The following is a 140,768-nucleotide window of genomic DNA, read 5'->3' on the forward strand; positions in this document are numbered from 1 at the left end:
TATATATTTTTTACCCCGCGCGATGCGCGTCTAGTTATAAAGGTTATTTTATATATTAATAAATAGGTATTCTATAAGTTTATTATGTGGAAATTGATTATGTTATAGTTCATGGTTAAATTCTGGTCACCTTTTGACTTTTCTGACATGTCAATGTTACAATCACTCAACCTACCGTAGTTATTAAACACTTCTTTTGAGAACATTTACCCTAAAATATTTTGATATCATCAACAACACCATTTGTGTAAAAATAAATCAAATGTAAATCGATAATGTAGCAAATTCCTACGTGGCAAAGTCTAAAAATACTTTTAAAATATATTTATATTATTATTTAATTATATTGTATATAAATATTCGAAAAAAATATGGAGGCGACACGTAAAAAAATTCCTACGTGGCAAAGTCTAAAAATATTTTTAAGTTGAGTTGGATGGCTTTATAAAGTTAGGATTCTTATTGTTTTATTAGTGGTATAGATATATATAACAATATCTTACTCTGATGTAATTAAGAAATAGTTAATGGTCAAGTTTCTGTAATCTAACCGGCCACCCACCTGATATACTTTATATATTACATGTCCTTTTTAATTTTGTGTAATTTTGTGCACTTGTTTACTTACTTACCATATCTTCAGGATATAAACCAACTATAAGGGCATGTCACATGATAAAATATATTATGCTCCCATCTCGACATTAAATCATTACACCCTCGTGTCTAAGCCACTTTATATGATCAAAACAAGAAACCACATGCTAGAAGTTCATAGAAAGTAAATATAAGATTAATAAAATGCTTGTTGCGTTTTCTATAATTAGAAAGTCTCTAACTAATTAAAACTTTTGAATATAGGACCCATGATCAATCCATGACGTAAAACATTGTTCTACCTTTTTTTCCCCTTGTATTTGAGTAGATATGTAAAATAATTTTAAAAGTTCAGTAAAAACTAGCATACATAACATATATAAACGGATTACATTTTTATATCCAATTAAGTTACTTGAAAAAAGATGAGTAAATGTAACCAGCCTAGTATTTCATGATATCATGTTGGCTCCTTCCTTTAACTTCGACACATCCAAACGTACGTGTTAAAACACGACATACGTACGTGAAAGGCAATAATCATTATATCGATTCTTTAGACTAGCTTTACAATATTACGAGTATATAATTAAGTTAGGTAGGTTATAACTTATACTCCGGAAGTAAAACACTTGTCGTCGTACGGCAACATCTACCAATATAAGAAAACAGGATTATAGCATTTTTAGTGTGACACATGGCGATTTTCTTGAATGACACGTGTTGCATTTAAGTTATAAGTTAAGTTTCATATTTTTAATTAAATTATAATTGTCAACTAACCTATATATAATATATTTTATTCGAATATCTAAACAATTGTATTGTATTCCTTATATACTTACTACAAATTAAAATTGATGTCACGATAATACCTCTTATTATAAATATATATAAATCCTATGGCTCCGTTTGAAACAAAAATTGCACAAGAAACCAAAGGGTTCTTTTGTAGCCGTAAAAATAAAAGAAAACAAAATCTTAGTTTCTATCAAACAAAAGGAATTAGTTTTGTAATGTTTTGTTCTATACGAACAATAACATAAAAAGAAAACAAAATTTGAAGTTTGGTATTAGGTGATTCATGATCTAGTAGTGTCATGTTTGGTAGACATATTTATGTAGATTATCGGTAGAGATATTGTTTCAACTTATACGTGTTCATCAATTCGTAAAAATATAGTTTTTCAGGCCCACTTAGCATGAAAAATATTTTAGTATATCGTACAGGTATTAATCGTGCAATATATGATGAATCCGTACATCATACGGGCATTGACCCTAGTATATATATATATATACTCCCTCCGTCCCAATTTAAATGTCATAGTTTGAAATTTTTGGTCTTTCATAGTTAATTTTGACCGTATAAAATTTTATTTGTGTTATGTAATACTTGATGTAATATATAAGAATCAATTAAGTTTTCAATGTATTTTATAATGATATAACTTTCGTCACGTATTATAAAACACAAACAATAATATTAATGATCAAAGTTGCGATGGAAAGACTTTGACAGTCAAACGTAGACATTTAAATTGGGATGGAGAGAGTATATATATTTGCATGGCCGGAAGTCGTGTTTATTATCATTAGCGTACGTAGTACATCTAAAAAAGACGTATCAACATATGAGATCGAGTCCTTATATTTTAAAGCTTTCATGACACATATATCCATTTACTCCCTTGACAGTTTAAAGAAAAAAACAAAAAACATGTCACATGGCAAACGTATACCCTATATTATCTACCCATCGGTAATTTGTAGCACGTACATCTTGATATGGAAAATATATTTATATGCTCTATCTTTGAGTAAATTCTCAAAATATGTTTCTTTTTCATTTTGGAGGAAATAAATAAATTCGTGAAAAACTTCTCTTCCAAAACTATGCTTATGAATAAAAAATAAAAGAAAATAAGTTTTTCATGTCTTTTTCTTCTCTTGTTTTATTTGTTGTGTCTTTTCATTTAATAAAAAAACTCAACAATACTTTTAGAAAGGCTACTTTTATCATAAAAAAATATAGAGCGTTGCAGTGTATAACTACATACTTAATTAGCATTTTATATAATTATATTCATGATGTATAAACTACAGTAATAAATTTTGTCATTTGAAATGTTTAACTAACTTAATTAGAATTTACAATTATGAAAAGCAAAATTAAATGAGTGTAACAAAAACTAAAACTACTATTGAGTTATTTTACTCCTATATCAAAATAAATATTTAATTTGTTTTGAGTTTTAAAATCTTTAGTTCTAAATATTGACCAAATATATATGTGAAAATATAGGGTGACAATCAAATGAGAATGAATCAACTTAAAATGAGAACACTTAAAAACTACATTTTGATGCATTAAAAGTTCATAAAACTGACATAGTGCACAACTAATATATATATATATATATATAACCTAATCCCATAATAAATCTATGTACGTATAGTATATGTTATATACAGTGATCGAGGAGAGAAGTATACGGTAAGCAAGAGTGCAAGACGATTGTGTCTTTGTTTTAACTGAAATATAGTTTTTAGTAATTTGTTCTGAGACATATTAAAAAAAATTACTGAAAACAAAAATGAAAGAGAAACATGAGTTATAATATTATTTATTTATTCTAGTTGTACTTTTGGTTAAGGGCATAGTTTTGGAAATCAATTATAGAACAAGCTACTTGTTTCCATAAGATAAAAAACATGGGAAATTACTCTCAACCAATTTTCATGTCTTTGACTATATTAATATATAGATATGGATATATGGGTTGATATTGTAAAATAAACTTAAAAGCAATTAATAAGATGAATTTTCATGATACCGATATATGATGCATAACGATTTTCGGTCAATAGATAATTGTTGAGTAGTATTTATTTTATTTTAAAAACTGTTTTATCTAACCGTTAGGGACATTCAAAGTAATACTTGAGAGTTATTTAAAGTGAATTGTTCTTTTGCCCGCATTGTTTCGATATGTTCTAACTTGATTCTCACATTCAAAGTTTAAAATATAGGAACATACATTAGCATCATGGTACACCTCTCAAATAAAAAATATAAGGTTGTCAGGTATTTAAGTTTAGGTGTGGAATACTCACATATGGTTTTTTTAATCCATAAAAATCATGGGGGCCATTTGATTTAATTAAAATTCAACAAATATTAAAGAATTAGTATGTGAGGGAATCTACACCTAAACTTAGGTGTCGGACAGCCTTATATTCACTTTTTCATATATATATATATATATTTACACGTGATTGTTAATCGGGTGAGAAATCCTCAAATTCTGTAATTTAATTAGTCAAGTTGGAAATTTGAACCATTCAATTAAAATCAAAGGTTAAATATAAAATATTAACTTGATTTTTAATTTTCATCAAAAAAAAATAAAATTCTTTTAACTTAACTCTCAAGTTAATTTTAACTTGGGCATATTCACCCTTGTTAACCCTTGTCCCCCTAATTAAATTCCTGACAACATATTATTTGTCCCAATAATGGAGCCAAACAAGATGGCAGGCTGAAGATTGTTTTCTTTTTGACTTTGTATGCATACATGTTGTACTACGACAAGAAATTAAAACATGTGACTAAGCTCTGACTCCAATAATTATTGATCAACGTACGTACTTACCTCGATCGACAAATTGTACTTGTTCATCTTCAATTCTTCATCCCATTGAGGAATGAGGATTAAAGGACACGATATTGAAGATATATATGAGGAAATAGTGAAGGGAAAAACTGATCATAAAAGGTTCAAGATGATGGTACATATGTCACGCGCGCTTTTACGGCGACACTCTCACATATACCCAATATAGTACATGTAAAATACAAGTGAAAGAAACTAGCTAGTGAGGCATATAATATAAGGTCGAAATTGAACTTTATTGATTGTTTAATTATTTGTTTACTTACGATCTCTTAACAAATCACATGTAGTACATACACATTACTCGCATCGATCCCGAACCCCATAGTCAATTTTTGAAGGTTATATGGTTCAATGCTATTCGATCTTCCCGTGAATTAATTTGTATCTAGCTAGCATGCATTAATCTAGTTGATTGAGCGAAAAGATATATAGTGATGTCTTGGAAGTACTACATCAATATGGATATCGATCACGATCACCCACATATTAAAACTTAGGTAAGAATAAATGACACAAGAAACTATTCATTTTATCATCAGTTTTTAAATGTTGGGTATATCATTTTAGATGTTGGAAGCTTAATTATTAGGCGATGACATGTTTAGTGGTGGTGATCACTCGAAGTTACTTTTTATGTGTCAGATATCTAAGTTAGATTTATTTAAAATATCAAAAAAGTTTAACCTTTATTAAAGAAGTACTCAGTATTATTTTTTTTAACAATATATTAGCCCTTTAATTTGCATGGAGTAAATGCATGTCTATAATATTATTCATCCAGATTGAAAATGTCCAAACTATTTATCTAATACTCGTATATTTTTTCTGTTAGTGTGAATGTATTAAATACTCCAAAACATCCTCTACCTTGTCTGTTGATTTATGATTATGTCCGAAATATCGGCATTTCCATTGGATCATGCCGTCTTTATACCTCTCAAATGCTCATTAAACTAAGTGTAGCACCCATGGTGCATGATACCTTCACTAATTTTTAATTATCTTGTGGTCCTGTTCCTTCCTAATCTTTCATGCCCTCAAATTCCCCAACATGCAATTTCTTCGATCAATTGGTTCCCATTGTGTATTTATATTTATTTATGTTTATCTTCTTTTTTTAGAAAAAAGGTAAATTTTGTAAAAAACTTTGTCTCGCGATTCGACAGCGAGAGGTCTAGCATACGTTGTGTTAATCGGGTTCGCGCTAGAGAGCTCTATCGAAGTAGAAATGTTTATTTCAAATTCCCGATGTATGAAAAACCCCCTACTAATCCGCCTAAATGCATAATAAGGGTAAACTCTGTCCTCTCAGACTTGAACCTGGGTATACTCAAGTCAAGCCCTCATAAAGGAACTTAATTCCTATGTCCTCCCTATGGCTTGAATTTCAAAACCAGATTACAACTAAGTGTTGATGCATCTCACTAACGAAGGAAATATGGTATGTATTCAACTAGTTAGAGAGGCCTAAAGTAGGTTGAGTAGAAATTCGATTGGATTAATCTAAGTTTGTTGTATGTAACTCATAATCCTTTTAATGATATACTCGTAACATTTTATATATGTAAAGGTTCAATAAAATAAAACATATGATCTATCTATATAGATTTAAACTTTTTTTTTTAACATTATTAAATAGGATTTTGAACTTCTATCAAGAAGCTAGAAAAATATACAAAGTATACATGGATATTACAATTCTGGGCTAATAAACCTTTTTTTATAAAAGGTGAGTTTCACTGAAAATTCATGTCGTAATTTGACAGTGAGAGTTCTAGCATACGTTCACGCTAGAGAGCTCCATCGAAGTCGAAATGCTCTTCTCAAATACCCGTTGAGGGGAAAACCTCCTACTAATCCAGCGAAGGCACGACGATTAATAGGATAAACCCGAACCCTTAGCCTTGAAACTGAGTATACCCAAACCAAGCCCTCGTAAAAAAACTTCCAATGTTCTCCAAAGACTTGATCCCAAGACCTCATGAAAATGTGGATGGTTTTTCAACCATTGAGATAATACTCATGACACTTCTGGACTAATAAACTATGTTATGCATGTAATTATGGCCAAGAGGTAAATTAATTACTAATTTAATGAGACTCCTTAGCTAGTTACTTATTTGTTTTTTAGAAAAGCAGAATGTATTATTAATAACAAAGGTCAGTGTTTGATGAGCGTCCATTTTGTAATAAAAACCCTTATTGAAAGACCTTATTTCTATGTCTAAAATGAGTTAATATTCCGGAACTATCAATACTTAATGAATCGTATGTTTATGCAGGTTCACGTAAGATTCAAGAGAGGGTAAATGAAATCAATTAACTCAAGATGAAGGCCTATGAAGTTACAAGACCCAAGGAGGTGATTCGGGAGCCAAACAAAGATGCACGAGAAGAAACAGGAGTTGCCATCGCCGCTTGCAACCATGCCATCGCCGCTCACCTTCAACCCAGCGCCGCTGAGAGGCCCATCTAGCGCCGCGGGGGGGGGGGGGGAGATCAGCAACCGACTTATTCACCTATATTATTCGAACTAACCCTCAAAACCCTAAGAGAAAGCCGATTCAGCACCCCTAGCCGCCTATATTCAACCCTAGGTCGACTTTGCATATTCCAAGGAGGTTTTGGAGCTTCTAACACCTTCCGATCTTCATCCTCAACCTAGATTTATTCTTTTTTTTTTACTTTCAGTTGGTAAACAATGTCTTTCATCTTTTCAGACTTTGTTATTCCTTTAATAACGTTAGGCTAGTAGGCTGAATACTTGTTTGGATCAATGTGATCATGTAGACGTTTATTGTTTTACTGTTTATCGTAGATCAATGTTTTACTAGTTCTTCGTATTATTATCGGTTCTATATCTTCATGTATTAGTTTAGTTCTGATGATCGGTCTATAATCACACACTAGGATTAATACATGAGGATGGAAAACACTAGTCGGTCTTTAACTAGTTGTAAAAGGTGATTCACTTGTAACCGAGGGATCCAGAACCGTAGTAATTGGGATGAATAAAACATGATGTTTAACAATGTCAAACGCGATCCTTTGACTTGGAAACGAGCATTGTGGTCATCGGGGATAATTACTATCTGATCATGGCTTAAGAGTCGGATAACTAAAAGATGAATTAGTAACACAAACTTTAGGTCATTAATGTCCAAACAATGAATCTAACAAGAATTTGTGTATAGGTTAGTGTGAGTCTAGCGACAGCACTAGTAATTAGGCAAAGTGAATCTAACGAAAATCTGAGCCGTGATTAAGTTTCCAACACACTAGCAAGTAGGTAGAATAGCATTTGGTCGTACCATGCGATCGGAGATGCCAAACAAGTATTCTAATTTAATTACTTTTATTAGGTTTTTCAAATATTTACGTTGTTTCTTCGTTAACGGTCTGCCCCGATAACTCCGGATTTTTTTAATTAGTTATTAGGAAATCGTGACAACCCCAACAACTAATAAAATTACACGTATTACTAGATTAAGTAGCGCAAAGCATCACTGCGAACGATCTTGTAGCTTATCACTAAACTATACTACACTGTCCAGGTTCTCTGCTCGTAAGTGTGTGTGTTTTCAGATAGTTACTTGTACAATATTTTATAAATTTAAAAGCATAAATAAAACCACATCAGTGTTTAAGGTGGGCAAAGTGGGCGATTGACCGAGGCTCAAAAGGGGCCCCATTTTATATATATATATATATATATTTAAGCTCATTATAAATTTAATAGGCATTAAAAGTTAAACCATACAACTTTGTCCATATAAAAAAGTCTACTAGATTAAAAAAAAAAGGCTATCAACTAATTTACTATGAAAAATGGTAAGGGAACTACATCAATAAATGTTACGACAATAGTTTAATTTTGCATTCTTTTTTTTTAGTTTTTTGGAACAATAACTTTTGTTAATTTTATTGATGTAACATTTATTGTCGTTTTTAAAGATTTGAGTATGTAATACAAATTCTTACGCTTAGTTTACGGGTCCGTTTTTTATGTTCGGTCTGAATCCATAAATTTTCAGAAATGACCCTGATTAATAAAGTGATCGTTTAGCAAATTACTAGAGGTCACAAAGATTAGTCAGTAATAAAAAAAATACAAATGAAAGAACGGGTGAAAAAACTCGTGTAAAAAACCGAGACACAAGAAACAAAAAAAATTATTTTACGGGTACTTAGTTATTTTCCTCTCTACATCTCATGTTGCACTAAAATGCACGTCTTTTAATGCCGATATTTTTATTAGAAAATACAAGTTGAGAGTCAACTGTCAAGATTGTGTTCATGCCTTCATGGTCTATCGACCATCTCCCATATATAATCCGCACGCACATTCTTGCTCCTGAAATACTCCAATATTCCAATCCATGCTTTTGCGTTCATTTCGTTTATGTTTTAATTGAAACTTTTTATTAACATATGCGGTAAATGAAACAAATAAAGTTTTTCTTGTTTTAAGTACTAGAAACTTATCGAGTCTTTTTAATCCAGATATATGTAACAAACATAATCAGTATCCGTTAACCGTTTCCAACCATATCTTTATACCTAAAGCGGATTGAAACCACTACAAAAGTTAGCGTGGACAAATGAGGTATTAAAAAATAGTTATAAAAGTTCACACTGAATTTTAGTTCTATACACTTTTTAATGTGGATAAATTTCTACACACTTTTAGTTCTACATATTTTTACACACATAAAAGTGTGACAAATTTTTAGTTTGTTCATACTGACTAAAAATGTAGAAAAATGCAACATTATTTTTAATGAACTTGAGACATCTGTTAAAAAAGCCAGAATGTCTAGTCAGTGAAAGATAGACTATAATTTCAGTTAGGAAAAAGTAGGAGAGTTTAACTTTAAAAGCACCTTGTTAGTAATAACACGTACGATTCCATATTGGTTAATAATTCTTCTATACAGAGAAACAACCAAAGCATGCGTTTGTACTAAAAAACAAAATACGCACATACAATAAAAAAGCATGTGCATAGCAAGAAAGTAACGTATCTTTAATATTAAGTAAATTCCAAAACAACCTTGATATAAGATTGAATATGAATGTTGAACATAAAAATAATCTTGTTTAGTTGATTACAAACTAAAAGACATGATGTCTATTTTAATTAACTAATTTAAGAAAGATCAAAATGAGCACGTTATATCCATTGTTATTATGACTTCCATTATTATTGTTATAAAGATAAGTGTCGATATAAATCCTTATTTTTCGTTTGTCTATATTATTTAATTTAGTGGTGTGTTTTTGTAAGTACATGTGGTAGATATTATTTAAGCACACGATTTGTTGATATCATTCGGATCATAGATACACATAACAATATAACATATAATTGTATTTACTATATATATAAGTAATGTTCATCACTTTTAATTAAGAAATATATTCAATATTTTGAAGAAAAAAAATAAGGGATGATTTTTGTACCATAAATATCAATAAATCTACCACACTAACGAATTAGTACTCACTGCTGTCAGTTACAAAAGTTGTACAATATGATAAATTAATCAAAAAAGTTATAATGGAATTATCATCCCTTTGGAAAAAACGGGTTTAGTATAACAAGAAGCAACCTCTCATACATTGCTATATATAAATCAATAGTATAGTTAACAAAACAATTAGGGAGATGATTTTCATGAAATGAAATAAAACTTTTTACTTGAGAAGACTTTAATTCATTAATTCACGTTGAAGCCTTTGACGGATAAAGGGGGTGAACTACTTTAAGTGATAAAGAGAATTAAGACAAGGGAGAAGATTTTCATATACGCATTTTATACCCTAACTAGTAATTTTGTCAAAGGCATTTAGCTGAGATGGTTAAAGTGATAGCATTAGGTAACAGTGTCTAAGGTTCAAGTCATGTTATCAAAATTATGTGTTGTTTGACATAATGTTCAATGAAGAGAGAGTGGTGGGCTCGCCCACTGGTTCAATTCCAAGAGTGATTGAATTTTACCTTTAATGGGCCTTCGGACGGACGGGTTTTTATTGGAATGTGAAGTAAAAAAAGCTAAGAAGTTCGTGCGTGTGTATTATAGTTAGCATGCTATATACCTAACAAATTAATATTAACAACGCGACTGTTCATGTTTTACTCCCGCGGGCATGTACACATTGCTTGGCGTGTGATGTAGTACCTAGATATATACTCGTATATATGTCGACAAACTATAATTACCGGTGATACTTAATTAAATTAGGTTTATATCTTAATCTCGGCGGATTGCTTCAATATCATCAATATGCCTTATAAACCTTTATAATATGGTAATTAGGTGTCGGTGAAGTTTAACTAAAAAAAGTTACTCGTATAAAATCAAAACAAATATATAGAGTATGTAATGATTATTGATTCAATTCGTTAGCCTATTTTACGTACAAATTAAATCAATATTAGTCGACACACATTTGCTCGATCTTTTATTATGTGAATTACATCATTTTCTTGTAAATACATTTAAGTTTTTTTACTCTTTTATTATTCTATTTCTTAATTTAAAGCAGGTAAACTAGAAAAATTCTTCGATTAGAGACAATGGATGTCTTAAAAGCTGAGAAAATGTCATTTTAAAATTAAGCACACTAATAGTATAGTAAATATGTAATTAAGCTTTCTGGTGTGTAATCTAATCAAATTTAGTAAAAATCTTAATTTAATTAATGACATCATCATTTAACTGACTTTTAAGTTGATTTATAGAAATGGACTTAAAATGTGGATGCATTTACAATCAAGCCACCAGCCAATTGCCATGAGGTAAGACTGTTTTTGTTGCACTTTAAAAGGCTTTTGATACAACATGGACCACATCAAGCTTTCATGTTTTTTCTTCTATATAATCCCCCCATTCCCCTTCCTCATTTTCTATCTATAACACATCCAATTTTCTCTCTATCTATCTCCCACAATATATATCTATCTACAAACATGCCTGAGGCTCCAAAGATGATATATGATCACTCTTCCATGAATATTGACTACACTCTTTCTCAGAAAAACAAAACAACTCTTGACTTTATTGAAGATGTCACCTCCAACCCGGACCAAGTCCAACAACAAATCCTCTCCGATATCCTTACGAAAAATGCAAATGTCGAATACCTTAAACGCCATGGTCTTTTTGGTCATACCGACCGTGACACTTTCAAAAAACTTATTCCCGTTATCACTTATGATGACCTCCAACCCGATATTGCTCGTATTGCCAATGGCGATAAGTCCCCAATTCTTTCGTCTAAACCCATTTCGGAATTTTTAACTAGGTAACATAACTAATTATAATATACATATTTCTAAGTAAAGTCATGTATATAAACTTATGGGCCCACTCAAATTATATGTATGCTCACAAACTACTGTACAAAATTATCAACGACGGCACGAATTTAATTCTGTTAATAAGATAAAATAAAAACATTTAAAAAATCATGTTTGTTGTTTTATTTTATATTGTTGTGGTTATATATTTATGATGTGTGTATACGAATTTTTGCAGCTCGGGGACGTCGGGCGGGGAGAGGAAACTCATGCCAACGATTGAAGACGAGCTCGAAAGAAGATCATTACTATATAGTCTTCTAATGCCGGTTATGAACCAATTTGTGCCGGGTTTAGATAAAGGAAAAGGGATGTATTTCTTGTTTATTAAATCCGAATCCAAGACTCCGGGAGGGTTAGTAGCCCGACCCGTTTTAACCAGTTACTACAAAAGCTCTCATTTTAAACAAAGACCATACGACCCGTATACAAACTACACCAGTCCGAACGAAACCATTCTCTGTCCTGATTCTTACCAAAGCATGTATTCCCAAATGCTTTGTGGGCTTTGTTTGAATAAAGAAGTTCTTCGGGTTGGGGCGGTTTTTGCTTCGGGGTTCATTCGGGCTATCCGGTTTTTAGAGAAAAACTGGACCGTTTTGTGTCACGATATCCGAACCGGAACTTTGAACCCCATCATAACAGACCCTTCTGTTAGGGAAGCTGTGGGTCGGATTCTGAAATCCGACCCAAAGCTAGCTGATTTTATCGAGTTTGAATGCTCGAAAAAATCATGGCAAGGGATCATAACTAGGATTTGGCCCAACACGAAATATATCGATGTTATAGTCACTGGGACTATGTCACAATACATACCAACTCTTGACTACTATGGAAATGGTCTTCCTCTTGTTTGCACAATGTATGCTTCGTCCGAATGTTATTTCGGGGTTAATCTTAACCCTCTTTGTAAGCCTAGTGAAGTGTCATACACCCTTATTCCGAATATGGCCTATTTTGAGTTCCTTCCCGTTCATCGCAACAATGATGTCACTAGTTCAATCTCCAAGCCCAAATCACTCAATGAGAAAGAACAACAAGAGTTGGTTGATCTTGCGGATGTTAAACTCGGTCAAGAGTACGAGCTCGTTGTCACCACTTATGCTGGTTAGTGCTTTTTTCTTTTTTTAATACAGTATATGAAAGTGATCTGTACACAACTATTTTTTTATGCATACACAAAAACATGCATATAATGTTTAGTACCATGTCTATAAACAAGGTGAAGTATAACTATCTTTATTAGCTTAGTTTTAACAAATACATTGCGTTAAAATTGAAATGTTTGGTGTTATATTTTCAGGACTTTATAGGTATAGAGTTGGTGATTTGTTGAGAGTTGCCGGTTTCAAGAACAAAGCCCCTCAATTCAACTTCATATGTAGAAAGAATGTGGCCTTAAGTATCGATTCTGATAAAACCGATGAAGTTGAGTTACACAAAGCAGTCGAGAATGCGGTGAGTCATTTGATGCCATTCGATGTCACCTTAAACGAGTACACAAGCTATGCGGACACAACTACAATCCCGGGCCACTATGTAATCTTTTGGGAGTTGAGCGTGAACGAATCCACCCCGATTCCACCATCAGTCTTTGAAGATTGTTGTCTAGCTATCGAAGAATCACTCAACAGCGTTTATAGGCAAGGGCGTGCTTCGGATAAATCAATTGGGCCATTAGAAATAAAGATTGTGGGAAACGGGACGTTTGATAAGCTTATGGACTACGCCATCAGTTTAGGTGCGTCAATAAACCAGTACAAGACCCCACGATGCGTGAAGTTTGCACCGATCGTGGAGCTATTGAACTCGAGGGTTGTGTCGAGTTACTTTAGCCCAAAGTGTCCAAAATGGGTTCCGGGACATAAGCAATGGGGCAATGTTAATTAGGGAAAGTTTAGTTAGAACCAAAAAAAAAAAAAATGAATGGCAAGCTAGTAAGGATGATCATTTGTCATGTTACTTTGGTCGTTTATTAATTGTTGGATTAGGCAATGTACATTATTAAAAAAAAAAAAACAATTTGAAGTTTCTTGTAACGTTCCTAAACTTGGTTGACTTTTTGTCTCAAATCCAGCCAGGAAACATGGCCATGGCATTCATGGGGTTGGGGTTTATAAGGCAAATCAACTTTATCTCAATGCTACTCTTACCACTTTTAATCACCAAATATATAATCTATCCAATTATATATGAATCTATCCTTAGAATCAAGTAAAGTTAGGGCATGTATTTATTATTATTATCTGCTTAGTAAGCTTGCTTGTTCCACTCACTGAAGATATATTATTCTATCTAAAAAAATGGTTGGTTATGGTTAATTTAATTTTAATGAACTAATTAATCCACCTTAAATCATGAAACAATATTAACGATTTGATTACATATATGTTCAATTTAGGAAGGTGATAATGGTTCCACAACATTTAATTAATGTATCACAATTATGCAATATTAATTTATAGCCTAACATTAAATAAATTTGTATATTATTATAGTAAATGAATCAATGGTACCGATATCACCCCTCTTCAATTTACACGAACACACTACTACTATATGTTACCTATCACATAAAAAAAGTTAACAGTTTAATTCAAATACTACTATAGTATTATAATATAAGAATGCGAATTGACCTTGTACTTTAACTTGAAGGAGTTGATGTAGAATGAAGGAAAATTGATTGATAATTTTCGAAGTTTATGTAGACATTCTATATACCTACAAAGTTTGCCATCTACGAAAACTTGCTGATCTTGAGTATTTATCTTACCAAACCTTAACAAGTCATGCCATTTAAAGATCCACTCAACACAATGTGTCATCTACAAATGGTTTCTCATGAGATACCTAGCTAAACACATGCATTATTGTTGCAATTCTACGCACGCACGCCAGTATACCTTCATCAAACTAGGCATGCCGTGTTCCTACACCAAACACATATTGATATCGGTGATGACATTTGCTGCATCATACCAATCTACGTAGACAAATCATTCTAAATGATGATATTTATCATTTTCCACGACCAAACAATATGTTGCTATATTATGCTAAAGTTATGATATGCTTGTGGAAAAAAGACGCATTGTTTTTCTGAATATATTTCATAGAATCTAATATCTCTTGCACTTTTCACAAAACGAATAGAATTATTCATTCTGATTTGATCATGCACACTATTTTGTTCAAAAGGTGCCTACAGTCCAAACTTTAATCTGTCTTCGAGGAATAATGCTAAGTTAATTTGAAGAAGAGGAGGTTCAATTCAAATCTTGGTAATCCCCAATATATATGACTACACAATGATATTACATTTTTTTTTCCTTTTTCTTAATTAAAGACAATGATCTTTGAATTCTATTTATTCATGATATGATATGATATGAGAATAGGTCCGTCCTTCCTCGAGATAATATAATCTTGACACAACATGTATCAAACTTGTATTTTATGTTTTTAGTATAAAGTTCAAAGGGAACAAGAGCAATAGTACTATAGCTAGCCTATTGGAAGGATTTTATTTGATTTGAAGAAAAGTGGAACAAGAAAAATGAAAGGCACTAGTAAATAGTATGAGCATATATCAGACATCTAATTCTCATTTTAAATAAATCAATCTCAAAAGAGTTTATGGAATATTAGAAGCCTTAATTCTTTATTAGGAATATAAAAATTGTCACTATATTTTGAGGCTATATAGCGGTTGAACAGAGGAATATTAATAGGTATAGTTATTTAGCGAGTATTCCCATTTTTATTTTTATTTTCATCCTTGTTTATTTTGAACCAAGCACCCCTAAATGTTTATTTAGAGATGTTTAAACATAATATCTTTCATCACTCAAGTTCATGCTTTCATTTTTCTAATTGTGATCCTTATAAAGTAATTTGTGAAAAGAAATGAAAATGGAATTTGTGAAGAAAGGAACCAGTGTAAGCACTGTTAACTATCAAAAGTAAGTTATTTGAAAAGACTTAAGCTTTGAAAAAGTAAAGGATGTAAAGTCTTGAAGCTTTAGGAATTGAATCATATTATCCAAGAAAACAGTAATATTAACAACATGAGTGACTGAATGAATAATGCAGATTCCTCTTTTAGAAAGATATATGTGCTCTGGCAACATAAAATGTGCATACTAGATCACCCATTAAGAGCATCCCAATGGTAAAAAGCTATTAATAGCTTTTTTTTTTTTTTTTTATCACACCATTATTAAAATAATATAATTTTTAAAACCTCTTTCTGTTAGTTTAAAAAAAAAAAAGTCATTCATCCTAATGATAAAAAGCTTTTCAATAGCTTTTTTGTATATAAAAAATCATTTATCAACCTACCATTGTGGATGCCCTAAAAAGTAGATCCAAGACTCAATTAGAAATGTAGTTATGTGGATTCCACAATTTTTCCCCCCTTTTTTGTTTGTTGAATTCTGGTAAGTTCATGTTTACTGCTATTACATACAATTTTTTCATTAGAACGACAATATATAAAATAACAAGGTATAGCACCGTAAACAAAAGTACGAATACAAACATTATATCCAGGATAAACAACAAACAACATTATCCTTTGCACATACAACACGTACGGGAGAATACACCGTATAAGAACATAAGTGGTTTTTGAAGCCACTCATCTCGTGATACGACAATTTTCTTGCATCGATCTACTCGTAACCCAAATGTGAGATTGGCCGGGAAACAATGACGTCAAAAAGAAAATCTGATCCGCTTTTCCCTGTTGAGAAAACCATTTCATTACGATGCTTCCATATGACCCAAACAAAACAAAAGATCATAGCCTCAATGCAAAGTTTAATGTTCAATTTTAAGTGAAGATCATCGTGTTGTTGAAAAACCTCACCCAAAGTTGGTATACATAATATATGGTTGTGCAAAACTTATATATTAGTTGTATGTTACAAAAGTTTCGTTGTGCGTATCAGCTTTTATTCTAAAAACATTCAACACACCATCACAGTTCTTCATATTATGATATATGAAGAGAAATATTTTTCAGTTCTAAGATCAACGTTTACTTAAAAAAAAAAAAAAAACAAAGATTCATAAATATTGTAAATCCAGTCCAAATTAATGTGATGAAAACATTACAAAATCTTAACGTGATCCAAAATGAAAGAACAAAGTCTAATATCATTGTGTATAGTAGAATTACAGTCCGCCAACAGATACAAAAAAAATTATTACTCGTATAACTTTTATGTTCATGAGATAAAACTTATAATAACATTTTTTTCAATATATGTTCAATTTTTTTTTTTTTTTTTTGGAAGGGGTTGTCGGGATGATATCTGGACGGCTGGGAAGCATATGAGGAAAAGAGACATACGTGTTAACGTCACCCGTGTATCTGCATTGACATGTGATTGGTCAGTGACACGTGTGGTCCAATAGGGAATGTTGACATTGACTGGGGTACTCTGACACGTGAGAGTTACATCTGATGTGTTTTCTTGTCGGGCCGGCCCAGGAAGCCCAATAATGGGGTCCAAACACACATCATCCAATATTTTTAGATTTCCTTTTGTCAAGGAGACGTGTAAGAAAATGATACAAACAAAATTTACTCAATTATTTGAATGCTATAATATTGATTTTGTTTAATCCTATTTTTTGTAAAATACAACTCCTAGCTAGCATATGTGGTATTCTTTTTAAATGGCTGCCAATAATTGATAATGCTCATATTATTGTACATTCGTGTTTTCTTAATCGATAAATAAATATATATTTAATATCAGAGTACTAATTTTTGCCTTTTAAAAATATTTAAACGGCTTTTACAATTATAGATGATGAGATGATCATTGATAGATAGAGCCATGCTTAAATGATACATGTCATTGATGGCTACAATCGAAGTGCTTGTATGATTAAAAAACATACATATATCTATATAGCTAAACGATATTTGATGTACTAGTAATTGTCCTAATGATTTGACATATAGCTAAAAGTTGTTTGATGTAATAGTTAAAATCCTAATAATTTTGAGTAAACATGAAAAATATATTGTAGATCTATTATGACATCAAAAAATGAAAATTACTTTTTTTTTTTTTTGTAAGAATGTATTTGAGAATATATATATATATATGGAAAAGGTTCATGTGAGAAACATTTAAAATAAAATAACCATGAAAACGTTTGAATTATAACTTGATATTCATATTTAATAATATATGTGAACAAATTTGTTCATATATAAATGAATAAAGTTATATTTCTAAATAAGATGGTTTTTTTTTATTTTTAAATATGTACTTACATATAAAACATTTGTCTATTGTCTTAAATTTAAAGTTTTAAGAACATGAAATTTATTAGAAGGTACTTCACATTACAATTATTTACATTCATTAACATCCAATAAATACTAAATTAATGGATTTGTCTAAAGTAAAATCACACTATTTCTGTAAATAATCAAATTAAAAATCAGGAGTCTCTCTTATACCACCAACACTAACCACGATCCGTTACAGTCGTGCAACTTTGCACATACATTGTGTAAAAACTAATTTTTTAAGAAACTATGCCCTCATACATTGTGTGATGGTTCTAATTTTCTGTAAAAACTAATTTTTTAATTAAAAAGTCATGACTTAATTAAAAATATTTAATTTATTAAGTCATCAAAATTGTTTTTTTTTTTAACTTAAAAACCAAAAAAAATTGTATTGATTTAATTCATATAGACATTATTTATCAGGTCAGTCACTTTATTAATTCAGTCACTTGATAGTTAAAAAAAATAAACATGTATATCATATCTATATCTATGAAGTATACCATTTTAATGTATTTCAAGTTAGTGATCAATGATCATAGCAAACTGTAAGGGTTAAGTTGTTATGTAACCATAAATATGAAAGTATAATAAACTATATAGCATAGCAAGTTTTGCATGCGTATTTTTGTTTTAGAAGTTTTAGCATGTAGTTAGAAACTTAGGATGTCATTCATATTCTCCGTCGAGTGAATAATTTGACATGCATATTTTCAATAACATTTACAGTTGTTGATCTTGAATTCGCTAAAAATAGATATAGTAGTTCGAATAAGCAGACAAGCTTTGGCTCATGCAATATGCAAATTCCAGAATTCCAGTCACTTCTATCTAATCTAGCTAGTGATACAAATAATGCTAAATCTAATCTCATATTCTTCCATTTTCAAAGTAGTAATAATTGAGCACAAAAATAATGTCACAAGAGAAATGAGGCTATATTTAATCTCACCGAATCTCCAACATCCATTGACCAAGATTAATATGAAATTATATGTTGAAAGCACCGTTTCTTATTAATAATTTAACTTTTCACATATTATATAAGTCTAATGATGTAACTGTTTGTTTTGAATTAAAAATTTAAAAAGCATGTTTTATGCTTTGAAACTCAATTAAATATATCAATCTCTTTCTTGAGCTATCCAATTAAGATAAGTGTAAAGGTCAATAATATCTTTATTGGATTTCATACATCTAAATCAAATATTTTCATAATTTCATCCATATAATATAAACATACAAAACCACATATAGTGATGAATGTTATTGAAATACTTTTTTTTCATTTGATCAAGATTCATTCCCCTATTGAAATGGGAAATGATTAATCATTCTAACCAAATAGCCTAATAATCTTTTTAATCATTAAATAATGACACATGAAAAAATCAGGAGGCAAAATTAGGAGAGAGAATTAGTGGATACCACATGTCACCTTCTTAATATATTAGGAGGATTATTAGGCTATTTGGTTAGGAGGATTTATATTTTTTTATGATTATTATTATTAATAAACAAATTTTGTTTGAAATGGACTCCCCCAAAAGCTGCGATAATGTCATAAGTAGGTGGGGAACATATTTATTAATACAGGAACAAAATTTAAAAGGATGATAGTAATAAAATATAAATTGTGCCGTAACCATTAGTTTATGCAAGAAAATTTTGTCAATAAGTTGACTGGCTTTGTGTACTTATACTAACAGACAATAAAACTACATTATTCCACTAAATGTTTAAAAATATTAACTTCTTATATGATTCAATAATTAATTGATTTAATTTCCCTATCAGAATAACAAAAACGTATCCATGTTGTTTTTTTTTTCCATTTCTTTTTTAATTTCAAGAGTCATAGACTTTTGTTCATGTTTGTTTTTACAATTATAGAACCCTATGAAAGCTGATCGCACACTAATTCGAAGTTTGGACCATTATCAAACCAATAGGTAAAGCCCATGCATTAGCAAGTTATCTTTTTGTGAATGGTCACTTGTGCATGATAAAGCCCAAACTATACATACATAATAATTTTCATTTTAACAATTTTTAGAAACTAATCAACATAATCTCAATACCTACCAATATGGTATACGTAAACAAACAAACAAGAGAAATAAAATACATGTATATCATATGTTAAATTGTTAGTTCAATAAACAAGCATATCTTTAGTTTAATGGTTTAAGTTTACGTATCATGATAACTTATAATACATATAAGCCAAAACCAATATTATTGTCACATAGTTACACGGTAATCTTGGTTACCATCAATGTCAAAGATTATGGTTCAAGCATCTTTTTTTCTTCATTTATTTATTTATATTTTTTGTCACTCTAAGCAGTCTTATGTTATTTCATTAATCCGAGGGTTAAACACTTGTTCAAACTTATGTTGTACCTAAGAATGCTCAAACATACAAGATCAATGTTTTCAAACTGGATGGGAGTCGATTTACAATTCAATTGGTTTGACCAATCTGATTGGTTAGGGAAACCATAACTTTCTTAGTTTTAAATAGCGTTAGAACCAGATGATATACGAGTATATAATAAAGAGTTGCTTTGACCATATGCAAAGACTATTTTTGGGGAGATATAAGCGCACTTTGCCTGAATAATAGGTCTCAGTTTCAACTCCTTGTATCCAAATCTATTTCTAAGTATTATTTTAAGTGATATATAAAAGTTATTACTTATTAGGAAGGAAAATGATTAATCAACCTAATTGGCGTGCCTAAGGATATGATTAAAACCTTAAGAATTTGACATGTGGATAACATTAATTCTCTTTCCTAATCTTGCCTCCTGATTTTTCCAAATGTCACCATCTTACAATTAGGCACATCTTTAAGTACACTAATTAGGTTGATTTATCATTATCCAGGAGGAAACTTTACAGAATATATCACTTCGAAAATTATAATACCAACCACTTGTTGGTTAGATGGTAAGCTTTTAGTCCCTTAGAACAAGACGTCCCGAGTTTATCCTCCATCCGATACTAATCTTTACAATAACCATGTACAAGAGCATTGAATGGAAGACTAATTTAGGCATTGTACGGAAAGTTACTCAACAACTCTCTTGCACATCAGTTTGTTCTTGATTCAGACAATCGGTTGCCTTTGTCATCCTTCAATCCGAGTTTTGAGATGCTATATATACAATATCACAATGTATGCGACAACAGTGGCATACAAATACAAGAAAAACCGTTACAATTAAATTAAAAACGTTCAGACAATGAGGACATGAAAGACCTCCATTTCTGTGCCGATGACTGGATGTATTGAATGTTAAACAAAAATTTCAATCTTGAAGAATGAAAAACAGAGAAATCGGAATTCCAAATAGAAACTACTTGTTCCAACAGAAAGTTATGATTGAGAGAGGAGTATTTGTAAGTGGGGAAGCCGTCACAATCAAGTATCTGGCTATATAGTCTGTAAAGAAGTTGTCCGAACATAGAGAATCTACGTATAAATATAATACGTTGATAGGCCCAAAAGTGTCAACTGGGTGAGAACTCCAAAAAATCATCACCAAAAGACTTAACCACATTATAAACAGGGTTAATCAACAAGATGATTTCGCCTTCAACCCAAATGTCTATAATTTTGAAGAAATAGATACAAGATTTGGCACTCGAAAGCATACCGTATTTCCTCAAGGCCTTAAGAATTTACGGGTTTACAAGGCAAACCACAAAGTTAGAGAATTTGAGGTTCTTACTTCAAAAGGCAGTGGTCTTAGAAACCTTCTACATTCACCATTCCAAAAGCTGGCAAGATAACCCGGCGAGCAACAAAGATCGGGTAACTAAAGTTGTAAAAATCTAAACCACAGCGTAGAAAATGCTATTCAGATTGCATGATGTCATCTCCAAGTCATAATTAGGTAAAAATATGGAAAGTTCAACATTACTAATGATGTTTCTAATAATAACTAGTTAATTACAATATGGGACATTGCGATTGTTATGTCAAAGAAAAAGGTCATCACTCATCAGATTAGTTTGTTTTTGGGATAATGAATGGAAAAATAAAACACTATGACAAATTTTACTGCATGAATAATAGCAAAGGTTCAATAGATATAACTTTTAAGAAAGGTGTATATTCACCTCTGTGTTTTCAAGATGTTGAGGAAGATAAGAGGATAGGCTGCTGTTCCTAAAAGAGAGAAAATTCAGCAATTGTTGAGTAGACCAGCAATAGGATAAAACCTTTGACCATAAAAATATCAAATTATCAAATACAAATTATGAATCTTACACAGATGATAGCATAACTAGTCTCAAACACATGATTATATTTTAAGATGACAACATGAAAATTAGAAATACAGGGTATTAAAGAATGCCAAATCAGGTTACTGTATACATCTGATAGATGATTTTGGCATAACTAATAACTACATAAACTGACCCGATTATGTACATGGTTCTGACTACCGTCTACCTCTTCTTAGAACATCCATGTCATGAACTTTTTGCTTTGAGCAGACATTCAAATCAAATATTCCTATTTTGATTAAAAATGATGGAACATTAGAATATTCAAGAGCTACTCCTCAGGATGAGTTCAAATACAAAAAAGCAATTAAACAAGTGAATGCTAGGTCATTTTTAGAGAGATTTTAATATTAGTATAGAAAAACCAACCAAAACATTTCCATCAACACCAATACATGCAAACTGAAAATTCCAACTTTACCCCTAAGACTAGTCACTTAGGAGGGTCAAAAGAAGTCATTTAACGTCTAGGAATAAGTCACGAGTCACGTAAAAATTCAGAAAAGATTCGGGTTAAACCCTGGAGGTATTCAGCTTTTGAATTTTTTTGATTTGGTCCTTGACAAGTTCTTGAACTGGTTAAGCAATCTACAAACCAGGCTGGGCCTTAACTTCTCCTTAAATTGGAAAGTGGGCCTAAATGGTAACTAAAATGCCAGGTACATTAACGGGACAGGGCTTTTGAGCCCGGCTATGGGATGGGCCCAAACTGTTCATGGACTTCTTATGTCATTGAAGAGAAGATTGTATTCTACCGATGCTAAAACTCTGGCAATTTAGACGACATTGTAATGATTAAATCAACATGGTCTGCTATTAAAGATCTTGAAATAATGAATATAAAAGATTTTGGCATGGATGTTGAAACTAACCTATGCATTGTAGTGCAGGCTAAATACAAGTCACACTATCTACGATTTCCATTGAGGTTGGCAGACAAACATTTCTTGTTTTTATAATCTCCATGGTAGCTCAACCCTGACAAGATGATAATACAACGTATGGTACAACTCGTTTAATACTTTGTGTGATAAAAACACTTCGCATACTAGCAACAGCAAAGTGGAAGGCTGAAACTTCTATAAGGAAAGTTATAACTACGATATACGCGTATTGATAGTATTGATACCTACTTTCTTAATGTTTGATGTTAGGCATCTCACTAAATGTTTCACACATTGATAAATCAGATAGCTGTGATACTTGTGGCCTTTTAGCAAAAGTCAGATCAGTTGGACCTAAAAGTATGAAACGTCAAACAGATGTTGGAATCTTCAAGTTAAAAAAAACATAAACAGAGAAAGCAAAGTTCTTAAACTTGTTTGGGGAACTATAAGTTCTATCGAAAAATCATAGAAGAACAGAAAGTAAAATAAACTTCAATAAGTAACTCACCTTACCGAAATGTATCAAATCTTTTAAAGATTTTATCAATAGTGGTAGATTCACGTTCTTTTTGCATCTTTTGACTGCATTTAAAAACAAGAAGGCTGTGTAAGAAAAATAGAATGGCATACTTCACAAGCTTCACTTTGGTAAGTAAACAGCAGTATTTTTCCTTCGAAAGCATAAGAATTAACATGGGGCCAGTTTTCAACCGTAAGCAAATGTTTACCATTGACCAAATTTGACTTCTATGGTTTACATTACAGTTTATCAGTGTTTAACCTTAATCAAATGTAGTTTCAGAAACTTGGGAGAAACTGTCTCTATTAACCCAACTTTGTCATAAGATTATTAAGATAAGAAATCATAAACCATCTGTATCGGTGCAATCATCAATAGGAGGTGAACAATTAAATGACATGTACTCGCTTGATGACACGTAATATTTTCCCCGGGGCATTATAGGGTTTCTACATCCATGATCACCGCTTAAACCAGCTCACCCTTCTCAAATTCTCATTCTAAACAAGGCACAGTCAATAGCCTCTAATCCTCTCCGTTCTCTCGCTCCATCTCAACGAAACTATTTTCCTTATTCGGCTTGATTTCCTAGATCTCAAGGTATACTTTCCATCATGAGATTTTTGATTTAAATACTTCATAATCTTGTCTAATTTAGTGAATTTGCTGGATTAAGATTTTTTCTATTTTAACTCATGTTCATTATATTTTATTGAATCTAATGTGGTTTTTATTATCAAGCAAATGCGGATGCAATCATCTTTTTTATTACGTTTGGAGTAATCACCAAACCGGAGAGGACAATTAGCGGCAGAAAAGCCAAATTATCTTGTATGTCAAGGATGACTAAGATAGGAAAAATAGTGGAAATGTACATTAATAATTCAATTGATGAATTGGCTCTTAGCAAAAGCTTTAAAATTGGTTGAGATTGAGTTTTGATTTTAACATATTAGCTTTTCTATTTGGTTCGTATGACTATGGTAACCCAAGTAAGATATTGTGTCCACCACTATTATGGTTGTCTTACTGACTCTTCTTTTTCTTTTCTTTTTTGATTTTTTTTTTTTAATTCTTCATCAAATTAGGCCTATCTTTGAATATAACATTTTGCATCATATCACAATTTATGTAGGATAAGTATTGGGATTCTGGATTCCTGATTTAGAACAACTAGGAATTTTGGTTTTGCAGGTAATAATACAACTTTGAAAGCAGGCTGCTTGTCAATTTGGATTTAAATTTTTCATTTCACATATAGAATCTTAACTATCTACCCACAGTTTCTACTAATTCAACTAAAAAAATGTGCACTGTGTTTCTTTTCAGCATAATATTTTGTTCTCACCGGTGTGTCCTGTTTCCAACTTTCCTCGTGATATGTCTGCAACACTTGTGATCATATGATACTTCTAATAGAATTCACACTTAAGATTTCACATATATAATCATAACTATTTCTCATGGTTTCTACTAACTGGATTTTTTGGCATCTTCACACAACCTTAGAACCTTTGTAGTCAACTAAAAATTGTATCCTATTTTTCTTATTAACATAATATATCTGCATTCAACAATCCTCGAGTAATTTGTTGGTTTTTGCTGGTGTATCTTATCTGCTCATAATATTTTTACAATACTTGTGATCATAACATACTTATTCATGTATGTTATGTCTGTAAAATAACTCTCTGTTCCTTTATTTCCATGAGTTCAAATTTTCCATCACAAATTAGACTTTAAACTTCTGTCAGTTTATTACACTCGTTCATCTTTATTCATATGCTGGAACAAGTCCAAATAAGATCTGTTAATCTGACTAACTATATCTACTGTCTTCAGATCCTGACAAGAAGAATCATAATTCAACAAGAGAATGGCAAGAACTGGTCGACGTTATCTTGGAATAATTGGCAAGAATATCAGTGAAGAAAGCCAACAGGCCCAACATACATATGAAATCGATCATATAAATCAGTTACCGCTGGATGTTATACTCCTCATTTTCAGTTTTTTGCCTTTCAAGTACTGGATACTGATGAGCCTAGTCTCAAAACATTTCAAATACCTATGGACATATGTACCAGAGATAGATTTTGTGATGCCACGAAATCCAATCGAAGAGAGCCTCTTCTGTCCTTGTTGTGGTAGGTTTCATTGTGTTGATGCACCAAAAAGAACAGTTCATTTTGCCGGTCTAGGTATTCCTAGAAAGTGCTATCGTAACTGTGTAGAAACTCCAAGAATTAGATTTACTCAATTTGTGAACAGGGCTATCCGGTTACACTCGGGATTCACAATCAAAGCTTTCCGGCTTTCATTGAACTACTATCACCATTCTTGGAATGTCTCTATGATTGACCAATGGGTGGAGTTTGCATTGACACGAAACATAGAAAAGCTTGACCTGAACTTCGATGGCAACGAAAATTTCAAGTACTATAATACCAGAGGTCTCCGAGTACGGTGGAGAAGCCCTATCTCCTTATATGCATTCCCTAGTCAGCCTTTTGCACCTAAGGTGCTGACCACCATGACGCTACATTTCTGCCAGTTCAAAACATCTACTCTTGGAACTTTTGAATCTCTAAAGTACTTGTACTTGATTAATGTCGACTTGTTTGACAACACGATTACAAAAATGCTCTCCAAATTCCCAGTGATAGAAAACTTATTACTTGAAAAGTGTACATTTGGAGAGTGGTTTTTTGTGAGCGAGGAAGAACTGAAAATCAAATATTTGTGTATAATGAACTGTATGACAAGCACAGAGTTGATATTCCCAGTGGTTATTACAGCCCCAAGCTTGATGGACTTCAGTTTTGAAGGAGTTTACCTGATGGACTTCTCCATAAGAAAGGCTACCAAGTTATTGTTTGTACAAATTGACATCAACTTCAGCTTCCCGTTTGCAGAGGAGTCTCAAGGAATCTTTTTGTCATCGCTCCTTAATTGTCTGGATCATTGTCCGAATTTAGTGCTAGTCAGCTGGTGCATTCAGGTAAGTTACTATCTCGATACATAAAAATATAGGTGGCAAGATCAGCAGGTCAGGCAGTTGGGTTGTAGGTCAAAATCCAGGTAACAATTTTGACAGGTCAAACAAGTTTGTCGAGTTAAACAGCCAATACTTCTTGTCCAGTACTTACGAATACTTGGAGCAACTATAAAACCTTTTGACCTGTTTCGCTTGAATCAAACTGATCTGTATTACATTAATAATCTAAGGTCACCTCTTATATTGATAACTAACTGTAATCTTAACTTTCTCATTATACTCAGGTTCTATCTACATGGCAACCTAGCCCTTGGGAGTACTTGCTTCACCTTCGGAGCATCACAAACTTAATGTTAGATGTTTATGTCATCAAGAACGAATTCCCGGGAATATATTGCCTATTAAGAAGTTGCACAAATCTGGAAGCACTAACTATGAACATTCAAATGGTTGATGAGGCCAAAAGTCTCATTTGGGTGAGAACTTAACTATAATACTTTCTTTTCAAAAATCAACAACCTGGTGCTAAGATTGTATGACTATTTGAAATTGTTTAATCAACAGGCGGGTTTCAACACAGACATATTCAACTTTGAAGAAAACCAATACTGGGAAGTGCAAGATTTGCCAGTCGAATGTTTGCGGTACTCTCTTAAGAAGATAACCATTTACGGGTTTACTGGGCGGGCAACTGAGGTCGAGATCTTGAAGTTCTTACTTAAAAAGGCAATGATCTTGGAAACCTTATACATTCATAATTCCGGAAACGACCAAGATAGCTTAGTGAGCAATGAAGATTGGGTATCTCACGTTGTGGACATCTACAAAAATCACATAGGAAAAGCTGTCCCAATTGCATCGGGTAGTCTCCAAGTTATAATCGAGTAGCAAAATGGATACTTATAGCTGCTTGGACTAGTATCTTCAAATAATGTTTTGTTAAACTATGTGACATCTGAATTGATATCTTTCTTAAGGTCTTATGTTCATGAACTTATAATCAATATGGTATTAGAAATCTTAAAGGCATGAATGTGTTGAATATTAATCCTTATAAGATACTTGTAGGATAAAAGCACAAACTCGCCTGTATGTTGTGCTTTTAGGAGTTGAGTAAACAAGCATAGTAGAGGAGGCAAACTACATAAAAAAGCACAAAACTTTTTCAAACTACTCATTTGGATGGCTTCCGGTATTTCATCGTTTGTTAAGTTATTTTTAAAAAATAGTGGTTTCGGTGATATTAGCAACTATGAACTATGGCAGGCTAACAGTGGTAACCAGATGAACACCTCAAGAGGTCAAAAGTCCCATTTTTGGGTACAGAAACAAGTTGAGTATCTAAAATCAAAGCAAAAGAAAATAAACCGTAGAGGGTGTTTGGTAATGCTCCTTTTAAATTGCTTATTTGCTTAAAAGATAAGCGATAGCCTAGTGGCGGCGGCGGGTACATGTGAGCATAAAAGGCTCGCGACCTCGTGTACTTTTAACTAGCGTGTTAAGTGATTTACATTCGACCTATCAGTGGGGATCGACAATTGATCAGTTATCCAATATTACGTATTTTAAAATGCTTATTCGATAAACATTTTCAAGTAACGTTTATTATTTGATGTAAAGTTAATGAACATAATCAGATAAGCACTTAAATATGCAATCACAAAAAGAACTCTTAAAAAGTTGAATGCTTTTTATTTAGGCCTATTATGAAACTCTTGAAAATACGAGAGTCAAATTATTTAGCATAAATTGTGAATAACTACAAGCATTCAGCAAAAGCTTAATGAAACCCCAGTTAAATTTCTAATAATTACAGCCAAGAAAACAGTAAAATCAAGAAAACCAAGATTCTTGATTATGTAAATAATAAGATAAAAGTAAATTCTTGAAGGTGGAAGATAAAAAACGGACCTTTGAATGAGGGAGTTTCATATTCTGTATGTATCTTCTTCTTGTGACTGTGTTTGGGGGAGCACAGGATGCAATCATCGAAGGCTGGGATTTGATCATTATCAATTTCCATCCCTCGACTATAGACAAGTCACTAAATAGGAATTATGTACATTGAAAGTTTGGAACGGATAAGGTTTATATATATATATATATATTTTTAACTATAAAACTATTCCATTTTTAATCTTAAATTATACAAATATTTCAGATAAAACTCATACACTAAAAACACCTAATAATTCACTTCTACAAGTTTTTTTAAGTATGTTTGTAACCGTTTACGAACCCGATTTGGTGATTTTTAAAGTTAAATAATATCAAAAATGTATAACCACTTATATCAACTTAGTGGTGGTTCGATATTCAATTTTCAAATATGTAATACGAGTATGTGTAATAGACTATTCGTGTCACTATTTATTTCGGGGGAGACGATTTCCTCAAGTTACTCCGATATGACTAATCATGTTAGGGTAATTTTGACTGTTAGATGAAAATCAAGAGCAAAGATTTAAAAATATCTTTAAAACTTGACCCTTAATTTTTTTATTCAATGGTCAAAATTTTCTCAATTCGAGGAAATAACTTATGTGTTCTCGAGTTTATATGTAAAAGAAGAGGAAAGAAGAGAAAATGGATGAATGGAAGATAAGGAGTGGAGTTTCCTTCCTTCCAAATCATCCCAAAAGTGAGAGGAAAATATCTTTAACAAATTCTATAGAATTCTCCTTCCAAATCTTTTCCTTTCTTTTCTCTTCTTCCCTTAAATAAAACTCAAGAACCCAAATATTTTTAAAATCCTTTACAATCTTTTCCTTTCCTTTTAAAACAAAACTCAACAACATACCCTCAGGGAATCTCCTTCCTTATTTCAGACTTTCTTTACCATTAGACATACTAAATTACTAATACACTGACACCAATAACATACCATTTATTTCAGGTTTCGGCAATTGATATCATGTGAATAATTATCGAGTCTATCAGACAAGCAAAACTACATGTAATGAAACCGAAAACCTTTGAAATGGGATTCACAAAAAACCCGGTCTGGTTCACTTGGTTATATTAAACATAAAAAGAACCAAAGCAACTCGTCTTTTTCATTCTGCTAGATCAACTAAGAAATAGTATTTGAATTCTTCTACACCCTACCATGGTCGATTGAACTCATATAACAAAACATTTGCTCAAATCGAACCTAATAACAATTTCCAAGCATCTAAATAAATCCAGGATTGGATTATCTGCAAGGGGCGTTTTGAACACTTGAAATACATCAGAAAACAAGCTCAATACAATTCCAAGCTCTCAAGAGATGTATCTATCTTGTTGCTCTTGTAGAAGTTTGGCCGAGGACTTTGCATTCAGATAAAGACTTCTTACTTCCTCGAGATCCGCCTGTATTAATACACTTGCATAAAATAAATATAGTATTTGTTTTGAGATATACTACACCATAACAACTAAAAGAAGAAGTACCTTGCAAATAGCATCGCGGCCATTCATTTTTGCCACAATGCTGCAAGGCGTTAGTAATTGTACAGCATGCCTGCAAAAAATGAGAGGTTGTTAATAATAACACTTGGGGACTTTCTGGAGGTAAAATATCCATATTACAAGGATAATCAAACCTCAAGGATGCTTGTTGACCGATCTCACCGAGGTAAGCCAAACTTTCTTCATCGATAGTTAGTTCCTCAACGTGTGCCCTAATAGCCAATATCTGAGAAGGACATCAACTAACACAGTTAAAAAACCAAACATATTCTACTCTTAAAGTTGAAAAGTCAAAAAACAAATTGAACATCTTAGTAAATCGTTAATAATTAATACAAGTAAAACTGTATAAATATTACTATATAAATACTTAATACCAGTTGGTTTGAAATATTTCTTTATACCTGAATCATCTCAGCCGGGCCATATGTTTCTGTTCGTATAATAGCGAGCCTGTCTAGCAGATCCAAAGGTATGCCATGTGGACTCGCTATATCGGTTCCTCTGCAGACCAAGTTTCGAGTCAGTTATTACAACTTAAACCACAGACATGTATATCAACAGAAATGATAAATATATATCAGATCCTTTTACTATTGAAACATAAAACTACTCAAACTTCATCAAATAGAACTTCAGTAGAATTATGACATACTGTCCTGTCCCACAAAGATTCCAAAGTTCAACTGGAAATATAGTTTGATGGGAGAGTTTGACCATTAATCTATTGGTCAAATGCCACAAATCTCTTACCTCTGATGTCATGAAGCTGCGGTATCGAAAAATAAAGCTATCCACGTTGGATCTATGTAGGCAATGATGAGATAACCGTATTTTTCATATGTAGGCAAGAATGCCACGGTCTGTCTGGGCCTGGATACAGTGTTTGTATCTTTTATATGTATATTGTGTTTCCAAGATGATTAGCTCACTAGTTATTTAGGTCTGCAGGCTCTGTTTTCTATCTCTACACACTAATGCACTATCTAAATTTTGGAAGAATATATATTGAATCAATAATTGTTCTGTGAAACACTTTAGCTTATATTCTGTGTCTTGCTCACAATTTAATCTCCCCACAAATATTTTCCGCTTCAAAGTCACATGGTTGTCTACTATTCTCCCTAGATTCATATTTTTCAATCAAACAGCATACTCAATTCATGTTTTATGCTTCAAATAGTTGTCTCTGGTTCCTTTCTTTGCCCTAATTCCCCTTTTTAACTTGTTATTCAAACGTTCTTAAAAGTACAGAACTATGATATTAAATTCTGGCAGGCCAAAACATGATTGATATTTATAAAAATATTTCAACAGGTGCATATTGATAAGAAAATTGAATGTTTTGATTCATATTTGTAATATTTGTTAATGATAATTGTGTTTGAGTGGTACATACATGTAATTAGTTGTATGAATGTTAACACTGTTAACTATGTAACGATCTTCATTATCTAAGCAGAAAGATATATGAAACTTTACCTTACGGTACATATCCCTCTATTGGTTGCAAAGATTACAATTGGAGAAAGCGAGCTTTCTAAAGCACGATTTAGGTATGAAAAACACTCCATATCCAGCATATGTACCTGCAAAACAAGAAGTTTTATACAAAAGGTATAAACCATCCCCACACATAGATATTAAGACCCCACAGTGAAGCTTACCTCATCGATAAATAACACACCGGGGACAAGTTCTGCCACCCCTTCATCAATATAACGATTAACAACCTGTGATTAATTAACTCATTTGTCATGCCTTTCAAACCACCTAATTAAGAAACAGAAATCATAAAGTATGCATACCTTATTAATTTCTTGTCTCAATTTGTCAGTGATTTCAGTTTTTCTAGGCTTCATCATTTGACCCATTAGTGACAATATATCTTGCCCTCCTTGAGGCCGTGCATTTGCAGCATCAAGATCATGAAGCGTAACATCCTGAAAATGAATCCAGAGTGTATATAAATATCATAACAATCACCAATCGAACCATACAGAAAACCTTCCAAGATATGAAAAGACAAACCTGAACTATCTCTTTCGTCTTATGAACCTCTCCTTTTGGAAGTGGAACATACTCTTCAGCCTCGAGATCAAATTCTGTTGCAAATGCATCACTCCTGCCTACCCTTTTAACTGCACCACTATTTGCTTCTATATATATGACATCACCTACAGCTACCTGCAGATTCAAGACAACCAAGAGCTCACTCGTTTTTCACTTCTTGGGTTTGACAATATTTCGTTTACATGAAAAAAGTCTAGCATTGAAAAAGGATAGCATACCTTTTCCTTGATCAAGGCATCATAAATAGTCGGGTCTAGCTTCAACTGCTTTGTTCCTTTAACAGTTTTTAAGCCAATAATAACATGACTTATAGCCTTACCGTATCCACCAGTCATGCTTTCGGTTTCCTCCGGAGATAACTCAGTCACCTAAAACCCCAACATATCAAAGTGTTACAATAATAAACATCTTTTATCTAAAAAAACAATAGTTTTGGGTGATGTCATCAAATATACATTTCATTATATGATCGGACAATAGATTTACAATTGTTTCTGAGTACCTCATAGATAGATGTAATGGCTGATGTAATACAGTATTTTATTTTTCTTTTCTCCCTTAAACATTTTTGTGTTGCTACTGTTTTGAAAGAATGCCAAAACATATTCTAAGAATTTATAATTTATAATCATACCTCTCCCTGTTAAATGAAAAGATCTATCTATACTACATCTACATATCATGTAGTCATTCTTCATCTCCTTATCAATTATTCTTCATGTCTTATATGTAACCAGCTTTCTTAGATTATGAATTCAAAAGTTGTTTCTTCGTCAAAACTTTATGGACTTACCATCTGGACATTGAATTGAAAAGTGATTGATGTCAAAAGAAAAAGTCTTTGACAGATTATTGAACTAGTTACATTTAACTGCCTCATGGTAGTTACCTACCAATACTAATGTAATGCTGCATAGTGTAAATTAGCAAGAATTCAGATCTCGAGCTTGATTTAAAAAAACTTGTGTTTTGCCAATTATTATTTGATGCATACTTTGTATCTGAAAGTATCGTTTCAATCTGTTAAGTATTTTGATTTTGACTCTAAGAAAGTAAGAACTTATATAAAAAAAAATATATGTAATGCCTTGTGAATTTAAATGTTCATATATATGTTTGTAATGTTGGATTACTAAGTACCAACTGATTTCAACTATTTTGGTGGAATGCATAACTGCACAAGTCACGGCCATAAAAAAACACAAATATTGCAAACTCTCCTCCCTACTGGATACATGGATACTTATGGCAAATGGTATTTCTAAATGCCATACTCAACTGGTTTTTATTGATAAACATCATAGTTATAAGATCATAAACATGCCAAGTGAAAGCTTCTATCTTTTGCCATGAATTAATATGCAAAAGCTAAGTATTTGCATAAATGATAACCTCACATAAGTGCAAGTTTCAATTCTTTTTCATTTCAATTTTTATGGTTTATTAAAATAGGATGTAGTTCGTACTTCCTGAAATCCCATAGCATTTTTCAGGAAGCAGTTTGTAAGGTTTACTAATTCTTTAATATCGGTTTTTACACAAATTTCTTATACATCCCCGCGTATCACACGGGTAATGAGCAATTATAACTAGTTACCTACATAAAAAGGTATTGATGTAATCAACTTAAAAGGATAAACACTTACTTCTCCTTCAAAAACATCTTTCTTTTCCTTGATACGCAAACCAATAGCCCTCCTGAAATTCTCCATCAAGACCTCAGTTTTCTTTACTTCAGAAGAGTAGACTTCTGATCCAACCATTGGACAAAACGGGACCTGCAAATAGTTATACAAGAATGTATTTGTCATGCAAATCACAACCAATACAGCAATAGTAATAATAATCACTCTCTCACACTCTTTAAGTTCCAAATATATAAAACTTCATTTCACATATCGAAATGCAATCGTATAATACAACAGCATACCTTAGTACCAAGCTCTTGAGAGATACCAAGGGCGAGGGCAGTTTTGCCGGTACCAGGAGGTCCAGCAAGTAACAGCGCCCGCCCCGCCATCTTTTTCTGGCGAATCAAATCGACTACAAGTCCACCAGCCTCTCTTGCTGACGCTTGACCAACAAATCCAGCAGCTAAAGGTATCGCCTTTCCAGTTGGCTAAACATAATTATCAATACCCACATCATCACAACTTGTGAAATCCATATCCATCACAATTATACACAAAAACAAAAAGTAACACCAAAATAATCACCTAAAATTTTAACAAAAACTAAATTTTTTTTTAATTTTTTTATTTTTAGAGCATATACCAACTTAAAAGTCCATAACTTTTTTGCCTAATACAAAACTTTAAAAGAAAAAAAATCACAAAAACTAGGGAAAAACCCTAAACCCTAAAACTTAGATCCTAATTAGTGGGTTTTAACGAATAATGAAAAAAGTTTTTTGCTAAAAGAGCTATCAAGTATTATACAAAAACCAAAACCCCATAAAGAAAACACTATACTGTGAGGCCCTGGCAGCAAAAAACCTAACCAAATAAAATTTTTTAAAAATAAAATAAAATAAAGGGAAAAGGTGAGAAACCTCAAGACCAAGGCCTTTGATATGAGTGTGGCTGGCAACTCTCTGTTTTTTGGTAGTTGATTGTACTTCTTCTATCTTCATCTTCTTCTTCTTTTTCTTTTTTCTTGGTATGTCTGTGTGTGTTTGTGAGAGTGTGTTGTGTCTTACACGAGTAATTTGCTTGTTGGGTTTGCTTCTGTGGAAAGTGGTTATGGAGTTTGGGCCGAATTTTGGGTCAATATTTAGGGTTTTGCTTGTCTTTTTAGTGGCAAGTGACCTGGACAGATTGCCGGTTGTGATTTTATATTTTAACTAGTAAAATTACCAGAATTTTGTTAACAGCTTACCCTAAACATAATTTTTTTCAAAAAAACAAATTATTTAACATTTGATCTGAATATATATCTTATCAAATATAAATAATCAATAACAATTTTTTTGCTATTATTATGTTGGAATATGTAATAAAATCTTTACGTATATTAGTTTTTGACAAACTATAAGTTTTTGTTTAATTAAAGAAAACCTGATTACAAAAACCGTCATATAAATATATCATATTATTAAGAACGAACTATAACATATACAACTTATAATAGTATATGCTATTTAACATGTGGTTAAAAATGACGCTAATTACAGAAACACACTGGATAACATGGCCAACCGAATAATATTGTAACAATCGTAAGTGAAATAACATCGTATAAAAACATCTATTATTATATAATACATGATATTAAAATAATCAAAAAAAAGGATTTACAAATATGTTATACTATTTAGCACGAATCATAACATATGAACCATAGCAAAATAATAACGTATGAAAGTATTCGCTATTATTCAATATACAGTATTAAAATAATTATAAAGGTTACGTTAATTACATAAACATTACGGCCGCACAATCCTAAACAAACAATGTCATAGTAACTACACTTAAATAAAAACGTATAAAAGTATATATTATTATTTAAAACATGTTATCAAAATAACCACAAAGTTACAAAATATTACAAAGTTGCCATTGTGAACAGTGAATGAAACGACATTTTAAAGCATAAAACGACAACTACTTTTCATCATAATTGAGCTGTAGGTAAATGTTTTAGTTCTTTTTTTTTAATGTTTGAATAATTTTCGAATGTCAAAAAGTTTATTACGTGTCACCTTGATCAAATCCGTGATTAAGAATCCTTTTAGAATAAATTCCCAATTTAAAACGTCAATGAGAAACCCATATCAAAGGATAAATATCTGGAAAGAAAAATTCAGTTAGGTTCATCATAATTTAAAAAATTGAATATTGGAGGTCATTCTTAGTAATTTAGAATAATTTAGTTGCTAATTGTTATGCATCCTTAAGTTAGACATTAAACGTGACTGTTCATTTTCGAGGGAGTGATATATATCTATAAAGTTATCTACAACAAAACAATGCACATATAATAATATACAATTTATAACCGAATGAAGTTGTGTTATTATATATAATTTATAATTGTTGTAGATTTATCACTTATTTTGTCAGAGATCCCTTACCACATAGATCCCTTACCACCTATTGGACCACTTGACTAAAAGTTTGTTCACTATTAGTTGATTTATATGTTTTTTTCTTTACATAAACAACTTCAATAGATTTATCCGTTATAAGTCATTATCTCTTCAAATTTGTAGTCCTTCCATAAACCTCTTGGAGATGCTTTAATTAATTAAGCATATGGAAAGAAATTGTATGGGGACATAGACATGGTACCCCACCCTGTCACGCTAACCATTATTTAATTATGTAAAACAGGGTTTATAATTACCAATAATTAGCAAGTAATCATTTGGTTCTCCAACTTCTGATTTTCTTTACATGACAATAAGTAAGTAGTTCAGTATAAGTACAGTACGTGTTAAAAGTTAAAACCTTGTTATACTATATTTGAACTTGTCCACTCATACATCTTTTTTTTTTCCAAGTTGGTAAATTAGAATGAGAAATCATACATCTTCTTAAAAATTAATTTAAATATCCCCTTCAAACCATATGATGATGACATGAAGATTTATTTAAATCTTTTATCTAGTTTTGTCATTTAATTCTAAAAAAATGATATATTCTCTTAAAATAAACGCACCATTTATTTTATGGTTTGTTTTTAATGTTTTTTTTGAAAGATAAGGATGTCTTCATAAACTAAACGCACCATTTATTATTATTTTTTTTAAGACAAACAAGAAAAACCTATAAAACCTAATGCTTGCCACCAACCACACCAAATCAAACCCAATTTGCCGGCCATAACATTGCTAGTCCAGTGATATAACACTTAATAAAACCGGTCATCATTTTAATATTGAAAACCCCTTAAAACCTTACTGCTTAAACATTGCTTAAACATAGACATAAAAATATACGGGAAAAAGTTTATAAGTGCAATAAGCCTTCAAATGATAATTATACTCTACAATGTACAATTTCTAGACATTTCATCAATAACATCAATTTCTCAAAGTCCTATTAAGCAAATTTCATCCACGAACAAAAAATTTTTGTCTCCTAACCCAAAAATAAAAAACAAAAAATAGAAAAATCTATATCACATGTGACATGCACACCCTAAAAAGGACATATTAGTAAAAACAACACATTAGCCTTTAAAAACCCCCCATGTTCTCATTTCTCCAAACTTCACACCCCAAAAAATAAATAAAAAAAAACCCAAACCCCTTTCATATCCTTTCTCTCAAAACACCACCACCAATGGCATTTTTACGGCACACCATAATAACAATAACAAACCTCATTTTACTATACACCATAATCTTGTCACCATTTCCACAAACACAATCTCAATCTGTGACAGAATCATCAATCCATGATCTTCTCAAAAGCAAAGGCTTACCAGTTGGGTTATTCCCAAAAGAAGTTGAATCATTCACACTCTATGATACAGGTTTGCTTGAAGTGTTTCTTAGAGGACCATGTTTAACAAAATTTGACACTATGGCATTTTATGAAAGTACTGTTAGAGCTAATTTGACATATGGTAGTCTTACTAATGTTGAAGGGCTGTCTCAAGAAGAATTGTTTCTTTGGTTGCCTGTAAAAGACATCATTGTTGATGATCCTAAATCTGGTCTTATTTTGTTTGACATTGGTTTGGCACATAAACAGCTGTCTCTTTCTTTGTTTGAAGATCCTCCTGACTGTAAAACTGAAGAAGGTATAATATATATATATTTATAGATCTTTTTTTTTTTTTTCTTTTAAATCTTGTACTTTTTTTTATATTCCAAATCTCATACATGGTAAGTTTTTTTTCCTAACTTTTATATGAGTCCTATAGGCATTAATTTATTTATAGAAAATTTTATTTTTTCTAGAATTGCTTGAGTGACTATGTCACACATTTTTTTTTTTTTTTGTGAATATTGGTTGATATATTTACCATAGTTATATTAGTGACCATGTCACATTTTTTTTGCATCTTTTAATTAAAATGTATATAGGTAGCAATTTTGCTCCAAATTTATTCAAAAACTCTTTGAATTACCTTTTCCACATAAATTTGCTTTTAAGTTTGTTATTTGACTAGAAAAACAATTTTGAGAGATTATTTCTAGTAAATTATTTTTTATCTTTTATTTTTGTCCGCTTGTTACGGAAATGAAATGTTCCTAGTCTTACTTTTGGTTTTTGGATGAATCTGTTTACTTTATCCGTTAATATCTGATTTTTTTTAAAAAAAAATTTTATATATTATTTTTTGTTTATCTTATTGCGTTAATTTCGTTAATTCAAGTATACGCTAATTTTGAGGTGATATTTGACTGCAGATGTTGTTTTGAATTTGAAGAAAAAATCTAGAAAGGAGATCGGATTTAATGCTCAAATGTAGGAGTTGATTTCGCCAACAAGTTTTAACAAAAACTTATTTTTGATTTCATATTAATTGCCTCAATTAATTTAGTTTTGATTTTCCATAACAAAATATGTTTATTTTAGGTTGGGAGATTGTACCAGTGTAAATTTTGAAATCTTTCTTCTCTAATGAGTTTTTGTTATTCGACTAGTTTAATAATATGTTTAGTTGAATAATATATTTATGCAAATTTTCAATTTCGTTATAGTTGAAAATATGTAGTAGAACAAATAGATCGTTTTTCTTATCTTTTTGATTACATTTTTAAAAATAAGAAAAACTTTATTCATTTATTTACATTCTAAAATATGTATAAAATATATATTTATGAGTGTGAATAAATTTAAGTATAACTTAGCTACTGTTAAGCTCTTTTTTTCCCCACATATACGTGTAATTATAACTCATGCTCAAGTATATATAAATTTTTCATACTTGAAATGTAAAAGTTAATTGTATTACAAAATTTTTCACCAATGCGTAGAAATTAGATTTTACACATTAATGTCCATAATATATTTGATATTTCTTTCTATTTGTTAGTGTAAAAAAAAATCTTCATAATTATAAGCGTTGAAATTGTTAGTATGATTTTTAAAATTTCTTTACATCTATAAACGTGAAATTTAATTAATATATTAGCTAATTAACCTGGATTCAATCCGGACATTTTAATAAAAGTGTTATAAAAATCTATTTTCGTTACTTAAGTTACAACAGTCTAATGGTACTCATAACCTCAAAATAATAGTCTCTATAATTAGTTTACTAACCCGCATAATATACGAATAATTTATAAATATATTATGAGAAAATTATTTAGATGATGAAAATTAAAAGACTATGTATAAGTTATTAGAGTTTTGGAAAGAAAATAAAAACATTTTGTTTAAAAAAATAACATCATAAAATAACAAAAATAAAAAAGAAATAAATTTAAGAAGGAAAATATTTGTGACATCATAAATAAATTAAATAAAAAAGAACTAAGCTTTAAGAAAAATTTTGAAAGTGACAAATAAGCAAGTTTTATTGTTCTTTTATTTAGTACGAGCATAGTATCCGCGCAATGCGGCGGTGGTGATGGGGAAGACGGCCGGTGGTGGCGGTGAGAGTACTTTTTTAGAGATGAAAATAGTTGAAGGGAATAGTTGGTATGTCACATGAGAAGGTGCCTAGCAAGGAAAATTATTTAAAGGTATTTTTGTCTTATCAGTTTCTTAATTAAGTAAAAGGGCTCAGTTTCTTTTATAAGGTATTATAGATATAGATAAAGATGTCCAAGTATGAATAAACTGGTAAAAAAAATTTCACATTAGAAAAAAAAAAGTAATAATATTTTTATATAGTATTGGTCTTTAGTATTAAAAAATAAACACATTTAAAACTCAATCAATTTATATATGTCTCATTAAATGAAATACTATTTTTTTTTTTAAGTTATTAAATATAATACTAGTAATAAAGTGTATATATTTGATTGATTCCAGCAAGAATTTGATTGGAACACAGAGGCTCACGGGTGTCTTTTGAATCATACAAGTGGAACATGTAACTTTTTTTAAGGGTTTATGCACAGGTTTTATGGCTTTATACCTCTTTATACAGCAGTTCAAACTACAATTATTACAAATAAAAATAATAAGGATACTATTTTTCTATTGCCGTATTAACAAATTTGCTTTTTGTGCATAGAGTGAAAACAAAACTTGGAACCTCTGGAAAGCAATGGTAGCATTAAAATAAGTAAAAGAAATTAATAAATTAGTTATTCACTACCTTTTGAAATGATTTGTACAACTTTTCCACATTATATTATATATTTAATAATATTTTGTTATAGACAATTAAAATAGTATGTCATCCTTTTGCTTTAAATAAATGTGATTTTTCCGTTCACATGTTTTAAAATGGTTGCAAGGTTTTATTTCTGTATATAGACATATAGCTTGTATTTTTTATTTTATTTTTTGAACGGCAGATTTATTAGTTTGTATATCTTTACTATCTTATAAAGCATTTTGGGTTTATTTATAGTATGTATTAAGAAATCAGGCATATTTTTCTTTTCTTATAATGCCTCTCTACACACTACAACACAAAACACCATATCTACCCTTATAACAAATTATCACTCCTAAAACGAAATTTCGCTGCACAAACCATATTAAAACGAAATTAAGCATTATGAATTTCTGAGTAAATATAACACTGTATTAAATTTGAATACCAACTGAAACAACTGCACAAACCATTTTACTCAATCAAGTAAAATTTACAATTTCATTTTTGCTTCATCGTTTTACTTACGACTTTCTTTGTTTTACCGTTTTATTTATGACTATTTTATCAAATGGTAATCTTTATAACACCTACATTACTCTTAAATAATTCTCATTTTAAAAGCCAAAAACCTTTACCAAATACGTTACTCTCACATTGACACTAATAGCTTCCTTTTTGTTTATCACTTGTGACTTTTTAGTTTGTATGTTTTTTACATTAATAACTAATGTTTGGCACAAAGATATCAATTTCTTAGTATATCTTCGTATTTATTTACATACCTAATTTGTATGATCACAACTTGAAGATATTTGACCGTAAATGTCAGATTTTTGACAATCGTTTTACCATATACATTAAATAAATATCCAGTAACGTGACACGTATATATAATATATATATAAAAAAAAAAAATAGGAACATATTGAGATTTAAGAAGATACTCCAAATGATCATGAATACAATGCAAAAATGTCTAGAGTGACCACAACATATGTTGCTTTCTAATTATTACTCCGTATTTCTCAACACATGTAGTTTTGCACTTGGGTGTTTTTATATATATAAAAAAAGGGTCAAACATTTTTGAAATATGCGCTCGCAAAATAAAGACTGCATGATAAATCATGGGTATTAGTAGGTTGATCATATGTTTTTCACCTATTTTGGTGTACAAATTACAATGATATCGATTCAAGCTCAAAACTATATAATCTAATCTAATCTAAATCTAAATGATAAATAAGTCACGAGTGATCCAAAAAAGAAAAGAAGAGTCACGAGCTGAGTGATCCATCCGCAAACCATAATACAATCATCGGGCTTAGTTAAGTAGAAATGTATAATTATTCCATGCGCAATAAAAACACATATCACAAGTAGAGAACTAAAAAGCATCAATATATTGCTATAAAAGATACACCAAATCTATTCGATCTAAACATGCAATTGAAATCGGGGTTACACCACTTAGTCGAGACTTTTGCAAGTATATATTTGAAGTGTTGTTGAACCACTAACATCGAACAAGTATATAAATATATATTTGAATAACGTAATAACTCAATTCATATTAAAAACTATCGGGCCAACGTCGGGTTAGCCCACTAGTTGAGACTTTTACACCTTGAGATAGATATCAAAGTTTAAACCTTATCATGGTGTAATTTAATATACATTATCTGGATGGAGATTCCTTCAAGTTGAAAATAACTTGAGGGGTCAAGTTAGAGGAACCGTGACCTTTGGATTATAATTAAGGGTCAAAATTCAAAAATGATAATAGAATCGTGGCCCTTGATTTTAATCCAAAGGTCAATAATTTCCTAACTTGAGTCAAATTAGAGAAGTAACTTGAAAAAATCTTCATCCATATTATCTGACGTAGTTTATAAATAGTGTAAGGTTTGATATTTAAAAAACACTATGTATAGGGTTTAAAACTTAAAATATGAATGCATTTTTAGTTTGTGCCATCATGCTATGCATACGATTAACTTTGAAAACTTTACATGTATGGTAAATGTAACCCGATTCTGATTATCAGGTTAAGCTTTATTTTTTTACATAACAATGTTCTTCTTTTATGAGAAATAGTTTTTCTTCACCCATTTCCAACTTTTTTTTTACGAGCATATATAGTTTATCTTGTTTACCTCCTTTTTATCTCCATATCATCTTTTTTCCTGATATTCAACAAGATTAATTCATTTTAAGGTTTAAAAGTTATTATGGAAAAAGAGATTAAGGATTTTCATAAGATTGGTTTGCACCAACAAAAGATAAAAACATTATGAAAGATGATGAGAAAAAAGTTTTCGCCGGTAAAAAGTGAAAAATTCATTGCCCAAATGATGAAGTTATACGAATGTATATAAATCAATGTATATAAATCAAAAGGGTCATTCTATTTAGACACTGGTGTATAAAATTAAAAAGAGCATTTTATCTTCTGAAAATACTCTTAATACGTCGGGTATGATATAAAATGAGGACTATATCCCCCTAAATTGAGTGTTATTGATAAAAACAAGGAGTATGATAGGTGTTTATACAATAAAGGTGTCTAAAATGGTGGTCATCATTTTGTGATGAACGTATTCGGCGTTTTAATTTTATTTTTTTGGGAGGATTTTATGTTTCATATTAAGAGGTGCCTTTGTACGTTTACAATTTAGGGTCATAAATGTTCAAATTTAGATAATATATCTTAAACTTTAGGACATCTTGCCACTTGCCTTATTAAGTAAAGCCATCCATATGCTAACAACAGAAAACCCAAAACATAAATTACTCCGCCTATTTTCAATATTCAATCATAAACTACTAAATGGACATATATTCTTTTTAAATGTCAAATAACCAATGTATATTAACATTGAGAAATTATAGCCAATTATGTATGATTTACAAAAAGATAATTGGGATGGGGCCATAGGTTCTTGCGGAGTGAGTAACATGGGGTAGGAAGGTTTAATTGTGTCCTTTTGTGGTCCTTGGATTCTTAAATGTCTCATAGCTTCTATTGTCATTTATCTCATGGATAACCTTCACTTCACACTTTCACTTATTAAATTTACCCAGCCCGTTTTTGGGTAAGATTGTGTTGCGTGTAACTATTTACGGGTAATGAAGGGTACAAAATGGGGTCTGATTACTCGATCTTAGATCATTTTTAAATATGCATTAGGCCAAATCAAGATATGGGTCACCAAATTAGAAATACTAATAATCTTAATAAATATATACTTTGTAGGGGACCCTTATTTTGAGAACCCATTTATTTTAAGAACCGTGAGAACTCTTAAATTTTATATTAGAATATATGTTTTTTTGTCATTCACATGTGAAATGTTGTAAAAACAAGTGTTGTAGAAGAATTTTTTTTCGAAACATTATATTTAGCCGTTTGTTACATGTGAACAAATTCATTCGCAAGTTCATAAAAGGCTAATTTGAAGGAATCTTGAAAAAGTTTCTTCTACAACATATATTTTTATCTCATTTCACATGTGAATGAAAAAAAAAAAACATGTGAACAAATATATAATTTAAGAGTTCTCATGTTTCTTATAGATAGATGGTAGTTTAAAGCCAGGATGAGAGTAAACCTCTAATATCGCGCATGTAATTGCAATTGCCAAAGAGATTACTGGTTTTTTCTAGGCCTCGGTCACATAGTGGGCAAGTGATAGCTTGGATATCTATGCCTTTTAAGCTTAAATTTAATTTAATGAGCGGGGATAAGATCACGCAACATTTTCTCCATATGATTATATTTACTTTCTTTGTCACCACACGTAGCTCCAAGTAGTAGTAGTGAACTTCTCGCATGGAAGTAGCGCTAAGTCCAAAGATTGCCTAATGTCTTTTACGGTTTTACCCGGAAGTTTCATTCCTTGATGGCCTCTATTAACCGTTCCTACGACCAAAATGATAGTAGCAATTCATGTAATTTTAAGATTAAAGATTACATTGAGTCGGGTTTTCTTTGTTGAATGTTCTTTGCCGCAAGACTAACCTCGCAAAACTACTTCCCTCTAGGTATTTTGAAATATTCAAATTGCATAGTTAAAACATTTCACTTAAAATGTTTTTATTTCATATTACGATTATCATTTACAATCAACACACCTAATAACGAGCTTACACGATCTATTAAAACTTGTCTTAATAAATTAATTTACAACATATATTTTTAAACTCGTAAAATAACTACACTACCTTATATACATTAATAACCCAAACTATCCTCCGCCATCATCACTACCGTCATATCAACGCTGCATGAGACGAGCACCTGTCTGTAAGATTAATAGCGTACGGAATAAACAGCCACACCATGTATTTGATTTCTTTTTTGTTTTACTGCAAAAGATCAATTCAACCGAATAAGGGAATCCAATACATAAATGGATCCTTTTTCATCAATCCAAATTGAAACACCATTATTTGTTTGTACTTATCAAATGTTCCAATTTTCCAGTCAATTCAATAACGTGGGGTAAAATGCTCTTTACATATGAATGAAGACAAATTTCGTCCTTACGAAAAATGAACATTTTCTCTAGAAGGAACATATATAAGTTTTATATTACGACGTTTGTATACGTTAATATCTTTCATTTTCAAATATAGTAAAGCATTGCTATATTGACATGTTCCAACTCTCTTACCATTGTGTGGAGCATCGTGTGTTTGGCTATGTATCTATGTAATTGGTCGATAACTCACATAACTATACCCACACCCTAACCACCATAATATGGTTAACATTTATTCTTTATCTGGATCCACGGGTGGAACTACGTACATACGTATTAGGGTAGCACGGAAATCCGGTTCGTTAAATTCATTTGGTTCGAATTTTTCGAAAAATAATTTATTTTTTTATGGTGGTACTGGTGAAATTAATATGGGATATCGGTCAATATAACAAAATATAAACTTTTGAAACATATTTCTATCAATAAAACCTATAAAGATGTATTTATACAACTAATTAAATATTAAGAAAAACTACTAAAAATCCCAAAATTTCTTAAAATTCATTAAAAATAGTCAAAACTCTTTGAAAAAATGTTAAGAATCGTAACAATTTAATCGTTATCGTTACTTTATGTCAATACAAGGCTAGAAGAAAAAAATTATGCTACGGGTCACTTTCGATTCTGGTTTCGCCGCTTACCGGAACTCTTGAATTATCTAATGGGATTATATTCATCCACTTCATTACTGAAATTTATGTTCCTATCTTATTCTACAATCATCAAAATCATTGAAATCCCATAAATGACCCGTATCCCGCAAATAATAGTATGTTTCGGACTAAGTGGATGGAATGTTTTGTTTTGTTTTGTTTTGTTTTTTTATGTAACTCTCCTTGTACATAGTTCATAGTTGAACTCTTTTCAACCGTAATTTAGTTTTAATGTAATAATACAGCCGTTTAAACAAGCAAAACGTAAAAAGAATGTATTGGTTTTCTTCGCATTATAGATTCTCTATTTATCGTTTTAAGGGCATAATTTCTTCGTTTTAGGATTAGTGTTCACAATTTCATTTTGGTATGTTCTAAAGTAAGTGTTCACGTATTAATATTAACATTTACCTGTGATAGTGTAATACAAAGAATGCACTTTTCGATATACGAGTAACTTGTCCCTAAGATTGTGTATAAAAAACATAACTAATATTACGGAATATCATTTTTTACTACACAATGCATATGATCAAAAGTATTTTCCAAAATTATTTTTACCACTCATCTTTCGTTGCAAGAACATTACATTATCTAATGCTTTATAATTTTGCGAAATCAAACAACAATGTTATAAATATTAAATTGAAGTGTAGTATTGGTACTATTGTTTACTCAAACGAGCTTTAACCTCAACCCATTTGTAAGAATGTCTTCTATTACACCATCAGTTATTTATTTTTTAAAATATCTTCTTTTCTTTAAATCTGATATGTGCTTGAAAGTTTGTGTTGCAATTCGACAGCGAGAGGTCTAGCATACGTTGTTTTAACTGAGTCCGCGCTAGAGAGGTCCCTCAAAATAGAAATGTCTATTTCAAATATCCAATAGAAGAAAATTTCATATTTCAAGTATCTACATTAATTATTTACACCATTTGACGCCGCCTTTAACACAAACAGTCGTCTCTACCATATTGTTTCCGCTAAAATACGATGTCATATTAGGCAGGTACCATGTAAGTATAATTTGAAGGGAATGAGTAAATGAGTTGAACCTTGGTCCCATATATTTACTTACAAAAACAAAACGAACCGCTGCTCGAGAAGATGGATGGGCGGTCCATTAAACTTATAAATTTATTCCTGGTCAAACCTCTTGATCCGTCTTCATCATGAAATTTATTAGTACAAATTTCCTATTTGACCCCTGCATTCATTTTTGTCGTCAATAATTATTTATTATACTGACATAATATACGCGTTAAAATTTATGAAGTTTGTTAGATACTTAGATTGATCTTTCATTTATATTGAGCGAGAAAACAACTTTATAAACAGAAGAAGAATAAACGGTATGATGTTTTGAATCTTGTATGACCCCTTCTAAGGGTGATTTCATTTCTCAACTAACCTTTTCAACTTTGACATTTGAATATTTGATTGGATTAATCCATATATTACATGTGCGAATTGTTAATTTATAACATTTATTATAAACAATGTTGGATACTAATAAAAAAAATGAAAGGTGTGTTCAACATATACCAATAAACTAAAACATGATTAAAATGTTTTTTAAATTACACGTTGCGTAATCCGTGATTGACACGTGTAATTTTAATTAATTTATTTAATTAAATTAGTTTTTTAATTGTATATAGATTCAATTTCCTTATTAGACTTAGAATTATACTTTAAATGTTGGCTTATTAATACAAAAGACATTTAACCTTATTTTGATTGATCGTTTTTCTCATTAATAAATTGTCTATTTTTCTTTCTCAATTATTCAACACCTATTACTTATATTACTTATAATAAGTAATTAACATGAAAACTTCAAAATTTTGAGTTTATGATCCGTAATCACAAGATTATTTGTCGTCATCTACTATACTTACAAGTCCGATTTTGATATGATTCTAAAAATTTAAGGTAAATCCAAACTCTAACTAAAACATATCTTATATTTACCATTAATGTTTAATATAATTTAACTTCGATCATCGATTTACTTTAACCACAATTTATTTCAAACTCACGAATTATATATGAGACATATTCGAATTTTTTTTAGAATACAATCTATATATCTACCGTACATCGTACGGGTATTAGAACTAGTAGATATATAAACGCAAGATATTTATCGTGCAAAGCTTATGTGGGATCGAGTTAAATGTTTTTATGAACTCCAGCTAATAAGTTTTGTTTGGTGTATAGATCATTAAAACGTTTTTGACAAAAATAAGCGTATAATATCTAAGAGACTTGGAAATATTTTATGGAAAGTACTCTCTATGTTTATGAAATATATATAACTCTTTACCAATGAGCTAGTAGCTCAATGAAACATGTCTCCGTTTATGCATGAGACCCATAGGAGACCAATTGAATACTAAGGTCGAGGGTTCGAATCTCATTCGTCCTCAATAACCATGAGTTATCATGCTCAGGAGTTTCACACGGTAGTGACCCTTTATAGGATGGGGAATCTAGGTACAAAATACCAAGGAGTTGCGCGTTCCTTCCAAAATACACGTTTTTGAATATATATAACTCTTTCTCAATCTTTTTTTTCTTTTACTTTTGTTTTGAAAAGGCCAACTTAATTAACAAAGTTACAAAGTAAGATATACCGTAGTCCGTATAGGAGAAGACCACCTAAAATTGGGCTTAGTTTGTATCAAAAGGGCCCAAGTACCAACCAGCCCGACCTTATTTTACAGTTAATTTGGATCGGATTTAACTGGGCCTTAAGAGACCTTACTAGAAGCATCGGGCCGGGTTGAGGCCGGACGGACCGGAGGCCTATGATCGGCCCTAGAACCGATGGTTATGATTTGTGTTAGTTGAATTAAACACGAAGGGCAGTTCAAGTAAATACTAAATAGTCGGATATGGAAATTGGATTAGAAGGCCTAAACATTGAATAGAAGTAATTGATATTATAGTTTTACCAATCACCATTGTTCTGCGATCTGATATTATAGTTTTACCAAATTGAGAGTATTATACTATCACCCAAAAAAAAAAAAAATGAAAAAAACAGAAGTGGTGTTTGTTCATGTGGGGAAAGCAGCCGCAAAACACAAAAGTCTTGTTTGACTTTTGTGCATGGGAGTTTGGATGACAAGGAGGAGGAGCAGCAGCTTCGTTCGACTTCAGCTTCGCAGACACCATCATCTCTTTTTTGCTAAAAGATAAGAATTTTTTTTTACTTTTGTCAGTTCTAACCCTGTATTTCAATCAAATAAAAAATCTCGTACGTACTTCCCTCAATTCTAAACCATCCATCGTTCAATAGTTCCCGATATTTGATATCAATTTTTTTCCCCCAACCGCCCAACGTATGACATCCACCAACACCAGCAGAAATAACCTCGAGTCATCATGTGGGGAAGCGACTTCAAATATGTAATACATCTATTTTCCTTTGTTTTTTTTTTATGTATGTATAATGTATGTAAATACATTTGTTGTTACTTGTTAGATTATGAACATGATGATGATGATCGATAGACGATAGATTTGGGGTTTTATATATAAATAAATATGGGTTTTTTGTTGCTATGTTTTTTAACATAGGAAGAGTTGGCTTTGATTAGTAAGGATTGTGTTTTGTATGCTTTTGTTATTAAGGGAAATGATAAATTCTCTGAAAGGAATAGCTTAAAAATCTTTTTTAACTATTAAACGAAAATATGTTAAAAAATTAGGAGACAAAATTAGGAAAAAAAAATGAGTAAAAACTTTACGTGTCACAATCTAATAGTTTTAGGAGGATTTTTAGGTTAATCTTTAAATAGATAGTTTTGTATTTTTTATTATTTAGAGATTGAATACAAAACTAAGGTGGAAGAATAAGGGAGAGGGATAAAGGACCAAAATGCCCCCATATGCAATGTACGTGAACAATTTAAACGGTCAAAACAAACGGATGTTAGTGTTTAGAATGAAAATGAAAAATCAAGGGATGATTATCAACGAAAAAAAATAAAATAAAGAAGGCAAAATACTAATATAAAAACCACATGAGCCATTTGTGACATTTTCTCTTAAATAAAAAATTGTCCAAAGGTATCCTCTCAAACTAAAATTTATGTTAGGATAAACTCTGAAATTCCCCTAATCTAATGACTCAATCAACCATCTAATTTTGTTTTGGGTATACTGAAGAACTTCGAGGTTTTAAGACAAAAGTTTTCTCATAATAATTTTATTTCGAAATTGGAAATATGAAAAACAAAAAAATATTCTTAAGCCCAAATTTACATTTAAAAAAGAAGAAAATATAATCTATTTTTTGAAATGGAAAATCTATTTTAGTAAAGTTTTCGAAAGTTTCCAAAATTAGTTAAGATATTTTCGGAGAAGATAGATACAAAACATTCTCATATATATCAACAGAAAAAAGAATTTATCAACCCAATCGTCGCTAGTTACAAATCACATTTGCTGACCCAATTTTCCAACCAAGCACACACACACACACACACACACAATCAATTTCTTTCTTTTATGGGTGGTGGGATAGCTATGAGAGCGGCGGCAAAGGCTGCCGGAATGGGTGCATTCACCACCCGTTTCCGCGGCGGAGATAACCCAGTTGTCTCCGTCGCACGGCGGACCGCGCTTTCTTCTGTCGCTAACTCAGGGGAGGATATAAAATTGGTGATTAATAGTAAGAATGACGTCGAAAGTGTTGAAAAGCCTCTGCTTGATGATTGGGAATTTGCTGGAGAAGAAGAAGATGAACTTTTTATGGACCCTGGTGAACCTAGTCTGCCCAGGCTTGTGTTTGGCGGCGTACCCACTATTCAAGAGGCTACCCAGGCTACTGATGATCTTAAATTTGCTCTTCAACAGTATGGTTTTTTTTAATTGAATTTTTGTGTTTTTTGATTGATTTTGTTATGACCCTTTTTAGGATTTTTGTTGTTTTCTTGAAAAGTATGAATCTTTTTATGATTTTTGTGTTTTTGATTGATATTTTAATGACCCTTTTACGAAAAAATGGTTGTTTTCTGTAACTTTAGTAGTTGTTTGGATTTTGTTAACCATACACCATACACATATTAACTATATAAGGGCTATGATTACCAAAATTCTAATCTTTTTTAGGTTAGGATTATAGTTAGGGTCCATATAAGTGTTTGATATGTAACAAACTGTGATTGAGTTTATCTTGTTTATTATTGGTTGATTTGCTAAGTCGGTTTTCTTGAAAGGTTGATCTTTTTTGTGTGTTTGATAATCCTATAACTATTTGATGCCTTTTTTTACCAATAACATTATTTGTTCACACAAATTTACAATAGGTTTTAATTGTTAGTGTTCATATAAGTATTCTATGTAAAGAAGGTTGATCGAGTTGACCATGTTTAGTATGACCGGTTTTTAGCCGATCCCAGCTCCCAGTATACGTTTTCAAGTTATCGTGTTTAACTGAAAGTTTGATCTAGACAGAATTTGAACTGGGCTCTCAATGAATATTTAGGTTTCCATTACTTGAGTTCATACTGCTATAATGTTGATTTTTAAATTTGATAAAAAGATATGATTTTTAACTGATTTCAAATGGTTTTTTGACATAGAAATTGAATCTGAAAGACACTGTATTATGGCAGGAATATTAGATCTATGCTAATACTTTGAGAAATTTGATAATACATTCGTAATCGTATTGATTTAGCCTATGTTTAAGATATGCAACCAGTTGATATTCTAAGGATGCATTGGACATCCACTGTTTTTCAATGATCATTGCATTTTTTTAATGTTATTTGTCGGTTTATTGTGCACTTTGAAATCAACTGATCTGGTGCCCATATGTTTGTTGTTTAAGGACTTATCTGTCTACAAATGCCACTTATGGACAACAGTCATCGGATTCTGAGAATGTGGTGGCTGGGCCTGATGTTGCTAGCCAAAATGTGGTACCCCACTCGCCTACAAATCATGCAATGCAAGCGTTTAGGCTTTTTAATGATAGTCCTAGTGCTCGGGTATGTTTTTATTTTTTGCTTTCTCTTGGGATTTTGGGTGCACTAAGTGAACCCTTATGTGAATTTATTGGTCCACTATGTTCATGTCTGCAGACTTTGGTCTCGCAAGAAATTTTCTGACACATTGCCCAGTCTACCCGACCAGTCGCACCTTTGATAGATATATTAATATATTTGCTTTAACTAGCTGTTAACTATGAAATAGTAACATTTGGTGTTCTGGTTATTACCCTTTTAGACTGTTGTTGCTTCAATTGCTTCGGATCCAAATGTCTGGAATGCAGTTCTGCAAAATGCCGATCTTGTGGATTATTTGCAAACCCAGAGGACAGGTTAGAACCATTCAACTTTGATGACCCTATTCTTCTCTTCTTATGTTATGTCGATACCTGATCGGTTGATCATATGTGTATGTTGTTTTACCAGAAACGGACCCACATGTAGAGGTTGTTTTACCAGAAACGGACCCAATGGTGAATCATTCGTCTGATGAGAGTTCAGAGACTGGTGATTCTAAATCTGGACCAGGAAAAGGTTTCATGGAGTATGTGGTGGACGTTAAGCAGAAGATCTCTGTTACAGTGGTGGGTATGATGAACAGCTTATCAGATACCTTCCAGTCTTTTTTTGGTGGTTTAGGTAAAGATGAATTTACTGTGAATCACGATGGAACTGCTGCTATATCTGCGGAGAAAGCCGTGATTGGAGCAAGCTTAATGGGATTGGCGATAATGGTGATTTCCGTGGTGGTTCTTAAGCGCCCAGCTCTTTAATTTGTCGAAAATGCTGGGAGCCATTTTAGCTTATGAATGCAGCTATACAGTTTGCTTGAACCTTGTAATGTCAATTGATATATCTTTGCTTTACGTTCATATGTTATGGGATTCAACTTAATAAGTTAATTTCTCCGCTAATACATACAAAGTTTTGAATATTGGTTGTTGGCTGGTGTTCATTATCTCACATTCACATACATGAATTTTCATCTTTGTAACCGATGGAAGAATCAGTCTAGGTAAAGTAGTGAAAATGGTTTGTACGTTGGTGTTTTCCAGTGCTGGTGGTTCAATGTTTTGGCCAAGTGTTTGGGGAGGTTTTATGTGAGGCCAAAACGAATCATTTTTTTTACTTTTTATCAAGTTATGCTAGCTCAATTTGAGATTGTCATAGCCAAACTTTGTTTAGTTGAGTACATTTATGCCCTAAACATACAATAACTTGGCATTCTTATTGTTTTTTTTTTTTACCCTGAGCCTGAGCTTAACTTGGCTCGAGTTTCATTAGGAGGTTTATAACCAAAAGTGCTTCAGGCTGTTTGCACTTTTATGGGTTAACTTACCATCAAAGCTATTCGGCTGGATTACATTATTTGTGCTCATACGGATAAAACACATATGCTTGATAGTATGATGTATTACAGATATCAGCCAGAATAGAGTTATCTGTGCTCCAACAGATAAAATTACATGTTTAATAGCATCTTTTCTTACAGATACAAGCTCATATCTTCCTAGTGGAGCCTGCAAATGATTTCTGCTTCATGAAGGCTTGTGTAGCTAGCTAACTCATGGAGTTTGGGTTCAACCAAAGGTGGTTGGCTCAAGCTTGATTTTCTATGTGACTTTTAACTTATTTGACCTGTTTGCTGCTTAGCTATATTCAATTTTTGATCTCAACTGTTTTGACTTCTTAGATACAAAGTGTAAATCAAATCAGTCCATTAGTAAGCGAGCTGAGTTATCAGTCTCATTCATGTCAAACAATTACAAGTGCTGTACGACTTTACAAGTCAGATAAGCCGCCTAGGGGACGGGATTCATTTGTTCTTCATGTACACTTCTATCTTTCTCCTCTGTCCCCCCCTCCCAAATATATTTTTTCTGTAACGTTATACGTATAATGGTATGATACTACATATTGATGATTATTTTCTATATTGTTAATGAGCTTATATTACTCTCCAATTTCAGAACACCTTTGAACCAGTTGACAGAAGACTTTGGGATCCTTGTCAGATTATTTTTGTAGTCCACATAATACAGACCAAAACGGACAGTATACCCGTAGTTCCATTCCCAGTTGTCGAGTAGTGACCACACGAAATAACCACGCACGTCACAGCCATCTTCCCTGCATAATCAGGTTTTTAGTTAGCGCTCATAAGATCATTAGGAATACAAATGGTTCTATTTGACAAACTATAAAGTTTGGGCACCTAATAGCAGCTGATAAATTCGACAAATAGTCCCTGTGATAATTTATCCTCTTTTCATCCAGCAATGCTTCGTCTAACTTTATACTAGATTTGTTTGGGTCATCCATACCTGCATGATATGGAGGACATATATGCATGAATTGTCATCAATAGGTTCAGTTTAAGACTACAATAATGGGCTAATCAAAACGGGCTGGGTTGATTACCCTAAGCACTTGTTTTCCAACTTCATTCTAATCTTTTGTGAGTAAAGAAAGTTACAACAGCAATCAAGTATTTCGATATAATGATTTCTGATGTTGTATACATAAAACATACACTTTCGATTCCCCGACCTTTTGACTATCTAAAAGTAAAACATAACTCGTACCGACCATTCATTACTCTTACGTAATTGAGTCAAAAAGGCTACCCCAACTTAAAAGTTTCTTGAGTGACTTACCATTTTCGGTGATGATAACTGGTGGGTTCCCATATTTTTCTTTAATGTATACTGCTAACTTTCTTAATCCCCATGGTACAATGCGTAGCCAACTAGAAGCAGCCTGCAAGTGATGATGGACACATGGAGTGGATCATTAGCTTTCGAGTATTATTTCTACATCAAGATTCTATAAATAAGATGCTGACTTACCGTTTCTCCAATGGATTCCCCATTTCTGGAAGCTGTAACATACAAGAACAATTATCAAACAGTAAAAAGTCCTTCTTTAACTAAAGTTCATTTTCAAATTGAAAAAATAAATTCCAACTTTCAGATTTCTTGCAAAGTTTTTGTTTGCAAGACAAATCTGTTACCCATATATATAGGTGGTGGAATGGGGCAGTTTGTGTCACGAGTCAAAACGGGGAATTAAAAAGTGCAGGTAAGAACGGGCTGGGTCAGATTCACCTAGTAAATCACTTTTGTCCTTTTATTAAACAACTGTGACTTGATTAATGATTACTAGACAACTCTAAAGATTTGAATAACGATGATTTAGGCAGTGTGTGCATTATAAATAGACTTCATGCAACTTTCAAGTTTCAACTCCTTTGACAACAGACAACCTTGGCCCATTTGACTCATTCCCCTTTTAGCTAATATATGATTTGACATATTTGAAATAGAACATAATCGAAACCGGACACATTCGTAAGTAGATGGCTCGAAATTGACACTTCTACATGTTTTATAAGAACTTATGATTTGTTGATAAATCTTTACTGGAGTATCTTACTAGAGGTAATAACAGCAGGATCACTGGAAGCATCACGCATTATGAATTTTCGGATACCGGTCTTGTCATTTTTGGCATACAAGGAAGTATAATGGTTGATGCCAACGAAGTCCAAGGTGCCCATGAAAAATTCTGAAATCTCAGGGGTGATCTCTGGTAGTCGATCACTTACTAACGTTCGCATTGAAAGAGGATAGTTCCCGAGCAAAAGAGGATCAAGAAACCTGATTCACTTTAATCTGCGTTACACAGTGAAACTGGATTTACCAGCAAAATAACAATTTTACCATGTTCATGAAACATTGTTATGGTAAAAGCATTACCAGCCAAGTCCAAAATCCATTGCTCGAGTTGCAGCCTCTTGATCCTCATCAGAATCGGAGTAAGGCTCATACCATTTGATATCTAATGATATCCCAATTAAACCTCCTTGTTTTTCCTGGAGAATGAAGAAAGCAATTGGGAATTTCATTAGCAAGTGGGTCGGGTTGGGTCATGTTTGAGGGAAGAAGTACCTTGAATTTTTTTTGGTAACCATGATAAACAGCAGCATGAGACAACAGAATATTGTGAGCTACAATGTATGGCTCTTCAGAAGATTTTCCCTTCTTACATAACAAATGGAAGAGAAAAGAGCACCTCCCTGGTGCTTGAATACCATAATCGTAGCCTTGTATCGAAAATCCATGAGGCTCGTTAAAGGTGATCCAGTGTTTCACTCTATCCCCAAATGCCTCAAAACATGTGAAAGCATAATGCTTAAAGTCCTCTCTGCAAATCAAATCAGCTTTTGTAAGCCTTCTTTTAGTATGCACTATACACAGATGCTTATCTGAAACGTATTCAACTTTCTTACATTATTTGAGTGTCCAACCATCCATCATATTTATCTTCAAGCATCTGTGGAAGATCCCAGTGATACAAGGTTGCATAAGGTTGAATTCCTGATAAATAACCCTTCAACATGATCAGATACTATGTTTTCGTATGTACGAATTGTATCTTATCAATAACTTTGACAAAAAAATGACCTTTTTCTAATAAAGAATCAATGAGGTTACTGTAGTATTCAATCCCTTTTGGATTCGGTTTGCCCGTTCCATCTGGTTAGATCAACAAAACATTTTAGTTGATCAAACACTTTCGAAGATATAGACGGTATACCATAAATTGGTTCTTAACATGTGATTAATAACTTTACTTGGAAATATTCTTGACCAAGATATTGAGAATCTATAAGCATCCACTCCCAGATTCTTCATCAATTCAATATCTGTCTGAACATGTTAAACCATTTTTACCTTGTTTAGTTTGCACAACATACATTCGAACATAACTTTTCATTTGTCATGTTTTAGTCATTGTACTCTTTTATACATCAAAAGTTATTGTAAGATGTTTTTGCGTCCCATACTCCCATTTGGGTCGTTTTCAACCAAAAACCGTGCGTTTTCAAAGCTGATACTCTTTTTTATATAAACAGTAGTACTGATCTATACTAGGTTACATTTCTTATAGGAATGTTATTGTTACAACTAAAAAAACCCCGAAATGGGACACAAATCCATCTTATAATTGGTCAACTATTATGGTACAAATGGAATCTTGGGAAAAATTCTACTTAATTTTAAGTACTTATTTATTCGAAATAAAATAGATAAGCAACGGTAGGTCAAGACTTAAGAGTGTTTAATATTGCTTACCTACTTAAAAGATATAAATAATAAAGTTTTTAAAAAGTTAATACGCAATCCTAAATATCCCCCAGAATATGGATCTTACATTGAGTAGAACTTAAGTTATCTTATAATTGGAGAGTAAAAATGAACCTTGAAGCGATGATACTGATCCACAGCTTGATCGGCATTGCTAAAATCCAATATTCTTCCTGTTATCATCATCATAATAATTATTAATAAAAACTAATCATATCAAGTTTCATATATAAAAAGAAAAGGGACCATATATATTTTCTGAATACCATTTTCAATTAAATTATTTTTGTTTTAGCTTTGAAAATACAATAATGACTTGTTATTTTTAAAAAATGTGACTATAACTCAACAACTAACCTTGGAAGGTAAACTAGCTTATTGACTTTTAGTTTGAATCCGTCACAAAATTTTGCCAGTTGATCACATTTCTAAACACATTATCTAATCAAATGAAAATCTTGAGGCCCTTAATTTACGTTATGATTGCAATTCTAACACTTCAATATATATATAAATCGAAGTTATAGGAAAGTCTATAGTTAATTACCAGGAAGTCTTGAGAAAGTATCCCAAATACTATCTCCTTTATTTCCTTCATCAACTGCACCTTCAAACTGCCATCGTATAAGCCGTATATCATCACATACACATACACGTACACAAAAACACACATGTTAACATAGCAAACTGGCCGGAAACAACAAAAATGACAAATAAGGAAGGTACCTGGAAGGCAGAAGAAGCGGTTCCAAATGTAAAGCCATCTGGGAAATCATGTCTACTAATTGTAGCACCTTCTGATGATTTCAAAAACAAACATGTTGTTGTTGTGGTATATAACAACAAGCATATTATTATTAAAACCTGTTTCATGTGCGTTTTTTTCCCCCCGAAGGAATGCTTCTTTGTTTTTGTTTTTGTTTTTTTTGGCGGTGAAGGAATAATAATGAGAGGTAGTTATTACGAGTATGATATGAAGGTGAGGAACAAATATATATTCAGAAATATAATTCTCTATATAATATTACGGAGTTATTTTATATTTATTTTGTACATTATTTATTATTATGTTCTATATTATTATTAGAAGAAAAGAAATGGATGAGGTGACGCGTCCGATAAATAAGGATGTCGATCGATATGATGAAACTATAGCAGTTCGATTATTTATCCTAAGTCAACTTTAGATGCTCATCAATATCTTATCATAATTGACTCAGGATTTGTTTTCTTGTTTATGAATATATACCATTTAGGTGACTTCTCTAGAGTTATCTTCTAAATTTATTATGTGGGTTTTGAAATTGAGTTTTTTTTAAAGTCTTGGATTCGAATCTTGAGATGAGAACTCAAGGTGTTTTCGTGGTGGTTTTGAGTCTTAATTCGAGTCTTAAAGCATGAAAAATATTATTAAAATGTAGACGTAAAATATTTATTAAAATGAAAAATTTTATTAGTAAAGATATATTGATAATATAAAAACTATTGGTTCCAATGTGTGAAATTTATAACTAAAGATGCTAATATGTGAATATTGATAAAATGAAATCTATTGTAAAATGTAGATGGTAAACATAAAGGCTCGTAAAACATCAAAAATTATCTTATATTAGCTAATCTCTATATGTACCTTACATCAAGGATTGATTGTATCACCAATTGGTTGAAGATAGTCCCTATAACAAAACATCATGAAGAGATATGACTTCAAATATCACCCACAAAACTCCATTAAATTGTGACTAAATACCTAGCTTAAAACTTGATTTGGTCTAAGGACTCCATATGATTGTAATTTGCTATCAGTCAACATTTTTATTCATTTTTTATGTATTAGATGTAACATGTAACTCGATACATCCAATATATAAGTAACTGGATTGAAATGACCCCTCGAATATATCTAAGCGAAGAGTCGGTACCTTCCATGACGCTTGACAACTTGTGCCATGTTTCCATTAAATGTGACAGATGGTTTTAAATGAATCCCAAGCTCCAATAAGTCCATCAGCATCTACCTCGGCCCCTGTTCACAAAGTTGAACTCACATAAAAAATTGTTCACTTTAAAAGTCAAAGAAAGATAACTGACATCGGCTAAATCGATACATCTTTGGGTATATAAAAGTTAAGGCTAAACAAAAACATATCAAATTAATCAGCAATTAAAAAGCACGAAAGATTTTTAGAAATTAAACTTGTAGTTTGCTATCAACTTACATACTAAAAATACGAAATCAAACTGAAAAAAGTGACACATTTTATTTGAAAGCATTTCTAAAGTTTTTTATTTTATTTAAAATATCACTTATAACTTGTTAGATTAAGGCAAACCTATTTCCTCATATTTTGTATTTTAAAAAAAAAAAATCTTCATGTTCTGACAATATCTCTACCAATTTTTATCTTTGGATTCATAGTTAAGTTGAATAATATATAAATGATAAATAAATCTGGGGATGAAAGTGGTAAGTTTCTATAAAATTTATATGATAAATCGTACTAAAAAAGAATTGTGTATTCTGAATTATAAATAACCAAAAGTTTTGGCTTGCATTATTGATTACTAAAAACTCTAAAAGTATTTGAATGACAATAACATTGAAAAAATTTTAAATCCTCATGTCTAGCTATATTAATTAACGGGACGATATATATTTTAAGACAACAATAGTATTTCTATTGTGACTTTTCAAATAATAAACAAAATTCCTTGTGGTTCAACTGGCAAAGAAATTCACATGCTAACTTGGAGGTCACAGGTTCAATCCTTACCTCCAACATTTTTATAAAAAGTTTAATATAGCATGATTGTAAATCTTGATTACTTACGTGGAGGCTGACTAAGCAAAGTAAATGTCAACATGGATCGCTCTGGTAACGCCACACCAGAAAACGTTTTATGTCAACATGGATCGTCTCCTAAAACTTTAACTCTATCTATAAGGACCATTCTTGTAATATTTTATTTTTATTTATTGTATAAGCATGAGGACTTTTTTTAAAACCATTCTTGTCACCCTTGCCTCTGGAGACAGAGGTCATGAGTTCGATCCTTATCCCATACAAAGGTTTGAGGGTCTTTTCTACCATTTAGGTAGAAACTGGAAGCAGTCTCTCTACTTAGGTAGAGGTAAGGTCTGCCTACATCTTAACCTCCCCCATACACCGTTGAGGTATTGGGGCTCAAAACCGCTGAAGGCGGCACTGAGCAGTTACTTACTTTTTTTAAACTTAATCTAAAGTTAATAAATACGGAGAAATGATAATTTATATATTCAGTTTGTTTGATTTTTTTTTTTTTATATTATGTATACCGTTTGAAGGTTAAAAATATCCACTTTCATAAAAAAGTTAGCAAAAAACAGAAAGAAAGCTTAAGGTCCGACCGGGAAGGTCCGATCGGGATGTAACGATATATAAATAAGAATCATGTTTTCGTGTAACAACACGATTTTATCATTCGAATTCACATCAACAATGGCGTTTGGTTAGTGTGTGTGTTCTTGGTGTTTGTGTGTGTGTTGAGAGAGAATTGGGATCAAGAGTGTGTTATTCAGGTGTAATGATATGAAAATTGTGTTATTGATATGCCAAGTGTTGTTGATTTCTAAGGGATTGAGGGCTATAAGTCTAAACAAACTAACAATGCTAATTATCATAATTAGCCCCTCAACCTTAGAAATCATCAACTCATGACTTAACAACAAGTAAGTCCATAACTTAAATTACAATGTATCACTACTTTTGGATTTCTAACATTTCGTTTTTTAGAAAAAACTTTCCTCAAATAGTTTTAAATTTTGGGAAAAACCAAAATGCTACTACAAACATGGTAGAATTATGTTTCCCCCTCACAAGCATGGTAGAATCATGCTAGAAGCATACTTATTAACCCCTTAAAATTTCTTACACTACTGAATTGTGGAGAGACTTTTGTGAGAAACAACTAGCATCGTGCCCGCACAATGTCACGATGATCAGTGACGGTGTGGTGATGGGACGACGGTTGGTGGAGATGACGTCGAGTTGTGTAAATAATTGATGTAAATTAATATATTTAAAAGGTTAATGTAGATATGTTAAAAGATAAAGGATTGATAATGCAATTTAATCATCAATTTAAGGAGATAGTGTATGTGAAAATTTCAAGAGTCTTAGGTGGAAATATTACATAATATATATAAGGGGGACCTTTTGGACATTTATTCATATAACTTTCAACAAGAATAGTTTTTTTTTAATAAGTAATATAGAAGTATAGATTAGATCACATACTAGTCATATTAGCTAGATGTGATTGTTAGAAATAAATTTTGTGATTATCTCCGATAAATTGATAACTATAAGTTATAAAAAAATAATCAAATTTTTATTATGGTATGAATAAATATCAAATTATTTACACATTATAAGGTTGAAATTTTATCTTTTAGCATGTAATTTTTTCACATTATTTCTTATGTAAAGTAATTGGGAAATGATATATCTTCTTAAAATTAACTTAAAAACCCTTTTAAAACCATAATATTGTGACATGTGAATCATTAATTTTCATTCCTATTTGTATCCCTTAATTTTGTCATTTATCTTCATCTTATGATTAGCAAATTTTTAGGTTATTTAATTAGAATGATTAATTATTTTTCAAAGTCATTTGATGGTACAATTAATTTTTTAAGTGAGTTTATTATATAATCCTAGACACTTAAAAGTTGAAAGTGCGATTTTTTTTTTATCATTGTATAAAAATTAACCCACGCTTTTGGAAATAATGTGCAGAATAAGGATATTCAAAATCACCATATTATTCTTAATGAATCTTTATCGTTATAAAAAATTACCAAATTACTCTCTTACGTTTAATTAACTAATTTACATCTTAAGGCTTAAACCATTATCTTTTAATATATATCTACCATCACATTTATATCAATTGCATTTAATACCAATCTAGACTCATCGATGCCGCCACCCTATAGATGATCAACGCACCTACACCACTACCGCTGCTATATTGCGCGAGTACCCAACAAAGGATGCATACTGCTTATTTGTTTTGACTGTCTCTACTCTTTTATATATATAAAGATTTTATACAGAATTCTAAGTACGAATTACAAATTTTAAACATATAAGAAAAAGATATGGATAATTTATATACGGGGAATTTTATTTTTTTTTAATTATAATGTGATGATATATTTTATGCATATGCGTGCAACTTAATTGCTCTCTCCGATGATTGATATTGTTTTCTTATCGTTGTCAATGTCATTGCTTTTCTCATAAAACATGTAACCCCAACAACATGTTTGCGTGTACGAATTGAAGAGGAATTGAAGAGGCCTTGTTGATACATAAGTTGCAAAATGTCGATTACTTCAGTTTTCCAAAATAACCATTCACCCACATCATTTATCAGAATTTAGAGAAAATGTTACAAATAGTCCTTCTGGTTTGTCATATTCGCATTTTGTCCCTTATGTTTTTTTTTCGTTGCAAATGGTCTTTTGAGTTTTCATTTTCATTGACAGAAGTCTCTGACACTAACTTCTGTTAATTTTGGCCGTTAAATCCACCATGTGCAGATCACATGAGGGTATTTTAGTCTTTTACATCTAATACACCATTCCTCTTTCCTTCCTTCCTTTTTCTTCCTCCTCCTTCTAACCTGCTTTCTCTTATTCTCTCCACAATCTTCACCTTTTTTATTAATCTATCTAAATATATCATCTCAACAAATACATACATAATTATATATTTCCAAAAAACAAAGAAATGCATCAATTTATATTTGTGGGTCTCGTGTACAATAAGAAAATAAAAACACATAAGTTACGAAGCACAATATAAAACTATTGATGGTCTTACTTGATTTAAAATATAAAAGATAGATAATTGTTTATCTTTGTTGTCACAAAACACTGTACATTGAATGACTTGTTACCCCCAATTCTAACCCATTCTTCCCTACCTTTGATATCAATGTTTTACTTTTGAGATCCACCATACACCATCTGAAACAAACTGTGTATAAATATATATACACATATAAACACACTAAAACAAATACATAGAGAGAATGAAAATTTGGGGAAACAAATACCCACTAAATAATCTCAACAAATATCTTTCAAACATATGAAAGTGTAAGTCTGTTTTTCTTTTTGTTGTTCATACCTCATGGTCCAGAATTAGAAAACCCAAGATTTTTTCAAAACTCGGCCGCACCTTTTTCCGGCCAAACTAGCTGGCGGATCTCCATCAAACCCAAAAAAGTCTTTGGCGCTGTACATGAGAAAGTTTTTCGAATATACCCAATCCATGACCTTCATCTTCAATCGCCCCACCATCATCATCAATCACCATGATCTTTTGAATCTACCCAATCCTTCACCATCATCTCTAAAGGGAAATGGGATCTGAAGGAATAAGGTTTGATTAATTGAAATTTTGGTTGGATTTTTGTGAGTTTGAATGTTTGATTACTTCTTGGGTTTTTTTTTTGGGTTTGATTATCTGGTGAGAAAGGATAGAAATTTGATGGAGATATTGATAAATACATGTGTGTATATAATATATATATATATATATTGATGCAGAGTATAAATTAAATAAATATTATCACAAATAGTCCCTATGATTGTTAAAAGGACGATTATACCCTCACATGAAATGCATATGGCGGATTTAACGGCTAAAATTAACAGAAGTTAGTGTTAGGGACTTCTGGCAACGAAAATGAAAACTTAAAGGACCATTTGCAACGGAAAAAAAAACACAGGGGGCAAAATGCGAATATAACAAACCAGATGGACCATTTGTGATATTTTCTCTAGAATTAAAAAGCACCAAATGAATCAGGAAAAGAGTAATCAGCCGTATAGTTTTAAATATTCATTCGTTTGTTTTTTAGATGCACACTAACAACGTGATTTAATTTTCGCCTACTAATCAACGTACTTACCAATTTATCACGTAACAATCTCTTATATTAATAAAACAAAATTGTTTTCAAGATTATTTTTGGAAAAAGAATGAAGTGGCAAGCCTTAGCTTCTTTGCTAGCACAACTTTTAAAAGAATGTGACATCGTAAATTTTTGCATTTTTATTTTTTCATTGTTTTCATTTTTTCCCCTAAATTATATGTTTATTTCCTTTAGCTATCTTAACTTTTCATCCCTCCACATGTAAATATTTTTTAAAACATATATACAATGATAAATGAATAATTATCAACATTAACATTAAATATCATTTTTTTAAAAAAAACTATGAATTCTTCATTTTTTAAATTAATATTGATCTGAATTTTTTTCTAATATTATCAAAAATTTTCCAGGTTTGAACAAACTTAACTTAAATACCCGGGTTGAACCCGAGATGATTAACTAGTTATAGGTTATACTTTGATTCATTGACAGCGGGGAACTACGATTAAAAGTAACCAGCAACACGTTAATTTTAATTTATTTTTTTAAATATAGTAGTAATAATGATTATATATATATTTTTACTATATATATATATAATCTTTTGTTCTAGATGCTAAAAGACTGAAATATATTCATGTGCAATGTACTGACTAAACTAAAAGAAAATTAATATTCGTATTACAAAAGTTGATACATTTACCACACAATATAATTATTAAAGTATATTGTACAAGTCAATAAAACACGTTTGTGACAAAAATTGTGATACAAATATTACACCTTAAACAAAAAGGTCACCCCATAAGGGTAGCAAAAGTGCAATTCTACCGAAGTAATGAAAAAAAGAAAAAAAAACACAAGGATCAAAATTGATAATATAGTATAATCAGGGGAATGTAATGAAACTAACTCAAAAGCTTAATATTATAACAAACAATCTGCGCCGCTTGCAACCGTCGCCTTGAATTCAGCCACCGCTCTCAGTCTCAGTAGGTACACCCATCTCCCCTGCTTCTTCTTCTTCTTCTTCATGTATTTATATCTATATATATTATTATATTACTTTATAAGTCCACACAGTTAAAATTTTGAAATATATTTCCCTTGTTAATATTAGTCCTTAATGAAATATATTTGTACTAAAAAAAGTTACTTGATTTTGGGGGTATATGACATAGCTTATTTAGTAGCCCTTTTAAGCTGATTTGTGATAGACAAAGATTTTGAGCTTCTATAGATTCCCTATCTCCGAGGTCGAGTAGCTAAATATTATATTATACATTTGAGCTGAAAAGCATCACCCTTTTCTGGTAACCTGGGAAAACCTCATTTGCTTTTTATGCCTTTTATTAGCTGCACATATTTTTGTTTGGTTTCAAGCTGTTAGAGTAACAGAATGTTGCTTCAACCCTTTCGTCTTAGAATCTTTTTGCCGATTGATGCATGATGCGGATTAACAAAAATAACAAAAATTCGGTCGTATTGCCTCAGAAAGCCTCTTCTGACTACATTCCGCAACAGGCAAAGTAATTTTCCATTTCTTTTATATGCAATTTGTGTTCTATAAGAGGTTGTGTACATAATTGTGATTATAAATATCGTTGTATGTATTCATATAGTTTGTTTGAAGGTGAAAGTCTTCTTCATCTTGTCAACTCAATTCAAAGGTATTTGTATACATTGCTGTCAAACGTATTTAATGGACATTTAGTACATGCCGTTTAACTGATCATACTATTTATCGTGTTTGGACCAGAGAAATCAAGGTAGCCAGACTTTCAGATGAATCTTTAACTCATAAAATTTGGCTGAAGGTTATAACCTTTTGATTTGATTTTATTTTTTTGAACTTTTGTTTATTGGTTTTTTCCACTATGGCTGATAATGTTTATGTCATGTTACTTATTAGCAACAATTTTCAATTGGTGTCAATGATGTGACCCGTGTGCTTGAACGGATGCCGCCTCTTATTGGATCTATAAGCTCTATTCCACAAAATGCTACTTACAGCCGTCGTAATTCCAAATCTCCTCCCATCCAAATGCAGGTACTTCCATTGTTCATATTTATGTAAGGAAAAGTCACATATGTATTAATAGCCATTGGTTTGAATGTTTGATTTCTGTTATGGGGAACAAATGTCATTTGCACTCACATAAAGGATTAAATTTTGAACTTTATAGAAGGTCAACAGGGTTAAATACTGACACCTTAGTTTCAAATTTATTATTTTGGCAGGGTAAAGCAGCTCACGCCACCTTGAATCAAATTTTTGAAAGGCTGAGATATTATAATTTCTTTCTGAACTTTAAAATTTGAGCTTTGTTATAAGTACAAATAAAGTGTGTTATCCCAATATAGAAAACGGACTGGTGTTTTTTTTTTCTATCTCAAACCTTGGAAGTTCTTCTATAATAACTAAACTAAAAGTTGTTGTTCTACATTACAGGCCATAATTATAGCTACAGACTGCAATCCTCGAGGGCTTACGAAGCACCTGCCGAGCCTGGCCTCATCTAGGGAAGTGCCAGTCATCTTTGTTAAAGATAAGAAAGGGGGATCTTTCAAGTTAGGTGAAATGGTGAATTTGAAGACGGCTATGGCAATCGGTGTCAAGGTAAGGAAGGGTAGTACCAAAGAAGTTAGCCTGTGCTATATCGATTTCTAATAATCTCATAATTGAATTGTTTTGCAGTCAAACAAACTTTGACTCGACTCTTGAGACACTGTTAGTTTGTTTGAAGGACTTAACAATATATTATATTATCAGAAGACATTAAACAAAAAACCATGCTTGTGATTTAAAGTCTTGATCATTTTTCTAAAGATCTATGAATAGTTTGAGTCATTGTACCTGAAGATGGGTAAGCTTCATTTTTCATATTTTTGTCAAAAGGATAATTTGTTTACTAGATGATGGTTCAGAGTGTTAGTTATTCTTCTTAAAAAAGGACTGGATATGGTAAGATTATAGGAGTATGTATATATTTGTACGCTTTCATCCACAATCCCTTCTTTTATCTCATTTGTTGTGTGATCGTGTAGGCCAGAGGAAATTCAATCAACAAACTTATTGGCGAGATTGTTGGAGATAACCAGGTAAATAAAGAGGTTACGGGGTCGTGAGTGATACGACGTATGCTTTTCTTTGCCAAAGGCATATTTCTGGTGAAACATTAATGTTAAATGTCTTGGTAGTATTAATTTTGTTAATGCACAGTTTTTAATCCATGAGTTTGTCTTTGATCTGTTTGGTAAAATGTCAAGAAAGGTAAATCCATTTAGATTAACTGGGAGTGAGGTGTCGTCGGGCTGGAGTTGCCCCCACGTCACCCCGGTGTATCCGGCTACACCAAAAACATACCATCCTCCTAAACATACCATATACAAACAAGTCAACTAGAACAATACCCGTGCGTAGCTCGGGTTACACTTAATAAAGGTCTTTTATAGCTTACATTTGAATTTAACATAGCTAAATAGTAACTCAAATTGAATGTTTGTTTAGAATGTCATCAAGCTCGACTACATGCATCACCTATGTACGAACAGAAAAAAGGAGAATTGACACATTACTGGTTTAATACATATATGATATGATGCCAAACTAAGAAGCTTGGAATGTTTAAAAAATAAACACCCTCCCACAAGGAGTAAGATGATCCAAAAAATAAACACCCTCCCACAAGGAGTAAGATGATCCAAGGAAACAACTTGACAATTTGAATTTGTCAAAGTTGATCGTGACTGATAATTGTAACTAAAGTTTGGATATTTAGGCCAATAAAGCACCGTGGAATTGCAAAGAAATATATTTCTATATCCTCATGTTCACATGCACAATAAAAGCTACTAACATATCTAGTGGAATGCAAAGAGATGTAATGATTAACTATATTAACAAAACCAAGTCGATTGTGTACGTTGATTTGGATGTTATATCAGTATATATTCGTGTGTATAGTTGTATACATAGCACAAATATCACGAGATTAGCTTTGCCTCCCAAGGTAAAAAATCAATAAACATGAACATCATTATCATTATTATTAATTAACTAATACATAACATACAAGAAACAACATTGTTATTAATGTAATGAATACATTCAATATTACATACAAGAAATAGAGAGATTAAAAAATTCAACTTACACATCATTATCTCTTGAACATATAATAATGAAGAATACATGCGGACCATGTGAGATGATTAGATGAAGGATTTATAGGTTGTATGGTCCCTAGCCTTTGTACGTGATTTCTTTTGTCCAATTAACATAATACTGCTGGGTACACTTTAGGAATGCGCTTGTATGAGTTCAGGCCTGATTGCCAAACTTTGAAAGATATCTGCATTGAGTACACATGTATACTTAAAAACCATCGACAAGATATGAACATATTCAGAAGTTTCAAGCATATTTATTCTTCGATATTATCTATCAAAATGCTACTATTCAGCTTTATAAGTGAGCTACTCGAGAGTTGATAAATTCCATTGGCTCATTAACCGTCATCACCATATATAAAAGCCACTCTTCCGGGGATAGCCTAAAGGCCCTAAACTGAAACCCACTCTTTTGTATTACTACATATGCATCCGAAACATCCAACTTTTTTATACCATTCTTGACCCATGTGAACCAAAGAAAATTTTTATTTTATTTTGATAAAAGCAACATATAACCTAGTCCCTAAAAACAATGATGATATATTAATTGAGGAATTTCATCAAACACATGTTGTTCATCTTTATATTAAAAAAGCATATACATATTTTATCTTGTCTCATTGCAAATCCAGGAAAGAAAAAATTTCACATACATACATACATACAATTTGTGTATTGGAAACAAACTAATCCATTGTCTTCAATTTTAATAATCTATTGCTACTGACATAGAAACAAATGAACAATTTAGTTAGGATTTGTGCTTACCTTATTTGGATAGATTAAAAGCACCCTACTTACCATCGTCCTCTCTTGAACTTATAATAGTCTAGAAGCAGATCATGTGAGAATGTGAGATGAATGATTTCTAAGTTGTAAGATCCATAATACTTCTTTGATTAACCCACCCATAATAAACTTTTGATGGTGGAGAAACCATAAAATACTGTGTAGAAATCAATATCCCCGTTTATAATTCCTGATTTCGTGGTAGGTCAACAACAGACTTTAAATTCAGTAACAAAATAGATGGCAAAAAAAAGGGGTTTTAGTTGTTGTATTTTATATTGCGTTTACTAATCAGCCATTTTAATTGGGAGAATTTATAAGGCTGAGATCAAATATAAATTTAATCTAATGGATAAAAATTCAAAAAAAATTAACGCACCGAAAACAATAATTATATATAATAAGACATACCATCTTCCTAACATTTAATAATCTAGAAATATATACGAGAAAACAAAAAAACATCCAACTTATCACTAACATCGTTTTTCTTGTATATAGAATCTACAACACATGATGATGCTAGCTTCTAAATAAAAATTAAAGGAAAAAAAAAAAAGAAGTCAGATTCCCATTTAAAAAAGTCGGCTACCGCGATAATTTCTACCCCTAAACCTACCATAATTAAGATGATATAATTTCCACAAAAACAATATATATGGGTCGCTTTTATTCTTTATTTTATCTAAAACTTTTAAGACCTACCGGTGAAACATTATATACTCGTATATAGGCAACTTACTCAATAGAGTTGTAGTATTAGTAGAATGGATATCCAGAAACAATCAACAAAATTTATAAAACCGGCCACTCAAACTCCTCCAACACTCCATCATTACAAGATAGGCTTCATTGATGAGTCTGCTCCTCCCTTCAATATAAACGTCGTTGTTTTCTTCTACTCTGCAGATAGTAATGACAATCACCTGAACTTTGTTTCCCACCTCGAAAAATCTCTCGAGAAAACGTTAATACGATTCTACCCTCTTGCTGGAAGATATCTGGAAGAAGATCATGTCATCGAGTGTCTTAAATATATACTTCAAAGTATAATAACATAATGATAAATGATAAATGCAGTTTATGACTTGTATATAATCTCTTATATAAATAAAACAAAATTGTTTCTAGAACTTTTTTTCCTATATGTCATGCTAACATTTTATCTTAAGCTATTTTCTACAAATTTATGATGTCATAATTACTTTTTCTTTATTTTCAAAAAACTATTTTTCATATTAGGCCCTATGTTATCTCTTTTGTTACATATTCATTTTGTAACCTTATTAATATGAAAAAATGAGCGATCGTATTCTAGCTCTTTATTTTTATTTCTATATCTACCATTGATTTGTGGTAGTTAGTTTTACTTTTTTTTTTATCACCTAATCGATTTTACATATTAATGTTCATCTTAACAAATATATTGTTATCTCCATGACAAAATACCTTCAAACAACCATTTTACGAACACTTGATCTAGAAATATATTAAGGGGTTTGCTAAATACAGTCCTTAGGGCTGTGTTTAAGGTGCATAAATTGTTTGTACATTTACCATATAAATCAGGGGCAGACTTTTAATATGAAACGTACAAGATTTTTTATGCACGTTAAATAAAGCCTTTACATTTCCCATGTATTAAATACAAAAAAAATAAAAATATCTTCTTTCTTGTATCCCATAGGAATAAGTACAAATATCCATCTTATCACTAACATCTTTCTTGTGTATAAATATATACAGTACAATGATACAACTTCTTACTTAAAAAGGAAAAAGTCATTCATTTCTCCACCTAAACCAGCCAAAATTAGGAAGATATAATTGAATGAAATCTACAGGCATTAAATTGGGTGGCTTTCAATCTATAATAATAGGGAAACTTTAAGACCTACAAGTGATACATTATATATATTTCTATATATATATATATGTACGTATAGGCAACCAGCTCGATCATTAGTATGAGTAGAATGGATATCCAGAAACAATCAACAAAGTTTATAAAGCCCGCCACTCAAACTCCTCCAACACTCCATCACCACAAGTTAGGCCTCATTGATGAGTGTGCTCCTCCCTTCAATATCAGCGTTGTTTTCTTCTACGCTGCAGATACCAATAATCCAAACTTTGTTTCCCACCTCGAAAAATCTCTCGAGAAAACGTTGCCACGATTCTACCCTCTTGCTGGTAGATATCTTGAAGCTGCAGATCGTGTCATCGAGTGTCTTGACCAAGGTGTTGAGTTCATACATGCCAAAGTGACCAACGTTAAATATGAAGAGATTGTTGGCTCGGAAGAAAACTTAAAGCTGGTTGACCAGCTCATTCCGTCTCCACTTGGGGCTGTTGACCAAGTAACTGACCCGTTACTTTCGATTCAGGTGACCACATTTGAGTCTGGAGGAGGGGTGGCACTTGGTGTTAGTATTTCACATAGGGTTGGTGATACCGCTACCCTGTTCATATTCTTGAACGAATGGGCTGCTATAACTCGAGGAGAAAGTCAAACTGACTTCCCTCCTGGGTCGGGCTTCAACACAGCCTCATTCTTTCCCGCTCGTGGGTCAAGTACCCCTAAACTATTTCCAAGAACAAAAAGTAGTGATAACTTGTATAGAAACAAGTATGTAACTAAGAAACTTTCATTCAGTGAAAGTGAGATTTCCAATTTAAAAGACAAGGTGATGGTTGTTGGAAGCGAGCACCAGCAATATTTCTCAAAGGTCCAGTTGGTGTCGGCTTTTATATGGAAGGCCTTAAGTGACATGGACCAAAGAACAAATGGGGAATATCCTCCAAGATGTTCTGTTCTTCTTTGGGCAATCAACTTGAGGGGAAAATCCACATCTTTAATACCTAGTGATTCTTGTGGGAATCTTTCTACAGCAGTATCAGCAAAATGCGAAACTAACGATGAAACTGTCGAATCGTTGGCACGTCTTGTTAGAAATTCTGTCAAGGGTTTCATGGATAGTTACTCAAAGGTAAGAGATGATAAAGAGCAAGTTCAGAAAATGGTTATCAAGTCCCGTTCAGATGCTGCTGTTATTCCTCCTAATTCAACCGTGATCCGCTTAACCAGCTGGTGTAAGTTCCCTTACTACCAACTTGACTTTGGTTTTGGGAAGCCCATTTGGGTCAACCGTGGTCGGGCTATTGGAAAAAATGTAGTATATCTGATGGATGATGCCGGAGGTAATGGAGTTGAAGCTTATGTAGGTGTTGAAACTAAAGATGTTCCTTATTTCGAAGAAGCTCTACTCAACATCAAAGCTTATTAGTTTTGCAACTTAATTAAAAATATTTGTGCTTTACACATTATCTATGTTGTCTAGAATAAATAAGAAAATAAGAATCTGATGAAGCCAGTTCTACAATATTGGTATTATTGTATTTTGCTATATATTTGGAAGATGTACTACTGCAGCACGTGTTTATGTCCAAATAGTTTGAAGTCACATTTGTGCTTATTTGTTGAAAATAAAGACATATTTGTTTCAAGTGTCTACTGTCTTGGTGTTTTCGACTTGATTTATAACTAGGAAAATATACTTGTTGCGTTTACTATTGTAAGCTCATGTGGTCAAATTAGGAAGCAAAGGCCTATTGTGTAAAGAGTAGATGGTAAAATGTGTCAGAGTCAAAGGGATAATGTTGCACCTTGAATCCTTGAAGACTACCATGAGATACATACATCTCCAATAAACCTCACGCTAACCATCTAACCAGGCCAAGTATATACAGAGGCGGTATCAGAAAAAAAATTTAATGGGAGTAAACTTAAATGAAAAATAAATATAAAAAGGGGCAAAATGTCAAAAACCTATATAATTTTTTTTTTAAATTTATGAAAAATTTAAAAATACATGACAAAATTTAAATTTGGAGGGGGGCATTGGACCCCCTTGCCCCCCTTTAATACCGCCCCTGAGTATATATATATATATATATATACTTAGCCTTAATATCCGTACGATATATGATAACTATATAAATGGTATATAAAAAAATTTGAATATGTTACATACATGATTTTTAAGTATGAATTAAATTGTGGTTAAGGTAAACCGATGATCGAAGCTAAATTATAATAAACAGTAATGATAAATATAATATACGTTTAGTTAGAGTTTTGGATTTACCTCAAATTTTTACAATCACATCAAATTCAGAACTTGTAAGCATAGTGGATGATGACATATAGCCTTGTGATTTCGGATCGTAAACTCAAATTTTTGAAGTCTTCATGTTAATAACTTATTATAAGTAATAAAACTTGAAGACTTGAAAAAGAAAAAAACAAAGAGGCAATTTTATTGATGAGAAAACGATCAATTAAATAAGGTTACAATATGTTTTGTATCTATAAACCGAATGTTAGAATTTAATTCTAAGTCTAATATATAAGACAATTTTATAGATACAAAACATATTGTAAGCTTATTTAATTGATCGTTTTTCTGATCAATAAAATTGTCTCTTTGTTTTTTTTCTTTTTCAAGTCTTCAACTTTTATTACTTATATTACTTATAATAAGTTATTAACAAGTGGTGTTTTCTAAAAATAAAGCTTGTAAAAAATATTGTTAATTTTGTGAAATCGTGTAAAATTCATTTTTATTTTAGTTATCCTTAATATAAAAGTTCTGGTGATTGTTTCAATTCAAATTATGGACCTTTTTACGTTTAATGTATAATAAATAATCAATTGATCTCCAAAGATTTTTATTAATTAGAATTAGAAAATTCATGTGATGGGAGAAGCCCATTAGCTATTGGTTTTTCTTTCTCATAAAGGATGGGCTTGACTAAAATATGAATTAAAATATTAGTCCACTTCCTCTCAGATTAGACACATAAGTTAAGCCGCAAACAATCCTTGATATACGTAGGATCTATGTCGTTAGCCACCGCCGCCTTCAATTTGTTGGAGCCACCAATCTCAGCTCTCAGGTACCGCCATTTCCCCTGCTTCTTCTAATCTTCTTTAGAAAGTTATGTAACTCAAACTAGGGCTCCATTCTTGGGTTTTATTTTGAAAAGATAAGAAAAAAAGGTAAAAAACTTTTAGTTATTGTATTTTTGAGTTTTTGTTTTAGAAGAAAATGAAGGGAAAGAAAGGAAAAAAGAGGGCGTTTTGATCCCAAAACTTACCACTTTTGGCAAGATTTGAAAAGAAAAATGGTAAATTTATTATTATACCCTCAAACTTATATAAATTGTTAATTACTACAAGGCTATAAATGTAAAATTGTATTTTTTTATCCTTTTTTTTCTTTCTTGTCTAACTCAAGAGAGGACATTCAACTCTCAACTTTCTTTTCTAATGCTTATGTAATTTTCTATCCTTTCTTTCCCTGTCCAATCTTTTTCTTTATTTTCTTTTAATAAGCCCTATTGATAATCAATAATTGTCTAATAAAACTAATGGGGCCGTTTAGATGGAGACTTGCTAAAAGGCTTTTGTGCAATAAGCTCTTTAGATAGTACTCCGTATTTAATAGGCATAAGATTACCCAAGATAGAGTAGTATGTACGTTATATCCCGCATTAGACGTCTTTATAATATCCTGAAAATGTTTTGGAAATTTTTGTTAAATTATTCTTTTAACATGCAAGTATTTCAAGGAAAATTAACAAATATATAGAAAATAAGCAATCAAACCTTAATTGTTTGTGTTTCCCCACCTAAACCGGCCATAATTGAGAATTTTAAATGATATAATTTAGTGATTTGGACGAGCAATAATTTGGGTCGCTTTCATTTTTATTGTAGCCAAACATTGAGATTTGAGACCTACAGGTCATACGTTATATAGGTCATGCTTGACTCATTCAATCTAGTATTAGCTTGAAAGATTTAGTACAATGGATATCCAGAAACAATCAACAAAGTTTGTAAAGCCGGCCACTCCAACTCCTTTAACATTCCATCACTACAAGTTAGGCTTCATTGATGACTGTGCTCCGTCCTTCAATATAAGTGTTGTTTTCTTCTACTCGGTAGATATCAAGGACAATCCGAACTTCGTTTCCAAACTCGAAAAATCCCTTGAGAAAACGTTGCCACGGTTCTACCCTCTGGCTGGTAGATATCATGAAGAAGATCGTGTCATCGAGTGTCTTGACCAAGGTGTTGAGTTGATACATGCTAAAGTGACAAGCATCAAATATGAAGACATTGTTGGTTCGGAAGTAAATCTAAGGTTGGTTGATGAATTCATTCCATCTGCACTTGGGGCCCTTGATCAAGTCACTGACCCTTTACTTTCGATTCAGGTGACCACATTTGAGCATGGAGGGATGGCACTTGGTGTAAGCATTTCACATAGGGTTGGCGATACCGCTACTCTGTTTATATTCTTGAATGAGTGGGCTGCTATAAGCCGAGGAGAAGAACTCCCTCATGGGTCGGGTTTCAACTCAGCCACATTCTTTCCTGCTCGTGGGTCAACTACCCCTATATTTTTTCCAAGGACAAAAAGTGGTGATAACATGTATAGAAGCACGTTTGTTACTAAGAAACTTTCATTCAGCGAAAGTGAGATATCGTATTTAAGAGACAAGATGATCGTTGGTAACGACCGGCAATGTTTTTCAAAGGTCCAGATGGTGTCGGCGCTAATTTGGAAGGCTTTAATTGAGATTGACCAACGAACGAATGGGGGTTATCCTCCAAGATGTTGTGTTCTTCTTTGGGCAATCAACCTGAGGGGAAAATCCACATCTTTAATACCCAGTGATTCTTGTGGGAATCTTTCTTCGTCGTTAGCAGCAAAATGCGAAACAAACATTGAAACTGTTGAATCATTGGCACGTGTTGTAAGAAAATCTGTCAAAGATTTCATGGATAGCTACTCAAAGGTAAGACATGATAACGAGCAACTGCAGACAATGGTTGTTAAAAACTCATCATACAAGACTACTATTCCTCCTACCGCAACTAAAATCGGCTTAACCAGTTGGTGTAAGTTCCCTTACTACCAACTTGACTTTGGTTTTGGAAAGCCCATATGGGTCAACCGTGGTAGGGCTATTGCAAAAAATGTATTTTATCTGATGGATGATGTGGGAGGTAATGGAATTGAAGCTTATGTAGGTGTCGAACCTAAAGATGTTCCTTATTTTGAGCAAGCTCTTAACATCAAAGCTTAATTTTGTAGCTTAATGCAGACTTCAGCTTTGTGTTAATTATATCGTCGATTTTCTTCCTTCACTTGCTAGAATTGTTGGTTAATTTAATTTTGGATTATAATGTGTTTTTGGTCATGTTACTGAGGTCGTTCAATTGCAAATTGTAGTTTCTGCCATACATTACAATGTCAAGTATTGTAGTTAAGAATCATGATTGTTCACAGTGGGTTATCGAATAGTATTCTTTGGATGCTTCAATACCCTTGTATCATACCATGCTTGTATCATTGTGTTTTACATATTATCTGTATCGGCTTAATTAAAAATTAAAAAAAAAAAAAAAAAACTGAAGCTGGCCAGGTCTGCTATTAATATTGGTCCTGTATTTTGCTATTTGGAGGATGTATCGGAGTGTTTATGTTCAGTTCGTTTGAAGTCAAATTTGTGCTTTGTTGAGGTATCAACCATCTAGCTTTTTAGAAGAAAATGGAAGAGCAACTAGAATAGGCACTACAAGAAATCTTGCTTTTGGCTGCTACCTGCTAGGTACATAACTTTTACAATTGCAGTATGATGAAATTTTTTATACAGAAAATCTCAAGAAACAGGTACATATAGGAATTAATTACTAAAATCTTTGTGGTATTTTTTTACATTTTGCACGTACGTTTTAAGTTTATTCAAGCATCGATAGATGACAACTTGTTTTCTTCGTCATAGATTGATCCACTTATGGTGTCGTACAATGGTTTGTTTAATGTTTCTGGTAATGAAAACATAAGAATTCCTCCAAGTATTCCGCAAGCCCCAAACACCATAAAGGGAATGCCGCCATCCATAACCACCACAAATGGTACGAGTATGTTACCTAACTGTCCGACTTGCCTCGAGCAACCAAGGGCTGTGTTTCTGACTACTGTTGGAAATAACTCCATTGCATATATATATAACAAGTTATAAGTCCCAGCCATCCCAAAAATTCCTAATACTCCACAAGCCATCCTCACTACTTTCCAACTCCCTTGGATTCCCATTACGCTGCCTATAATGCAGAACATCCCGCTGAACCACTGGGTTCCGACGCCTAGTGGCTTCCTCCCAAGCCTATCTATCAAGATCGCTGTCAAAAGATACGCTGGCATTTCTGCCGCGGAATTGAGTAGCACGTTGAGGTTGAGATTGGTTTTAAGGTTTACGACGTTTAAGTTTAGCCCATAGTACACAACAGAACATGTAAAGTTGATTATCATAAGAAGAAACAAACGCTTTCTCATTAATGGGGACTTAATTACGTCGAGGACTGACCATGTAACGTTTTCTTTTGTTTCGTTTTTCATTTCTTTATGATTAGTTGTACTCTTAGCTTCTTCATCTAGAAAAATGTAGACATTATCAGGGAGGGGTTGTTTACCATTAGCTTTGGCGATATTGCGCATGATATTCATGGCTTGTTCGGTTTTGCCTTGTACAAGGTACCAACGAGGAGACTCGGAAATGAAGGGGAGGATGAAGATAAGGAAGAGGATTGAAGGTATGGAAGAAGCAACGTATAGAGAGCGCCATGATTGGAAAATGTAAGCTATGCCAGAGAGAAGCGCTATTCCGCCCGAGAAAAAGTAGAAGGTGGACATGCCAGCAATACCACGCTTACTTGGGCCAACGGGTTCAGTAGCAAGAACGAAGGCACAAACGCCGACTCCACCGCTACTGAACCCGTTTAACAAACGGAGGAGGACATAAGTCCAGTAGTTGGGTGATACTGATGTCAACAGGGCAAAAATAACGTTCAGAACACATACTATCATGAGTGCCCCTTTTCTTCCAAATTTTGAATCGGATAGATGACCAAATATTCCTGAACCTGCATAATAAAATCAACCTAGATTCAAATAATCATAGGTTTAATTAAGACTCATTATGAACAAAATATACACTCAACAATTCAAAACCAAAAATGATTAAAGATATAATCTTGGTAGTGTGATAGTTTGACTTTTTTAGTTTTATTTTTTCAACTTTGAGCATAAATATCTTTGCTTACCCCGTATATATTATTTCATAAATAGTTATATAAATGAAAACATTATATAAAAGTCAATCAGTTCATATATTTAAGATCGAATTTTATATAACACAAACATAAGTATTTACGGGTCAAAGTTGAAAAATGACTTAAAAAGTCAAATTAAGATATTTAATTGGAAAGAATGGATGTATTATACCTATCATAGAGCCAACAAAGAATAAAGCTTGAACCAACCCAACCTTGTATTTTTGTTCACACACGAGTCCCCACTCAGCTACAGTTGAACTTGCTTTACCGCCCTCCCACTGCCACGAACCTGGCTGAAGCCCACAGACACCCTGCTTGCCTGACCCATCCCATGCACATGTGAAACCAGGTTCACATATCCAACCAGGTTCACGGTCAGAAAATATCATAACCATGGTATGGAAGGCATCAAGTGCCCATGCCATACATGTGAGAACAAAATGCCTGAATTGCCAAATTCCAAACTCATCGCAGTATTTTGTTAACATTTCATCAACTGAGAGCAGCTCGATCGGTGGTTGATCATGTTCCGTGGTGATGTAGGCTTCTACTGGAAGGAGGAGAGGTTGCTGGAGGTCATCCAACACCTTTGTATGGGATGACATGGGTGGTCGTAAGTTGATACGATGTACAATGTGGTTTTAGTTATATATATATATATAGGAAAGGATTGATGTCATTTCTTGTGGAAAAGTTTTTTAAGACAATAAAAGAAACTGCTCAGTGCCGTATTCTGTAGGTTTTTAGGCTCCAATACCTCAACGATGTATGGGGAAAGTTAAGATGTACGTAGTCACACCTTATCTTTACTTAAATAGAGAGACTGCTTCCATTTTATACCTAAATGGTAGAAAAGTTTTCTAAGACAATATTAGGTGTTAATCTATACAATCTTATGAAAATTCTAAACCTTTTCTTGTTTGAACATAGTTGAACAAAAAAGAAAAATAAGATACTAAAAATGATCGAATTGCCCTTAACAATTCCCACCATTTTAAAAATTACTTATAAGAAATTACTCACTTTCGTCTTAGTGAATTTACAGTTAAACTTTTAGCTTCTAAAATATCTTCACTGTCAAATTTAAATCAATTTTTTTTATATCAACATACACCACTCGACGCTAGCGGCACCACTAGTAGTCGCCGCCACCGCCAAACCGTCGTCGTGTTCACCATGGCCGCATTACACGGGTAGCGTATTAGTTAATGTAAAGATGATAACCAAACCATTTTTGGTTCCTAATTGACCAAAACAATTGTTTAAAAGAATAATTTATATATATATAATGATATTTGTTAAAATTTTAATACATTCAAGATTTTTTATTTTTTATTTAATGAAAATTTAATTAAATGTGATGGTTTGGGTGAAAATAAAGGTTTGGGTATTTTCAGGGTTAAGTTTGAGATTATGTTAAATAAGTTTGGTAACTACTTTTTCAGTTAAGATATAAATATAAATCTACATTTGATATTGTGAATATTTTAACGAGATTGTGGTATTATTTTTAAATAAATATATTTTTTATGTGGTTAATTTTTTATCAAATTTATCTAAGTTGAGGTGGTTTTAAAAAACAGTTGTGGATTCAACCAAATATTTAAACTAACATAGCAAAACTGTATTCGATAAATGTAATCACAATAATTAAAACCATGTGACATGTAGGCCAAAGAGTCTCCAGTTAACTTGAAATGCTGGGATACAACTTGAAGGGTTGATATTTGAAATAACTTAATTTAAAAGTCTTGGATTTAAATTTTGATGTAAATAAAATACTTTTAAAATGAAAATAACAGATTTTTTTTGAAATAATATTATGATACATAGAAGGAAATATAGAACCCAAAGTTTTAAGTTAAAAAATAATAATATTACTATATATACTAAAAACCATGCATCTTTTTTCGTGCGTCACACAGTTTCAACACTTTTAGTCCCTGTTGTTAAATTTGTTGCAGCAATGGTCCTCATCAACTAAAGGATATTAAGTTTTTCTTGCAGTTATAGTCCATTAGTCCATGTCGTTACATTTGTTACAACAATGGTCCCTATCAGCTAACTTTAACCTTTTAACTTTAGATTTCTTAATCTTTGCCACATAACTTTAATCTTTCAACTTTTGTTACATAACTTTAGTTTCTTTTACTTTTAGCACGAAGTTTTTGTTTTATTTAGTTTTTAAACATATGCTTTTCTAACTTTTACTACGAAAGTTTCATTTTTTTTTAACTTTTTATGACGGAAATTTTTAACTTTTAACTTTTTTGTCACATAAATTTAATTTCTTTTACTTTTGGCACGAAAGCTTTGTTTTATTTAGTTTTTAAACTTTTGTTTTTCTAATTTCTGTCACGAAAATTCATTATTTTTACTTTTTATCACAGAAACTTTTAAATTTTTACTTTTTGTCACATAACTTTTATTTCTTTTATTTCTTGCACGAAATTTTTGTGTTATTTACTTTTTAAACTTTCGTTTTTTCTAACTTTTGTCACGAAAGTTTCATTCTCTTTATTTATTATCACACAAATTTACGAAGTTTTGTCCTTTTACTTTTTGTCACATCACTTTTATTTCCTCTACTTTCCAAACAAAAGTTTTGTTTTATTTACTTTTTATACTTTTAATTTTTCAACTTCAGCCACCAACGTTTCATTTTCTTTACTTTTTATCACATAACTTTTCACTTTTTAACTTTTGCCATGAAAAATTCATTTTATATAATTTTGCACATGTTTACATGTTACGTAATGTCTCCCGGGGACAAAATAGCGTTACTTGAAATCTGTGTGTCCATGTTTTTCAGCAACACCAGTCCCTGTTGTTTAATAGTTTGCAATAACATTCCTCTTTTTTAACGATCGTTACCTTTTGTTTGAATTTTTAACAAATTTGTCAGCATTATTAGTCTCTGTCGTTTAATATATTGCAATAGTAGTCCTCTTTTTTAACGGCTGTTCATTTCTTTTTGAGTTTCTAACGGGTAACAATAACGGATAAAAATGAGGTCCTTTTTTCTAATTAAGAGTTAAGTCTTTTTTCTCAAATGGGTGTTAACGATTGTTAGATGGTATTTTAGTGTAAGATGAGAGTTACAAAAAGCTAATGCAAATCATGTCCATTTTACTCAAATGAGTTTGTTTATTTGTTTTACGTTTTTACTTTTGCTTTATACTTTTAACTAAAGTTGTCGTTCTTTAAGTTGTTTTTGGCTTTTTACAATATATTGTACAAAGTTAATATGGTATCCGCGTTTATCTGTCTTTCTATTTTGTACAATTTCTACATTGATTTATATGATATATTCCATTTTTTTTCCACATATAATAGTATAGTTTTAGTATGTTTTCATTCCCCCCCCCCCCCCCCCCGGTTTTGCCACATTTTTTTCAATTAAACATATATATTTTTCGGACATGCGTTTAAACAAAAAAACAAACGAGTCTATCTTCCGTGTGTATAAGGTTTTCGAAAACAACGTTATGTCTCCCGGGGCGAAGCCCGGGTAACGTAACTAGTTAAATCCATTCCACCCTGCATGGGACCACCCATTCCACATATCATCAAGGATATCGATCACTAGCAAAAATGTTATCCTTCGTACTAATTCTTTTGTATAATCTGAAATCTATCTGTATAAATCTATAATATATACTACATATATATATCCTTGTCAATGCCACCAATAATTCGTTTGATCGTTTCTTGCAATTTGCTCACATTGTCTACAACTTGGATTGGACCTTTGTCTGTACAAATATTCGAAAGTCTCTTATTTGGTGGCTGTTTATGATGTATTTTTTTTTTTTTTTGTAATAATCGATCTCAATGTGTATCCAAAAATTATCATCGTGGCACATACGTATCATTGACTCATTGTCCACAAAGACTTTGTTAGCATAATTCATAATTGGGCCAGACGTTGCATGATTGGTGAGGCTAACATATACTAATTGTTGGTAATATTTCACGTTTTTACATGTATATTGATGTTTATTGATTTAAATTAGTTAATCATTTATAGTGATTTTTGGGTTAATTAAATCTTAGCACGAATAGAATTAATGTGAACATATATAATTAGATTAGGTGTTCGGAGATTGGATGCAGTAGTGTCTAATGAAACCACTACGATTTTATGCTTAAATCAAAGTTCTAGTTATTCAAATTAACCTCCCCGATTCCCTAATCCGATGATGATGATCTAATGGATGAGTTCGTTTTATTGATTAACATACTACTCTAACATTTATAGCCAAATTTAGCATAAATGTGATTTATCTACCAATCTACATATAACAAGGTTCTAAATTCATTCATAAACAAATAGAATCCCTTAGATGAATTCCAATTTTGATTTATAACTTTTAGATCAAAATAATGGTATTATTACCTAAATTATTATTAGGTAAATACAACATTAGTCATTTTCATTAATTTAAACTTTTTTGTTTTCTACCAATAATTTACATTTTTTTGTTTTCTACTAATAATTTACACTTTTTTGTTTTTCATCATTAATTACACTTTATAACCTTTTGATCAAAATAATAATATTATTACCTAATTAATTTTTAAGTAAATATAACATTAGTCTCACTCATCAATTTACATTTTTTTTTGTTCTTCATCATTAATTTATACTTTTGGTCATTTTTCATCATTAATATCTAATTTAAAAGACATATCTACCTATATATATATATATATAGACATATCTACCGATATATATATATATATATAACAAAGTTTTAAATTTATTTACAAACATATAGAAACCTTAGATGATATCTATCTTTGATTTATAACCATTAGATCAAATTTAATTATTTCATCTTTATTAAATGACAATATTAATACATATACTTAATATGATTAGACTAAATATATCATTCTTACATTTATACTTTTAATAATATTAAAATTAAAAAATCAATCAACTCTATAGTATAACCGATAGCGTAACGTAATCCAATATGTGACGATTCCATAATGATTGGTCCATAAAATATTAGATTGTTAACAATTTTGAAAGTTTTATCATATATTGTATTGGGCTTTGACTTACCATAATCAAAAAACTATAACGCCTATATAAAAGCCAAGCTTTTGGTCTTTGTTTTTACTTAGCCGGTTACCAAATGAGAAGGGGTTGTTCAATTTCATAAGATTAGCTTTAAAATTTTATTTAAGCTTTTGGTCTTTATTTTTACTTAGTTGGTTACCAAATGAAGAAGGGTTCAATTTCATAAGACTAGCTTTAAAATTTTATTTATCATCTTCAGTATTTTTGTTAATCCATGTTTTGTTAAATTAAATGTAAGGAAAGAAATTTGGAAAATTAATTCATTATCAAATAGTTTATTAATATAATTAACTAGTATTCATGCAAGGCTTCACCATTATACGGTGAGGTTTTTTTTGATGTCGTACACAGACTGATTGTTCGAAAAAAAATATTCATAATTATCTTTATTCATAATTTCTTACTAGATTTAGTATCATATCAAATAAACGAAATGTCAGTGACATTTTTAAAAGTGTAAAACTAAATTATAAGATCCAGGAACAAAAGATTATATATTATTTTATAGTTCAGAGAAGTTGGGTTGAGTTGTATGAGATTTTAGGTATATGTTTTGTAGGGTGACAATTTAATTAAGTGGTAAACTATTGTAATACGTAAAAATATGTACAAAAAAGTCACTCTTCTTATAAACTTCGTGGAGTATAGTCACTCTTGACCTTCATGTAGCTCCACCACTGATATCAGATTTATAGACAAATGTAGTAAACACAACATTAGTCCATATGTTTAGACTAAGTATAACCTTATTTATCTAAATTATACGCAATTGACTTATGGCGTTCGAACTAATTGCAATTTGATAGCTATCTATTTTTTATTATATAAGATCATCTCAATAAATATAGATATTAAAAATTCTTTATTTTAAAACTATAAAATAACTTATCCCGCCTAATACATGGTATAAACATAATTTTTTTTCATTATAACATAATTAATAGTTATTTATCGGTGTTTGGGGTTCATTTGTAAAATAGATTTTGTGAAATTTTTGATAATTATGAGATATGTTAAAAGAAGATTACCACACAATTGTTTGTACTATTCGAAATTCAAAAATTCTAAAGAAATACTATAAATGCATAATCTAGAAATCTTAATATATCGATGTAAAATTACTTTTAAAAATTCTTTAAAAAGTAATTATAAAGACAAATAGTAGAAGTTTTAAGGTAAACCTTAAGAAAGAAACTTTAAAATAGAATGCTTAAATAGAAGTGAAAAATATCTATTATTTAATTGAAAAATTGATATACGTTTAATACCTTTTAAAAAGATCTTCTAAAAAAATGGTATTTATATGCTCGCTTAGGCGGTAGTCAAATGAATATTAGATGTAAATGTAGTGCTTATATATTGCTATGATGGTATGATATTTATGTAAGATTATTTTATTTTATTAAATTTTCGTTATGTGTGTATAAGTATTAAATTATGTGAGAGATTTTATAAGATGACTAATATAGTTACAAGAGTTTAAAGAAAGTCAAACGTATATTTAGTACTTAATTATACTTAGCTAAACAATTTTGGTTATCTTTATTTGCAAACTATCACTTAATACATTGATATTAAGTTTTACTAATTGTTTATAAAAATATAAAATCATGAAATCTTATGTTTATTTTCTCTATATAGAGGACATATCTTAATTTTCATTGTAAATGAAATAGTCTTCAATAAAACTTTGTTTATTTGTAAATTAACTCATTTTAGCAGCTGTTTAAAAATGAAAAATACCTCATTTTAACAAGATACTAATTTACATTTTTTGCATCATGATACTAATTAATCCATTTTCAACATCTTTTATTTATGTTTGTCATTTTACGATATTATGAAACGATAATATGTCATTAACAAAATATGTTCTCTCGCATATTACGCGAGACAATAATCTAGTTAATTAATATACTAACATCTATAACCAAAGTTAGTTTATTATTAGTTTTCTTATTAACTATTTCAAGCCAAATTAGATGAAAACATAATGAAATTCTATGATCCTCTAATATAATTTTAAATCTTATACAGATCTTACGGTTTTATAGATCCTATACAGATTTTTTTTGATTGAGATCATAAAACCTAAGATCATAAGATCAAGAACGAGATCTTAACAACATGATCTCGGTTCCAATAATTAAAACCCAGTTATTTAACTTATTAATATAAGTCTTAATTAGTCTCGTGCCAACAGTCTCGTCCGTTTGGTATTGATGCACTGTCACCAATTAACTGACACCGTTGGCACGATCTCAATGGTTGATGGTGTTGGTTGTGAGTGTCGGACAAGGTGGTGATGAGCTGATCGAGATGGCCAGGTGGATCCCTTGTGAGTGTTGGTCAATAACAAAAATACACACAGAATGACGTGGTTGAGATGGGTGTATTTTATATTAAGTGTTAGTTTAAAAGTGCTGATATGACATGAACTCACACAATTGACACGACAAGCAAGACGTCATTGTTGGAGACATCTTGACGTCATTGTAGATGTACAAGCAGTTTGTTCATAAAATTCGATTGAAGGTGGTTGTAAATTTTAACACTTTTGTAGAAAGAGTAAACTATCATTTTTCTTTCTTAATAAAATCTTTATTTAAAATAAAAAGGATGTTTATGTCATATATTATATCTCTTGTGCCCACATATAAAAATGGAGTAAAAATATAATTTCGGACATTTATACCAGTAAAATATTACAAACGCGTAAAAGAGATGTGATAGGTTACCACATTCAGTTATACGGCGTCACCCCATTAATTTATTTTAGTTGTAACTAAAATATATGAAAGGTTGAATCTGAAACTGTATTGATAGACCATACAACAAATATTTAATGTCAATAAACATTAGTATAATTGATGTTAGTAAACAGTTTGCGTCTTTGCGAATTACAAATTACAAATAAAAGATCATATTAGCCCAAAAGTATTAGATAAGCTTTTTTTCAAAAAAAAAAAAAAAAAAAGTTATCCTGGTTAGACTAAATGATATAACTTAAGCTTTCCTTTTGGTCCATTTTCCTCTTCACAGTTCATCCAAAGTTAAAATAGTCAAGTTAGGTAACGTAATTTGATGGATCCTTTCCCGTTCATATATACGAGAGTTTCTACCCGCGCGTTGCGGCGGTGAGATGGTGGGGGTGATAGGTCATAAAGTGTGATATCCAAATGCCTTAATAGTACGGGTTCCGCCATCGGATTTAAAATTCGTCGAAAGTATATCAAATGACAACTCTAATGAAAGAGCATAAAATTTTAAGAACACCCATACAATTTTTATAATTTATCGATGTACGGTTTGTGAGATAAAAAATTTTGAATGAATTGGAGAAATAAATGATTTATGGAGGAGAGAGAAAAAAAATGATTAATTGAGTTTTGAGAAGAGAGAAAGAGTATTTGATAAATATATAATTGATCAAAGGGACATTTTGGAGAAGTAAATATTGAAACTTAAAATGTTAGATACGAACTTTTTAGTATAGATATGCTTGAGTTTTTAACAATCATCCTCCGAAGTTGTTCATATCAGATGGAACCCATGGACTTAGGCACTAAGCATCTAACACTCCATAAGCCAAAGTAATTTGGCCCAACAAAAGTTGAACATATGATTGGGTAGTCAAAGAAGAGATCGATGGCCCATATTATGCTGGGCCTAGTCACAAAAGACGCATCTATCGGTAGGAATTGTAAATAATTGTAAATTTGTAATGCCTTATAAATAGTCGATGTTATTATTGTTCGAATTATCTGTATGTAAATATAGATATTTTATGAATGAATATAATACAGATGCTTAATTTGCGTGGAAATGTTTGTATTTGATGAACTGTAATAATACAATGATGCATAATTTATAAGATAACTTTATAAAGTCTAACCATTTGTAATTTGTATACAAATTGTTATGAAGTATTTACCATTCTACATTTAGCTTGTGAGCTATATACCCACTTAACCTTCAAGTTTATATATATCTTGGATCATGATTTCAGCACCATTAACCATATTTTGAAACATAACACACTATAACAGTGCACCTAGGTAGTCATTTATACGCACTTCTTAAAGATGCATAAAAGTTTGTTATTGTTTGCACTTATAAGTTCTCTACATCAACAAATGTGGTCAAATTTAAAAGTTTTACAACAGTGTGAAGGGGGGGGGGGGGGGGGGAATTGTTAAATTATTCGTATTTTTGTTATTCGCAAGTGAGTTTTTGCATTTGCGTTGTTTGAAGATTTTGCGCGTGAAGATACTATTGTCTTTGTTTAAGCTATTGAAACATTAAATAAGAAAACCATAAATTTTTTTTATTAAGATGATTTTACAACTCTGTTTATCATCCCTAGCTACAATAGTTCTTAATTCCCCTGCCTTTTATGCATTCACTACTGGGAACTCATTCTCTCCATCCTCCATCCCGTTCATGGTGTCGTATAATGGCTTGTTTAATGTTTCGGGCAGGTATAATATAAGAATCCCGCCCACCATTGCACATGCCCCAAACACTAGAAAAGGGAAACCACCACCCATAACGACTACGAAAGGCGCTAGAATTGCCCCTAATTGTCCCATTTGTGTAGCACATCCAAGTGCTGCGTTTCTGACAACCGTTGGAAACAACTCCATCGCGTAGATAAATAGCAAATTGTAAGTCCCGGCCATACCAAATATGCCCAAAACTCCACATACCATCCTCACCGTCTTCCAGATCCCTTGGCTTCCCAACAAGCTGCCTACAATGCAAAAGACCCCGCTAAACCATTGTGTTCCAACGCCAAGCGGTTTCCTCCCAAACCTATCTATCAAGATTGCAGTCAAAAGATATGCAGGCATCTCTGCAATGGCATTGAGTAACACATTGAGATAGAGACTTGTTTTAAGGTTCACAACGTTTAAGCTCAGTCCATAGTATGCGACTGAGCTTAAGAAGTTGATTCCCGCCACAAGAAACATTCGTTTTCTTGTTAATGGTGATTTGATTACATCTAGCATCGACCCTGTTAATATGTCATTGTTTATTCCAATTTCAATACCCTTGTAATCATTAGTCTTGCTGGTTTCTTCATCTAGAGCAATATGGACATTTTCTGGGATACATTTTCCATTTGATTTGGCAATACTATGCATGATCTTCATGGCTTGATCAGGTTTACCTCGAACAAGGTACCAACGAGGTGACTCAGAGAGAAAAGGCAGGATGAAAACTAGAAAAAGAATGGAGGGTATGGAAGAAGCAATATAAAGAGACCGCCATGATTGGAATATATAAGCTATGCCAGATAAAAGGGCTATACCGGTGGAGAAAAAATAGAAAGTAGACATGCCGGCGATGCCACGTTTGTTTGGGCCTACGGGTTCAGTGGCAAGAACAAAGGCGCATAGGCCCACACCACTTGTACTAAGGCCGGTGAGTAGACGGAGGAAGACATAGGTCCAATAGTTAGGGGAGATGGATGTTAATAGACCAAAAATGGAGTTCAGAATGCATACAGTCACCAATGATCCTTTTCTACCCAATTTTGAATCAGATAAGTGACCAAATATCCCGGCACCTGCAAAATCATACCCAATTGATTACATTCTCTTTAGTAATATTAAACATAAATGCTAGAGATACAAGCTAGATACACACGATATACTTATTTAAAATTGCATATATAGTTTTTGAACTTGGGTTGTATACTTTCCCAAACATTTAGAAGAAACTGCCCATTGCCGTCTTCCATGGGCTTGGGCCACAATACCTTGATAGTTGATAGCGTATGGGAAGGTTAAGATGTTGATAGACCTAACTTCTACCTAGGTAGGGAGGCTGCTTGGTTCTACCTAGAAAGGGACCTCCGGCTTTTGCATGGGATGAAGATCTAACCTCTGACCTCTGCCTCCAGAGGTCGGGGTGTTTACCACTTATCCAAACCACGCTGCTTGTTTAACAAAATCACGCACATAGAAATGATATAATAAATACAAGCTAGTATGAATATATACATCATATATACATGTGTATACATATATACATAATCACATGCAGATAAACACATAGAGACAAAACTTAAAAGACAAATAATTAATGCATACATAATAATCATGAAAATAACCGGATCGAGGTCATAACGTGTTTGATTCAACTGTAAATGCGGTCTATATGTGTTACACCCTGTTTGTAAATCTTAATCGTGAGAGAGACTGCGTCGACTTGAGTCAACAGTACTTAATTTTTATGTCAAACAAATATAAGCAATTAATCAAGTGGACTCCATGCAATATATATATATATATATACACAATATATAATATTAATTGGTCATCTTTTCATATCATTTGTTGGGGAAAAAAGAAGTTCTACAAGTAAATACTTGTAGTCCATATAATTGTTTATACGTTCTTTTATAAATATTGAAATTAAACCGATAAAGATCGATGCCGTTTGTGGGTCATATATCTTGAATACAACTCGACTAAAAGTAGATCATTTTTATTTAACTCTTTAAATGCAGTATATGAATTATTAGGTATTTTGATAATTTGAACTTATTGTACCCAACTTAATTTGACAAGAGTAAGGTCATGTTTCTTTTTTACTCGATGCACTTAATAATACTAAAAACTTAATACATTCAATCAAATTTTATACGAGTATTTATCTTTTATTTAATTAAACAAAAATAACCGTCGTTTACCTATTTTGTACTTATTATTTATACATTCAGCCACATAGTACACTCGGTACTCAATAACTAGAAAAAAGAAACAGGCTCTAAGAGTTTGGGTTGAGGTACTACTCGGCTACGTGGTATGCGGTTTGAGTTCGTCATCGATCCTATAGCACCCCTATTTTCCGTTTTCAGACTTCGGATTGTAGGTCCATCGTCCACGAATGCTAATTGGATTCGGGGTCTGCCAAAATAATATGATTTTTAAATTTGCTTTCTTTTTCTCTAATGTATAATAAATGGTTTAATTCGGGTCTCATGATGAAACCATAACAAGATCAATTTTAATGTGACAGGTATGAAATGATATGAGGCTGATGTGAAGTCTAGACTCAATGAGCATTTTAATGTGACAGGTATGAAATGATATGAGGCTGATGTGAAGTCTAGTCTCAATGGCCCACGTGCGCGCCTCATATGCTTTAAAGTACGGGTGAGGATTCCCTCAGGTTAGTATTAACTTGATGGGTAAAGTTAAGAGAATTGTAACCATCGATTAAAAATCAAGGCTTAAGATTTGATAATAAACTTTGAATCTTGACCCTTGATTTATAATCAATGGTTGAGACCTTTTAACTTTACCCATCAAGTTGAAATAACTTAAGGAAATCTTCACCTTAAAGTACAATGTTTAACCAATTAAGTTGACTTAATATATAGTCTTTTATTTTGCTTGGGCTACTACTAAATGGCACTTTACTTGAATTATAGTTAATCAATGATTTTCTTTTCTAAAGATTACACTAGTAGGTAGAAATATATTTTGTTCATAAAATTGATCCCGAAAATGGAAAACAATCTTTTATGACACTGGCGGGGAGAAAAGATGTAACTGTTCTTTGCTTGGTAAATCTAGGGAGGATATAGTATTGTTTTTTTTTTTGAAAATTCAAGGTCAACCGAAAATCAAATTCCAGGATGACGTGACTTAATTTCTTGATCATATAACACTTCTGATTTTAAATCTAATGGCTATTTGAGGGTTAAATCAGCCATCTCTTGTTCGGTTCTATGGTGTTCTTCAAGAAGGTATGGTTTTGTTGCAAATTCTGTATATATGGTGTTATTTTTGGTTTGGTAGTGATCGTTTTTAGGTCTAGATGAAAAAATACAAGGGAATTTGATATAAAATCCGAATCCTATCATGAATAAGCGTAGTGTAAAATATGTGTACGTGAGATATATATATATATATATATATATATATATATATATATATATATATATATATATATATATATATATATATATATATATATATATAGAAACTTGCCTAATTAGCTAGGAAACGAAAACCAATCATGCATCCGCCAAAGAACAAAGACTGAACCAACCCAACCTTATATTTTTGGGCACACACCAGTCCCCACTCCGCAACGGTTGACTGTCCTTTACCACCATCCCACCACCACGAACCCGGCTCAAGCCCACAAACACTACTCTTGTCAGCGCAACCGGCTGCTTGATCACATGTCCAAGCAGCTGGTTCCTGGTCAGCAAAAATCATAACCATTGTGTGGAAGGCATTAAGAGCCCAGCCAATAGATGTGAGCACAAAATGCTTGAATTGCCAAAACCCGAACTCACCACAGTATTTGGTTAGCATTTCGTCAACGGAAAGCCGCTCTAGTGGTACATGTTCATCGTATTCGCCGAGATGGTTAATTTCCACCGGAGGGACGAGGAGAGGTGGCTTGAGATCATCCAAGAACTTATTTGTATGGGATGACATGGGTGGTGGTCTTAAGTTTCATAAAATTATGGAAGATATTTTTGTTGTTATAAATAGGCCAAGGATATTGATAGGCAGTATGTCTGTCAATATATATGGATATGGGCTTATTAAATTAAAAAGTTAATTGAATTGTCACTTTCAATTAAGTTTTTCTTATAATAAAGTTAAAAGCTAACATAATAAATCCAGATAACACACTTTCTTATCTCATCTCACGTACGTACGTAATCTGCGTATAATTATGTTATTCTAATCAACAATATCAACGTATAGCTAGAATATTGAGTTGTTACATGTTACATGTGAACATTAATTTTTAGTACTGCTTAAAAAAGAAAGTGTACGTAGTCGATCATAAGAGACTCTATCGAGTTGATACGAACCTTTTTTTTTTTTCCTTACATCTATAGAATACCATACATAAGGATGCAAGAGAGACAATGAAATCAATTAATAGAAATTAAAATTGTTACGATGCTTCCCAATTATGAATACTTGGTCATTTCAAAATTTCCAAATTGCCCACCGCTGAACACAGTGGTTAATTTCAAATATATATAATTGCCACCGATACTCGTATTATGCCTGAATATTTGAGCGTGTAGTCCTTTAAAATGATTCTTCTTTCAGTCTGTAATTTTGTTGCTAGCGTCTGTAATTTAACTATATTACAAAGAAAACTTATTTACTTGCTGTTGAAATAATATGAAACAGTTTCCTTGTGTCAGACAAAATATCGACATAGATCCATGGTTTCTTAGGCCTGAGCCAACAGCTCTTTGTGAGCCCCTTCCTCAATTGTGTCGACGAGGACACCAATGGCAGCGAAGCTTCGTGGGGGTCGTCGATGGAGGGGAGTTGATGGGTGGAAGGGGGAGGACGGAGGGAAAGCAAGGAGGTGTGGGGCCAAACATTTTTTTTTTTTTTTGTTCTATATATATATAAAGAGTTGAGGAAGAAGTGAGCAAGAGGTAGGGTTGGTAGTGATTGAGGAAGAGGTGATTTAGGATAGAGAAAAGCTGATGTGGCAGTAAGGAAGAGGAAGGATGGTGTCTTGGGTTGGCTGTGGCCTTATTACATTAAAAAATATAGGAAAATGATAATGACAACCCTTAGGGTTGTCATTAACAACTTATTACATGCTTAAAAACTTGTACATTATATATTAAAAACCGGCTCCTGATTTTCCTAACAGCAAGGTACAAATTTTAATGCACCCAATTAGTTTTTACTGACAACCTTAAAGGCTGTCACTAACAAATCCCAAAAATATATTTTAAAAAAAAAGAAATCTAAAAAGAAATGTCACCATATATGATATATGTAATGGAAAATGATATATTCTTCTAATAATTCTCCTAACATTTACATTCATACTGATTTGTCAAACCGTGTTCTAATTTGAGCCTACAAAAACCAAACTATCAAAGCAAGCAAGAGCTCAAGCCTAACACCATGTCACCATCAACTCGAAATCATGTGTGGCAATCTCAATTGCCCGATAAAGGGATCATCAAGGTCGAACTCAATCCAAACATCATCAAGTTGAACACAAATTCGGTAGATTTCGTTTTGCAATAATAAGATGTGTAATCCACTCTAACATAACCAAATGGAACATAAGTCGTAAAGAAAGCCTGAAAGCATCAATAATACTACACTCTTACTGCTCTACCATTCTACCAAGTACCAAAAATAAACAAATGTATTTGTAACTAACAATTACAGAATTACTAATGAAATATTAACCACCCCACCATTATGTCAAATACATATTTTATTTTGGGGTCAGGTTACAAAAAAAGATTATATATTATACTCTAAAAGAAACAAGTTACTCCTGTAAACTTACCATTATGTATATAGCACTGTCAATGCCAAGCAGATGCTGATATTAGATTTCTATCTTTCCATCCCAACAGCATAGCTCCATCTTTCTCGACCAAAGTATAATGCTCCGAGTAACACTTCAGCAAATTCCTGATGACAGAATTTACGTATGTACTCAACGGGTACTGCGAAAAACCTGCCATTGTTAACCTAGACCTCCATTTCCGGAAAAGCTCATGTCTTTCTATTCTTTCCTTACCCTCACAGGCAATTATGTTGACTATGTCTCGAGCCAAACAGTGTTGTTCCACATTTATCCTTTCTTTTCTATCTCGTGCCAAAGTTGCGTCCATTGACTCGAACATTGCAGAATAGTAGTCGAGAACTTCCAAGAACCTCGGAAAAAATGCAGCTGTGTTTGTGTTTGATTCTTGCTCAACCAATGTAACCACTTTTGGTGAAAGTGACTTCACCATCCTAAGCCGCTCATCTCTCGGGTTATTCACATCAACACTTTCATCAGGCATGTGGTGTAGTTGAAGTGCAAAGTTAACCGCCAGGGCCTCACCAGGTCTCACATCAAGCATTTGTTTGGTCACAAATGGGGCGTAAAACGGTAGTGGTTGAAACTCTACCGGGATGTTAAATTTCTGTGAGACAGCTTCTAACCTTTTCCCAACTAACTCTAAACTGTCTCCACGGGCGTACTTTGAGACGGGATCGTCAATTCCTGTGATACGAACATGAGGTGGCCCCCCTGGTCTAGCAGCAAGTGCTTGTAAAAGAGTTATCCATTGTGTACCTTGAGCTATTTGAAAGTCAATTATGTGGATTCGGTCTTCATTTCTGCAAGCTTCTGCTATAGCTCCATTCGCAGCCATGTACCCGAATTTCAAGTAAGGGCATATTTCGTATAGGATATGCATGTAAGAAAGTAGATCTTTCCCTTCGGGTTCCCGACACTTTAAAGCTCGATAAATATTATTCCCGGATAATTCCCGCCTTGCCACCAACCCCTCCACAATATACGCACAAAGCCTCTGGATCGGGTCGCCACTAATAGACACAGAAGCCCGTGCATGTACGACTAATTTTTCAAATTCATCAAGCTTGTTTCCAGCAAGAGCACTCGCACATGCAATAAGTAACTGCTTTATATTATTAGTATGATTAGTACCAGAGGATGGACTGTATCTTGGACTATATACAGCCTGCGGTTGCACCATATTTGAACCAGAGGGTGCATGTGTCCACTGTTGCTGCCATTGACTGATAGGAGGATTCAAGGGTGGCATGGATACTTCCTCATCTGGTGCCATTAGGGTAGTCTCTATATCCTGAAGAGCATTTTTCATGTAATGAATACCGCCACTATGCACAAAGGTAGACAAGCTCGACTGGTTTAAAGAGCTGCAATCTTCAAGGGAAGAAGGACTAGCACCTGAGCTCAATGTGGTGAATGTCTCTGAATCAAACGGGTTTACGAAAGGCGAATTAGGAGAGTCTCGGGTCTCAAACTTTAAGGATTCAATTAGTCTTGTGGGAACCAAGGGAGCTTGTGATTGAAAAGTAGGGTAAGATGATCCTTGACCAGTCAATCTATAACCATATTGTTCTGAGCCCATACTATCTCTGATAACTATCAGATATTGTATATCACTTGGTCGTTTCCAAGGTTCATTTTAATTTTTTGACAAAAGAGCAACTGCAACCTATGTGGTTCGACTTTAGGATGTAATATAAAAAGCCTGCAATGACAAAGTAATGTAATATGTAAGTATACCGAAAAATAGCAAAAGTTTTTATTTCTTGTTGATCACAGCTAAAATCTTACATACAAACATCAGAACAGAACACCCAAAACAAAGTATGAACATAAAACAGACAGTCAGGTCTAAAGTCTAAACAAACATGACTAAAAGGTGTTCATATCTTGACATGGTTTTAGCAATAATTTGTGTCCTTACTCATCACCATACATACATATATACTTATATACAAAATAATGAAGAGATAGATACACATATATACAAATACTATTTGATCAGCAAACAATACTTAATTTCATTTGGTAGCAGATCGATATCTTTCTTGTCAAGATATATATTTGTAGCTCACAATATCTATATCATGAAAGATTAGCAAAAAAAAAAATAGAATCTACGAAAAAAATTAAGATAATTAACAACCAAGAGCACATACAAAATTACATACATCTGAGCTAAAAGACTACCCTTTCTGGTTAACTGAACAAACTGTTTTTTACAATCTGTTTACAAGCCCTCAAAAAAAAAAAAATATTATCAAATCATGCAGTTGGGAAAATTATTATTATTCTTGTTGGTTGTTGTTGTGTTGTTGTATAGCTAGATAGATAGATATAGAGATAGATATGATCAAATCTTGTGTTTTATTAATCATAAATGAATTCAACTCTTTGACTCAAATTTTTATTTTAATAAAGTAAACTACAAGAAGAAACCTTATTCAATAAGTTGGTAGTAAAAAACAAAAAACTTTTTTTCCTCTTGAGCATTTCAACAAACATGTAGTAGACATATCTTAACGACAAAGCAAATTTCAGAAAAATAGTCATATTACCAACCAAAAAAAAGCATTTAAACAAACAGGTGGTATGCAGAAGATAAATCATGTGTGTTTACCTTGGATAAGATGATTTCTGATTAGTTTGGGTATCTGAAAGATAATATTAAACGTGTATATATATAGAAATAGATAGATACAGATATATAATTGAGGGGGGATGTATGAAGTTTCGGAATTTAGGAAAATGAGACGGAGGGAGATTCGATCAAATAAGCGGCCGAGGAATATATATAGAGATAGAGAGAGGGATGACGGAAGATAGCGGGGCCGTTAGACGCGGTGTTTCAGGTGGAAAGGAAAATTAACGGAGAGTTAACGGAAGTTCACGCCGACCACACTACTAGAAAGAAACATTCTTGCCTATTTCATACTCCTAGTAGTTGTTTTTTATTTGTATTAAACCTACGGAACCATGGAGAATGTTGTCTACTCTATTGTATACGGAGTAATTAGGAAACAATTAGTTTTTTTTTTTTAAATAAAATATTATATGTGGATTCTAATTTTCATTTCCAATTTTATTTTTTGGTTTTGTCAAATATTAAGATCGTTTTATTTTAAGAATACTAGCTAAGAATCATTTATCTGAATGAAATAATAATTAATGTATCTAATAATCTAATCTATTATCTTTGAATGCCGTTGAATGTTAATAATTTGAAAAATGATTAACGTGTATTAGAAATTTATATTTTTTATAAAAATTAATCCATGCATGATTTTTATGATAAGTGTGAAACTATTTTATGTAACGAAAACTAATCTATTGATTATATAAATAAAAGAAAATTGTAATAACATAAGATTTTAAAAAATTATCCTCTATGGTTCTTCCACACACCCTTTTCATTTAATTATTACATCATTATCATACTTTATTAATTTAAAATTTGTAATGTCTTTCCCTTTTTAAATATATATCATTAATATAGATTTTTAAATAATTAAATGTCCATATTATTATCTAGGATTTTAATCACCTTAATATGTCGTTATAATAGGCCGAAAATTATGATGTCTTTTCGGATAACGGTTTTATTTTTTTGTTTTTACCAATAGTATGTATTTCAACGTGCACAATACACAGCTTTTGTTTATGTTTAGTTTCGTGTTTTACATAATAATTTGTTACAACTTTCAACTTATTCAATTTTGTTATTATACATTTTAATATGACTACATATTTTAAAGTTGTCTCAGTATCATTCGGTTTTATTTACAAAACGTTTATACGTTAACCCGGGTTGATTAGCTAGTGCTATAAAATATTAATGTTGTAATTTAAATATTAAAGACAATTTTAACAATTTACAAATCGCAAAGTAAGTAACATTCAAGAGGGGAAATTTTTTTTAATGAAGAGTATAGACTATAAATAATCATTTGCTAAAAATAAGTGAAAAATGTCAAAGTATAACACTTTTATATACATCTAAACTACATCAAACGAGTCTCACAAATTATGTTATAACAAACTCATTGACTTAATAATGTGTGCTAAGTTTATATGTAAAAGTTCAATCTGTTATGGATCTTTCATTGATCGTTCTTATGATGGGCAAAAATACATACATAACATAATAATATAAAGTACATAAAAGAAATTTAAACTTTTGATAATCCAAGATTTCAAATAATTAAAAAAACTTAAAAATTAACAAAAACTAAAAACTATCAATTTTATGACTGACTCCAATTCAAACCCTTACCAAATAGTAGAGAGGTTCGCATAAACAAATCATGCTCACAAAAATACCTGACAAAGTAATCCGTTTTTATGTTGTATGTCTTCGTTATTAGACTCTTATTATGAGAACATATGTTAAAAGAGATGGCAATGAAAATATGTGACTATTAGATATTGAAGTTTGCGAGTAGAACCTTTCACATCTTGAATTTTTTAAATTCATAAAAAACGTGGAGTCCATTATATATTATACAATAAATATTAAAAAATTAGTATGTAATGGTTTTACATCTAAACTTAGGTATCTAACAGTCGGATACTCATTTTTCTTTAAAAGAAATTTATATTAAATAGAACGGTACTCGCGCGATACAACGGTGGTGTGCAATGGTGGAGGTGGCGGCAATGGTAGTAATGTAATGGCGGTGACAAATGGTAGTGGTCCGCGGTGGTGATGGTGGCGGCGAATAGTGTAGTTTATTGAGTAATATGGTTTAGATATATTTGTACATTATGCATTAGCATGTGTCAATTGTTGAAAGTTTACTTGTTTTATAATATTGTATATTAAATAGTTTCAAATAATTATTTTATTTTTATTATTATTTTATTTATTAAATTTATTATTTTCAAATAAAAAGTTCAAAGTATCTTCTAACACCCTTCACTATCATTGTGATTCACGTCCTCATCATTCAAATTCAAAGTTGAACTTTTGAAATTTGAGAGTCCCACTTTTGATGGTGGTATATATCGTAATCCCTTTTTCTACATTTTACTTATGTGTTTATTTTTTCATATTTATACAAATTAATACATGTTACTAAAAACACAAATATTTTAGATTATACAAAACAATATCAACGGCCACTCAACCAGATATATGATGTAAAAGTTCATATTTGTGTCTAAGGGTAGATAAATTGCATCCAAAAGACCAAAGATAAAAAGGATAAGTATTCTGGAATGTAACAAACTTGTCTGATTTTAATTAGTTGAATACATTTTCTTACATACAATAAACATTATTTTCGAGTTGTTTACGTACAATACACACAACTTTAGTTATTTCCTACTATAGATATTCGTTCAAAGTTTGTTACATTCCAAGATATTTATCACAAGATAAAATATGTCATTCATTATCAACGTTGTTAGAGTAATTTTTTTTTTAAAGAATCAACGTTTGTCGAGTGTTTTTTTTTAAAAGAAACTCTTAAAAAGGTTGTTAATTTCTTCATTTCAATTTTTAATACTCACATAAATCATAGTTAAACCAACAATTAGACTGACAATCACGAAACGTCAAAGTATTTTTTATCCATACACGGTGTTAGTACTTTTTATCCATACAAGATGTTAAGAAGACATTATCACCCTTATTGAACGAGGTACTCATTAAATGTCTAGGTAATCAAGGATAGCCACCTCTAATGGTCGTCTTTTTAAATCGCAAAATCTTCTTTTCTGCCCATTTTTCGTTCACATGATTCTCAACGTAGAGGGGGGAGGTGCACCTGTCCCACACATCTATCCAGAAACAAGTGTAATTGGATTTTCAATAAACGATGATTATATAACAAAGTATTTAATTTGTATCTTTTTAAAATAAATTTCATTTTGTATATGAAGACATTATTCAACACAACCTAGCTAGTTTTATCCATTTATCTATCTACTTAATAAATAAACAGCTCTAATAAGCTACCGATCAACGACTGTTTTTTTCTATTATTATTTAACTAATAATATTATATTCGGGTTGTACCAATTTTGATTATGGTTTGCCAAATCTAAAAATAATCAATATCCATTTTTCTACAAGCGACTATGTAAAAGAGTGATTATGTATAGTATTTCGAGGAAAATGTAAATCTTTTTATCAGATACAAAATATGTTGTAAACGCAAATTTAACAACCCTCTTCCATTTGTATTTTAACAATTTCAAATCTCATTAAAGATATACAACATTTCGTGGATATTTCATAACATTCAAAAGTATGGAACTAAAGTTGATTTATTATATTTCAGAAGCATCATAAGTTAAAGTAGTAATAATTTAAATTTATGTTTTGACCATCGGATAAGGCGTATGTTCAATTTGGTCTAGCTCCAATTTCTTATCGTTTTCGTGGAACTTCTTAGACTTATTGTTCGACACATTTAGAAAACATTTAAGTCACGTACGAAATATATTAATAAAATAGAGGCCATGTGGTTTCCATTTTCCTCTTAAACATCAATTCTTTCAAAGATATGTTATCAATGATATTAAAATGTTTATATTGTTATTACAACAATTATATACATTGGGGTAGGAAATATGAGACTGTTAAGCATTTAAGTTAGGTGAAAAATCTCTCATATACCTTTTTATAAATCATAAAAATCATGAAGGACAAACATTTATTTAAAATATTAAAATATTGGTATACGAAGGGCTTTTCACCCAAGTTTAATGCATAGCAGCCTCATACTCACTTTTCTCATATACATTATATCATTTTTATAAAACACAACGAGAAAAATATAATAACATGAGTTTTATAACAAAGGGGGAGAAAGACAAGTAGCTAACGTACATTGTTCACTTCCATGGTTTTTAACTTTTATAAAAGTTTGACACAAATCTAGCCGTCTTCAATAAATAGGTTCCAAACTCCAAATATTTTAAATCTAAAGTTTCTGAACCAGAGCTTTACACGCCAAGATTTTGTAGGTCGCACATTTTGTGTTTATCTACATATACAAGCACGTTTGTAAGTCTATAATTGAGTTTAATTTTGATATATCTAAGTTTAAGCGTAACTAATTAAACAGTTAATAATTATATAATCAATAAGGCCATGTTTCACGTTTAGTCCTTCAAATATCTGGGAGTGAATATGACATTGCATCACATGTTGTTACAGGGTGAAAAATACGACCGATAAATGTAACTTAATTTGTTGTGACAACTAACTTCACGTGGCGTTTATTGATTATACATATCGCTCATATGAACATGAGAAAGGCAGTAAGCTCCAAAAATCGTTATGTCTAAATGTATTTTTGTTATTTGTTATAATTATGATGTTATATATGATTTTTTTTTTTTTTTTTTTGTTTCATATTTGTTGCAATAATTGTTTTGCGGAGTTTGTTCCATTTTTAGTCGTAAACTAGTTATTGTGTACTATTTTTATACGATAAAGTTTTGGACCCAAATTTATGTCAAATATTCGTACTCAAAACTTTAAAAAGATAAATAAACATGTAGCAATAACAATAAAAAATGTAAAGAGTAATTAGATGTATAAAAACATAAACAATAATTATATTAATGTTTTAAATGTTATACAAACATAAGGCGTAACGATGAAAAAAGTTATTATATATTAAAAAACGTCATTTATATAAAAATAAAGATGAAAATTAATAATCAAAACCAAATGTTTAAAAGTAAAACCATAACTGTGTGAAAGTTGTTTGATGAAAATCTAAAAGTTTAGTGTCACGAAAATGAAAACTTTGATGCAGGGCAAAAGTTAAAAGATAGAAAAAATTGGTAAAAATTTATTATATGCTATAAAAACGTGTACATTTCAGGCATAAAGGATTTGTAAATTTGTATAGACTTTTTTGTATAAAAACATAAACAATAACTATGTTAATGCTTTAAATGTTACATGAACGTAAGACGTAATGATAATGAAAGTTATTATATATCAAAAATGTTATGTATATATATATAAAAAAAGATGGATAAGAATAGTCAAAACAAAATGTTTAAACGTGAAATCGTAACCATGTGAAAGTTATTTGATTAAAACATGATAACCCAAAAATTTAATGTCAAGAAAATAAAAACGAAAACTTTGATATATGACAAAAGTTAAAAGATAGAAAGTTTAGATTGACCCCCGCACGTTGTCTCGAAGTACGTTTTTTATACAGTAAAGTTTTGGCATATTTATGTCAAATATTCGTATCTAAACTTTAAAAATGACAACCATAACATTAGAAATATTGTAAAGGAATAATAAGTCGTACAAAAACACAAACAATAACTATATTAAGAATTTAAATGTTTCATGAATGTAACACATAAGTATAATAAAAAATATTATACATTAAAAACGTTATATATATGTATAAAAACGGAAGAAAATAATCAAAAACCAAATCCTTAAAAGTAAAACCATAATTGTGTGCAAATTGTATGATGAAAACCTGAAAACCCAAAAGTTTAGTGTCAATAAAAATGTAAACGAAAATTTTGATTTAGGATACAAGTTAAAAGATGGAAACTTTTATTAAAAAAACAACTAAACATGTAGCAATACAATAAAAATAATGTAAAAGAATATTAAGATGTATAAAAATATAAACAATAACTATATTAATGTTTTAAGTGTAACATGAACGTAAGACTGATGAACGCCCATTTTATGATTATTTCCTATATCATTAGGTCGTGTTTTGATGATTAAATGAGTCTAGAAATATGAACTTTTGGTACTTAATGGGATGACATATTATGATAGGTTCATAAGGCGTGCAAGTGAAGGCAAACATCTCTACTCAACTTAACACGAAGCTACAAGACTTTTGGACGAAGACTAGCAAGCTGAAGATGAAGAATTCGAGGCCAACATGAAGCATACGACCACGTGTTAGTATTTTGGGCATAACTTCTTCATACAAACTCCGTTTCTGGCGAATAAGCTATCCACGGAAAGGCGAGAGAAAGATATACAACTTTCATGTTGATGTCTAGGACCAGTGCTGATGACATCAAGCTCTAGCGCCGCTGGAAGTCATCCTGAAGCCAACCAGCGGAGTTGGGAGCCAACCAGTGGAGCTGGGACACCAACCAACGGAGCTGGGACACCAACCAGTGGAGCTGGAAGCCAGCTGGCGCCACTGGGACTTCTACCAGCGCCGCTCCCAAGGTCGGTTCAGTTAGGGTTTATCCGAAAACCTATAAATACCCCTCTAAAACCCTAGGACCGTAACTCACTTCCTCCAGACGACTTGGGGGCTGTTTCTAGGGTACTTTCACCAGATTTAAACCCTCCTAACACCTCCATATCATCCGATAATCAAACATCAATCCTTAACAACATAATCATCATAATAATCAATCAAGAAGGCGTGGGTATTGCTCAACATCAACCATCCACATCAGCCGCAACTTTGTATCTTCTAAGTCAATATCAACATCAACCATCCACATACCTCTTAGTTTGATCTTTCCTTTTTCTCTTATTATTGTTATTAGGGTTATAGTACTGCAAAACTATTTTACATGACAACTGTTTCTATGGATCTTATTATGATAATGATTGTTAGTATTATTTGTTTTGCCATGAGTAGCTAAATAGTTATGCATCTGCTTGGATAATGTGATCATGTCGGTATAGTGGTATTATGTAATTGTAGTTGTTGAACTGTTTTATGCTTGACCGTAGATCCATAATTGTTTAGGTTTAAACACTTGACTGAATATGAAAATATAGTTAAAGTAGGTTGGGGACTTGATCGAAAACCAAAATGCTTGGGTGACTTGACAGGATTCCCGGTTAAACTATAAAGGTTAGGTCATAAAAACAGACTTCGTTTATTATCTTAATTAAGGGACTTGACATGAATCTTAATTAAAGGGTTATGTGACTTGATAGGAATCTTGACCACTTAGACCGAGGGACTTGACGGGAAGCTTGGTCATGATTAGTCGTTTGACAATTATAAGTAATTTGGTAGATGATCTAGGTGGCATGTGAACTGTTTCCAAGTAGATGTATCATTTCCATTATTATTGTTTTGCATTTACTTTACAAAATCTTTTCGTTGTGTCTTCTGACACGGCCTGCTCCGGTAATACCAGATTTGCATTTTATTATTATTAGTTTAAGCACCGTGACAACTCGGCCACAAACCTAGCTGCATTCTTAGAACATAGTCCATGAGAACGATCATGGTCTTACCTATTTGCTATACTATAAACGAACGGGTCCACTGCCCGATAGTGAGTGTAGTAGAGAAGTTAACTTTGTAATAAAAAAATTTAAAACTTGTTTGAAAAATTAGTTAAACTTCTAGCTCATCAAAGACGTAACGATGATAAAAGTTATTGTATAATGAAAACGCTATATGCATAAAAAGATAAATGAAAATAATCAAAGATCAAATGTTTAAAAGTAAAACCGTAACTGTGTGAAAGTTGTTTAATGAAACATGAGAACCTAAAAGTTTAGTGGCATGAAAATGAAACCGAAAACTTTGATGTGAGGTAAAAGTTAATAAATAGAAAGTTTAGAGGGTTAAAACGAAATTTGGTTAAAATTAGTATGTGGTATAAAAGCTTATACATTCCACGGTCCATGCATAAAGTACTTGTACAATTACATAAATTTTTAATATATATATATAATTAACTTATCATCTACCCGATCCTTTTCATATATAACTACATACAAATATGTAAGAACTAAGAACTAATTTAGAGTTCATCAAAAATGAGAGAAAGAGCAATATATTATACGAGTCATATGTTCGTGCAATACGATAAAAATAGTGATAGCGGCGTAGGGTGATAATGGTGGACTGATGGCGGCGGTGACAATGTTGGTAAAAGTAAAAGAAATTGATGTTAAAGAAGGAGGGTTGTTATTTTAATAATTGAAGAGTTTATGTTATAAATTATTTCATTAAGGGTGTTATAAGTATATCTGTATATTAGATAAGAATGTTTAAATTAATGAATAAATGAGAAGGTATTTTGATAGTTTGGAGTTATAAATTTATAATTTGAGATTTGGTGAAGGAGTATTTTTTTTTTTTTTGGGTTTTGCTAAACAAAGCCCTAAGGGTTTTCGTTAAGGTGCATTAATTAGTTATACACTTAACATAAAATTCAGGGAGCTGACATTTAATATGATGATGTACAACCTTTTTATGCACGTTAAATGAAACCTTAAGGGCTTACTTTAGCATTTTTCTTTTTTATGTAGTATGGATTAATGTGTTATAACTTATAAGAGTTAAATTCAAAGTGGCGCGGATTTCAACATTACGGATATTATATAGTTGGAGGAGTTAATTAAAGTAGCGGAAAACAGCAAGGGTAAAAAGGGAAATAAAATTGAACTAACGTGCAGTCACACGTGTAGGAGCCTAGTAGGTTGACTAAGGTCATAAGGTGGACCAAACGCGTTACTTGTTTTTAACATGGCATGTTGTAAAACGGGTTTTAATGCGCTTTCAAACGAAATACATTTTTTCCATTTTCTGCAAGAAAATGTCTACCACCGGAGCTTTAACTGTTAAGATACTTAACCTAATCATACTTACCGCTCCAACTAGAGCGTTAACTCAAGATAAATCATGGTAAAATGAAAACTCGCGGCACTTACATGGGGACGGTTTGGCGGGAGAAAAGCCCCAACCGCATAGGTCACACCATTGGGTTTTACTCGGAATGCTTTAGTTGTTGTAGACAAATTATTGTTTAACTTGTGAAAGTTTTAAGTAGTATTTAGTAGATGTTTTAAGCGAGAGAAGTTTGCAAATTTGTGTTATTCTAACAAAATTCATTAACTTTTCACAATGATAATCTAGAGATATGAGACATGCAGCAAAAAAGATTTAAAGGAGAGCTTAGAAGTTCAAATCTCATGTCATTTCTTTTAATCATAATATTACATGATTTATCTTATCTCATATTAACGGTGAAATTAATAGTATCAGATATCCACCGAAACGATATCGTTAACCCATGTCTAATAAATCATTTTTACATCCTTATGTAGGAACAAAAATATGGTATATATTTTATTTTGTTTTTTTGGAAAAAGTGATGCAATCACAGTATGAAAGATGCTACATTCGATACATTAAATAAACAAAGGCGATCACAGAATAATTGTGGATGTGATGATGGGATAGAGATGGCTTTCACAGTCATTTGAAAGCATTAACAACATGCAAAAGGGGAATTTGATTCTATGTAAGTTTACTTTCTATGGTATGAAAACCCCTTTTTTGGGTACCAAAAAGCAAGGCATCATACATCTGTTTGAGAATTAAGAAGCTTGACTAATACAATTTGGTCACTTTTCTATGTGTCCCACAAGGCCACAACTCCATCCATCTAGATATAATTCCTATCTTATTTGTCCCGTTTCTTTTTATTTTATTTATTTTAATAGAATAGAATAAACATGTTTTTGTTATTATGATTTTATATCAAACATCCAAAGTGCAACACTGCAACAGACTTATATTAATATAATTTGAATACAAATATACAATACCCCCTATTTGGGTCAAAGTTTATATTAATATATTATTTTTTTTATATTAATATATTATTGTTCTTCGTATACCAGAGTAAATCATTTGTTTTGGTTCTCATAATTTATTGTTATGTTTTTTTTTTTGTTTACTAGATACCAAGAGAAACGTATGATGATATTGTAGGCTTAAAGCCTTAAACCTTGGCTCGATCTAGTGAACTTATCTTTATGGCATCCATAGAACGAGTAAACAGATATTTTTTCAATTAAAATTATCCGTTGAAGCCGAATCTTTTTGAATATATTCAGCCTAATTAGCAGGATATCGACCATTTAATATATGTGATCTAAATATAAGACTTTTGTAGATGTTAATGAAGTTGACATATAATATTCCCATATAAAAAGGGTTCAGTGATTTATCTTTCTGTTTACTTGTTTGGCATAAATTAAAGACTACAAGTTAATTGGTAATTGTTAAATCAAATGTTTGAATTCAACCCCCCACAAATGCATCATAACATTATTATGGTGTTGGAAGTCTTGTGTAAATGACCCCTCTTTTTGGTGGTTAGTCCCCTACGATGCAATCATGTAAGCATGATTCAACATGACAATTTTCCTTAAACCGACTAGTCAAAAACCACTATTAAAAATCGGTCAATTCTCAATAAAGCATATATAATCTTTGACCTCATCCTCCACTTGCATTCCTGATCCGATTTCCTTCAATCTTCAATGATTTTGAAATGTTACATCAAAAGTCCATGCCAAAAAAAGTCTAATAAAACTTTATATAATCTTAGTCATCATTACAATTTTGGAGGTATTCACTAAAAGTTATACAAAAAAGTCATATAGAAAGAAATGATCTGATAATATTGTCAATTACCAACCTTATCAACAGTACGGTCTTCATAAGCATATCAATCAACTTGTAAATTATCATTATCATACAAGATATAAGAAGAACCTAGATATGTAGATGATAAACTTATGTTGTAAATTTATTGATATTCATTTCTACAGCATAAATATAGAGGTTATGGCTTAAAATCTTATATCATCTCCTTTTAGTTATAACTAGGTCTTATTCGACGAGAAGCGTAGGTGGTCCTATAGCTTGACCGCGACCACAGGTGACACATGCAAGCAAAAGTGTGAATGAAAAAATAGTCATGTGGAATGGATTCCCATTTTGTTATTTTATATAAAAGAAACTTGTTCGTAGTTCAAATTTAGAGGGCTATGAATAATGTGTAATCTCCTGTCACGTATAACAGTTTATCGTGCCTTATATACATAATTTTTAAAAAAGTAAGTAACTGCTCAGTGCCGCTTTCCGCGGGTTTTGAGCCCCAATACCTCGACGGTGTAGGCTACCTAAGTAAAGGCCCTCCAACCTTTGCATGGGATAAGGATCGAACCCATGACCTCTATCTCCAAAGTCAAAGTCAAGGGTGTTTACCACTGATCCAACCATGCTGCTTTATACATAATTTTAAAAGATATACCTAAAAAACTCTTTTTTTAAAAACATGAGATAAAATTCAAATTAATCCAACTTTAGCTCATGATTTGAAGCATCATTTTCAGAATTTCGACCTATACACATAAATATAAAGTGGTCCACGTTTGACATTTATCAACAGTGACGTTATGTGAGAAATTACATAACGAAAAGATATATACTCGTACAAGAAATTGATAGGTGTTTAACCTTTTACGTGGTTCAGGGATATAGAGATAACTTAAAAGTCATATGGCTGAAAAAAAAAATGAAAAAAAAAAGAGTCGTGTGTTGTCATGTTGTGAACTCCAATTTGTATATTGATGAGCTACTATGATTAGGTTAATAATGAAATGTAACAGCCTAGCATCCTTGTGTAATTTTTGAGCGTATTTTGCTCCTTATTTGTTTTTCCTAATGAGTTTTGCTAATGACAATTAGGTTGCAAGTAACGTATTATTATCATTATTATTATTATTATTATTATTATTATTAAAAATTTTCAATCCTTTTTTTGAACGTGTTACGGGATGGCTAGCCGTTACATCCATACGGGCAGAGAGTCACTGACGACCGATCCATTAAGTCATGGACCATAAGGGAGGAAAAACCCACCAATTTAACCGCTACAGAAGGCACACCGTTAAATTGAAGGTAAAATCTCGCTTGCTTAGACTCATACCCTGGTTTCCTAGGATCCAGCATCTTTGCAGCACTTCGGAATGCCGTTGGGGTTTTAACCAAATTTAAATATTTAATGCATAGAAGTTAAATATAATTTAAATGATGATTAAGAAATCGTACATTATGATTAGTAACTTTGGATAGTTCGAGATGAAATGATCTTCTTTTAACGATAACATTACATGTTATTAGTAACATATATTGAGATTATCATCATTATTATTTATGAAACCTCGTTTTTTATGTGTTGCTCACTTTTATAAGACAACAGAAATTGTTAAAGTTTTAAAAGAAAAGTCTGAAATAGAGAAACTTAACCCGTTCTTATTTTTTTGTTTTCCGGCCCAGCTAGTGTTTAGAAGCCCATCTGATACCCTTTTTTTAAAGGTAGCCCAACTGACACCTAGAGAGTTAAAGTTGAAACTAAACTCTTATATATCATCGAAGTAGCATTATGTATGTAACTTTAATACAAATACAATAATTAACGTGTGTTTGGTTCGTTTAAGGGAATGGAAATTTAATAAATGATGATTTACATTCCAATTCAAAGTGTGTATATTTAATGGTTTTGATATAGCTATTTGGGCATCAAAGCCGTGATTTATTAGGCATATAATAAACCCATCGTGGGTTTTTAAACATCCATTCCCATTTTCCCTCGATACCCAAATCCAAGATTCATCCTTACTCATCTAACCTCTCACGTACGTATGTTATCTTTCGTGTCTTTCATTCCATCGTTGCTTCCTTCCTTCTTTCATGAAAGCATTTCAGTGTGTTACTTGGATGTCTTAGCATCAAAAAAGCGATGTCTTTGAATAAATTCCTATAACCTATGGACTATATGATTTCAAATGTTTCAAAAAATAAAAAACAATTTTTGTTAGCAACACAATTTTGCACCCTTCTAAGTTCTAAGTAGCACCTATAGTGACAGAGTGTCGATCTCATTTAGCATTTACAATCTTGCTAATTAAAATGAGTTGATACATAAAATCTTCATAATCTTATGATGACAAAAACTTGACGATGTCAACTAGGTTGATATTGCTTGCTATAGTGGACTCAAGATTAAACATCATCACGTCTACAAAATTTGTAACACTCAAAATTCAATAGACAAAAAATACTTTAATACTAACTTTTTTTTATAAATAATATAAAATTTTATTAATTTTTACATTATAATTCGACAAAAAAAAAAAAAAAAAAAGATCGTTATACTATAACAACACACATAATTCATTACCATACTATTTTGTCAAATGTGTGATATAGTTCCTTAACGAAACAATATTTATTGATTAGTTTTCCATACGTGCTTAGAACGTCTCAAAAGATAAAATACTTTAACGCTTTTTTTTCACCTTATAAATTCATTAATTTCAAGCTTTATAAAAACTAATCTACTCCAATTATATGGTAAATTTTTCTAAAGCTTTTTTTGGATTAAATAGTTTGATTTGGAAAAAGCTTTTAGTCAATAGTTTAATCATTGTCAACTTTTTGAAAAAAAATATTTTGACGTCATGCTTTTATAAAAAAAAATTTCCTCTAAAAAAAACTTCTCATTAAGTTTCATTGAAGATGCTTTTATAATTTTTTTCTTTATGTTTTATTTTGTTTTCTTTCAATGTTTTCATTTCTTTTTAGCTGTTAAATTAAGTGTTAAATTTATTTTCACATTTTATCACTTATATACTTTTCAAATATACACCATCAGTAATTCAGTACCATCAGTTATTTCGGCAAAGAAAAAAGCCACACATATTTGATATTTCATCCCAAAAAAACTTCGTTTACAAGATCCCAATCAAACAACCGTTAGATCAGTTCCAATCAGACGGTCACAAACTCACATCCACCGATCCGCGTCCTTCAATATCATTGGCCAATATTCCAACCTCCAAAAACACCCCACTATATATATACCAAACACATATCCATTTATTCACACACAATTCAAAATCCCCCCAAATCCTCTCAATTTTCGAAAATCCTCACACACACAAAAAAAAAATGGCAGGAAGAGGGAAATCACTAGGAGGATCTGCAGGAGTAGCCAAGAAAGCTACGTCAAGAAGTAGCAAAGCCGGTCTTCAGTTTCCCGTCGGTCGTATCGCTCGTTTTCTCAAAGCCGGCAAATACTCCGAACGTATCGGTGGCGGCGCTCCGGTCTATCTCGCCGCCGTCCTTGAATACCTCGCTGCTGAGGTATACTCTATTTTCCTTTACCTAATTTCAATTATATATAGTCAATATATATATATTTGTATCTGTATGTATATGTTACTTTTTTTAGTTATTCAAAGTTCTAGGGTTTCGGTTTTGTATTTGGAAAAAAATTGATATATATAAATTTGAAATTGATATCCAGCTTATGTGATTTATTGAATTTAATTATTATGTTTGATTAATTGCAGTTAGGGTTTGTTTTCTGGAAAAATAAACAAATTTTTTATGTGTAGTTAAAATTTTGCTACTATGTGTTTACTGAAATTGAAATTTAATAATTTAAACAAAAAAATTTTTTTAAATTTTGAATCTGTTGTAATATACAGGTGCTTGAATTGGCTGGAAATGCAGCAAGGGACAACAAGAAAACAAGGATTGTGCCCAGACACATTCAGTTAGCTGTAAGGAACGACGAAGAACTGAGCAAGCTTCTTGGTGATGTGACGATTGCTAACGGCGGTGTCATGCCAAACATTCACAACCTTCTTCTTCCAAAGAAAGCTGGTGGTTCTTCAAAAGTGTCCGTTGATGAAGATTAGAGGTTTTTAGGTATCTGTCGTTGAAGTGTTCTACTTTCGTATCGACTTTAGAGTTTGTGTTTGTTTTAGTAGGGAGTGTAATCAGAGGATGTTGATTAAGCTTAGTTTAATGTGTTCATATATGATGTGTTATTTCATCTTAATCAAAAGAAATCTTGCTTTAATGTTGTGCTAATTTTTAGTTTAACCTGTTCATACATTATTAGATGATTTTTATAACGTGCTCTCTTCTACAATTGTTACTGACTAAAGTCTACATATTGATTGAAGAGGATTTGTATTAACAATTGTTACTTGACTAAAATCTTAGTGAAATGAAATCTTGGATTCAACGCTTTAATGTTGTGTTAATTTAACCAATATGCTACTGCTACATTAGTTTAACCTGTTTATACATTATTACATGATGTTTGTAACGCGCTTTCTTCTGCAACGGTGACTTGACTATACATATTGATTGAAGAGTGTTTGTATTGACATGTATAACAATTTACATAGACGTTGTGGCATCATTACATTGTTCTTTTGCTCCAAGCCCTGGGTTGATTAGTTCAATATTATCAACATTTGCCACTGATCCAGATCCTTTGGTATGTAATTTGGCATGATTAGCTTCAATCCTGTTTCTTCCACTTTTCAGAATGTTTAAGCCACTTGCAACTGCTGTATGTAACAGTATCAGCCATGGTTTGAGTAAGCAGTCTTTCTTATCGCCTTGCTTTTGTGTTTCAACTATAAACCTATGCAATATAAACTTCAGGAACATACTAATTATATTGTTTTCTGCTTTAGGAGGGTTTGAGATGCATATTAGTTTTGTTGATTAAACTCAACTGGACAGCTAAGGAACAGACCCTATAAGGTCCTGGTCCTTGGCAAAACCTGGTTACCATGCCAATCAAGCCTGATCAGTTGAACTGAATTTGGTTATGGTATTGACTAGGCCAGTTAAGGTTAGTCAGGACCTTGAGGTCCCCAACAGTCCCCATTTGCATGTTAAGGACTAGGATTAAGCAGTTCATATGAACCAAGGTTATCACCAAATCAGTATAGATTTTTGCTTTGCAACAATATAAAACAGATACAAGGTAACAAGGATAAGAGTAAAATAGAGAACCTGGTATATCACACGACAACTATCAATTATTCCTCGTCCGAACTTGAGTCAGAACTAAAAGTATCCACGCGTCTCATTGCAATGGCAGGAATAAGTCGTTCCTTTTGAACACGGATAGCAGGTGGGTGGAGTTCTGAAGGTCTTTTACTCGTAGCCTTGTTACCATCTTTGTCGTCATCCTCAGGTTCTGAAACATACCCTTCCCGTGTCTCAGGTTGTAAATCAACATCTTCTTGTTTCTTATGTTTCAAATTATGAGGTTCCTTTGTCTTAGCCCCCATAATGTCATCTTCATGCGTTTTTGAATCGTCAGTTTCCTGTTTCTCATGTCGTAAATCATCATCTTCATCTGACGTAGTTTGTAAATTCTCAGGTTTATGTTCCCGAGGTCCCAAATCATCAGTTTCCTGAGTCTCGGGTCCTGAATACCTAGTTTCCTGTGTTTTATGTTTTGAATCATTATTATGATTAGGTTCCAAGATTTCATGTCCCAAGTCATCATCTTCCCACATCTTGCCTAACCAATCATCAGGAGTTTTCTGAGTTTCCTGCATCTCGTATGGTGATTTACTTTCATGTATCTTATGAAGTAGATCATAGATTTCCTTTATTTTGCGTCTTGGATCCTCATTCTCATCTGTGTCACTTGGATGTGCAGTTTCGTATGTTTTGTGTCTTGGATCATCAGTTTCCTTTGAATCTTGCCGATCATCAGTTTCTTTTATTTCACCTCTCAACTCACCAGTTTCATATTTTTTGGGTTCTGAATCATCAGTGTTTGGTTGCATCGTAGCATCATTTGTCTGTGCCATCGTTGATGTTGAAACGTCTTTTGCATCTCTCACTGTATGTGGTGAATCATCTTCCATTTTTGTTTTCTTATAAGACGAATCATCTTTCGAATCTGTTGTCTTAGAAGATGAATCATCTTTCGTCTTAGATGGCCGTACTAGAGGAGTAGTTTTAATCTCTTTGCAGACCTTATCTAAAATGATCAAAAAATCACGAACAATCACAAACAAGCGCAACCCCTCGTCCCTCCCAGACTGTCCGTGGAAGTAATCCGCCGTATCCTTCACAAGCGCCATTATTCTCTTTTCTTCCTCAAGCATCCACATCACATCCCTTTCAGAGTCTTCCACAAAGTTAGCCAAAATCACCGCAAACTCATCCTCTTCCTGATCCTCATCATCATCGCCATCATCAACTTTTTCTTTCTGTATGTTTTTTAGCTCAGTATTTAAAAATTCACAAGCTTTAGTAAGTGCCTGACCAAATTTAGAAACTGTACCAGTCAGCCCTTCTGCATCAAGAATGGCTGCTTTCTTAACATCTTCGAGCTCACCACTTAAACTGCAGACCACCTCAAGGCCAAGTGTTCTGTAATATTCATCTGAATCTTGATCGGCAGATTCTTCTAAAAGATCATCAGATTTAAAGCTGGAGAAACTGTTTGTCTCACGGGTAGTTTTGGCAGCTTTTATACCTTCTGCCCGAATGATCTCCACTACTACAAAATGTAAAAGAGTAGTTTTCTGATCAACACCTTTCACATCTGAAAGCTTTAAGAGGGTGTCTAGTTTGAAGGCTTGTGCACTCCCACGGAAAGTTCCATCGTTCATACGATTTCCTGTTTTTAGAACTGCTTCCAACAGTTTGAGGAACAACCGGCTTTTCCTAAGACTTTCACAAGCAGCCTGTAGATACCATAGAATTAGAAAAAATGGGTTCAGGTTGAAATAGACTTCTCTTAATATCGAGTCAAAGTGGCCAGATTGTGTTGGCTTGATCGACAAACACTTTCTTCTTGTTTTTTTTTATATTTATCAATAATGCATCATAAACATAGTAGTATCAGAATAAGAATCCAGACATTTGAATAAAACATATTTAACCCATTTGATTCGTCCGGCCCATGAGTCTGATTTGACCCGTTTGACATATAAAGAACTCAAAATCCACCCATCAATAAATAAATCAGTCAAAATCACCACCACTTGATAAAATACAGTACTAGATTCAGAGGTAAAAGTTTGACCTCTAATGTTTCAAAGGATTCCTTTATTATATCTTTCTCTTCCTGAAGTGTGCACATAAAAAGCAAAGACTCTAGTCTTTTAAAAGCAAATGGTATTTCAACCAACTTTTTAAGAAACCGTTCTGCAGTTCCAAGGCGAGAAACATCACCGGTATACAGCCTTAGCTTGAGTTCTTCTTCTCCAGTAGGTGCCATCTTTATCAAAGTTTGAATAAGTTCTACTGGGAGCTCATTTCCTAATTGAGATGATATAGATTAGTAGCGATAACAAAATACATTAGAGATTTTAGCTCCATCAAACTGTTTTCAGAAAAGTAAATAAACAACATAGAGATTTTAGGTCTATTAAACAGTCTGTGAAGTTTGTGACAACAAGCCATTTTCATATAGATTAGTAGCGATAACAAGATACATTAAAGTGAGTAAAGACTTGCCTTCTTTTAGTGCATCACAAACTTCATTTGTTGTCACATTGAGTGCTTTCAGAAGAATAGATAGGTTTTGGGCCTTCTTTGGATCAATAATTTGAACAAAATTCGAAGAGGGATCCTGTGATGAACTCTTCTTGTTATTGCCTTTGTTTTTCTCGCTAGAAGCATTATATCCAAATAAATTTTCTATCATTTCCTCATTGAACCTGTCCATGACATAAAAAACATTATGTATTGGAAGCTTAATTTCATGTAAAAATTTCATGACATAGAACGTACTGGAATGAACCGGCTCTAATCTGATTCCAAACCATTGCTTGATCAGGGCTAGCCATAACCTTATCCCAAAAGAACGGCTTTAACTTAGCTTTGTTAGAATCATCACCATCGAGCTCACCTGGTCCAGATGAGGGACGAGGAGGTCTAAAGCCTGCACCAGGTGGTTGTGGCGGAGGCCTACCACCAGTTGGAGGCGGAGGTGGAGGAGTTGGACCTTTCTTGAGTGGTGGAGGTGGCGGCGGTGGTTTTGCAGATGGTGATGGGGGTGGTGATAGACCAGAAGGAGGTCGTCTAGCAGAAGGAGCCCGTCTAGCAGAAGGAGCTCGTCTAGATGATGGAGCTCGAATTGAATTAATAGAGAATGTAGCTGGAGACGCAGAAGCAGGTGATCGGTTAGGAGGAGATGATGAATTTACAGTTGGACAATGTACAGACAAATCATTCCTTCCAAGTGGAGTCTTTAATGCCAAATTGGGTCTGCCAGGTGGTGGTTTCAGAGGAGCCAATCCAGCAGCCGTTAAGTTTCCAGGTGGCGGATGTAATGGGATACCTAATGATACACTTGAGTTCACAAAGGAATCATTTTTCTGTAGGTTTGAATTGGCAAATAATATTTGATCACCAGCATTTCCAGGATCTTTGACAGAGTTATGAAAACTAAATGAAGAATTTTGTGAACCACCTGAAAGTTTAATATCAAATTCACATAATAAAATAGCCGACAGCCAATATGAGAACCAAGTAAATGGTGGACTTCTGTGTGTTTATCTTTAATGGGTCAAACCGGGACACTATAAACAATTAGCTTAAAGGGAAACGGGTCAAACAAGTGTAAAGTTGCCTATGGAAGTAACTTCAAAGATGTAAAATTTCTCAGATAAATGTATCTAGTCAACCAAACTATTATTTGAAATGATATAAATTCTGTAATCATACTTGACACGCTCATTATTTATGAAAACAAAAAAAAACATACAGACAAAAAGTGTTGCATGTCAATCTGGCCCATTTCAACAAACACCAGATACTAATAATCAACTTGACCCATTACCCAACGTGCCCATATTGTCACTTTGGAGGAATACCATTCAATCACTCACCTGTAGCTAAGCTAAGAAGAGGTTTTTCATCGCTTTGCACCCCACCATAAGTCCTGGTATACCAACAAAAGAGAAGAGTCGCAAGAATAAATGTCATGATAGCAGTAGAAACAACAACAACGATAATTGTTGTATTATCAATACCACCCCCACCCGTATCTGCTTTAGAAACAGCAAACGGAATTGGTTCAATATCTTTGTCCAAAGCACGGGAATTAGGCATTTCTTCCATCAGCTTGCGCCTAATGGGAACAGCATCAGGCCTTATAATGTGTTCATCTTTAGCAGAAACAGTAAAGTGAATATCGTCATCCCTCAAACCATCTGATCTAGCGTCATCATTACCATAGGATGGTAGATCTTTAAGAGATTCCACTAAATGAATAGCCCTTGCTCCACAATTGACCCATAATAGTTCATTCTGCAGCTACCCAACATCATCAATAAAATGTAGATAAAATGTTGGCGTGTTTATCTTTTTGTGCCAAATGGGACAAGTGACTATTTAGGTCTTGTTATAAACTTGTCCTAGTATCATATATAAATTCCGATTCAGATGTCAACCTCAACATAAAGTACAAAAATCTATCTCAAAATCTCACTCATTACATAATCTATATCGATACTATTATCTAAAACATTTATTTTGTGATCACCAAAATTTTTTAAAAAAGCGGTATTAAAAGTGAAGAGAGGAAAAAAAAAAAAACATAGCTAGCCTTTGATGGATCGTCTAAAACTATAACCAAACACCACTCTTCCTTCCCCTTACTATATAAACGAAAGCGCTAACACGGCATATAGAAAATGCGCGCAAACCAAACCCCAGTCTTTCCTCTCTTTCTACATACCGCATTGCACGAATACAAGTCTAGTATAGACTTATAGTATCCTGTATCCACTAACATATTGTGGTTTAAGCAAAACACCATGAAAGTAAAAAAAATAAAATAAAATCAAGCCAGACATATGATAATTAATTTAAGTTAAAGGTATGAGCAAGTGGTGGTTGTACCTTATTGGGATGTATTATCTTCTCCAAATTGCTTAAGTTTGTTTGTGAAACCATATTAGGTGCTACCAAAGGGAAAAGTAGAATAACAATTGATATGCATGTAACAATCCCTTGGGCACCCATTTCTTAAAATATTTTTCTTAAATCACCAATGTGGGTGTGTATATATGTATACATACATATATTTATATATATGATTATCAAACCATATATATTTCATTTGAACCAAAAAACAATGATTATCAAACTAAATGTTTCAAATGTCCCTTTGGCTAAGAATATAAATAATTTTTTGAAATGAATAATGTTTATGATCACAAAACAATAATTACTTGAAATGATTCATTCAAGGACAGAATGATTCAAGAATGTAAAAACCTAATGGATTTGGGAGTCGGTTGTATGAAGATTTTGATAGTTGACCGTCGTTATGGGAACATCCTCGTACCTATAATAATACGAAAAAAATTATATTATTTATATACTTATTATTATATATTTTAGACTATACACACAAAACATTATATTTTAGAAGGTATTTCGTCATGAACTTCATGCATAAATTAGATGCGTTTTATTACATTTAAATGACTATATATCATTATTATTTATTTATTTACATTGGGCTAAGTGTATACCCACAAGCTTTTGGTTGATGAGCCAGCATATACAGCTAGGCTATAAGCCTCTTTAGTCGATTTAGTGTACGAAGCTCAAATTTGATTAAACGAGGTCTAGATATGCCCGGGCTATAACCAACTAGAGCTCTTGCCTCTGGAGACAAAGGTCATGGGTTTGATCCTCATGCCCAACAAGGTTGGAGGTCCTTTTCTACCTTTGGTAGAACCTGAAAGCAACCTATCTATCTTGGTAGGGATAAGGCTGTCTACATCTCAAATTCCCCCATACACTGTCGAAGACGGTATTTGGGACCCAAAACCCTTGAAAGACGACATTAGGAGTCACTTTATTTTAAGATATGCCCGGGCTCTTTTCGGTTTGGCTTGTGTTGAGATGTTTTAAATGATTTGAGCTCAAGACCTCAAGTAATATACAAAATATAAGTTGACTCGTTTATAGTCAGTATGTCTACTTCATCATACTCGCCATAAACATTGCAAGCAAATGTTGACCATTTTGCGAATAATATATTGTTGATTATGTCATATTTACGAATACATATAAACAATATTGTTTTGACCAAAAAGATAAATAAGTAAAAGCAAAGGTTACAAATTGTATAATACAGATTTACAACACAAGAAATTGCAAGTCAATTGGCCTAAGAACTCAACACACTTTTTGTCCCTTAGAGATAAAGAACAGGCCACTAATTAAGGTAATGCAAGATGACACAAGCTATTGCAAGATTCTTTTTAAAAAGATATACAGTACTTACTTTTGAATTCCTGACCATAAAAAGATCACCGAATAAGAATTAAAAAAGTGAATCAAGTTATATGATCGATCCAAAAGATATATGACTTCTGAAGCAAGACATATGTCCTCATAGTCCATTTTCTGTAAACCACTAATCACGGTGCCGAAATTTGTTCATAATATATCAAGAAAACGAAATATTCTAACGACTTTACACTCTTACATATATTCCTATCGAATATATGCTTTCTGATTTTATTATGCTTTCTGATTTTATTTTTTTGTAATTTCTTAACTATAAGAAGTCTTATACGTCTAAACTTTAATTTTGCGCGCTCTACTCAAGAATAATGACTAGCATCAAGCTTGAGGTTGTCTCAGAAGAACGGTCTCTACATAAATGGCGTGTTCTCTTGAAAGAAGACGTGTTTGCTTCATTTATATCGAAAGGAGGTCCAATTGTGCATAAGGTTTTTGGTGATAAATCATTGTTTGGACCATTTTTGTTTAAAAAGTTTTTTGATCCATCGGATGCTTTTCCACTTTGGGAATTTGAACCAGGTGTATTGTTGGCTCATCTTCACAACCCTTGTGTGAATTGGCTCCAAACCGAAGCATGTTATGTTCTAAACTCCGAGTTACCAAGTAAGTCATTTCGGTTCATTAGCAAGTAGTCATATTTCATTTGGCACTAAATCATAAAGATGGCTATATGGTACAGTAATTTTTATATATATATATTTTTTTGTAATTTATTATGCATAACTCATCAAAATTTCATAAGAAATAACATGTTAAAGAACAGAAGAAATTAACCATCTACTATTTATCTTAAACGTTTTACGGAGTAGTATATCTGTATATGCATATTAACGGGCCGGCCCATGTAGTGTTTCTTGGACAGAATTATACATATGATATAAGAACAGTGTCCCTTGATTAGCTTGTTTGATTGAAACAGAACTAGAAAACAACAGCCTACGAGTTTGTGTCGAGAATGGAAAGGTTTTGGAGATTAGTGGGCTATATAAGCCCAAAGGAGATTCGCGAGCAACGGATTGGAGGAGTGGCAAATGGTGGGAACATGGCTTTGTTCGAAGACTAGAATTGCCCGAAAATGCAGACGGGAAGAAAATCGAGGCGTATGTGAACAACAACGACACGGTTTTGGACATTAGGATTCCAAAGACTTCATTGGAATGTGATCACATCCCTCAAGGAAACAATTTAGTTACCAAAGAATCTGCATCTACAAGCACTTGATATTATTAACACAAAAGGTTTTTTTTTTGTTTGTTTATTGCTTTGTTAATTCTCTCTTTTTGTTGGTATTGACAGTAACTACATACATAAACATATGAGTATATGACAACACACTTGAGTACGATAAATACAATACATTTATATATGCTTATATAAATCTTGAATTTTTATTTTTATTTTTTTTGGCAGCAGAAATGTTATGTAGTTATAATACTTAAACAACAAAAGGGGGATGTAGCTCAGATGGTAGAGCGCTCGCTTAGCATGCGAGAGGTACGGGGATCGATACCCCGCATCTCCATATTTTTTCAACTTTGTAATTTTGAGTTTTGGGCCTCGGCCCATTTCAATATGAAAACAAAATAGCCTATACATATTTGCTAAATAATTAATTTTTCTTTTGAGTTTTGGGCCTCAGCCTACTTTGATGAAAAGGAATATTCATAGTTAAAAGAATGTTTTTGCATATCACAAATTATGCGCGTTTGGTTCACAAAATATTTTGGGAAGGAATGGAATATGTCAAAGGAATTGGAATCTGAAGAAAATGGAATTTGACGGAATATTTTTGATTTTTTGAATATTCAAGTGAAAAACGGAATAAAATTCCTTCCCCCATCCCCAAGGAATGGAGATTCCATCGAATGATGGAATGTTTACATTCCAACGGAATGTGATTCCTCTATCTTTGACCAACCAAACGCGCTAAGGAATGTAATTCAATTCAGATTCCATCAAATTCCATCAAATTCTGTGAACCAAACGGAGGGTGTACTTTTTAGACTTCCAAATGCAGAAATGGCATTAAGTTAGAAATCATTAGTTTGTATCGTGAACAACTCAAGATCAACTCCCTAAAAGTTTTATGCGAGTAATTATCTAGACGACTTCTATACGGAATTGAGCCTAATTTGGAGCGTGTTTAACAAAAGAGCTTTATCCTGGGTTTCTATAATAACAATGATCATCTGAGCTCGAGGAGACTCGTTTATATCCCTCCTTGTAACACTTGCAATACTTTCAAAAATCATATATAAATGCTGGTACGTTTCCTTTCAGCATTGGTTCAATTCAAGAGACCACATGCCCTTGTGTTAATGGTCACATCCTTTCTATAACTGATAGCATACCAAACCATTATATTATGAACACGAAGAACACGATTATTAAGTTATGTGCTTGAAATGGGAGTATGTCAATATATGTTTACTACATTGATTGATTGATACATGACTCATATATCTCATCTCTCCTAATCTGTATTGATCTTGAAGTTTGATACATGTATGAATTAATCTAGCTTCTTTTTAATTAGTTAAGCACGTCATTAGGTACGCATTCTAGTGGCAAAAACTAAGTTTCTAACATTTTTAACTGTTAAATATGATCAATCTTTTGATGAATACCTGTTGGCTTGTGTTCTTGTTTGTCGTATGACTTGGAGATCACTCTTTACCATCGTATCTTTTGTGTATATATTTAATACTCTTTTAAATGAATTTAATTTAGTCTTAATTTCGTAATGTTTTTTTTTATTAAAAAAAGTACATTACAGTTGACATGGATACCAAAAATTTAGTAATCTTGTTTGACCCACAAATCAAATACGAGTATTATCAAATTATTAAAAGGGATTCGTATCCTACCCAAGCTTTTTGATATCTAGACCATACCTACTATTTGCAGCGATAGTCGCTGCAAATAGTGCGGGCCCCTCTGTTTGTAATGACAAATCTGGTAAAAATAGCGGGGCCCCTGTCAATAATCGGTGCAAATAGTTGGATATGGACAAAAACACTATTATTTAATCGCTGCAAATAGTCTTGTTTAATTACCAAAAAAGTGTTCAGGATACATATTGTACCAACAAGACAAAGATAACTTTAATATGGATTTAATGTGACCTCCCTATTGTATAATTTTGGTCAAAACAATAAGACCTCTGTTTTAAAGTTGATTGGAAAAAATTGTCAACATGACATAACTAACATTAATTATTAAACTGACAATACATTAAGTATGCCTTTGTTGATTATATGTATGTACGGTTATGGTCTTTTAAGGAAAGGTCAGAAATCAATTTATTTGATTTGGTTTTGTAATGTACAATAAATACCACGGAAATTTATTTTGAGGTATTTTCTTTCTTTATTCTTATTTTTATAAAGAATTGATTAATTCTTCTAACAAAATGATTTAAAATTTTTTTAATAATAAGATCATATTATATGAAAAAAGTAAGGGAAAAGATAAAATAAAATAATAAATAGATTATACATATCAAAATTTTATGATATTAATAAAAATTTTAGGCTATTTTGTAAAATGGTTAATCATTTCTCTTCTTATAAAGTTAGTTTTATGCATAAATAGATGATTACTTTCATTCAAAATATAGAGATATGGTTTTTGGCTTTTTGCTACATTGGCATAACAATCTAAAACTAATATGAGAATTGTGTTATACACTTATATTTTATTTGAAATGCCTAGTGTTATTTTTTTAAGACCATAGCAGGAAATCCTTTGATAACACGGATTCCTATTTCTCAATGATATTCCACGATCAATACAATTGACTGAATCCCGCGAAATCATTTCATAGAAGTTCATTGAGATCTTCTTTTTATAAAGCAAAAGATAAGAAGGCTTCTTATTCCACAACAACGAAAGCACTTTTTCACTCTTTCATATACTAGGGGATTTTACTTGGAAAAGAAAATGTTCCATACTAATGGATTCGGGTCCATAACCATGGGTTCCAATGCACGAGATCTTGTAGCATTTACCAATGAGGCCCTATCAATTAGTATTACACAGAAGAAATCAATTATAGATACTAATACAATTAGATCCGCTCTTCATAGACAAATTTAGGATTTGCGATATTGTTAATTTGTGCTTTTTCTAGAGTATCATGTTTATGTTTACAGTTTGCAACTATTATTGTTTACAAAATCAAATAAATCAATACCAATATGTGAATGTTTTTATCATATACTTTTTTAACAATGTGGATTAATACAAAAGAATTGTATTATTGGATAACAGCTACTTGTAGTAATCTCTAAAAAGGTCTAGATTGGCGAAAACATTTTTGACCCAAGTTTCTTTTAGGCATTAGTTATTTTCCATTTAACAAGGAATGACTTCAGGCAATTCTCTTAGTACAGTGTGATATGTTAGGCATGGTTTAAACTGAAAATCTCCCTTTCTCCCAAAAATCCTCCAATAGGCTTATGTATTTACGAGTGCGTGTACCATTTGAGCTACGCTTAATTACTACTTGTTAGAGGGTTGGCAACCCACCACTCAAATCCTTTTTTACCACTCACTTTTAACCAATCACCTTATGTCATCTCAACTCCACCACCCACTCACCACTCATCCAAATTTTGTTGGCATCCGACCACTCACTTCACCACTCATTTTACAATTTTTATTTTATTTAAACATTAAATTTTCATTAAATTAAAAAACATTACATAATAAATAAAAATAAAACATACATAATACTTAAAAAACATTACGAAAACATTACATGACAAATAAAAACATAACTAACATAATAAATTTAAAATACATAAATACTAAGCATCGGAATAGTCCGAGTCCACAGTACTATCACCGTTGTTACAATGAATGTAACGGTATGGTTCAGGTGACCCGACAACGTTGTCAGGTGGAGGAGATACATACTCCTCCCCCGGGTCAGAGTAGTAAGTTACATCCTCACCATTACCGACACTGCCTTGCCAGTACTCCCCGTGGCCTAGCGTGGTGGTCAAAGTCGAAGAGGCGCTGGTTTCAGACACGCTCTGAATGACGTTGTTTACTGCAGTGCGGTATCTGGAGTCGTAATTTAAGTGGACTTGGATCGCCATTTTAACATCACGAAGAGTCATTGGACTGTTAGCTATAAAAAAGGTAGATTGTGGTAAAATGAGATTTATATTTAGGCGAAAGTATTTGAAATTAGAGAGTTGTATGTGTAAATATGTAGTAAGTAGTATATATAGGAAAAGTGAAAAGATTAAAAAAAAAAAAAAAAAAAGGGCTCAAATTTTTGAAAACTAACCGTTGGCAACCTCGATTTCATGCAACATGTGAGTGGTGGACCGCGTGGTGTGACCACGCATTCTCACCCCACCACGCGTGGTCAGGCGTTGGCGGCGGTGTTGAGTGGTGGTGCCGCGCCTATTGTCCAACCACCATCTATCCATTGTCAACCCCTTAGTACTACTAGTTTAACCCAATTTGGCTGTTAAGAAACGTAACGACTCTTTAAAAATCTTTGTAAATAGGTTCATATAAAAATGTATGTATTTTAAAAAACAATACAAAATAAGGATAGGTATCTGTCGGTATGACTAAGTTTTTTATAATATAACATTTCGTCACTCAAATAATATAAATGTTTTGGATAAAGTATATAAACAAAATAATTTAATTAATGACGCAAAAACATGGTTGAACAAATAGAGCATAATAAAGTGGTTAGCACGTCACTAATCTTGCAACCTGCAGTCCTTTTCCAAATTTATGCTACAAAAAGCCACATACTTATAATCAGATATATAATTTAGGCATATATATTTTATAAATTTTAGGTTTTAATACTAGAACTTTTATAAATCTGATGGCGAAACCCGTACAGTTAAGGCATTTGGCTATCAGACTCTATGACCTATCATACTTTATGACCTATCACCCCCACCATCTCACCGCCGTAACGCACGGGTACTTAATCTCGTTATATATAATATCTAACAGGTTTTAACATAAGACAACATATTAATACTGTTGAAACTATAAATGATGAATTGCTAAGGAAAACCTTTGATTTAGAAATGATTTGTAAATGATTCTAGTCATTCTACAAATGGTTAGTGGGTGTGTGGAGTGTGGTGAAGATCTTTACGCTCATATGGAATACTGTAAAAGCATTTGAGTATGCTTGTCAACAAAGTTATCCTTTTTTATCATTTTTTCATCTTTACGCCAATACAGCACAAATGAAGATACATTATATATATTTGCACGAACTTCAATCGTATTGAGAATGATTTATTATGGTTTCTTAAAAAGTTACTCAACTAATCATCTCTAGTACATTATAAAATATTTGTTTTCTTCAAAAAATTTCAACTTTTAACTTTTTAATCACTCATTTTCTTCTCTACTTCTCATTCACTCATTTTTTTTCTCACCTCCATAAATTATTTTAATCTTCTAATTCACTCAAAAAATTTTATTACATTAAAAAATTATAAAAATTATATGAGTGTTCTTAAAATTTCATGTTCTTTCGTTAGAGAGGTCATTCGATATACTTTTGACGAATTTTTAAATCCGATGACGACCCCGTACGGCTAAGGCATTTGATCACACTTGATGTGCAAAATCGAGCTTTAATATTTGTAAACTAAAACTACCAAAGAACTAACTTCTACGTACTCACGGGCAGTGGACCCGATCGTTTGTAATATAGCAAAGAGGTAAGTCTGAGTTCGTTCTCAGGGACTGTGAAATGATTAGTTGCTTGTTAAATGGTTTGGAAAACATGTGTTGCTCGAAATTCCCTTTGACAATTAAACAAATTGATTTGACAATTGATTGCATAAAATTAAAGAAAGATTCAGACGAAATAATTAAAAGTCATCCACCTTGACTTCCCTTGACTTCAAATGTGATTGCATTTTATGAGGAACAAATTCTTAAGAGTTTGAAAGGTAGTCGTGACAAGATTAAACTATTCACGTGGTACCACCATCCATGAATAATTTATCAAATCACCTAACTACTAGTTGAATTACCCAAGCCGGTACCACCAAGACCAAGACAATTCTCCTAACAATCAGTTTTTATCTACTTATCAAATTATCAATTGAACCTATGTGACAATAACGTGGTACCACCAACCGATATCAATCATGTTGACAAATTTAATCTTTTCTTAAAATGATATTCACTATCATACCATGATATTCGACTGGTACCACCAACGAAGAATCATATGCAACCAATATCGATTTTAATTAAATGAAAAGAATTAAAACCATCAAGATCACGGAACAACGATAATTAAATAAACCCTTTTGAATTAAAATATAGCAATCACATTATCTATCTAGTTTCATCAAGGTGGATGATTAAACAGTTAGCCGCTCATGATCAATTCACAATAATCAAAGAAATGGAAAAGAAACATGAAGTACCAATTGTTTGAACAAAATAAATTGCAAGACAGTAATGTAGATACGATCTAGATGGGTGCCCGTAATATCTTCGATGAGTCCGCCTAAGTGAAACACTTAGATTAGAGAAGGAAGAATCCTGATAGAGCAGCTCCTAGAAAGAGTTTTAATGCCTTGAAATTCGTGCCTAGGGTTTATATTTATACCCCTTGAAAAATAAGGCTTTAAGTCGGCCGTTGACTTTTGTTGACCAGTCTCCCACTGCGGCGCAGTGGTCATGTGATGGCCTCCACTGCGTCGCAGCCAAATATCTCTGCCAAATCTTCGCGTGCAAAATGGGTGACTGCGGCGCAGTGGGCTCGTACACTCCCACCACTGCGGCGCAGTCGTGCCCTACGACTTGTCTTTGTTGACTTGCTTGATCACTGCAGCGCAGTGATCCTCGATTACGACCACTGCTGCGCAGCCAAAACTCACTGGACAAAAAGTCACTCGTGCATGAATAACCACTGCGGCGCAGTGAGCAAATGTGCATCTCCACTGCGTCGCAGTGGACACATAGACTTCGACAACTTCGTTTTCAACTTTCAACTCGCCACTTTCATCATTTCTTTTGCATAAATCAACTCTCGACTTCATGAATTATTGTATTAGCCAATAGTCTTCCAAATGTGAGCCAAATGACTACGTAACCTGCTAAGCGCCTGAAACTACTAACAAACACCATAAACGCGCCAAATGCACACAAAGTAGACTTAAAACATATAAATAAATGGCCAATAATGATGTGGGTAATGGGTATAAATTAGTCACATCAACACTCTATGACATATCACATCCTATAGATCACACTGTATGATTTATCACCCTACCATCTCACCGTCGCAACACGCGGATAACTTCTCTCGTCTTAAAAATAGGAAAAGTGCACATTACAAAATAACCGAAGAAGATTATGAGGGAGGAAACATGTATTATACACATAACACATGCCATAGTCTACTACTCTACTACTACCATGTTTGACAAAAAAAATTTTGAACAACAAAATTTATCTATTATTAATAAACTCTTCGGCAAGATGCCGAAAAAGAAAGGCAGGTTACAACAGATAAGATGGACTAACCTGCCACGCAAGCCACGATATACTAAACTTATTACAACAAGACGATAACCATAAAAACGAAATAAACATAGTAGAATTAAAAATTGTCTTGCTCGGGTCATGATTCTGTTCAAATGCCGCCTTGTTTCTATCCTTCCATAATAACCACCACCAACACGATAGAATGCCAAAGATGAGCTGCTTGTAGGATGAAGAGCCTTGTATGCTTTGAACCCAGTCATGCAAATCAGACGGATTGCTTTCAAGATTGTGAGCTGTAACCAACGAGAGAGATAAATTTGGGAGCCACTAGCAATTCTGCAGGTATTGAATGTATGTTCAAGTGTGTCGAGACCTGAGAAGCATATTGGACAGCTTAATGATAGATTGGGGACTCGACGAAGTGTCAAGTTGATCCTAGATGGTAGACGATCACGAAATAGTATCCAAGTGAAAATATTTACCTTCTTCGGTATCCATTTGTTCCAATAAGTTGTAAAATTATGAGAAGGTAACAAGAAGCTGTCAAGAGCTTGACGGAAATTGGACACTTGGAATTGCTTTTCACCACGGTAGTTCCAGCTCCACACATCAATACCATTTGACAATTTAAAATTACCAATAGAAGTAACCATATCATCAAAGACCTGTTGTTCTCTTCCTGGTCTGATCATTCTATGCCAATTCCATGAGTAGCTCCGTCCACTAAGTTTTGAAAAACATAAGCATTTTTATTCAGTTCCAAAGCAAAGAGTCGGGGGTACCTAAGTGAGAGAATCTCACCTTCCTGCCAAGGATCCAGCTAGAATCTTGTAGAAGAACCATTATGAACTCGTTTTCTAATAACACCATGAGGGATAGAAGTGATATTGTGAATATGAGTGAAAGTCTTACATATTTGAACCCATACTGCCAAAACCGAGACCTCCGACAGCTTTGCTAGACAAGACCGTTTTCCAGATAACCCATGCCATCTTCCTGTTGTCTTTGTCGCCGCCCCCAAAAAAATTCATTCTGATAGTTTCAAGTGTCGAGCAAACGGTTCGAGGCATTCTAAACATTAAGCAATAATAGGTAAAGTCGATCCCAACACCGATGTAAGCAAGGTTGCTCGACCTCCTATAGAAAGAAGTCTTGCATTCCAGCTAGATAACCGTTTATTAAAGTTATCAGTTCACCCATTAATTCTCGTCATCCTTTCACCCACAGGTATACCAAGATATTTGAATGGGAAATTATCAGCTTTACAACCAAATAAATTAGCCATACTATTAACTTCAACTTGCTCAACATTTACACCAAAAAGAGACGATTTATGATAATTAATCTTAAGACCCGATACGACGTATAAATCAACTATTTTTTTATTATTATTATGACATGAGAGTCGTCTATTCTCATTATTACAACCATTTCTTTTTCCCTTTAACCTGTTATTTTAAATTTTAATATCTCATTAATCAATTATTAATAAATTAAATGAAAAAGATTAGAGGTGTATCCATGATCATCCAGTAACCTTATAAGAAAAGCAACATGACCGGATGACCTAGTCGTGAGTTAGTTTTTTATTTAAGGTGTGTCCTTAAAATGTAAATATGTAATAAAATGAGGTCACCAAGATTATTTAGCAGAGTTGGACCATGGAGGTGACTTGGGTTTAGAGGTGTTTTGCTTTTTATTTTAAAACTTATATGATGATCTCTATTTATACACACCTAAAGAAACTCTGTTTAATAAATGCTAAAGGGGTATTCGTGCAACGAGACGATGGTGGTAGTTGTGGCAATATTAGCGATGATGGTGGTGATAGGGGTGTAGTTATTAATGTAAAAAGTTTTATGTAAAAAGTGTTTTGGTCAAAAATTACTTAAGATAATTTTAGAAAGGATTTTCGACAACTTAAGAACCGAAGATTCGTAAGTGGGGTTTGGTGTTCAAGGATCTTCAATTAAAAAGGAAAGTTTTCTTAACAAAAATAACTATACTAAGAGTTTAGGCTAAAAATAGTTTTAAAAAGATCTTTGAGATAGAAATACTTTGAGTAATTAAGAAAACGGTTGAAGTTAATGTAAAGTAATGCAAATTAATACTGAAATCTTAAAGAAATACGATAAAGAATAAAGACACCGGAATTTTGTTGGGACGAAAAACCCTTGATCCAATTAAGTGATCTTAGGTAAAAAAAACCCAGGGATTATGCAATCGACCCTTCCTTGGTTCTTTTATTATTATTTTGGTTGATTACAATACAATGATAGTGAGAGTGATTTGATCGAGCTAATGAATGAAAAAGAAAGTAAGAATGCAGTGAATGAGTGTGTTACAAGTGTATGAGGCTATGAGCAGATAGCCAAATCTTGATCAATCACTCGTTATTATTTATGTAAAATGCTAACTATCCAAAATATCCGAGATCTCCCGTGTGAAGTTATTCAACGTGTTGAAGTTGAAAAATGGACGTTGAGTCTTCCTTGACACGTTTATTCTTCAAGTCCGTTGCAATTTTCTTAGGATTATTTGTTTACTTTCTCGCTGAATAAGTTGAATGAATGTAGTCACTTATTTTTGACCGTTGGCTATGTTCTGAATATCCTGGATCTTGATGTTAAATTCAAGATCCTGCAAAGTACAAAAAGTATTATCATGTACAACACAAACTTATGTTGGTAATATCTTCGGTCAGGATCATAGTTATAGAAAATCTGACCCCAAACAATTGTCCCCAAATTTATATTTAACTTTGCACCAAGTAAATATAAATTTCTTAATCGTATTCTTGAAGTATCTTATCTAGTTTTGTAACTAGAGTTGTGATTGTATATCCCATTAGTTTAATGATCAACGAGCGCGTTGTAGAGCTATAGTAGAATAATGATGTAAAAATTAATTTACTCGGCAATGATGAGACGTTTAACCTATCACTTTGTCTCCTATGACTCCTTATCTCTCCGCCTATTTAAATTCTTTTTACTTTCAACCGTCTCCTCATAATCTGATTTCTATCTTTTCCAAAAATCTTCAAAAATTTTTCTCTCATAAAACCTTTATCCTTTAGAAATGGCATCTTCATCTTCTACCCCGGTTTGGAAAAACAAGGTAAATATTTACTTCAAGCTTTATATTTCTTTATGAAGCTAATTCTTCTTTTCTTATCTTCTGTATCCCTTTTTATTTTGTAGCATCTCGATGGGATTATTAACCGTTGCGATGAACAGTCAAAACTGAACAGCAAACTTCTTTCAGATATAATCTCATGTTATATTGCGTCCAAGTCCATATGCCTACCACAACAAGATCTCACCATTGAGATTATCAGTAAATGGGGAGATGATCTCCAAGCTCTCAGAGGAGAAATTCTTCAAACTTATGCTGAAATCAATCGCGCTCGTGAAGAATTGAAGGAAACTAAAGACAATATCGTCTATCTGAAGTTTGTTGTGAAGATTTTGAAGGAGAAGTACCCTGAGGTTAATGCCAGTATTGCTAACGAGATTCTCAAAGGAGGCTCATATTTTTAGGGCTTCTAGGGTTAGGTGTGGGCAATAATGAAATGGCTCGAGTCCACTAGTCCTAGTTTTAGTAGTAGTTTGTATATATAGTTGTTTTGTAAAGTAGTACTTAGTAATGTTAATCGGAATAGTCGTACCTTTATTTTCATGCTTTGAGCATATCCTGCATATCATAAAGATTTTAAAGCTTTAATATTGCATACCTTTGTGAATATCAATACTTATTGAATTTCGATTCCCTGTTTCAAGACAAAAGATATTGAAAAGGAAATTCATGTATTAAACCACTTGTTAGTTTATTGACCAATTCTTTTCGTCAAACGTTTGCATTTTTAATAGAGAGACTATCTCTATTCTTTAAGGTGATCGTTTATGATCACGAACCAAATGAGTTGATTGTAAAATAATCAACAACCCCTTGTAAGGTCTTAACTATGAGGATCTACTCACAATTAAGAGTTTTATATCGTGCGACCCGGGCAAAATGAGCTGTAATGTTAACCTCGTCGTTTGAGAAGGTGAGCCCTTCAACCTAGGATTGAATATTTTGTTCAACCCACTGTAATCCATTTGTAGGATTTTAGACTTATGAGAAGTTGTCTTGACTTAGGATTTGTACCTTGGGTAGTAGCTTGTGATCTCTACTTGTTAAGATCCTGAATGTTGATGATCATGCACTAGAATATCAAGACAAAATGCATACCAAAAATAGACATTAACCGTTTTGGCTAATGCCACTCCGACGCTCAAGTTAGTTTCATTGTTAAATTAAAAATAATAATGTTCTATTGATAGTAAGCTTTAAGATGGATTTCATTCCATGCGATTTGAATCATTCTACCTTATGGCTCTTGGAGCCAATAAGATCCTTTACCTGCTTTTGAATGTATGAAGTAAGGACCTTCCCATTTTGGAGCAAGCTTTCCATCAGATTTCTTTGTAGTATTTTTGAAAGCCTTTCTTAATACTAAATCTCCAGCTTTGAATCTTCTAATTCTAATATTCTTATTGTACGCCCTTGTTATTTGATGCTGATATGCAGTTATGTGAATTTTTGCAGCTTCCCTTAATTCATCAACTAAGTCAAGATTTTCAAATAATGCTTGATTATTATCTTGATCTGTCTATAGACTGCATCTTGCCATTGGCACCATCATTTCTGCTGGAAGTACTGCTTCAGTTCCAAATAGCAAAGAGAATGGTGTGTGCCCAGTGGCATGTTTGACAGTAGTCCTATCAGCCCAAAGTACAAATGGCAACTCTTCCGCCCACAATCCCTTCTTGCCTTTTAGTCTTTTTTTAAGATTATTAACAATGATCTTATTGCTTGATTCTGCCTGACCATTAGCTTGAGGGTGAATAGGAGTAGATGTAATCACTTTTATGCCATAACTTTCACAAAATCCAGTTGTTCTTCTTCCAATAAAATGTGAGCCATTACCACAAATTATTTCAGCTGGTACTCCAAATCTAGTGAGTATATTTCTTTTGATGAAAGAAATTACTTCTGTTTACTCTACTTGAACAAAAGCTTTTGCTTCTATCCACTTTGAGAAACAATCTGTCATTGCTAACATGAATCTCTTTCCACAAGGTGCCTTTGGCATTGGTCCAACTATATCCATCCCCCATTTCATGAAGGGCCAAGAAGAAACAATGGGGTACATTGGTTCAGCTGGCTGATGATATATGTTACCATGCCATTGACAACCATCGCACTTTTTCGCATAATCTTTCGTGTCTCTGTCCATAGTAGGCAAGTAATATCTTGTTCTGACTATTTTAGCGCGTAATGCTCTGGCCCCATAATGGTTTCCACATTCTCCATCATGTATCTCTCTCATCACCTCTTGTGCTTCTTCTTTTTCCAAACATCTTAAGTATGGACCTGCAAGTGATTTCTTGTACAATCTATTTTGTATAATAGAGAAGTAGGATACCTTTGTTTTGAAGGCTCTATGATTTTCCTTTTTGCAAATATTTCACAATTGGATCAATCCAAGATTCTGAATTGTTCCTTGAGCTGGACTCCTCTAGCGCATGATTATCAACTGTTTTAACTTGAAAAGTTTCTATAGCCGGTTTTATTATCTTTATTATGAGTATTTTAGTATCAGGTGGAATATTAAGTGAGGATCCTAAGTAAGCTAAAGCATCTGCTTCTATATTTTCCTGTCTTGGAACTTGTTCTATGCTAAAGGAATCAAAGTTCTTAGCTAAAGTTTTTACTATTTCTAAATAAGCCATTAACTTTTCACCTTTAACTACATAAGATCCATTAAAATGATTTGCTAACAGCAAAGAATCCACATATACTTGCAGGTATCTAATACCCATACTTTTAGCTAATTCTAATCCTGCTATTAAAGCTTCATATTCTATTTCATTATTAGTGGCAGTAAATTCACAACTAATAGATTGAGGTAACATATCCCCCTGTGGCGATTTTAGTATGATTCCTAGACCTATTCCTCTTACATTTGATAGACCATCAGTATGTAATATCCATTTTAAAAAAAATCATTTTCAATCAACATTTTAACTTCTAAATCAGCTTCTGGTTGTAAATCATTAGTAAAATCAGCCACAAAATCAGTTAAGGCCTGGGATTTAATAGCAGTTCTAGGTTCATAAGTTTTATTAAACGCACTTAACTTAACAGGCCATTTAGCCATTCTACTTGATAATTCTGGTTTTCTAAGCACATTTTTATGGGATAATTGGTTTTTATGTGAATAGGATGTGTTTCAAAATAATGTATAAGCTTAGTTGAGGCCATTATTAATGCTAATATTAATTTTTCTAAGTGTGAATACCTAGTTTCAGCATTCAGTAGACTTTTACTAACATAATATCCAAAAAATATAACCAAACAATGTAAGAGTTAACACTTAAAAAAATCAGTATAACCTCCATGTAAACGACATTTGTCGTTTTGTTTTGAAGTTGATCCGTGTTCGTTACAAATAAGTACTTTCAAACCATCCTTGCTCGTAACTCTTGAAACAACAACCTGATCATGTGCGCGCGAAAACGGGTCGTTACAAATCGGAACACGTTTATGAACGTAAAACATCCTTAACTACTTTAAGAATACCCATTGTTGATTGTATCTTTCATATAAGAAATTGGAAGTGAAATATTGAAATATGTCTATAGTAATATCTAAATCGGAATCAATTGGAAAATTTTGTGATGATGACAATGTTTTAAGAGGTAATAAGGAAAGCTAGGTTTAATTGATTTTAGAGTTTTTAATTGAATATTTAGTATGTGCTATAGTTATTGTTCCTAGTTTCCTTTTGTTTAAGTTTCGTTTGACGGGAAGTTTTTGTTGGAAAAGAGATGGGTTGCCATGTGGCAACTTTTTAAGATAATTAATCTTAGGGTTATTTACTGAAATGGTACATGGACTATCCACCATATTACTGGTTTCATACCTATAACTTTAAAATTACTCTTATCATACCTCAACTTATCAATTTTTCACTTGGACGATACCTGACTTGATGGGCGTCAGTTTGGCCGTTAAGTTGGGGTATGACTACCGTAAATTTTAAAGTTTTAGGTATGAAACCAGTAATATGATGGATAGTCCAGATATCATTTATGTTGTTGTTATTATTATTATTATTATTATTATGGTTGTTGTTGTTGTTTTAATTACACAAAGTACATTAATATTTTTTTTTGTAAATATTTATATTTATTTTATAAAAGAATTCTTTATTTTTATGAAAAAGTTATTGTAAATATTTAATTTTTTTTAAAAAACTATTAATATTTCAAAAACTATTATTTATAAAATTTATTTTTTAATAAAATAATATTTTCTTTTATAAAAGATCATTTTTAGTACAAAGTTTTTCTTTTTATAAAAAATATTTTTCAATCTTCTTTTTTAAAGAGGTGAACCGGAAAGAATATCATAATTTCTTGTATTGCATTAGTACCTGTACAACTACTATTTAAGGTTTGAATCAGCTCAAAACAGATTTAATCAACTCCACGTGGTGGTATCCATTCAAGACTTCACGTTCATTTATCAATGCTTTACATGAAATTAATGTACTGCTTCCGATTTACTTATTTTTTTTAAATAAAAAATAAATAAATATGAAATAAATAAAATCATCATAGATCTATAATTTGATTGATTAATAGTTTTTAATTAAAAAAACTAAATATTTACAATATTTTTTATAAAAATAAAGTATTCTTTTATAAAATAAACATAAATATTTACAAAAAATATCAATGTACTTTTTAAAATTATTTATTCCTAAATAATATTTTGTGTAATTAAAACAACAACAACCATAATAATAATAATAATAATAATAATAATAATAATAATAATAATAATAGTAAAAACATCACTTCCATTAGAAATTAATAGGATTTACAAGAAATTATAGTAATAATATAATAATAATAATAAAAATAATAATAGTAATAATAATAATGGTTAATTATATAAATGACATCTGGACTATCCACTATATTACTGGTTTCATACCTAAAACTTTATAATTTACCGTAGTCATACCCCAACTTAACGGCCAAACTGACGCCCGTCAGGTCAGGTATCGTCTGTGTGGAGAGTTGATAAGTTGGGGTATGATGAGAGTAATTTTAAAGTTATAGGTATGAAATCAGTAATATGTTGGATAGTCCATGTACCATTTCAGTAAATAACCTGATGTAACTAATTTATACCCATTACCCACATCATTATTGGCCATTTTAGTAGATGTTTTAAGTCGTTTTTGTATGCATTTGGCGCATTTATGGTGTTTGTTAGTGTTTTCAGGTTCTGAACAGGTTACGCGTTCATTTGGTACATTTTCGGTTGATTATTGGCCAAGAAATACGTTATGGTAATGAAAGTCGATTTGAATGGACGAGGCGGCAGAGCTTAGCAAGTAATCGAGACCGAAACAAGTTGGTCCTGTACAAGCTCTGGACTGCGCCGCAGTAGGAAGGCACAAGCCCACTGCGCCGCAGTCCTGATCCACGGAAATAAATGGAAAAACCCCCACTGCGCTGCAGTGGGGATGGTAACAGAAAGACTGCGCCGTAGTCTGTTGAAGAAGAAAAGAGGCCGTGGAATCATACGGCGCCGCAGTGGTGATCACACGAACCACTGCGCCGCAGTCAGCCGAAGTCAAAGTCGACCAACACCTCACTGCGCCGCAGTGAGGAGAAGTCAAGCCCCACTGCACCGCAGTGGGTGCACGGGAGAACAGATCCTGACTTGTTTCTGCATCAGATTTTGAAGGGATATAAATAGGAAACCCTAACTCGAAAATTAGGTATTCAAACTCTTTCTAGGAGCTGCTCTATCGGGATTCTTCCTTCTCCAATCAAGTGTTTCACTTAGACGGATTCATCGAAGATATTACGAGCGCCTATCTAGATCGTATCTACATTATTGTCTTGCAATTTATTTTCTTCAAACAATTGATACATCATGTTTCTTTTCTATTTCATTGATTATTTTGAATTGATCATGAGTGGCTAACTGTTTAATCATCCACCTTGATGAAATGAGACGGATAATGTGATTGCTATATTTTTAATTCAAAAGGGTTTATTTAATTATCGTTGTTCCGTGATCTTGATGATATTAATTCTTTTCATTAATTAATTTCGATATTGGTTGCATATGATTTTTCGTTGGTGGTACCAGTTGAATGTGTATGTGATTTTAAAACGGTTACTTGTCTATAAGTAATTATCATTAGTTCATGGTATGATAGTGAATATCATTTTAAGAAGAGATTAAATTTGTCAACGTGATTAATATCGGTTGGTGGTACCACGTTATTGTCACATAGGTTCAATTGATAATTTGAGAGTCAATAAAACTGATTATTAGGAGGATTGTCTTGGTCTTGGTGGTACCGGCTTGGGTAATTCGAATAGTAGTTAGGTGATTCGATAATTGTTCACGGTTGGTGGTACCACGTGAGTAGTGTAATCTTGTCACGACTATCTTTTAAACTTTAGAGAATTTGTTCTTCATCAAATGCAATCACATTTGAAGTCAAAGGGAGTCAAGGTGGATCACTTTTAATTACATTGTCTGAACTTGTCTTTTAAATTTATGCAATCATCTTGCAAAATCAACTTATTTAATTGTCAAAGGGGAATTTCCAAGCAACACCTGTTTTCCAAACCATTTAACAAGCAACTAATCATTTCACAGTCCCTGAGAACGAACTCAGACTTACCTCTTAACTAAATTACAAACGATCGGGTCCACTGCCCGTGAGTGCGTAGTAGTGAGTTTTTGGGTAGTTTTAGTTTATAAATTTAAAGCTCGATTTTTGCACATCATAACCCTTAATCTTAAGGAACCTTACTTTATTAAGGAGATAGATACAGATTAATAATTATGTTCATTAAATAATTACCTATGATATACTTAATGGTAATAAATCATTAATCATTATTAACTAGCTAAATGATAATAATAATAATAATAATAATAACAATAATAATAATAACCTATTATATACTTAATGGTAATAAATCATTAATTATTATTAACTAGCTAAATAATAATAATAATAATAATAATAATAATAATAATAATAATAATAATGGTATATAAGTTTGGTATTATATGTTTTAGATGAATACTAATGGTATATAAGTTTATTAAAATAATAATTATAGTATTTGCATGTATTACTTTTTTTAGTGACGAAAATATTGCATTTAGTTCTAATAAGGTGAATGGTGTACCTCGGGAATCAAGCCGGTACTAGTCGGTTACCCGATTAAACACCATTTCGTCCTATAAGTACCTAATGGGTGGGGAGAGAACTGGGAAGGGTGGTGCTCGGGTTCCTCCACGACCACTATTCTCTTTTATTTTTCCTTATTGTTTTTTGTATTTTTTGTGTCGTTTGTCTTTATTTGGGTGAGGAAAGAGTGAGGAGGATTGGTAAAGTATTTCATGAAGGTGATGAAAGATAGTAAGAAGTAGAAAATGTTGAGAAAATTGGTGATGAGTGGTAAGGTACTTTCCATCCTAATAACTATTTACTATGCTTATGCTTTTTACAGACAATGCAAATTAAGTAATATTGCATACAAAAGTACATATGAGTTTACTTGAATTTAAAATTTCAAATTATTATAAGGATAAAGATACACATTATTTTACTATGGTTGTAAAGGTTGAAGTATCATTAGGTGAAGTTGATGATGAGTTGGAAAGCTATATTTCTAACAATCTCTCATTTTGGTGTAATGCTACACGTTAAGCATCCTCATATTTCCATCTGACCTAACGCATCTTTAATACTAGTAACAATAGTTATACTTTTAAGTTTTTGACTATTATTTTTTTTAGCTTTCTAATTTCCTTCACTACCTTACCTCACCTCAATTTAAGTAGCCCGCGCCATTGACTCTATAACCTAAAGATATACTTAGCATATCTCAGATTATAATACAGATATGTCACAACAACATTTCGAATACATGAACCATTAAATTTTTTTCAAGAGTCCTCCAATCTCTATATAGAATTGTTTCTTATAAGCATTCATAAAAAAAATTTTATGTGACAAATCTATATTTCACTTTAATTTTTTTATTTTAATTATGATGTTATATATAAATAAAATAAAATAACCCTTTACATGTTTAATCAAAATATTAATCATTTATTTAAAAATAAATCTCTCTTATATAATATTACAAATAAAATGTATTTTTTTATTTAGTTGATTTATTAACTGTATAATTATTGTGTTAGTTGAATTATTATATTTATATCAAATTATATGTTTTAAAAACAAACATTACATAATTTTTTTTAATATATCTTATAATTTTAAAATTTTAATTAAAATGTTCGGGTTGAACCCGAATTAATTAATTGGTAACTCACCAATTGAAGATGCTCTAATGTTACTTGGTTTATTTTTTCACTCTATTTTGTTTCTAGATCTAACATGAACTTGTTATTTTGTTTTGACACTTTAAAATATGTAGAATACTGGTTTATAAAAATATTAAGTAGAAATAGCATGTACTCATGCAATACGACGAGATCGATCGCTTCAAGGTCGACAATGATATATCCCATTGTTGGAACTACCTCACGTTGGAAAGAAGACTGTATCTTTATATTCCAGAATACTGATGACAACTTTTTTATTCGGGATAAAGTAAAGTCTTTGTCCCAACGAAAGCATAAAGAATTCGTCCCCTAAACACGAGGGCTACTTATAAAGGAATTCCCAACCGATACACGAAGCATTGTCTATGACATCGCCTCATTAGACATGATATCTCACTCTATATTGACTGTAAAATAACCATTCTTAGTAGAATAAAAACACAAATAATACGTTAATGTAAATTACAAGTCCTTTTAATACACCTCTGAAATCTACAGCCTTATGATCATTTAATCTATTAGGTCGCGTTTGTTTCACAGAATTTGATGGAATCTGATGGAATTGGAATTGAATTCCATTCTTTAGTGTATTTGGTTGTTCAAAGAAGGATGAATCTCATTCCGTATGAATGTAAACATTCCATCATTTGATGGAATCTCCATTCCATGAGGATGGAATGGAAGAAGGAATTTCATTCCTTCCGTTACTTGAATTTTCAAAAAATCAAAAACATTCCGTCAAATTCCATTCATTCAAATTTTAATTCCTTCGAAAGATTTCTTCCTTCCAAAAACATTCTGTGAACCAAACACGCCCTAAAGGTTTCCTTCATCATTTTATCTTTTGATTACATATGTAATGATCTTATTATAAAAATGTTAAATTGTCAAATTAGTATAAATCTAATCTAATATATCCAATCTAGGTAACCAAGTAATAATTGAAAAAAACCCACTGATTCCATCTGCTTAGATTTGTGGATAGAATTAGATACTCGCAATAGACATGTGCGAGTGTGTTTTGTCACATTAAAAAATAATTAAATAAATAATCTGCCGACCGTTTGTCCTAATTTCTAAATAACATAATTGGGAACTGAGAGGACTAAACATGTAGTGGTCATAATCTAAGGGATAGTTTCTGTAATGTTGTAAAATAGTAGGGGCATGGGTTTGACAGTGATTATATCTGTAAAAATGTACTGTAGTAGATTAGATACCGCCAGATTTATGTTTAAAATATTCCAAAAGTAACCCTACACTACCTAGCTCTAGTCCAAGAAACTACAATATTTTAAATCTTGCAAAGTTCGTCACACTATATTCACATAATTACATCTATCGATCAACATTTGTTCCCCGTTTAGTTATTTTATTTTAGAGATTCTAAATTTCTAATATAGAAACGGTCAAGGATACACCTGACATCTCGCATTAGTAGTTTAGGGCTGTAAACGGACTGAACAGTTTACGAATACTTCATGAACTGTTCGGTTGAAAGTTTGTTCGTGTTCATTCGTTTAGTTAAATGAACGAACATGAACAAAACTCTCGTTCGTTCCATTACATTCATAAACGTTCGATAATCTGTTAGTGAACCTTCGTTCGTTTATGTTCAAGAACCGTCGTTCGTGAACAATAATTTGTTTATGTTCGTGATCCATTTTTTCGTTATGTTCGTTTACATATATATATATACACACACACATAATCAACTATACAATAAAAAAAGTTTAAATATATATAATTTTTTATATAATATATCTATCATTAATACCTAATTAATTAATAAAAAGTTTAAATAAAAATACTTGATTTATAAATATTTCGTTCGTTTGTATTCGTAAACATTCGTTTATGAACACAAACGAACAAACATGAACAAGTCATTATGTTCGTTTATCTGTTCGTGAACCGTTTGTTAAATTAAACGAACGGAACATGAACAAGGTCTTATTCGTGTTTGTTCAGTTCGTTTACATCCCAATGTGGCATTACCCCGCAGAGTTAAAAAACTCAACTTTTTAAACCTCCCTTTTAAGTCCCTTCTTGGATTTCTCCAAATAATGTATATATTTTTTTGAACAACAGTGGTGATTGGACTCAACGGTATTGCCTATTCATCGTCTGGTAGATATCGACCACTTCACCAACACAGTCAATCCGAAAGCATGTTTGGCGGTGGAAGTCACACTACCATTCTAGAGGAAACCAACTAAATGCTAGAGATTGCCCTCATGCACCATCTCAGTGGCAAGAACTTTCCAATATGCCTTTAAAAGGTTTTGAACATGTAACCAACATTTGGATTTAATAGAAAACTTACAAGATGTCTATTTTAATTTGTTTATTCTCTCTTGATTAATTGTTTTTAAGTTACTTACAAAAATAAGTAGTAGCTTAATTTTTTTAATAAACTTTAAACAATTTGTGATCTAAAGAAAAATTTTGAGATTAAAACTTTGCAAAAAGTAAATAAGCTTTTACAAGGTCGCTAATATCGTTGATATCTTTTCTCAATTGTGATTTTTCTCAACACGCTGAACTCATTGTGCTCCGCTTAGGAAATAGAATTGTTGACCAACTTGCTTTA

General features: G+C 32.1%; 13 protein-coding genes, 1 long non-coding RNA gene, 1 other non-coding gene and 1 pseudogene across 19 annotated transcripts; 9 read left to right on the forward strand and 7 right to left on the reverse strand.

Annotated features, from left to right (window-relative positions):
* The first annotated feature begins 11,205 nt into the window (after window positions 1–11,205).
* Window positions 11,206–13,689, forward strand: LOC122593574 (indole-3-acetic acid-amido synthetase GH3.5-like). Its single transcript, XM_043766001.1, has 3 exons — window positions 11,206–11,585; window positions 11,819–12,747; window positions 12,944–13,689. Exons 1-3 carry the CDS (start codon window positions 11,251–11,253, stop codon window positions 13,528–13,530), a joined length of 1,851 nt encoding a protein of 616 aa, XP_043621936.1. The 5' UTR covers window positions 11,206–11,250; the 3' UTR covers window positions 13,531–13,689.
* Window positions 13,690–29,652: 15,963 nt separating this feature from the next.
* On the reverse strand, window positions 29,653–34,947 carry LOC122592521 (ruvB-like protein 1). The gene is made up of 12 exons (XM_043764771.1): window positions 34,744–34,947; window positions 34,123–34,311; window positions 33,839–33,970; window positions 32,411–32,560; window positions 32,151–32,306; window positions 31,928–32,062; window positions 31,787–31,852; window positions 31,602–31,708; window positions 30,524–30,623; window positions 30,254–30,345; window positions 30,102–30,171; window positions 29,653–30,020 (listed from the first exon to the last, which is right to left on the reverse strand). Exons 1-12 carry the CDS (start codon window positions 34,822–34,824, stop codon window positions 29,931–29,933), a joined length of 1,368 nt encoding a protein of 455 aa, XP_043620706.1. The 5' UTR covers window positions 34,825–34,947; the 3' UTR covers window positions 29,653–29,930.
* A 2,448-nt stretch (window positions 34,948–37,395) lies between these two features.
* On the forward strand, window positions 37,396–38,771 carry LOC122593410. 2 transcript variants are annotated; one of them, XM_043765820.1, is made up of 3 exons: window positions 37,396–37,673; window positions 37,788–37,943; window positions 38,557–38,771. In XM_043765820.1, the coding sequence occupies exons 1-3, from the start codon at window positions 37,481–37,483 to the stop codon at window positions 38,616–38,618; spliced, it is 411 nt and encodes a 136-aa protein (XP_043621755.1). In that variant the 5' UTR covers window positions 37,396–37,480; the 3' UTR covers window positions 38,619–38,771. The 2 variants fall into 2 exon arrangements, with proteins under 2 accessions (XP_043621755.1, XP_043621754.1); XM_043765819.1 differs by having other exon boundaries at window positions 37,396–37,943; window positions 38,557–38,666.
* An 11,215-nt stretch (window positions 38,772–49,986) lies between these two features.
* On the forward strand, window positions 49,987–52,569 carry LOC122592747. Its single transcript, XM_043765043.1, has 4 exons — window positions 49,987–50,497; window positions 51,478–51,637; window positions 51,876–51,969; window positions 52,064–52,569. Exons 1-4 carry the CDS (start codon window positions 50,151–50,153, stop codon window positions 52,408–52,410), a joined length of 948 nt encoding a protein of 315 aa, XP_043620978.1. The 5' UTR covers window positions 49,987–50,150; the 3' UTR covers window positions 52,411–52,569.
* A 771-nt stretch (window positions 52,570–53,340) lies between these two features.
* On the reverse strand, window positions 53,341–57,714 carry LOC122591249 (putative beta-glucosidase 41). The gene is made up of 13 exons (XM_043763483.1): window positions 57,514–57,714; window positions 57,335–57,401; window positions 56,902–56,960; window positions 56,274–56,349; window positions 56,104–56,175; window positions 55,929–56,016; window positions 55,588–55,843; window positions 55,396–55,511; window positions 55,073–55,296; window positions 54,487–54,518; window positions 54,295–54,397; window positions 53,853–53,961; window positions 53,341–53,767 (listed from the first exon to the last, which is right to left on the reverse strand). Exons 1-13 carry the CDS (start codon window positions 57,658–57,660, stop codon window positions 53,569–53,571), a joined length of 1,548 nt encoding a protein of 515 aa, XP_043619418.1. The 5' UTR covers window positions 57,661–57,714; the 3' UTR covers window positions 53,341–53,568.
* Window positions 57,715–64,652: 6,938 nt separating this feature from the next.
* LOC122591250 lies at window positions 64,653–66,957 on the forward strand. Of its 2 annotated transcripts, none has more exons than XM_043763484.1 (7): window positions 64,653–64,719; window positions 65,149–65,252; window positions 65,346–65,393; window positions 65,483–65,540; window positions 65,636–65,773; window positions 66,176–66,343; window positions 66,772–66,957. In XM_043763484.1, exons 2-7 carry the CDS (start codon window positions 65,170–65,172, stop codon window positions 66,850–66,852), a joined length of 576 nt encoding a protein of 191 aa, XP_043619419.1. In that variant the 5' UTR covers window positions 64,653–64,719; window positions 65,149–65,169; the 3' UTR covers window positions 66,853–66,957. The 2 variants fall into 2 exon arrangements, with proteins under 2 accessions (XP_043619419.1, XP_043619420.1); XM_043763485.1 differs by having other exon boundaries at window positions 65,483–65,492.
* A 791-nt stretch (window positions 66,958–67,748) lies between these two features.
* Window positions 67,749–68,951, reverse strand: LOC122594444. Its single transcript, XR_006323003.1, has 2 exons — window positions 68,668–68,951; window positions 67,749–68,078 (listed from the first exon to the last, which is right to left on the reverse strand). It is a non-coding gene; the product is annotated as an uncharacterized LOC122594444 (long non-coding RNA).
* Window positions 68,952–70,664: 1,713 nt separating this feature from the next.
* On the forward strand, window positions 70,665–71,975 carry LOC122591970 (pelargonidin 3-O-(6-caffeoylglucoside) 5-O-(6-O-malonylglucoside) 4'''-malonyltransferase-like). The gene has a single exon (XM_043764189.1). It carries the CDS (start codon window positions 70,665–70,667, stop codon window positions 71,973–71,975), a length of 1,311 nt encoding a protein of 436 aa, XP_043620124.1.
* Window positions 71,976–73,567: 1,592 nt separating this feature from the next.
* On the forward strand, window positions 73,568–76,004 carry LOC122594301 (pelargonidin 3-O-(6-caffeoylglucoside) 5-O-(6-O-malonylglucoside) 4'''-malonyltransferase-like). Its single transcript, XM_043766777.1, has 2 exons — window positions 73,568–73,647; window positions 74,471–76,004. The coding sequence occupies exon 2, from the start codon at window positions 74,563–74,565 to the stop codon at window positions 75,847–75,849; it is 1,287 nt and encodes a 428-aa protein (XP_043622712.1). The 5' UTR covers window positions 73,568–73,647; window positions 74,471–74,562; the 3' UTR covers window positions 75,850–76,004.
* Window positions 76,005–76,371: 367 nt separating this feature from the next.
* On the reverse strand, window positions 76,372–78,493 carry LOC122594143 (organic cation/carnitine transporter 4-like). The gene is made up of 2 exons (XM_043766616.1): window positions 78,051–78,493; window positions 76,372–77,689 (listed from the first exon to the last, which is right to left on the reverse strand). The coding sequence occupies exons 1-2, from the start codon at window positions 78,484–78,486 to the stop codon at window positions 76,509–76,511; spliced, it is 1,617 nt and encodes a 538-aa protein (XP_043622551.1). The 5' UTR covers window positions 78,487–78,493; the 3' UTR covers window positions 76,372–76,508.
* An 8,874-nt stretch (window positions 78,494–87,367) lies between these two features.
* LOC122591971 (organic cation/carnitine transporter 4-like) lies at window positions 87,368–91,438 on the reverse strand. Its single transcript, XM_043764190.1, has 2 exons — window positions 91,123–91,438; window positions 87,368–88,545 (listed from the first exon to the last, which is right to left on the reverse strand). The coding sequence occupies exons 1-2, from the start codon at window positions 91,436–91,438 to the stop codon at window positions 87,368–87,370; spliced, it is 1,494 nt and encodes a 497-aa protein (XP_043620125.1).
* Window positions 91,439–93,087: 1,649 nt separating this feature from the next.
* Window positions 93,088–96,250, reverse strand: LOC122592782 (chitin-inducible gibberellin-responsive protein 1-like). 2 transcript variants are annotated; one of them, XM_043765094.1, is made up of 2 exons: window positions 95,935–96,250; window positions 93,088–95,019 (listed from the first exon to the last, which is right to left on the reverse strand). In XM_043765094.1, the coding sequence occupies exon 2, from the start codon at window positions 94,894–94,896 to the stop codon at window positions 93,313–93,315; it is 1,584 nt and encodes a 527-aa protein (XP_043621029.1). In that variant the 5' UTR covers window positions 94,897–95,019; window positions 95,935–96,250; the 3' UTR covers window positions 93,088–93,312. The 2 variants fall into 2 exon arrangements, with proteins under 2 accessions (XP_043621029.1, XP_043621030.1); XM_043765095.1 differs by lacking the exon at window positions 95,935–96,250 and adding an exon at window positions 95,505–95,539.
* A 13,754-nt stretch (window positions 96,251–110,004) lies between these two features.
* Window positions 110,005–110,981, forward strand: LOC122592458 (histone H2A.6-like). The gene is made up of 2 exons (XM_043764693.1): window positions 110,005–110,257; window positions 110,605–110,981. The coding sequence occupies exons 1-2, from the start codon at window positions 110,063–110,065 to the stop codon at window positions 110,815–110,817; spliced, it is 408 nt and encodes a 135-aa protein (XP_043620628.1). The 5' UTR covers window positions 110,005–110,062; the 3' UTR covers window positions 110,818–110,981.
* A 959-nt stretch (window positions 110,982–111,940) lies between these two features.
* Window positions 111,941–116,920, reverse strand: LOC122591972 (annotated as a pseudogene).
* A 1,547-nt stretch (window positions 116,921–118,467) lies between these two features.
* LOC122593566 (21.7 kDa class VI heat shock protein) lies at window positions 118,468–119,583 on the forward strand. Of its 2 annotated transcripts, XM_043765992.1 has the most exons (3): window positions 118,471–118,630; window positions 118,739–118,822; window positions 119,139–119,583. In XM_043765992.1, the coding sequence occupies exons 1-3, from the start codon at window positions 118,528–118,530 to the stop codon at window positions 119,438–119,440; spliced, it is 489 nt and encodes a 162-aa protein (XP_043621927.1). In that variant the 5' UTR covers window positions 118,471–118,527; the 3' UTR covers window positions 119,441–119,583. The 2 variants fall into 2 exon arrangements, with proteins under 2 accessions (XP_043621926.1, XP_043621927.1); XM_043765991.1 differs by having other exon boundaries at window positions 118,468–118,822.
* Window positions 119,584–119,668: 85 nt separating this feature from the next.
* TRNAA-AGC lies at window positions 119,669–119,741 on the forward strand. The gene has a single exon. It is a non-coding gene; the product is annotated as a tRNA-Ala (tRNA).
* Window positions 119,742–140,768: the final 21,027 nt, after the last annotated feature.

This window comes from Erigeron canadensis, chromosome 3 (assembly GCF_010389155.1).
Source record: "Erigeron canadensis isolate Cc75 chromosome 3, C_canadensis_v1, whole genome shotgun sequence".
Taxonomy (NCBI): domain Eukaryota; kingdom Viridiplantae; phylum Streptophyta; class Magnoliopsida; order Asterales; family Asteraceae; genus Erigeron; species Erigeron canadensis.

What these genes read in the sequence shown, in the direction of transcription:
- LOC122593574 (XM_043766001.1), top strand. Translation starts at nt 11,251, where the DNA reads ATGCCTGAGGCTCCAAAGATGATATATGATCACTCTTCCATGAATATT. An exon ending in ATTTCGGAATTTTTAACTAG is followed by an intron (nt 11,586 to 11,818) that starts GTAACATAACTA and finishes GAATTTTTGCAG; the next exon opens with CTCGGGGACGTCGGGCGGGG. An exon ending in CGTTGTCACCACTTATGCTG is followed by an intron (nt 12,748 to 12,943) that starts GTTAGTGCTTTT and finishes TTATATTTTCAG; the next exon opens with GACTTTATAGGTATAGAGTT.
- LOC122592521 (XM_043764771.1), bottom strand. Translation starts at nt 34,824, where the DNA reads ATGAAGATAGAAGAAGTACAATCAACTACCAAAAAACAGAGAGTTGCC. An exon ending in AAGATGTTTTTGAAGGAGAA is followed by an intron (nt 32,561 to 33,838) that starts GTAAGTGTTTAT and finishes TTGGGGTTTTAG; the next exon opens with GTGACTGAGTTATCTCCGGA. An exon ending in ATGCCTTGATCAAGGAAAAG is followed by an intron (nt 32,307 to 32,410) that starts GTATGCTATCCT and finishes TTGAATCTGCAG; the next exon opens with GTAGCTGTAGGTGATGTCAT.
- LOC122593410 (XM_043765819.1), top strand. Translation starts at nt 37,481, where the DNA reads ATGGCATTTTTACGGCACACCATAATAACAATAACAAACCTCATTTTA. An exon ending in TGACTGTAAAACTGAAGAAG is followed by an intron (nt 37,944 to 38,556) that starts GTATAATATATA and finishes ATTTGACTGCAG; the next exon opens with ATGTTGTTTTGAATTTGAAG.
- LOC122592747 (XM_043765043.1), top strand. Translation starts at nt 50,151, where the DNA reads ATGGGTGGTGGGATAGCTATGAGAGCGGCGGCAAAGGCTGCCGGAATG. An exon ending in ATGATAGTCCTAGTGCTCGG is followed by an intron (nt 51,638 to 51,875) that starts GTATGTTTTTAT and finishes TTACCCTTTTAG; the next exon opens with ACTGTTGTTGCTTCAATTGC. An exon ending in TTTGCAAACCCAGAGGACAG is followed by an intron (nt 51,970 to 52,063) that starts GTTAGAACCATT and finishes TTGTTTTACCAG; the next exon opens with AAACGGACCCACATGTAGAG.
- LOC122591249 (XM_043763483.1), bottom strand. Translation starts at nt 57,660, where the DNA reads ATGAAACAGGTTTTAATAATAATATGCTTGTTGTTATATACCACAACA. An exon ending in TTGGTCAAGAATATTTCCAA is followed by an intron (nt 56,176 to 56,273) that starts GTAAAGTTATTA and finishes TGATCTAACCAG; the next exon opens with ATGGAACGGGCAAACCGAAT. An exon ending in GGGAATCCATTGGAGAAACG is followed by an intron (nt 54,398 to 54,486) that starts GTAAGTCAGCAT and finishes CATCACTTGCAG; the next exon opens with GCTGCTTCTAGTTGGCTACG.
- LOC122591250 (XM_043763484.1), top strand. Translation starts at nt 65,170, where the DNA reads ATGATGCGGATTAACAAAAATAACAAAAATTCGGTCGTATTGCCTCAG. An exon ending in CTTGTCAACTCAATTCAAAG is followed by an intron (nt 65,394 to 65,482) that starts GTATTTGTATAC and finishes TGTTTGGACCAG; the next exon opens with AGAAATCAAGGTAGCCAGAC. An exon ending in CTCCTCCCATCCAAATGCAG is followed by an intron (nt 65,774 to 66,175) that starts GTACTTCCATTG and finishes TCTACATTACAG; the next exon opens with GCCATAATTATAGCTACAGA.
- LOC122591970 (XM_043764189.1), top strand. Translation starts at nt 70,665, where the DNA reads ATGGATATCCAGAAACAATCAACAAAGTTTATAAAGCCCGCCACTCAA.
- LOC122594301 (XM_043766777.1), top strand. Translation starts at nt 74,563, where the DNA reads ATGGATATCCAGAAACAATCAACAAAGTTTGTAAAGCCGGCCACTCCA.
- LOC122594143 (XM_043766616.1), bottom strand. Translation starts at nt 78,486, where the DNA reads ATGTCATCCCATACAAAGGTGTTGGATGACCTCCAGCAACCTCTCCTC. An exon ending in CTTTGTTGGCTCTATGATAG is followed by an intron (nt 77,690 to 78,050) that starts GTATAATACATC and finishes TTTATTATGCAG; the next exon opens with GTTCAGGAATATTTGGTCAT.
- LOC122591971 (XM_043764190.1), bottom strand. Translation starts at nt 91,438, where the DNA reads ATGTCATCCCATACAAATAAGTTCTTGGATGATCTCAAGCCACCTCTC. An exon ending in TGTTTGTGGGCTTGAGCCGG is followed by an intron (nt 88,546 to 91,122) that starts GTTCGTGGTGGT and finishes ATGATTTTGCAG; the next exon opens with GTGCCGGGATATTTGGTCAC.
- LOC122592782 (XM_043765094.1), bottom strand. Translation starts at nt 94,896, where the DNA reads ATGGGCTCAGAACAATATGGTTATAGATTGACTGGTCAAGGATCATCT.
- LOC122592458 (XM_043764693.1), top strand. Translation starts at nt 110,063, where the DNA reads ATGGCAGGAAGAGGGAAATCACTAGGAGGATCTGCAGGAGTAGCCAAG. An exon ending in TTGAATACCTCGCTGCTGAG is followed by an intron (nt 110,258 to 110,604) that starts GTATACTCTATT and finishes TGTAATATACAG; the next exon opens with GTGCTTGAATTGGCTGGAAA.
- LOC122593566 (XM_043765991.1), top strand. Translation starts at nt 118,528, where the DNA reads ATGACTAGCATCAAGCTTGAGGTTGTCTCAGAAGAACGGTCTCTACAT. An exon ending in TCTAAACTCCGAGTTACCAA is followed by an intron (nt 118,823 to 119,138) that starts GTAAGTCATTTC and finishes TGATTGAAACAG; the next exon opens with AACTAGAAAACAACAGCCTA.